A 117,904-nucleotide genomic window follows, 5' to 3' on the forward strand; every position below is an offset into this window, starting at 1 on the left:
CGAGCACCGAGGGGTGCCGGGACGGGCCCTTGGCCGCCCCGCTGGCCTGGGAGGCGGCGGACGGGGCTAATCTCTGCCCCGTGTGCCCCGACCGAGCTCTCACAGCCACGAGACCAACCGGGGAAAGAAAAATAAATAAAATCGGATTTACAGACGCTTTCCCTTCCAAGTCCTGAGGGCTAGGGCTGTTTGTTTTCTGCTCCTGCTCATGCCCAGCCACGGGGACAGGAGAGCAGCGGTCCGTGGGACGAGCTGGGTGCTGCTGGGGTGGGGGACAGCTGGCTTCATGGCAAGGTCCCTGTCCCTTGCCCGCCTCCTTCGTGTTCGTTCAGTTTTTGGAATATCACTGAGTCATGTCGCCGGCACCCTGCTCGCGCCATCTCCTCCCCGCTCTCCCTCCCTGAGCCTCTCCCATCCTCCCCGAGCCCCTCGGTACATCCCAGGGCCTTGAGTCTGTGCCCACCACCCCCCGATCGCGGTCTGTGCTGCGTGTTTTTGGGGGGTACTTTGGCCCTGGGCTCGTCCGACCAGCTGTCCGCGTTGCCATGCCTCGGCCAAGCCAGGGGTATCGGCCAACCTGCCGCCTCCTTGTCGGACACGGCACCCGCCGGGACGAGGTTTCCCAGAGCCTGAGGCGTTGGCTGAGCTTGCTGGGTCCCGTTATTTCGGCCAGCCCCGGCTTCCCTCCTGCCCCGCAGGCATGTGGTCAAGGCGAGTGCCACTGACCCTGAGTCAGCAAAAGCCATCCCAGCCCCGTGGTGCTGCGTGACTCAGCAAAACCCCACGCGGCTCTCTTCAGGCAAGAGGCCGAGGCATGGCGGGTCCCCAGCATCTGTAGCCCGACCCCAGAGGCATGGCTGTTCCCGTGGGCTCCAGCTCGAGAGTGTCCTCCTCTTGTCCCCCTGGGTACCAGCAGCCCCGGTGCCGAGTGCCTGCAGGCAGGAGCCGGTCAGACACAAACCGAACCGCAGTCCCACCCAAGCAAACCCACGCTCCCCAAGAGCTCTAAACCCCTTGGCAAACGAGCTTTGCAGACAAAAGGGGTAGTCCTGACGCCAGGCCCGGGGCCCCTCTACACCCTGCCAGGCTCTGCCGGAGCCGGCGAGGTACCAGCCCTCCTCCCTCCTCTTTGAAGTGGTGGGGAAACCATAATCAGCCTGGCAACATGCACCTGGCCCCCCGGCTGGGGCACCTGCGGCAGCTCCTCACGAGTGTTTCCAGTCCAGCCAGTCTCTCCTAGCATCCCGTGGCTATGGAGCGGGCTCTGGCGTGCAGGGGTGCGCTGGTGAGGACAGAACGCTGTGCTAGCCCCGTACCATCACGCACTGCAGAGCAAAGTCTTTTAACAGGGTCAAGCAGTCCGGACCCAGTCTGTGTCTGTTTTGTTAATTCCAAGGGATTAAGGGCAATCTTTGCTGTTAGCAAAGCTGTTATGAACGAGCTTTTGCTTGGGCTTCGTGCTGGCAGGGCTTGTGTCTGCATCCAGAGCTGCTCTCCTACCAGTGCGAGAGGGTTGCTGCTTTTAGGTGTGCTTCTCTAAGCGAGGTATGTGTCCATCACACCGGTAGACCCAGACACTTCCCAATGGTTTATTGGGAAAAAGGGAGGACAGGGCTGTGTCAGGGCACGTTACGATACTGATCCTCTCCTGGGCACTCGCAGGATGGGAAGGGACCGGGGGTGCTTGTCCCCAGGGTGTTTAATTCGTCTTTGGCCCTTGGCACTGGTGGTTTTGGAGCGGACACCGCTGTGCCTGCGTGCCGGGGTGCTGGTGGCCTCAGCAAGGAGCCAGGATTTCTGCATTTGGGCTCCCTCATCACCTCTGTGGGATTTTTGCCCTGATGTCAAGGCCTTGAGAAGCGCAGTGGGGAAGTTTAACCAGGAGCTGGAAGCTCATCTGGGTATTTATAGGCTGGGACCATGAGAGTTGCATCACATTATCTTGAAAAGATAGACTGGCAGGAGCTCGGGCTTGGGGGTGTTTACACATTTTTCTCTTTTTCCCGAGCAAGTCCCAGAGTGCCACGGCTGAGGCATATGGTGCAGGCAGAGACGTGCGAGAGATGGCGGAGGGACCCTGTCTCTCCTCGCTCCTATTTCTGTCATGGTGGAGGAGCCCCTTTCCTTGCTGTGTGTCTCCTGGGCCCCTTGCATCCCCCCGGCCCCAAGGGGTGAGCCGGAGGGCTGTCCCTGGCATCCCCGTTGGCCATGGCGTCCCTGTCGGCCATGGCCATGGGTGTGGGGTGACACGCCCCTGGGAGTGGGCCACGCTGTCGCAACCTCGGTCCCTGCCCGAGAGGATTCCCAAGGGGGGGTCGAATGACTCAGCCCTGGTGGCTCCCACGGGAGATGCACCCCAGCCCTGGCCTGGGAGACTGGAGTCCCCTCCGCGGGTGATGCCGGGGTGTGCCACCTGCCCTTTGCCACACACACGGGGACCCGATGCCGCTTAGTTTCAAGCACTTTATTTTCTCGGGGGGTTCTTACAGCTCCCCTGCCTGCATTCTGGCAGCGCTCTGGCAGGGATGCGACAGCAGCCTCTTTCTCCTTACATTTGGCTGTGCATTTGCCTTTGCCCTTTCCTCCAGTGTCCCTTTCCAGTGTCCCAAGCTGCAACAGGCTGAGGGGCAAGGAAAGCTTCAAGTCAGAAACATCGATTATTTTTTGGCCAAGAGGTGTTAAATGCAAAGCTGCGGGTGGGATTTCTAGAGGATGAATGTCTTCAAACTCAGAGAAATGCGTTTGGGATTTTGCAGCTTGTTGCTAAAGGTAAAAAGGAAACTGTTCCTGGGTCTGCGTCGAGCAGGGCCTACAGGTGCACAGGCCCGGGCAGGTCTGGCTGCCAGCACCCTGACTCCGACTCCAGGTCCCGCTGCCGGCATGAAGCTGCTGGATGCAGCTAATTAGCAGAGCCTGATTCACCAGCCCTGAGCCCCCGAGCAAAGCCGTGGTAACTTTTTCCCAGCGCAGGGCCAGGACCTCGCCCACTCCCAACGCCGCTTCCTAAACCGACGTACAGTTTGCGAGGTGAGGGTGCATTTTCCAGCAGCACTGGCACATCCCAAATTACACCCCTTTTTCTGGGTGACACCCGCAAAAGCAAACCTGAAGGTGCTTTAGTAGCAGATCCAGCTGATGGGAAACCCTGGGAGCAGGGGAGGGGTTGCACTGAGTGCAGCAAAGGGACACATCCAGGCCCTGGCCACCACGTCCCAGTGCTGCGGGCGCTGGGCGAGATGTCCTGGGCATCGCGGGCAGTGGCGATCCATGGTCTGTCGGTGTCGGCTGGCTGGGGCTGGTTTGGAGGCAGAGCTGGCCGGCAGCCTGCTTAAACATTTTTTGGCTGCCAGCATCGGATGCAGTGACCTTGGGGAGAACACTTAAGTGGAGTTGCAAAAGGCTTAGGCTGGGTGGTGATGTTCCCTTGCTGACTCCCACGCTGCAAGCCCTGATGCTGGTGGCAGGTGAGGGCAGCTCTCTGGAGGCCAGGTTTCATGGCTGGGTGTCACGACCGGCAGGAGCCCTGAGCGTGGCTCCATCCCCAGCGGGGCTGTTCGCAGCAGCCTCTGAGCACGGGGTGCTTTCAGCCCAGCTGACCTTCTCCATCGTGTCCTGCTGCTCCAGCCTTTTCACAAGAAATAAAGGCTTTATGCAGCAAAATGCTTATGGTCTTTAAACCTGTGAGTTGCCCTGGGGTCTTCACTAGGGCTTACTCATACACCACCGTGCCTAACCAGGCTGCTGCCAAACTGCATTGCCCGTCCCCACGTCCCACACGCTCCATGGCCCTGCCCAAATCCCCACCACCCCCGCGCTGCCTGCCCGCACCTGACCCCGCTTGGCATCGGACGTCCTTCCGCATCCCCCAGCCCGTCCTCCCCCGCGGCTGGGGACACGCCTGGCACCCACCTCGGGGAGGAGGGGACCTGCCTCACCCCAGCTGCCAGCCCTGTCCGCTCCTCGGGGCAGGGATCTCGTGGTGTTTGCCTCACCTGAGTTATTTTGCAGCAGGCTACAATTGCCGGGGATGGGCAACAACCACCCCGGCAGGCAGCGGCAGCAGGCAGCGTGATCGGCAGCTGACGGGATGGGGTGGTAAGTGGCAATGATGGCATCGATTCATCGACTCCCACGCCAGGATGTGATGGGGAGCACCGGGACCCAACTCACCTCGTCGCCCGCCTTGAGCAATCCCTGCTGTGGTCCCCGGGGCTGCGTGAGCCCGGCTTGGGGCGCAGGGTATCAGCTCACGGGTGGAACCACCGTGCACAATGTAGAGATGTGTCTCCAGCCTTATCCAAGCATGCCATCCATATCATTTTCCTTGCCATTACTAGACGCTATTTAATTATTTCCTTTAATCTCCAGCCAAAGTTCTCAAGAAGACCATCATTTATGCGATTACATCTCCTCCATGTGACAAAGCACCAAACCAACTGAGCCTTCTGGTCCTGGGAGAAGGGTGGGCTCACAAAGACGAGGGTCAAAACTCCGTGGTGACCAAAGGATCGGCTTAAAATTGCAATGTGTTCCTTGGAGTGGGAGCAACCACCCAGCTCCTCTTCGGTGAATCAATCCTGACCTCCTGGGGCGGGTGCTGCTGTGTGAATATGCCCATAAAGGCTCTTAATTCCCACCTGTTTATTATCACCTTTCTCCTAAGCACCGGCTTCACTCGCTGCCGCAGCCAGCATTTTCCAACATGCCTGCCTAGGGTTAAGATCTTGAACCCATGTTCAAGCACCTTGACAAACACGGTCTGTGGGTTTGCACACCCTCTCTTTGAGCTTCTGCACGCAAAACACCCTGTTAACAGTTATTTGTAGCATGGGACTTGGCATCTCAGCCTCTCTGGCTGCAAAGCCCTGAGTGTTTCCCAAGGAGCCCCACCGCTGGGGTGGTTTTGGGTTAGATCAAAAATATGAAGATGCTTGCCCCGTGCTCGTGGCCGCAGGTGCTTGTAGGTTATGGGCAGAGGGAGGTGTGGGAGCATCCCTGGCGGACACCGCAGCTACACCCAGGTCTGGCAGCCTCCAGCATCCCCTCCCGCTGCAGCCAGGACACAAAAAAGCTGAACTGCTCAGACATTCACAATGCAGACGTCTGTTCGCAGCTAAATACCTGCCAATCTTCTCTCCCTGCAGCACCACCTTTTCATAAAAAATTCCTTTCTCTCATAGCGCTAAGTAGGGTGTTTGTCAGCGTTGGAACCCTAAATTGACTGGTGCCATGAGCGGGAGACTACGAGCATGCTCCTGGGTGGAAGTCTCCTGCAAACTCCACTGGGCCAGCCGGCTGCAGCCTCTGATCCCCGGGGTCACGCTGCTTCTTTGGCACCGCTGGCAGGGCTGGGCTCAGCGGAGGTGGCAGCCAGCCTGCCTGCAGCCGAGTGGAGCGGGGGCATCGCCCGCCTCCCTCCCCATACCGGGAGGGTGTCGTGGGGGTGTCCCAAGCAGCGGTGGGTCAGTGCCGGGGGGGGGACCCTGACGCTGGGCAGCTTTCGCTGGGACGGCGCGGGGTTGCTGGAAAGCAATGGCCAGAATCAAGTGCAGGTCCTTGGAGCCCTCTTTGCAGTTCTTTGCACCCCTTCATTTCTTTTCCTGGAGTGGAAAGGTGTGAAACCCAGCAGGGCTCAGAGGTAGCCTGTCCCAGCGGGTGGCATGGTGATGTGACCGGCTCCTGCCTTGCCCTGGCCCCCAAAACCTGAGATGGATATTTCTGAAGCATCCCGCAACGAGCCCCAGCAGCTAAACCCCCTTTGGGCTGTAGCAGCAGCAGCAGGAGACCCCCTGGGCACCAGGAACACCTTGAAGAAGAGAGACTAAAATGCTTCAGAAAGCCAAGACCTGAGGAACATCCCAAGCATTAATGAACTCATTGCAGGTGCCTCTCAGACAGAAACACGAAGCTTGCCCTTGCAGCAGGGGGTGAACCTGCAACAGCCCTTGCCAGAGGGTGTTTGTGATGCTCCATCTTTGGAGCAGGGCAATAAATTGCAGTTTTGAAGCTGCGCCTTTGAGCCATGGCCTGAAGCAACTGCACTTGGCCCCACATAACGCAACCCCGCAAACCCTGAGCTTCCTTCCTTTTTTCCCATTTTGGGAGCATTTTGCCCTGTCATCCCCCACTGTGCTGACTGCCGGAGGAAGGCACGTGGTGCTTTCCTCCTGCCTCAGCAGCTCGTGCCCTGCGAAGGCTCACGTGGGCCTGTCCCCACCACCCTTGACTCGGCTAATTCCCCCTCGGCCAAGGCATTGACCAAGCTCCTGCTGGCAAAGGCAATGGGTTGGAGCAGCGGAGGTCCATATCCCTACTGCCAGCTGCCACTGAAGCAGCCAGGGCTAGAGACAGGTGCTTGGATCCCTGCACCGAGCCCAGTGGTATCTGACCTGCATGAAAGTGGGATGAACATCTGTACCTGCTCACCAGGCATGTTTTGAGCATCCCATAATTAATGTTTGCTCAGTGGCTGAGGCTGACGGGTGTTTAGCATTATTAGCAAATGATGAGTAGCTGATGATGCTGATGTTGCTACCTCGAGACATCTAATTCCAGCATCTGGACTGAGCAAAAGGGCCAGAGACCAGACTGCCAGTGCCACAACCCTGACGGGCTTTGCGTCTTTGGAGGTGGCTTCCTACCAAAGTCCCGCACAAGGGCATGCCTGCCCTGCTCTGGCAGTGATGAGCTTGAACCCACATGGCAGCCATGGTGGCAGGGACAGGACCTGTGCTGGTGGCACAGCGGGGCCATGTGATGGTGCAGCCCTCCTCCCCCACCTGGCCATCCCAGCACCAGCCAACGTGGCATTCTTGCTTGCACTGCAGGAGTAGTTAGCTGGTATGCACTGAATCAGGACAACTTGACACTTTCCTCGTCTTTGTACAAGAGCAGTGAGTTGGGCCGATCAGGCACCCCCTGACTGCACCTGGAACTCACAGAATCACAGAATCACAGAATAGTAGGGGTTGGAAGGGACCTCTGTGGGTCATCTAGTCCAACCCCCCCGCCGAAGCAGGGTCACCTACAGCAGGCTGCACAGGACCTTGTCCAGGCGGGTCTTGAATATCTCCAGAGAAGGAGACTCCACAACCTCCCTGGGCAGCCTGTTCCAGTGCTCCGTCACCCTCAGAGAGAAGAAGTTCCTCCTCATGTTCAGACGGAACTTCCTGTGCCTCAGTTTGTGCCCATTACCCCTTGTCCTGTCACTGGGCACCACTGAAAAGAGCTTGGCCCCATCCTCCTGACACCCACCCTTCAGATATTTGTAGGCATTTATAAGGTCCCCTCGCAGCCTTCTCTTCTTCAGGCTGAACAAGCCCAGTTCCCTCAACCTCTCCTCGTAGTGGAGATGCTCCAGTCCCCTCACCATCCTTGTAGCCCTCCGCTGGACTCTCTCCAGTAGCTCTTCATCCTTCTTGAACTGGGGAGCCCAGAACTGGACACAGTACTCCAGATGAGGCCTCACCAGGGCAGTGTAGAGGGGAAGGAGAACCTCCCTTGTCCTGCTGGCCACACTCTTCTTGATGCACCCCAGGATCCCATTGGCCTTCTTGGCAGCCAGGGCACACTGCTGGCTCATAGTTAACCTGTCGTCCTCTCCACAGAGCTGCTCTCCAGCAGGTCCACCCCAAGCCTGTACTGGTGCATGAGGTTGTTCCTCCCCAGGTGCAGGACCCTGCACTTGCCCTTGTTGAACCTCATCAGGTTCCTCTCTGCCCAGCTCTCCAGCCTATCCAGGTCACGCTGAATGGCAGCACAGCCTTCTGGTGTATCTACCACACCTCCCAGTTTGGTGTCATCAGCAAACTTGCTGAGGGTACATTCTAACTCTTCATCCAGGTCGTTGATGAAGAAGTTAAACAAGACTGGGCCCAGTACTGACCCCTGAGGGACACCACTTGTCACCAGCCTCCAACTAGACTCAGCGCCGCTGATGACAACCCTCTGAGTTCTGCCATTCAGCCAGTTCTCTATCCACTTCACCGACCACTCATCCAGCCCACACTTCCTCAGCTTCCCCAGGAGGATATCATGGGAGACTGTGTCGAAAGCCTTGCTGAAGTCAAGGTAGATAACATCCACAGCTCTCCCTTCATCTACCCAGCCAGTCATGTCATCGTAGAAAGCTATTAGATTGGTCAGGCATGATTTCCCCTTGGTGAATCCATGCTGACTACTCCTGATAACCTTCTTTTCTTCCACTTGCTTGATGATGGCCTCCAGGATAAGCTGCTCCATCACCTTTCCCGGGATGGAGGTGAGGCTGACCGGCCTGTAGTTCCCTGGGTCCTCCTTCTTGCCCTTTTTGAAGATTGGAGTGACATTGGCCTTTCTCCAGTCCTCAGGCACCTCTCCAGTCCTCCAGGACCTCTCAAAGATGATGGAGAGTGGCTCAGCAATGACATCTGCCAGCTCTCTCAGCACTCGTGGGTGCATTCCATCGGGGCCCATGGATTTGTGGACATCCAGATCGCTTAAGCGATCCCTCACACAGTCCTCCTCGACCAAGGGAAAGTCGTCCTCTCTGTAGGCTTCTTCTCTTACCTCCGGGGCCTGGGATTCCTGAGGGCCAGTCTTAGCACTGAAGACTGAAGCAAAGAAGGCATTCATTAGCTCTGCCTTCTCCGCATCCTCCGTCACCAGGACACCCGCCTCATTCAGCAGCGGCCCCACGTTGTCCCTAGCCTTCCTTTTGCTGCTGATGTAGTTGAAGAAGCCCTTCTTGTTGTTTTTGACATCCCTTGCCAGCTTCAATTCCAGGTGGGCCTTGGCCTTCCTCGTCGCATCCCTGCATGCTCTCACTACGTTTCTGTACTCTTCCCAAGTGGCCTGTCCCTCTTTCCACATGCCATGCACCTTTCTCTTCTGCCTGATCTCCGCTAGAAGCTCCTTGTTTAACCATGCAGGTCTCCTGCCTCCTTTGCTAAATTTCTTTCTCAGGGGGATGCATTGCTCCTGTGCATGGAAGAAGTGTTGTTTAAAGAGCGACCAGCACTCATGGACCCCCCTGCCTTCGAGAGCCCTGGCCCACGGGATTCCTCCCAGTAGCTCCTTGAAGAGGGCAAAGTCAGCCCTCCTGAGGTCCAGGGTTTTGATCCTGCTTATCGCCCTGCTTCCTCCATGCAGGATCCTGAACTTGACCATTTCATGGTCACTGCAGCCGAGTCTACCTCCAACCTTCACGTCCTCCACCAGTCCCTCCTTGTTTGTTAACACGAGGTCCAGCAGCGCGCCTTTCCTTGTTGGTTCCTCCACCACTTGCATCAGAAAGTTATCATCAATGCTCTGCAGGAACCTCCTGGATTGCGCCTGCCTAGCTGTATGGTCTACATACATACATCAACTCCTGATGCCTTGAGCCACAGCTGCCTGGTCAATGTCAGAACTGTACCTTCTGGGTAGTGCTTGAATCGTATGGTTGCTGTCTACATATCAGGATTGCATCCTGTGGATTGTGACCAGGATGGAAAACTACTGGTGCCTAAAGTCAATCATCTTGAGACCCTACGAAACAGCGGTACCAAGGAAGGCCCTTTGAGCTCTTCTGGTCCGCAGCCGGCTGTGTCCAGGAACTCACTCTGCGTGGGACTCAGAGTAATTCGCGGATTACCTGGGCTGATCTCCTCCAGACTGAACCTTTGCCCGTCGGGAAATCATTCAATTTGAAGCGAGTATTTCACTCAAATCGAGACGAATTTTTATGATTGTGTGTGTGTGTGAATCAATTCAAAACATAATATTCTATTACTGTGATTGTAATAGCAAATTCTTTCTAATCACTCTGTAAATGCTAAGTTAACCAGTGATTAATAGCTGCTAAATCCCTGTGATTCTCTCTTTCAACTGTGAACACACCCTGAATTGCTGTTAAACATATTCCTTAGACATAAACAGTTGTGGCCTAAGGCTGGTTCTGGATCCAGCTGCACCTGGCCTATTCTCTGAGAAGGAGTTTAGAAAGCAAGGGGGTCCATTCCAAACCTGCTGACTCAAAGGGAGGGTCTCCTTTACCCCTTACACTTTTCCTTTACTCTATATGAATCGTTTTCCACTCAAAATCTCCTTCGATTTTGTATTCCACTCACTTGATAAGTACTAGAGTGAACCTTGCCAACAAACTTTGTAAGATCACGTTTTCTAAATTTTCAGTAAAATATTTTCTTGCAAAACCTCTGAGTGATCATTTAAGCGACCCAACCGCTCATCCACGACAGGCCAGCAGCTCCCTTTGCTACGGCAAGTCGTGCAGAGACCCCCAAGTCCAGGGTAGTGGGGCTGGGAGAACGGCCTTGGGGACACCGAAGGTTTCTTGCATCTTTAACCCATCTTGATGCACATGTAGAAGACCAGATAAAAGAACTGAATGTCCATAAAGGAGAACTGAGTTATCCCAGCCCTCCTTCAACACTGCTGAACACGGGCGTGAGGGACAAGCACTCACACGGGGATGCTTGTTCATGTATTTATTGGGGGGAAGAAAGCACTGATGAAAGTGACGGTTGTGAAGTCTTAAAAAAAAAATTACTTTCCGATTATGCTGAGATTAAAAAAACTAAGCCACGGTCATCTTTATCTCCTCTGTCCCTAATCCCACTGCCACCCAGCAGGCAGTGCCCTGGGCAGTCAGCGTGTATTTTCTTACAAGGTGGTTCTGGGGAGCTCCCAGGAATTTGGGGTGTCACATCCCCAGGCAGCACAGTGGCCTCTAGTGGCAACTGCTCACATCCAGCCCTAGGGAAAGAAATCTGCAAGCAAATCCGGAGGGGCTGCTTGCTCCCCAGGAAAACTAGGAGTAGAGTCAAAACTGCTGGAGGAGAGGCAGCCCCGCATGGGGGGTGGCTTGGTGCCGGGCAGGGTCCCGAGCAGACCCACGAACCTCACCCGCGCTGAGCAGCTGCACCTGGGACCCCCCACCCACGGCCCTGGAGACCCAGTTAAGCTCAGGCCTGGGCACCCAGTCCTGCCCTGGTCCATGGGGTGCTGCTGGTCTGCAGCCCTGGCCCCCTGCATGGCTTGTGCTGTTGGCGGCCCATCTCCAGTGCCCTCTCCTGGAGGGACATCGGAGCTACATGGCAGCTCTGCCTCCTGGGTAGACCTCAGACCTGGGGTGCAGTCTTGTCTCTGGCCCACCTCCTGCAGCTTCAGTGTCCTGCTGCAGGTCTGGATCTCCTAATGGCACTCTGTGAGCAGCCTCTGTGCCTAAGGAAAGGGGACTTGTGCTATACTCCCTTCTACAGAGGTACAGCTTGGGCTTGCTTTCTTCAACCTGGTCACCCATTTCTATAAAGCTTGTAGGTTCTTTATGGCTTTGAAGTCTTTCTTCCTCTGCTGAGTCTGGCTGGAGCTGCCTGAACGACTTGCTAACACTTGAGCCTCCCCAGAAAACCAAGCTGAGTGTGTCTGGTGAGGCAGGGTCTTGAGGGCTTCCTTTGGGCAGAGGTCCTGGTAGTAAATCTTGGAGACTGTCTGAGCACAGCCAAAGTCAGCATTTTTAGTGCTTGGTTTCATGCATCCTTTAGCTCATGTGTGGGGTAATAGCTTCATTTATTTCTTTGCAAAAGAGAAAAGCCTCCAGCTCCTACAGGGCAGGTAGCTGATAGTCTTCAGTGTCACAGCAAGGGTGTCCTGCCTTTCTGGAGCAGTTGCATCTTTTGGCTTTACCCTAAGACCTAAAAGACCTCATATTAGGAGCAGAAATGAGCATCAAGTCTTGCCTGGTAGTCCATGCTCTCATGCGATGCTCCTGCCCCCTTTCCCTGAGGTTTGCTGGCTGCAGGTTAGAAAAGACATCCCTCTCCACCAGAAGGTTTGCCTTCAACTGGCCCAGTCCCCTGTGCTGTGGGAGGAAGGACTGCTGGCCTGCAGCCCATCAGCAGTAGGAAGGGACCCAGGCAGAGGGTACGCCCACATCTTGAGCCCCCTGGATGTTATGAAGGCCATCATCAAAGAAAATGTGGGGCTGGATCTGGGCAAGGATGGGGCCCTTGGGAGCCCCATCCATGAAGAAAGCCTCATCAATGGCCAGACCCCACTCCCGGAGTGTTTTGATGGCTCGGATGCCCATGTCCCGGCCACCACGGGCAGTCACCAGGTAGGTGCGGATGGGGGATTTTTCCTGGCTGAACATCTTGCGGATCTTCCCAAGGTGCATGGCAAAAGCCTTCATGGGACCCTGGAAGGACAGCAACACTTGGGAGTGGGTGGAAAATAAGGCGGCACCTACTCTGCCTGTACAAGCCATCTGTTCCTCTTCCAGGGTCTCTCAGGGCTCTGCAGAGCACAGGGACGCCAGTGGGGTGCAGGACTGGGCAGTGCTGGGACTTGTGCTGTTCACTGGGGTGCTCAGGAGGAAGGTGAGCATTGTGCTGCTCATCCCAATCCCAAACTGACCAGGAATGTACACCTCAGTGAGCAGTGCCTCTGGGTCTGAGTCCTGCAGGGAGCTGCACAGCAAGTTAGGTCCCAGCCTACGAAAGGTGGAGGCAACTACAATCCGGGATATTTGGGAGCTGATGCTCAATTATAGGAGACGTTGGGCCATATCCACCTCCAGTGGGACTCCAGATCAGGCCCACACCAGGGACTGAGTGGTGTACGCAAAGAGAACCTGTAAGGATTTGTGCTTTTTTGGCTACTCATGGCAAAGCCCTAGCAGGAGAGATGCTCACGGTGGGTGCAGAGCCTGTGGATGCCCGTCAAAGTGGGGTGTCTTGCTCACCTCTCCCATTGGCACGGCCTCCATTGCCCGCTCATACTGCACTGCCCCCTCCAGCCCCTGCTCCCGGAAGACCTGGTCTGTCTCGTCGGAGAAGAGCACGGCATCCCCGTCAAATGCCACGCGGAGCGGGATGCTGGGGGCCTGCACCTCCTGATGGAAGACAAGCGCTGCCGAGACCCCTGCAAGACAGAGCAAGGTGGGGCTCAGGTGGGACACCCCTCCTGGGAGCAGGTCCTCCCTGCACATCTGCTGCAGCCCCATCCCACACTGCAGCCGTCAGGGTCTCCAAGCCAGATGTCTTTCTGTGGGGGTCATCCCAGCCTTTCTAGGGCTGTGTTATCCCCCCACCGCGATGGGGATGGACAAGCATGTGCTGCTGATTGGAGCCCGATCTCTGGAGGGTCTTAGCACTTGGTCTGCTAAGAGATGATGGGTGGTTGTGTAGGCATGAGCAGCCCTCCTCCTGACGCTCGCTCACCCTGCCAAGCCTGGCTTTAATGCCCAGATTTAGCACTCCGTGCTGTGAGTAATAGGGGCTGGCACCTCCATTTGATTGGGGTAATTGGCTTAATTATATGACTCTTTCTGCAGGCTGCTCCCTGGCCGCCCTCATCTGTGGACCAAGGCCCCCAGATGGGAGACACTTGTCAGAGCAATGATGCTCTTCAAGGAGGCTCCAGGAATGTGCTGTGTAGCGAAGGAAAGCCCAGGCTGCAGATAGCTTGCTCCTGACCTCGAAGGACCTTGGCCAGCTGATGTGCTCATACGCAAGCAAATTAATAAGGAGGCGATTAACCCCATTAGAGCTGTTGGGGAGACTGCTCTCCCTCCGATCTAGGTCAAGCATGTGCTTACATCTATCACTGAGCACATGGTAACTCTGCATGTACCAAGAAAGCAAATTTCTACAGCATCCTCACAAAGCCCTGGGAACAGCCAATGTGCTCTCACTGATCCAGGGAGCACCAACGCGCAGCATTTGGTTAGAAAGGCTTAAATGTCAGGCAGGGAATAACTAGCCCGTGGCACAGCTACAGCCAGAATTATGCATAAAGCACTCGGTGACGTGTGAAGGCATCTGAGAAAGCCTGGTGTGTTTGCAGGCTACTGGTGGGGACAGAAGAGGAGACTGAACTGTTCAGGACTACTGGTAATCAATGTGCCATTCATCCCTTGCCCTTGTGAAAGCACAGGCTCTGGCATTGCCTCTTGGTACTGGGCTGCTTGGGAAAAGTGTGGTGGGTTTGGGGATGTGGGATGGAGGGGAGAACACACCTCTGCGCAGGGCGTTGCAGACATCTGTCCTGTCAGCCGAGAGGAAGAGCTTGACGCCGTGCGACTTCAGGTACTGTGTGGAGTCCTCGTCGCTGACGAAGCAGAACTTGGAGATCTCCAGGCCTTCAGGTCAGGGGATGTGAGCAAAGTCTGTTATGGGGCAACATCCTCCTTGAAGCCCCCCTCTCCCCTCCCGCGGTCTTGGTGTGCTTTGCTGAAGTGCTCAGGGCAATTAATTTCCCAGTGCTGCACGAGGAACCTGCCCCTGTTCTTGCTGCATCTACTCACCTGATCGCTCCTACAAAACTGAAGAGTGCAGTTAAATATTTCCTTCATCCCTCCCTAAACGAGCCTTCCTGACAGCACTCTGGAATTTAGGTTTTTTTTGGCAGGGTTTTTTTGTTTGTTTGTTAAGAACTCTGTTTCTTTAGTAGCTGCCTGGGGATGTCCAGGCTGTGCAAAATGCTGCCAGGCCCCCAGCCACAAAGGATGTGGCCGAAGGGAGCTGGGCTCTGCCAGGGAGCCTGTACCCTGGGTGTGCTCTGGCACCCTAGGCAAGCTGCGTGGGGTTGACAGGAATTGGGCGTGTTTCCAAAATAACCCCTTCCCCTTCTGTCCCCTGGGTCTATGTTTGCCACTGATGCTCCACTGTGGTGCCTTATCTGCTTCGCAGCCTCCCAGGGGAAGCAGACACCCCTGGGCTGGGGTCCCCTTTACCGTAGTGCTTGGCGCTATTGATGATGCGCACACCGCTCTCCGGGCTGTTGTTGGAAAGGACCAGGATGTCAAAGAGGTCCTTCTCTGCCGGGTTGCTCTCCAGGATCTTCTCGTTCACATACTGCGCCACCTGCGAGGAGAAGATGAGACTCTTTTGGAAGGGCATGACTGCGATGGCTTTGCCAGGGTTCTTTTGCAGTTAAGGTTAGTGGTTTGTGCTGCATCTGTCAGCTATGGCAAGGCTAGCATATTACTGAGAGGCAGACGGAGCAATCATCCTGCAAAGGCCATTGCCAGGAGAGCAGGGCACAGGATACCCCACCAGGGGGGAGGTGGATGTGTAGGATTGATGAGGAGCACAGGTCTCGATGCCCTGCAACGAGGCCAAGAGGCCAGGACAGGGATATCTGCAAGCCGTGATGAGAGTTGAGACCTAAAACTAGGAAAGCTGAACTTTCACCCCATCCTGCAAGTGTCCGCGTGTGCCCCTGGCCAGGCGTCGGGCTCACCTGGACGAAGGCAAAGGCTGTGCCTGGTGGCAACGGCTTGTCGTGGTTGGCCTGCTGGTGCCTGGCATACGCCTCCTTGCCCTTCTCCAGGTAGAGCTTGTGCTCCTCCTCCAGGTTGAAGATAGCTCTGGTGGTCACTGCAATGACTAGTGCCTCACTGGGGTCTTTCTGCAGGACAGGGAGGAAAGGGGATGGCAGACAGCAAAGGAGTTTGGAGGTGGGGTAAGCAGAGGGATACAGGGCTCTACCGACCAGGGTAGTGGGGTTGGGCGTTGGAAGAGTCACCCATGCGTCCCAGTTCCTGATACCAGAGGGCCTTTGGAGAAGAGGTACCAAGCCCAACCTTCATCTTCAGGCCACCAAGGATGGGGCAGGCAGTTGCGAAACCCTAACCTGTTTGGTAAGTGCCACATGCTCCGAGGATGTCTCACACCAAAGGGGATTGCTTCATAATTCTGGTGTTTGTAGACACAGCACAGCCATGGTCACCTGTTTGTGCCGAGCTGGGCGCTGCTGGGTTTCCCTGCGTGTACTGGTGGTTTTACCCTCTGTTTGTGTCTGTTCTGGAGAGTCTAATAAAGTCTCTCTAAATGTATAGAAGCTGCTGCTTTCTCCCTGGCTGCTCCAAAATTTTAGTGTGAGCAAATGCACCCATCCTGCCCATGTAACTGGAGGTTCAGTCCCACAACTTCTTCCCATGTGGAAATCACATGGACCTCACTGGGACCAGGTGCCCAGCAGCCCTGGGACAGGCCACTTCTGCTGGAACCTTGGCACAGGCAATTCAGGCCACCACAGCTCCGGATTGTGGTGTGTTCTTTCCCGCAGTGGCCTTTCAAAATTTGCTTTAGAAATACAGGGCCTGTCTTTTGTAATGAATAACCTTTTACCTGTTTCACATCGGTGTTTATGACTGTGCTTTCAGGCTCTGCCATCTTCAACTTTCAGCCTCAAAGAAAAAATATACAATTAAACTGATGCATTATAATGCAGCCAACCTAGAGAGGGGGAAGAGATGGAAAAGAAAGAAGATATCCCACCCAGTAAGTGGAGCAGCCCAAATGAACCAGCTGTGCTGACAACAGCTCTGCTCTGAGTAAGCTTGGTCTAGTAGTTCCAATTAAATACGATGAAGCGGCTTTTCCATCACATCACTGCTTTGCCTCCCCCCCCCCCCCCCCCCAAGTATGTTTCTCCAGGGGAGACTGCTGAAAGCAGTTGTAAGGCTCTTTCCAGCAAAGTAAGCCTGTCTTTACACACCTTGGAGATTGATTGGAGCTAAAAAGCCAAATCGGGTCAGATCTTATGGGTAGGCTTCTAGTTCCCAACCCTATTGCCTTTTGCCTACTTTTTTTTTGTTTGTTTGGACGGCAAATTGGTATCCACAAATAAGCAAGTTCACTGTGCGAGCAGCTCATCTGCAGCTGCAAAAGGCTTGAGTAAGTGGAGATGTGTGGTGAGGGCCTGGGCTCAGGACGGGATACCCCTCCACAGCCCGCCGAGCCAGACGGCTCCGACGCTGAAGGTCTCTGCAGGCTGTGCTAACCCGGGTGAAAGTCCCACGGGGTTACTGGCCCGCCTGTGCCTAGCAGCTGAAGAAGGAACTGCATGTATTTCTGTACACCCCGGTCCTGTGGTTTCTGTAACTGCCGTGCCGGACGCTTCATTTCTATGCACCAGCCAGCTTTGGCAGTGGACTTTCAGGATCCAGCCTGTGGGGTGGGAACTGTTCCCATTCCCACTGAGGGGCATCCCACCGGGGCTGTTTCCACCAGTACGCTGCGGGGTTTCTCTGGATGCCTGGAAAGCCGGGGGACGCTGAGCCATCCCTCTGCTTCTCCCACCCGTAACCCGGGCTGGGAAGGAGGGGGTCTCCTCCCACAGAGCGGGGCAGAGGGCGGCAAGCCCCAGCCCTGGCCTGCTGAGCGGGGAGCAGCTCTCCTCCGGCCGGATTTCACCCAAGCGCTTTTCTGAAAGCGAAAACGAAACGAGAGGAGGCAGCGGGGCCCCGCAGCTCTTCACGGGGGGAGAACGGCCCTCCCAGCCTCCGCTCTGCCCTCCCGAGCATCGCTTCTCCCGCCCGCCCGCCCGCGCGCGGCAGCCGCCGCAGCGCCGACAGGCCGACCCGCACCCCCCGCGCAGGAACGCGTCTGCCCGCCGGTCCCCGCAGCTCACGCCGCAGCTCTGCCACCCCCCGCACGCAGCCGGGGCTCCGCTGCAGCGAACGGCCCGCACTCACCACGGCCGCCGGCTCGGCTCGGCTCGGCTCGGCTCGGCTCCCCGGCGCGGCCCGACCGCCGGCACCGCCCCGGCCGGGCCCGCGGTGCTCCCGCTTTATTTCCCCCTCCCGGCGCCGCAGGAAGCGGGCGGGAGCCGGGCTGGGGCGAGCCGCGCTCCCCGGCCTGCCGGGATCTGTAGGCGGCCCGGCGGCTGCCGTCCCGTCCCGTCCCGTCCCGTCCCGTCCCGTCCCGTCCCGCGGCTCCCGGCCGGCCCCGGGGAGCGGGCTGGGCCCCGGCCCTGCTTTCCGGGCTGCCCCGCAGCGGGTGCTCGCTGCCCGCAAGCGCCGCGGGGATGCCCGTGTCGGTACCCGGGGCACTTAGGGCGTCTCTGCCCACCTCTCGCTGCCCAGCTGGTGCAGGTGCTGGCAGGGTGCAGCCACCCGCGGCTCGCCACATCTGCCGTGTTACAGTAATGTTTTTAGGTCCCTTTTCCCTTCTTTTCCGAAAGCTGCCTCTTACAGGCTGCCCCGAGCAGGGGGGATTTCTGGGCTGGGATCTTGCCGTTCCAGGTGGGATGTGCGACACCCAGCTCCGCAAGGCTCATCACGCCAGGGTATTTCAACACCCCCTTTCTGCCCAAGAGTGAGATTTTTTTTGGAGGGGGGGCTGCTGACACAGAGGAGCAGCTGCTATCCTGCAGCTTTTCCATTGCCCAGCTGGGACACGTCCCTGCCCCACTGCGGGAAGATGGCCCAGAGCACCAGCCTCCCCAGCCTGGCTCCTGCCAAAGGAGACCAAACTCCCCTGCATCGAGGCCAGGCAGCTGTGTCCCCCTGTGTGGCACCAGGTCATCACCAGCATCACCACATCTCGCCCTAAAGCGGGGTCTGCGAACAGGGTCCTAGGCAGCTTGGCTTCACCGAGATGCTTGTCTCTAGCAAACAGCCTGTTGAAAAGGCTACTGATGTGTTCAGCTGCTAGCGTGCCTATGCAAACCCCCTTTCCCTGACTGATTTTAATGGGCATGTTCCCTTTCCCCCCGTCCCCCTTACAGATTTCTCCCATGCATCCTCCAGGACTGCCAGTTTAGAGCAAAAAGTGTTTTGGCATCTATGTTTCCCCTCTGAGGTCTGCTGCAGCATTGTTCTTGCAGCATCTCCTGCTCCTGGGGATGATGCTTCTCTGAGCAGCAGGAGTGCAGGGCACTTGTGAGTGGGGCCGTGTTTTGGGTGGCCAAGAGGCAACCCCGGCACCTCTCCTGTGGCCAGGCACCCAGCGTGGCAACGCCTTGGTGACTACATGAAAATTTGGCAGGATCAGTGAGCCAGGGTGGCTGGGCAGAGCTGGGATGGGCCTGGTTTCCGCGGCCTCTCCCTCCACGTCTGTGTCAGCCATCGGGCACCGGCGGTATCGCTCCCTGCTTGTGGCACAGCCCTAAATTTCTACAGTGACAAGGCAATTTTTGGGCTGGCTGTGCTGAACTGGCAGCGAGGGAAGAAGTGTGCAAGCATAAATTTAATGTGACAGGGATGCCAGGGAAGTCGCTCCTGTCCGTGTGCTTGGTGCTGCTCCCGTTGGCGCTGGGGGATGGAGCCACCCAGGCAGTGTCCCCTCGCCCCATCCATCCTCCCTGCCGCGTTGGAGTGGAGCATCCCCATTCATCCTCACTGCTGCACGCATTTCCCAGGCCCTCGCGTGGTGCATCAAACCGCGGGGCCAACAATCTGCTCTCCCTGGGCGCAGAGCTCGCCAGGGATGGGTGCAGCCATGCGCCTGTCACCTTGCAAGCATCCATCCCCTGGCACTGGGTGCCTGCAGCCACACCATCCAGCCCAGCACCGCTGCAGGGATAACCTGAAGCTGTGAATTTGCCAGGGCACAGAGCTGGGCAGCGATGCCTGCCGGCTTCTCGCAGGCGGGAAGGCAGGCTTTGCTTCCTGGTCTGGTGGGGAGTTCCCCGTTGGCTTTTCACCTGCGTGAGCACTGCTTGGGTCAGCGGTGAGGTGGGGCTGACCGAGCTGCTGGGGCCGCCCGGTTCCAGGGCTGGCAAAGCAGACTTTCCGGTTTCGGCCGTGCTGTGCACCCACCATCCCTGCTGCACCCTCGGCTGGGCGCCGGCGGGGTCCCGTCTCACCCCGCAGCATGCCTCTGCCACACGCGGCGGCTGGGCCTGAAGCCCGCACGGAAAGGAAGGGAGACTGAGGCTGGGGAGGAGGCACGCTGGTAAGTCTGGTTTCGGGAACCCAGTCAGCACAGGGTGGGAGCGAGAAGCAAGGGTCCCTCAGCCCCTTTCCCAGGAGCGGGGATGTTCTCTGCAGAGCCCACTGAGGCTGTCCCTATCGTTCCTCAAACAGCGGCTCAGGTCACGCTGCAGGGCTGGGATGAGCTTTTTTTTTAAACCAGGGACAATGCCAGACTAATATGACATAGCCCATGGGGGTCTGGCAGGGAGAAAGTGCTGAGACATCTAATTTTGTGCCGTGTGGGTGCCTGCTCGCCTGTGTTGTCATGTCCAACCACTGCCACAACCTGAAGCTGCAGCCTGGAGCCTCCTAAATATTGCAGGCATGTCACCAGCCACCGATCTCTATGTGCAGGGACAGGAGAAACCGATTGCTGAAGGTGGCGGTGGTGAGGCTGTGAGTGGAGCTGGGGTGTCCAATGGCACAGATGACCCAGGTGACCCTGGGCAAGTCACTTAACCAGCACCTCGTTTCCCCAGTGATGATGCCGCAGGCATGACAGCAGTTCCCAGGTCCCTCCAGCCCTATGCCCACACGTGGCAAAGCCGACTGTCGGAAAAATTAAAGGCTCTTGCTGGCTTCATGGTCTCAGTGGAGGGAAGTGCAGAGCTGGTTCCTTCCTGTGCAAGGAGCCACGTCCCTGGAGGGTGGGCAGAACGCAGGCACAGCGAGGTGGCATGGGCTGCTTCGGCAGGGACCCCCTCGGACACGGGGCGTGCGGCCGGGGCAGCTGAGGCGAACGGGCACAGACCTGCCAGCTCCGTCACGGCGCCGGGCCGGGAGCTGCCAGTGCCGTGATGGCTGCAGGCCTGCTTGCCGCGCAGCCTGGCTCCTGGGGCACCTCTCCGGCTGCCGCTCCTCGCCCGAAAGGAGGCAAGAAGGAGGTTTTGGCTGTGAGGAAGTGTTCGTGCTAGAGTGAGAGCCTTGCTACAGAGAGAGCAGTAGTGAAAAAACATTCTGCTTTAAATGTGAAGCCTTCCCTTAAGCTGCGTCAGCGTTGGTTGGGCTTACACAAAGTTTCTGAGCCAGTGTGACCCCAGCCTGGTGGCACCACTGCCACCTGCAACGCGAGCACGAGCCCCGCTGCAAGCCCAGGAGCAAACCCTCCCGCTCCTCAGACCTCCGAGAGGGGAGGAAATAGCTGAAAAAGGGTGTTAGCTAATGGTGGGGCTTGCCTGGGGCTCAGCAAACCCTGCAGCTCTTGCTGGCTGGTCAGGGAGCAGCCAGCACAAAACGGCTCTTGTTTCTTTTTACCCTACAGCCAGGTGATTCCTCATCTCAAAACCAAAGGAAAACTCCCTAATCCATCCGACCCCTCCGTCCCCTTTCCGAAGGCAGGCTTGCACGGATATAAATGAGAAGGCTGTAGGCGACGGGCCGGCTGGCACAGAGCCCTCCCTGCCCATGGCTCCATCCTGCTCCGTCGCATACCTCATTGCCAAAGTGGCCAAGCCCTAAATGCTTACGCCAGGCTCTGTTTTAATTGTGTTTGCTCTCATTAGAGCCCTGGGCCACCAGCAGCATGTGCGCTAATGGAAAGGAAATCCCCACCCTGTTGGTTTTGCTTGCGTCCCCAGGTCACTCCAGCTTAGCCATGGCTGCAGCAGCCAGGAAAGGCAGGGCGACGGCCTCCCCGCTCGCCAGCAGCCCCATGGCCATCACCACCACGGCTTGGCCGGATGTCCTGGATGGCTGGCTTAGTCGGATCCCATGTGAGTATCGTGCCCTGCTCTCTCAGGCGGCATTATCCGGGGGGGCTTCTGGACTCTGAGGCCATGTAACCACTTCTCCCTCCCTCCAAACCCCTTTTTCCAGTGGGGTCTGTCGGGGTGGGGATGCTTCAGAGTGGTATCGCGCTGCTCTGGGAGCTCAGGGCATCCTTGCTGCCCACTTGGGGAACGGTCTCCAGCTGCAGCCTCCCTGCATGTAGCCCATCCAGGATTATAGGGGCAATTCTGAACGTACAACTCCTTGATGCTGAAGCACTAGGAAGGGGTTTAACTGCGCTCTATGTGTTTTTGCTCGGTTTTAACTCTTCTGTCCATCTCTGCTCCCTGAACGTCTCACCAGTACCCAAATGGGCACTCATTGCTGTGGCTGTGGCAGTGGCCATTCTCCTCCTCCTCTTCGTCATCTGCGTCGTCAGGTGCTGCTGTGGCAAGAAGAAGCCCAAGAAGAAGGAGAGAATCAGCTTGCACGCCGTCAGCAGCTCCACCACGGCCAGCCTTGTGCGTCCTGCTTTCCCCTCTCCCCCACCTCCCTCCTCCCTGGGAGGTTTGCTGCCACGCTGCCTAGTCCCGGGAGTGGCGAGAGCACGGCAAGGCCAGGGATGTGGCTGAGCGTGTCCTGAGGGTAGTGCTGCTCTCTACCACAGGTCCATCCTGAGATGGAGGACCTGGAGCAAGGCGCGGCGCAGACGGGGCGAGGAAAGCTGCAGTACTCCCTGGAGTACAACTTCCGTGCGCAGGAGGTGGGGATGCTTGCGGCCGTGGCACAGCAGGGAAAAGTCTTTGCTCTTGCGTGGTCTTCTCTTTGCTGCCCTCTGAGGTGGACCATACCCTCTTGCACCTTTCTCCCTGCCAGCAGCCTGCCAGCTCCTATGCCTGCATAGTGTGGAGATGTTCTCCCTGCTGCACTCGCTTGCTTACTACTGAGCCCCTGACCGTCTGGCCCCATCCTCCTCCACCTGGTGACCTCGTGCATCACTCCCTTTAAGCTGAAAGTTGGCGTGAAGCAGGCAGCAGAGCTGAAGGCCATGGACAGTGGAGGCACATCTGATCCATATGTGATCATCTACCTAACGTCTGATATGAAGAAGAAGTATGAGACCAAGGTTTACCGCAAGACCCTGAACCCCATCTTCAATGAGAGCTTCACTTTCCAGGTAGGAAACTATAGCTGATGATGGTTTTTTTTAGTGTCATCAAGAGCATTTCATGGACAAAAACCTCTCCAGGCAGGGAGATGTCTTTGCAGCCGGGATGGGGAAGTGTCAGAGAGAAAGACCCGTTATTGCATCCATTGCCTGGTCCCGTGGGGCAGGGCTGCCACTAAGGAGTGAGTCCGGGCTTTTTGGGTCTCCCCCTGTAGGTACCCCAGGTGGAGGTGCCTGAATCCACACTGGTGATGCAGATCTATGACTTCAACCGCTTTGCCAAGCACGACATCATTGGCGAGGTCCGGCTGCCCCTGGCCAGCGTCAGCCTGCAGCACGTCATCGAGCAGTGGAGCGACCTGGCGGTGGCCAGTAAAGTGAAGGTTGGTCCTGGTGGGTGGGAAACTCTGCCGGGAGGGATGCGCTGTTGCCTCACTTGCCACCACCCCAAGAAGCAGGCTCTTAAGGGCAAGCATGAGGGTGGGGAAGAACCAGGAAACCTGGGGCCAGGCTGGTGCTCCAGCCCCAGGTGAGTCGGCTCCTCTGCCCAGTGCTCATCGCTGGTATCTCTCCATCAGGAAGAGCGGCTGGGCGAGATCTGCTTCTCACTGCGCTATGTCCCCAGCACTGGGATGCTGACAGTGCTCATCCTGGAAGCCAAGAAGCTGAAGCGGATGGACTCCCGCAGGCTCTCAGGTCAGCAGGGGCTGCTCATGCTCAGATGTCCCTATTTCTGCCCAGGCCTTAATGATGGCACCAAGAGCTGCAAAGCCTTGAAAGCTCTTTGGTGCCGAGACCTGCTTCCTGCCACCACCACCATATCCAGCCCTTGGCCAGCTCCCATCTTTCCTTAGCACAGATACTCCAGCTCTGGGCAGAGCTGGAGGTGTCTCCTAGGAGGAGATGTCATGGCTGAATGGTACGGGGAGCTCGTGGCAGGAGAAGGCAGGGGAAAATTAGCTCTGGGGTGGCTGGCAAGGGGAAGAGGGGTGGATGCTCAGCATGAGGAGTGGCAAGTGGGATGCCGTGCTCTGCTTGGGAATGTCCCAGGGAAGCTGTTTTGTGGCTGAGCTCCTCAGTTCAAAATTGTCACTTATGCCAGCCATGTCCTCTCTCTCCTCAGATCCTTTTGTCAAGGTGCATCTCATCCTGAACAGGAAGAAATGGAAGAAGAAGATGACAAGTGTGAAAAAAAACACCTTAAGCCCTTACTTCAATGAGGTGTTTGTTTTTGATGTGCCTTTCAATCAGATCCAGGTGGGTTTCCCTGCAGCGCCCAGGGCTGAGCGGGTCCCCGCTGCAGCGAGCCCCTTCCCACTGACCCTCTTTCTTGTGTCCCACCCCCAGAATGTGGACGTGGTCATCTCCGTCTGGGATCACGACAAAGTGACCAAGAACGAGCCCATCGGCAAACTCTTTCTGGGCTGCCGGGCCACGGGCAACCAGCTGCGGCACTGGTCTGACATGCTGTCCAACCCACGCCGGCCCCTCGCCCAGTGGCACAGCCTGCAGCCCCCGGACGTGGTCGACAAAGCCCTGGGGCTGAAGTCCCACCTCAAGCTGCCCCTGCCCCCCAGATAGTGGGGGTCTCCTCCTGCACCCGGGGGACTGGATGGCAGGCTTGCAGAGGGGTGAGGAGCTTATGCTCAGCAGCATCTACACATGTTGGTCCCAGCTCAGTGTCAGCAAAGTGGGGACTGGGGGCTCATTTTGGTCAAGAGATGATCTAGCTGCTGGTGCAGCTCATGTCCTGTGTAATGCCCAGAGCGGAGCAGCTCAGCGCCCCAGGGCAAGGCTGGACACGGAGCAGAGGATGCTAGAGGGGATGGCGTGGGTGCAGGAGCCAGCTCATCCCAGCCGCTCGTGGGCTGGGGGGACAAATACACAGAGTTTCAAGCTCATGCAAAAACACTGAGTCCACTGACATTTTTAAAGCAGAGGATTAGCTTGCTGGCAGCCTGGGATGGGCAGTTTCTTTGGTTGTGAATAGCTCATCACAAGGCGAGTTCTTGGGAAGGCCTTATGTGTCCTGTGAAGGCTTTTAAACAAGACCAAGATCCTGAAGCACCCTAAGAGGCTTGAGAGGAGAGAAGAAGGACAGGCTGGCGTGGGAAGTGTTGGAGATACAAGACGAGCTCTTTAGTGCCTCTGCCATAAGCATGCTCGGTGTCCTGGCTAGAGGCTAAATGAGGCAGCAAAATCAGCCACCGGTTGTCCACACAGCTTTGCTCTGCGCCCGTTCCCAGCCTGTGCTGACTTGTGCACCCCAAGGTGTGACTCAGAGGATGGGCCTCGCCAGCGACCGTCCCCAGAGACCACGCAGATGAGGCAGCACGGTGTTGGCTCTATCCACCCTGTGTGGTTCTACTGTCCTGTCTCAGCAAGGTTTGCATCCCGGCACCTGGCGGTGCTGCCAGGGTGGGGGGGCTGAGGCTCCTGCTTTCATGCCGTGATCAGATCACAATACCCTGATGAAGGCTGGGTTGCAGCCCTCACATCACTTCTGGGCAGGTTTCATGTAATCTGGGAGGTTTTTGAGGCCACATGTCCTGCCCTGCCCTGCTTTGTGGGGCCTTGGGGTGGGGGCTACATAAGTAAAGACGCCTTCTAGAAGGATGAGGACATTGGAGAGGTGCCACTGTCCCTACCCGTCCCTGAGTACGCTGCAGTTTGGGGTGGCTCCGGAGCAGCTCCTCTGATCCATCTGCGGGAGAAAGCTCGCTATATTTGGCTGGAGGAGGGAATCGCCTTTGCTCCGAAATACTTCTGCTACAAAGCAGCCATAGTGCACAGAAGATTCGGGCTCATATAATTTCAGCCCAGAAGACAAAAGGAAAGTATAATAATAATAGCTATTGCCCGGGCTCTGGAGGGGAGAGAGCCTGGTGCATTAATAAAGAGCCATTAATATTGAAAAGCAGTTAATCTGCAATTACCCAGAGCTCCACAGAGCGACCCTCCAGCAGTTAAAGAAACACGGTGAAGCTGAGGAAGATTACGAAAACTTGTGATAGAGATCAATGACCTGGGCTTGACTATAAAAAGCTGCTGCATCTGCTTCTTGATAAATACTCTCTGGGCTTCGCTGTGGCTGTGACAAGGGAAGAAATGACAGGGTAGTTTGAAGATGGCTGTAACGAGCGGAGTGTGGCTTCTGCTGGGGAAACAGCATCTGCTGGCAGCCACTAATGAGAAGGAGGAGGAAATCAGTCACCTGAGAAAAGACTTGTAAAGGGGTGCTTTAAAGTCTCAACCTTCAGTCTCAGCCTTAAATCAGGTTGGAATGGGCCGTGCAGAAGGGAACATCTCTGAACAGGGTTTGGGGTCCTGAATCCGTCGTCAGGTTGTATTTTTGGTGATGCTGCATGGTGATCTAGGGCCGTGCAGGACCCAGAAGGACTTCTGGAGGTGTTTGGAACAGGCATTTCTTATTTGTGTGTGTGTGTGCTTTTTCCAGCCTCCTTTTTTGAAGTCATGGCCTTGAGGTTCACTGCATGATTTATGGGGCTGGGCATAAATGCACATACCTATTAGTCCCAAAACAGATGTGGCTGAAGAAGGTGCAAGGACATCCCCTCCTTGAGAAACGTTACCCCCAATACCAGTGCCCAGCACTCTCCTCTCCAGCTTTGGCCCCGCTCAGAGCCTGAACCACCAGCACAACCCTGGGTGAGCAGAGCTGGTGGTGTTTTTGGGGGGGAAGCTGGGGATGCCGGGAGCTCCAGGCAGCCTGGGCTGAGCCGTGTTGCTGTAAAACTCAGCAAACTGATTTGTTTGCTCAAGAGGGAGAGGCGAGCGGGTGGGGATGACCTCAACCCAGCTCCAGTTTTTAATATACCACCAAGGCTGCTTTCTTCCTCCATCCTTGCTTTTCCTTCTCAGCCTGCCTCATGCTCTTTCAACAAAGCTGTGAGCGCTCTCCTGCTCCAACAGCATCCTTCTTCAGTCTGCTGGCAGCTGTTTGAAGCAGAGCTGGTGGAGGTAGGCTCTGTTTTGTGGCTTATTTCATCCAAAGTGAACACAGCCACTCGGTGAGCCTGTTCCTGGGAAGGAGGACGGCCCCATCTCAATGCAAACATCTCCTTTCACCACCCCGTGGCCTTCGCAAGGCCAGTTGTCCCCCATCCACCAAGGCCAGATGTCTGAGCATCTCCTGCCCAACCGATGCTCCTCGTGTACTTGGACGGCCCAGAGCAGGAGGATTCCCCGGTGGAAGCTGCCAGCAAGAAGAGAAGTTAAAGGAGGCGGAAACCAACTCCGCCTCAGCTTGTGTCTGTGCTGGATTCCCCCGTCTGCATCTAGAGGGCAGGGCAGACAAGTGCTCCGAGCTGGATCTCTGCGTCGTTTGATCGGTGGCCCTGTTAGAACCTCACCAGCCAAGATTTCTTCTTCTGGAGATGGAACGTGTGTGCAAGCAGGAGAGAAAGCTGTGATGCTGCGGTGCAAGCCCATTCCCATTGCCGCAGAGCCAGCTGGCACGCGTGCAGCGATGCTGGGGGTGTCCAGGCAGCAGGAGCCAGCCCCTGCCTGTTCCTGCACCACAGGGGCAAAGGGGCTTTTGCTGGTGGGTAAAGGGGAGTAAAGGAGGTGTCCAAAGCCAGTTTGCACAGTCTGTGGTGCCTGGGCAGCGGATGGGTAGTTTGTTCTTCTGCTTCACGCAAAGGACAGTCTCTCTGCATTTAATTGCCAGTTTTGCAGGTTAGTGGCAAGGCAAAAAGCAGGGCTTGGGCCAGGCAGAGGGCTGTTAAATGAGACAAGAAGTACTAAAAATTGAGATGTTTGCTATTAGGATTTATAATCTCAATTATTTACATCCAGATCCAAGATTTCTGACCTCCAGAAGTCCCTCCCAAAGCAAATTATTCCCTCATTCAGTGATTTTTATATTTGTCCCTGCACTTCAGGAAATCAAACACGAGAGCCGCACCGGGAGAAGACTGAGCCTTATACGTGCTTCTTGCCAGTCATCTGCCATGAGACAAAAATTATTACAGGCTGTCATCGTTCAGCCTGGGTATGCGCTGGCCATCCTCCAGCCGCAGATTTTTTGGCTAGTCTCACCGTTTTTGAGAGCTGGAGAGTATCTAAGCTTTTCTCACAAGGAGCAAGCATGCCCGTTTTATAAATATTTGATAAGTAGCAAGTACCCTGCGGGCACTTATTGCAATGGAATTTGAGCAGAAACAATTTTATGGTGAAACATGCATTTTGCCACGCGACAGTTTCTTTTCATAAGTCCCGGCTCCTGGATTTGCAGAGTCTTAGGCAGGTTTGAAGCTTTTTTCTTTTAAAGCACATTTTTATCCTTTGTGGTGGCAGAGAGGGAGGAAAAAAAGAAAAATACATGAGAGCAGGATGCCTGCAGGCTTGAAACCCAGCAGCAAAGTGAGGGGCTGGGTGGCTTTTGTTCCCGGTGCTTGTGAGGGAGCGGGGGTCCCGGCAAAGGAGCGGGGGTCTTGGACGGGGGGTGGGGGGGGGGGGGTGGGAAGCTCTGCTGAGGGGTCTGGTGCGATGCGGGGCAGCAGGGGTGGCTGCCGCTGGGAAACTTGGGGGGTGTGCTGCGAAGGGGTGCCGGGAGACCCCCCCTCACTGGGCGCCAGTGGGAAAGGGGTGGAGGAAAGAGGTCGTGCTTGGGTGCTGGGGTCTCTTGGGAGGGAGGGGAGGGGGGCTCTGTGCTGGAGCAGGGTGAGAGGAGGGCGGGAGGGGCTGTGGGGGGGTGCGCTGCTGCCTTGTGGGGGGATCGCTCCGTCCTCTGCCCTGGCCGAGTCTGCTGTGGAGGTGACTTTCAGTTTTTCGGAGAGAGAGGCAAGGAGCCCTGCGCTATCGCCACCCATATCCCTACTCTTTTCCCTACCCCTCTTTTTCCTACCCTTTTCCCTGCCCCTTTCCCCTGCCCCTACCTCTTTTCTCTGCCCTCTTTACTCTGCTCCCTTGCCCCCGCCCCGACTGCTGCTGGGGTTCTCACATCTGGGACTGCTCCTGCTGCAGACTGGGCTTGTTTTGCTTCTGGCTCAGTCTGGTGACACGGAGGTGTTTTTTGGGCTGCCTTACATCCTTGTGCATCTTTCAGTGCCATGGGCAGGAAGGCAGGAGAGTTTCACTTGTGGCATAGCAGCCTCCTGCCCCAAACAGCCCAGTCCGAGGAACAGGACTGATAATGGATGTGCAGAGGTGCTCCCCGATGGCTCTTTCCGTTTGAATCCTATGGGCAGACCTAAAAAACCGAAACCTCCTATTTCTCCACATTTAAGGTCTCGGCAGGACGGAGGCAGGGAAGAAGCAGCACAAGAACTTCATCACTTTCATGCTGCTGGGCAAAAAATGCCCCCCAAATAAGGTCGGCGTTGCTGGTGAGTGGGTGCCTGTCTATGATGACTTGTTACATGTCAACAAATGGGATTTCTCAACTGGCCTTTCTAACTTCACACAGAGGTGACGAAACCTCTGCGGGCACTTACTGCAATTCAATTTGAGCAGAAACAAGCACAAAGTCAATTAGGAACAGGAGTGCAAGTGATCTGAAATGAGGCCTTGACCTGCAAACACCCTGACCCGTATCCTAAGTCCTGTGAACAGAGTCTGGGATGGTGGTAGGTTTGCAAATGACTGTTTCATCACCCTCCTCATAAACATGGACATTGCAGATGTTCCTGTCTAGAGCCAGTTATCTGCAGGCAACAAGCTCTCTGTGGGAAACGGGCACTTCACGTTGTGAATCATTCATCGTTCGTTTAGGACGAGAAAAATTGCACCCTTGGAAAAGCCATTTCTCCCCATCGCCTGTGAAGAAGGCGGCTGGCTCAGGTGAAGGCTTCTGCCCAATTGGCATCTGGGTTTGCCCTGGATGGAGACCATTTTCCTCTTAACTTACATAAAAGTCAGAGCAGTTTTGGTACAGGAGCCTCAATTTTGGCATGAAGGGCATCACTTAAGACAACCCAGTTAAAACACTTCGCCTTGGTACTATGAAAAGCTGGTGGGAAATTTTACTCTGAATGTGACAAAGGGCATATTCACATCTGCAAAGGCTAGAAGCTGACTCCTCTGAAGGTCTCTCTGCTTTGGTTGCACTCATCCCACACCACTCCTGACTTTTGGGTATGTGCTAAACTCAGATCTGTCTCCATAGGGAAAAATTCTTGTCTCAGATACGCCCTGAAGTAAGAAGCAGCATGGGGGATGTGGCTGAAAGATGCTTGGTGGGGCTGGGCATTGAGTTTTCCTGGTTCAGCCCTCTCCTAGTCTGAGCTCATCCCCTCCTTTCCCAGGCCTGATTATGAAGGACCTACAGAAGACATTCCAGAGGCCCATCTCCTTGCAGCTGTCTTCTCCCTTGTCACCGTCTCTGTGTTGTGCAGATAGGTGAGGCTGCTGAGAGTCTGCCAGCTTTTTTATAAAATGTGGCTTCTGGGGTCTTGCAAAAAGCCAGTGAGCTTGAAATGGATAATTTCTGGAGAATCATTCCCTACATGGCCACTGGTTAGTAGGGCAGTTGCGGACCTTGGGGAAAGGAGAATTTCGTGCTTTATTGCTCTTTTCTTTCTTTTTTTGTTTTGTTTTCTTTTTCCCTAACACTATGTTCTCACTGCTGCATCGTTTTGGCACAGATTGCATAAGAGACCTTTTGAGAGGGGAGACACATTGCAACTGTACTCATGTGAGCACACAGAGGTCTCAACCTGTTCTCCAGGCACGTTCTGGATCATGTCCTGGTCTTTAGCAGGGTTTGAGGACACACAGACAGGCGGAGGATTGTGCTCAGGTGTCAGGTCACTGCAGTAATACTGTCCAGGAGTAACCGAGCAATCCTAACCCTGGCTATGAACACAGCCTCTCCATCGCTGGAGACTGAAGCCCCCGGGTGCCACTGGGGTCAGAAGGGGCTTCATCCAGAGGGGTTTTCTGATATTTGCCCTCCCCCTGCAGCTACCCTTCACCCCTGTGTTTTCAGTTTGAAATGCTGTCCTTCCTCCAGGCTCCAGCTTGCCATGAGTTGAAAACACCTCTAGCAGCCCACACTGAAGAGTGTCCCTCTGCAGTGGAAGAGATCATTAAAATGTCCTGTTTCTCTTCAAGGCCAGTGTTTATATCAAAAGCACCTGTGTGTGAGACTTGTACATGTCTGTATAGAGTTGTTCTGTTCCTACAGGCTCTTGTCCAAACTTGGTGATGAGTAAAAGTGAAGTGCACGAAGAGGAGAGTGGGGATGTGGTGTCGTAGCCCTGCAGCCCAGCAGGACACACTGGTCGCTCTGCTTAGTGCCGTTATAAGGAGGGGGTGGCCACTCCAGCAACCCAGCAGCCCAGAACGGGTGGAATGGTCTGTAGGTCCAGGTGAGTCTTTACGGTGTGTTTGTGCCTGTCTCTGGGGAACAGGATGGCTGGGTATTTGGGCTGGTGATGTGCAAGGTCTTCAGGGACTCTAACGTCTCCAAGTGCTGCCATGGGCAAAGCCAGCTGCCAGCTTGTGTCTCCTTGCTAACGCAGCTGGAGTGCCGAGTTTCCATGGTCTCACCGGTCCTTTCCTTTTTTTGCAGATGGAAGAGGCTGAGAGTGGAGACGCAGCCTGCAGCACGGGCAGGCATCCCTTTCTTGCGCCCACGGATCCAGTCCCACCCCTGGTCCTTGTCAAGTGAACTCCTCTTCCAAAGCCAAGCTCTCCAGCTGCTTCTCCCTCTTCTCACCACCATCATGGGGCTCCAAGCCCAATTCCAGCCCCCTGCCCCATGGCAGCTCCAGGAAATCCCTCAGGGTGAGCTGGGAGAAAAACCCACACCCTGAGGAGCCCACCGGTCCAAAACCAGAGGAGCCTGCATGTTCCCCCTTCACAGGACCCATCATCACTTGGATAACCGACTGCATCTACCTGGGGAACCTCAACGCTGCCTACAGTGGGCGGGCACTGTGCACAAACAGCTTTGACAGCATCATCAACATGAGCAGCCTGCCCAGTGACAGCAGCCTGAGTGTCATCCCCTGCACCTCCCAATGCGGAGGGTTCAGGCACAGCTGGTCATGCCTCAGGGTCGACTTCCAGGCTCTGCTCCTTGGGGATCATCACAACATGGGGCAGCCCTGCTTCCGGGTTATCAACGAGTGCATCGAAGCCTCACAGGAGAAAGGGAAGCATGTCCTTGTCCACTGCAGGGATGGTCACTCTCTAGGTCCTACTTGCATCATTCAGTACCTGATGGTCAAGCACAGCATGAGGCTGCTGGCAGCCTATGAGTTCATGAGGGTGCGGTACCCACTGAACATCCAGCAGTGTCATCAGGACCTGCTGGTGGGTTTGGAGATGTCCCTGCAGCCTGGGGGCATCAACATCATGTGGCTGAAGCACTCCCTGTCAAGGAAGATGGCATGGAGCTAAATGAGCAGCGCAGCTGTGTTGTTTGGCAGCAGCCCTGAAGAGGAAACGCCAAAAGCCTTAAGTCCATCTCATGGGTGAATGTGGTGACTGTAGCTGTGGCATATGTAGGACAGCACTGGCACAAGACGCAAAGGCAATGGCCTTGCTTTGTAGCAGTTCCTAGAGGCTGATGTCAGCAGAAGTAGAGCATGGGGAAGTCTTTTAGGGATACACTGGAAGGAGAGGGCACGTCCCGGGCAGGGTGGGAGCTGTGTGCTTTTCTTTGGTATGATGTGATTTTGGGAAGGCAAAGAGCAGTCAGACACTGGTTGGCTCAGTTGACCTGCCTGAGCTTTTACCATGAGTACAACTGCATCTGAGCAGAAGGCTCATTTTTTTGCTAACAGTGTCATCCTTGGAAATAAGGCATAGTGTCCTCTGGTGTCATGTCACTCTGTAGTGCCTGTCCACTTGATGCTTGTAGGATGTTGAAGAGGAGGCAAGGTGTAAGGGTGTAGGAGATGGCCATGAGGGACAGCGTGCACGGATCCGTCACCCTAGTCCTTCCAACACGTGGTTCCCTGGAGGAGCCTGGCCCAGAAATGCCACACCTGAGTCTGTCTAAAGCACAGGGCAGAACGTCCAGTATGTGCCAGGTCTTCCCTTTGTCTGGCCTCATAGGATGGTGAAAGTTCTCTGGGAGTAGCGGGCCATACCCATGGCGCATTCCTCTGGCACAAGTGGAGGGGAACGAGGGAAGGGAACAAGGTGATCTGTTCCACAGGAAAGGTGCCCAAGTGTGAACAGCGCACCCGTTCCCAGCTCCTGTACAATACCCTCACTCGTACTTCGTATTCACAGAGCACCTCTCTGAAGGGCTTGTGTGGAGCTTCCTTATGTCTTCCTTGAGTTTTTCTGCAAGGAACTTGTTCATTCATCACTCAGACTCTTACACTACTTCCTTTGGAAACCTCTGTCTTCATGTTAACAGTAGCTCCTTATTTTGGGATGGTTTTGTTTTCTGTTCTTCCTGGTTCTCGCTGGGTTTCTTCCTCATGACATTCTAGGTCTGAGGCCTCTTTCTTTTTCTGGCAGAGTTGCCCTACAGCTTAACCTCTATGCAAGACAGCTCCAGGCAAAGCCTTATGCAGGCTTGGAGGCTTGAACTATCGCCACACCTCACCATCCACTCCTTCTGTATCCTACAAACACATCTGTTAGCCAAAATTTTGCTCATGGGATTTCTTTCTTTGAACTTCTTTATTCAGCCATTTCAGGCCAATGCTTCCCTGTCACAAGGTCATAACTAAAACCTTGAACTCAGAGCACTTTTGCTGTGCTGCATGCCTGGACTCCAGGAGACTCAGAAAGCCTTCATTTCACAGGGCTGAAGGAAACTCCTTGGGCCTGGGGGATTTTTGAATGCGTGATTCCCCCAGTTTTGGTCCCTCCACCAAGAGCTGAGGCTGCTCTCTGGAGGACCTGTGGGCCAGCAGTGGCCGGAATGTGCGTAGCTGCATAGGGAACTAGAGAAAATGGCTGTAGAGACTTTGAAAGGAAAAATAAAGAGTCGGTTTAACTCTAGAGTCAAACAGGGCTTATGGAGTTGGCACTGAGGAGAAGTGAAGCAGCTAAGCTGTTCCTGAACAGGTGAGTTCAGCTGTTGGCTGTTGAGGGTGGCCACTGTCTACAAATGTGCTTGCTTTGGTCTCTTTTTTTTTTGTTTTCTGAGAAACTGGCTTTAGCTGGGACAAGCAGCCATTCCTCCTGCCAAACTGGCTGCTTTTTGCTGAAGTCCAAATGGAAGATGGGTGCTGGGTGCAGTGATGCCTCTACCAATGAGGTACAGCCAGGGATGCTCTTGAGAGACAAAAGCTGCTGGAGTTTAACCTCTCTGTTTTCTAGTTCTGACTGGAGCTGAAGACCCCTGTGTCCATTACAGCTCACCGTCCAGGGGACATGGATATGCAGGAGGTGGGTGGGGAGGAGGGCTGGATCGCGCTGATCCTCATTACAGCTCTTCCCAAGCCCGGCTCCTTCACTAGGTGCTGACTACAGCTGTTGCATGGGAGCTCAGATGAGGGCAAAACCAGCCAAAACCTCTGCTGAACTGCACCTTTGCTGTTCATTTCCAGGAGTCTCATGGTGGATTTGCAAGGGGGTAGCTCAGATCTACAGGCCAGTACATTGACACCAAGATGTTCACTACCCAAACCACCTCTTGACGTTTCAGGAGGACAAATCCTGAGCGGACCGCGCCTTGCCCAAATGAGGTGTTTCTCCCTCCTCCCTGATACAGGGGCAAACCCCTGCAAGACAGCAGCCCCGTCTCAAGCACTTGCTCTTCCTTCACTGGCAGCTGCAGCATTTCTTGCACGATGCTGAAGGTGGTGAAACAGGAAGCCTGCAGCAGTGGATTTGCCGCTCTCTATATAACCTCCGAGAGGCGCCTGGAAAATATTGTCAGAGCCATGTCTGAATCAGCCTACCAAACCCTGGCCGAAAGGGGAGGGAGCGCGTGGGCTGGGGGAGGAGGGCAGGAGCTGTTTGGGCTCCTATCTCCATGGGATCCCCTACACACACGCACTACATGTGGTGTGACCGGGGCTGGTGAATATTTCCAGCTACATTTCCACCTGCCTCTTCTTTGCACCCACGGACATACGGGTCTGGGGCATCCCACGGGGGGGTGGGGGTGGGGAATTGCCTTTCTTTCTGGTATCATGGGGCTGCTCCCCCATGTTCTGCTGCCTCTTCCCAGCCCCGACGCTGCAGTGAGCCTTGGGGCTGCCCGCAGCGGCTCCACAGGTTTGTTTTTTAAAAAACCTTAGTTGTGTTGAAATATTTCACATGGGGAGGAGCTACAAATGTTTCTCATGTGGTAAGCGAGGTTAAAAGAGTGTGCTAGTGGTGGATGGCTCGCTCAGGGATTGGTCTTGCACATGCTGTCAGTGGTGGATTCCGGGGTGCAGTCTCTTTGCCCTCTTCATTCCTGAAGGGCAGAGCTGCTCCCAAGCCCTTGGAGGTGAACGGAGCCATGCCCTTGTCTGTGGATAAGCCTCTCTGTGTCTCCAAGGGGAAATTTTATTAGAGGCCTTGCAGATGGATGGCTGCGCGCAGGGAGCCCAGGCTCCCCCCAACCTTGAAGCCCTATCTAGTGTGGCTGTTTGGCGGGAGGAAGAGGGGTGGAAGGCTCCCTCCTCAGCACTCCCGAGGAAAAGCACCTCCCCGGCTCCCCCGGGGTGGCTCCGCTTGCCCACCCGACGGGTGGAAGTTGTCCTCCCCCTCCCCACTCCTCTGTCCTGGTGCTGCCCTCTCCTCTGGGGCTGCCTGCCTGGCCTGCCCCAGCCAAGGGAGGTGCACAAGGGACTCTTGCACATCATTGGTCTGAGAAGGTCTCCATGCCCTTAAAGAGAAGGTGGATTTTCTGCTGAGCCACCCGAGAAGCCCTTTTATACCTCCTTACTCAGCCAGCTGCCTGCGGCTCGCCAGTCCGTCCTGTCCGGCCAGCGGGACTCTCTGATTTTCTCCTCCAGACTTGGGTGAGCCATTTTGCATGTCCCTTAATGACCCAGCTTGCTCTTAGGGGGTGAGGGGGGAGCAGATGCACTCACCTGAGTTCTAGGGTGACAAATGCCAGGTGGGGGTGACTTGCTGGGAGAAACAGGGGTGCTAATAAAACCTTCTCCATCCTTTGCCTGTTGGAGAGGGTCTGTGTGTCGGAAAGTCTCCCTCTGTCTCTTGCAGTGACCTTCTTGCTCTTTGGTTTCGTGCCTTCCCCTCCCTTGGCTGGTTCTGCTCTCTGCTTCAGTCGCGAGGGCAAGCAGAGCTGCAGGGTCCCTAACGCTGACCTCCCCAGGGCCATGGGATGTGGGACCCTTGCTTGCAGTAACTTGGCAATGCTCCCTACTTAGACCCCTTCCTCCAGCCCTCAGCCTGGTCCTTGCAGGGGCTTTCTCTCCAAAAACACATTTGGACAGGGACCGACATCCAAATTTACTGTGTCCCCCCCAGAACAGGTGATTTAAAGCCCACGTTACAGGCAGCGAGCCCCAGCCTGGCGTTGTCCCCTCACTTCCCCAGCGCTCACAGCATCGCTGCCGCTGAAGTGGGTGCATGCGCACGCGGGGCAGGGATGTAAGTAAAAATAGCTGGCATTCCTCGGCCGCCCCATCCCTCAGCTGTAGCCCAGCCACCTGCGGTGGCTTTTGCTTTGCATCGCCCCGACCTCCCTGAGTCACGGGGGCTGGCACCGGGGAAAGGCTGCCGTCCGTCCGAGGAGACAGCTGCAGCTCCTTCTGCAGCTCCCTGACCATTTTTAGAAGCACTTTTCCCCCCTCCTCCCTGAAGTAATGTGATGGGCCTGCACATTTTCCAGGATAAAGTTTCCTTGGCCCTGCAAGCTGTGCCTCCTCCCTCGGGCATGAGCCCCCGTTAACACTTCACCTCCCAACAGAACCTCCCAGGTCTGCAGATGGCTGTGCTTCGGGGACTTGCCTGCTCTGCAAAGGAGTAGCTTGGTTTGGGCTCAGCTGAGACTCCCGAGTCCTTCCATTAGGAGATACAAGCAGGAGATACTGCTCTGCTAGAAAAGTAAAATTCTATTTACAGGGAAATAATTTGAAGCAAAGCAAAGGTGCTCATCCACTTCTTCCCTAATATGCTGCGTTGTACCTGTAAAATGTGCACGTACGGGAAATGCAAGGAATTGTCTGGGGAAACTCTTTGTGCCCTTACCAATTCAACAACAACTTTCAATCCCATTCTTTGCCATCTGTGCTGAGGTTGCCACAACGGGCTCCCCTGCCCCATGCAATGGATACAAATACTGGCAGCATCATCCTCTGAAGTCCTTTCTTGTCACCCGGGGTCGCTGCCGACCCTCTGCAGGCTTTGGGGTATTACTTGCTCATGAAGTAGGTCAAGACTGCACGGCAAAGCAAAGCAGTAAACTGAAAATAGCTTTTTCCTCTTCTTCCTTCATTGCATAGAATGGTTTTCTGGGGGTCAAGCAAGACACATACCGGCAGTAACTACTGTCACAAATCTCTCTTTTTCTGGCCCAGCACCATTTGGTCTGGTCCAGAAGTCCCCGGATGCTGAGGTCTGTGAGGCTGTGAGTAGGCACGTGGTTGGCTCTCATCCACAAACTGCAGCCTAGTTCCCTATACGAAGAAAATTTTGAGAAGTTGGGAAATAAGAGCAAACCTGTTCCTCTTTCTTTGTTTTCTAGAGGAATCTTGTTCTGTTTTTAAACCTAAAAATGTCACCACCAACAGGAATAATTGTGAACCTTCTTTCTTGGTTTTCATTGCAGGCTCACAACCACCTAAAGCACGATGTCTGAGTAAGTTCCCATTTTTCTGCCTCTAATATATTTTTGGCATTTAAAAACTTTGGTTCAGTAGCCAGCTTTTTATGCTTGTTAAGATTCCTCTGCTTGTGTCCAATTAGGATGCTAACTGCCTTTTTCTCCCCTTTCCCCTTTCTCTTCCTTCCCTTCCTTGTCCATCTGGTCTTCCTGAACAGTGATGAGGTAAGTGTGTCTTGCTGGGTTTTTTTCTTTAGCGATGCTTATGGCATCCATCCTGGCTTTACTATTCCTCCTTTGGAAAAACAGCTGCTGGGTGTGGGGAGGAAAGAATGGTTCACGGCAAAGCTTTCTTGCTGACTACTTCTGGTAAAGATGGAAAGGAGAAGAAAAATCCCTTCTGAAGGTCTTTGGTGCCTCTTGTCTTGGAGTTAGATGCTTTTTTCCCCCCTTTCCTGCTTCCCCAGCCGGCCACGAGTTGGTGCTGGGAAGGCGGTGGTCCAGATCCACCTCTCCTCCATCACCCATCCACCACCCAGCCCTTGGCCTAACCGCCTCTTGTCCTTCCCCAAACCTAGCCCACTGAGCACTGCCAAACTGCTTCTCCAAGGCGACCCAGGGAGACCTGGATCCAGGGGAGCATGAGCAGGGTGCAGGCTGCATCCTTAGCAAGTTCTCCCTGGCTTTTGGCAGAGCCGGAGCAGGGCTGGGCTCAAAGCCTGGGGGTGGCTGGGGAAATGCAGGGGAAGGTGTGGGAGGGTTGTGCACGGCTTTGTCACTCCGTATCTCCTCTTAGCAAGTTGCTCCACCCTTCACCTCTGCTTGGCACCTCCCCGTACACCCGAAACACCACAAGCTCAAGCTTGTCCTCACCGAGAGAAGAGAGGATTTCTGCGACACATAGAAACTCCACAATATGGTCCTGATATCCAACAGGTGCTTTTGTTCCCCATCAAACCCAGTGCCCCCAGAAAAGGCTGGGAGGGCACTCTTTGCAAAGGTACCAGTTTTCAGACAGAGAATAAGCTCTGGGCTAGCAGTGCGCAAGGGATCTGCTCTGTCGTGGCCCATTACAGTATTCATTTGAGCAAAATCCTGCCAGTTAATGGTGCACTGCATCTCTAAGCTGAATGCTTTTTCTCTGCAGAGCCCTCTAGCCCTGTCAGGAGGGCCTTAGCACCATTTGCATATGCAAAGTATGTCAGATTTTGTTACATTTCGCTCTGAGGATACTTACCCACTTCCTCCTCTGTGCAGCACAAACTCACACCCAAATGCTGCTTTCGACTCCCCCACCACGGCATATCAGATGTCAGGGTGCTTTTCCCCTGTCCCAGCCACACTCAGCCTTGCTCGGTCTTCTGGGCAAAATGCTGAGGAAACAGCTGCAATGCAGCAGACATCAGAGTTGTGGCTTCTTTTATAAATAGGAGACCTGTTGCTGCTGTTCCAGCACATCACGGGTACCGAAGGGCAGGCTTGGCCTTCCTGGCTTCCCAAATTATTTCTTACCTGGCATCCCAAGGAAGAGAGAGCTGGCTTGCATCTTGCAGCCGCAGCCTTGTGGCCCTCCACTTCTCCTGGCCAGAGCAGCCTCCAGGCCTGCAGAACCTGTAGTCATGTCTGTCCTCCAGACATGATGAACGCCCTTCAGCATCACCTGCACTGTGTCTTTCTGGCTCCCAGAAATGACACCGCCTTCACATTTTCACCTGCCTGGCTGTCCTCACCGAGTGTGCCATGGACCGCTCTGAAAGACATCCCAGAGCTCTTGAGTGCCGAGGGGCATCAGGGCCGTTAGCTTGAGTGCAAAGCAAAACACACGTCTGAGTGAAGAGGAAATTAGAGAACAGGCTAAAAGTCCCAAGAAGCCAAGTTTGAAGTTATATTTTAGATACACATTTTCAAGTTCGTCACCCTCATTATCTTCTCCTGAGGCACTTTGTAGGTTTTAGCTACCTGAGGTTTGCAAAGGTGGATTCAGCAGGGAGCGTCTTCTTTGAATGCCACTGGTTTGGGGACCAACTGTGTGTCAAGCCGTCCACCCCAGCTGCAGCCAGCTCCCTGGCAGGGCTGCAGGTCCTCAGCAGACTGTAGAGTTGCATGGGGAGGGGAACGGAAAGGGCAATGGGCACCCAATAACCTGCTTTTCTCTCATTCCTCCTGCTTGCAGAAAAAAAGGAGGGCAGCCACTGCCCGTCGGCAGCACCTGAAGGTATGTGGCACTACTGGGACTGGGCAAGGTGTGTCCCAACCATTCCGTCTCCCGTCCCGAGCCAGCCAGCTCTTGTCACTCTCCCTTCTGGAAGAGGCCACAATGCATAATGTGGGGTCCCCAACACCCTTCTCCACTCCTTACTGGGTCCCCACCAGTATCCCTTGCTTTGAGATGCTGGTGGCAAGCTCCCCAAGCTGCCTCTCCATCAGGGCCCTCCCTCGCTGATCTTACCCATCCTCCTTATTTGCCTCCACCCCATGCTGACCATCCTCCTGCTGCCTTCCAGAGTGCTATGCTCCAGCTTGCTGCCACTGAAATAGAAAGAGAAGCAGCTGCTAAAGAAGCGGAAAAGCAAAACTACCTGTCAGAGCATTGCCCTCCTCTGTCGCTCCCAGGATCCATGCAGGAACTTCAGGTAAAGACTTCTTTAACCCTTTCACTGTGCCAGAGCAGAAAGCATTTGGCTGCATCAGTCAGCCTGGTGGATCTAGACTGGCCTTCCCATCTTGACCCCCTTCTCACCTGTGGGTGCCCTGGAGCTCGCTGGATGGAGAAATGGCTTGAGAGGCAGCTGGGGTCTCTCTGCAAAAAAAAATAAAAAAAGGTGTCTGGCTGGCAGGAAAGCTGCGTTTCTAATGACATGTTGAGGCAGCATTAGCGTGAAGCTGGTAGCGTGGAGACCAGGAGCTGGCCTGCAAGCCACGCTTTGCCATCTGGTCTTGACCCCATCTGGTCTTCTGGACTGAGGTCTTTCAGAGCCAGAGTAGCCAGGAGAGAGCAATCACGTGCATGCGTCCTAGCAGTCAACATCTCTCTCTGCTTTTCCTCCCAGGAGCTGTGCAAAAAGCTGCATGCTAAGATAGAGTCAGTGGATGAGGAGAGGTATGACACAGAGGTGAAGCTACAGAAGACTAACAAGGAGGTGAGTTCTCCCCAGAGCCATCCTTCAGGGGAGTCTCTAGCCCATCCTTTGTGCCTCCCTGCAGCACTTGGGTTCGTCTCATGAAACCCACGCTCCACTCTCTCTCTGCTCCCCCTCATTTTGTCCCCGCGCAGCTGGAAGACTTGAACCAGAAGCTCTTTGACCTGCGGGGCAAGTTCAAGAGGCCACCCCTGCGCAGGGTGCGCATGTCTGCCGATGCAATGCTGCGGGCCCTGCTGGGCTCCAAGCACAAGGTCTGCATGGACCTCCGAGCCAACTTGAAGCAAGTCAAGAAGGAGGACACTGAGAAGGTACCCCTTCCCTCTCCCCTGTGCCCATACAGGAGTTGTGTCATAGACAGGGTTGAGGGTGAGCCTTTGTCCGTAATGGTGTTCTTGCTGCTCAGTATTTCCTCCTCTGGCACCCATGATGTTGAAAAAGGAGGGTGGAGACCAAAAAGATGTACGGCACTGGTGGAACTGTGTTCCTTTAGCCGATACAGGGTTTTCCATGGGTGGACGGGTGAAGGGCCCTGCTCAGGCGGGTTCTCACCCCAGGGGGGCACCGCTCACACCCACATGCCCATCCCTCCCCCAGGAGAAGGACCTCCGTGATGTCGGCGACTGGAGGAAGAACATAGAGGAGAAGTCTGGCATGGAGGGCAGAAAGAAGATGTTCGAGGCTGGCGAGTCCTAAGTGCCCATCTCTCCAAGCCCGTCTTCTGTCCCCTCCTGTCCCCGCCATCCCCCCGGGCTCAGTGGCACTGACTGGGTGCCGTTTCTGTGTGGTTTTGCGAAGAGCTGTGTCCTGGCAGCAGCGGTGTAAATAAAGCTTTGGCGGGAAAGGCGGGTGTCACCTGCCTGGGGGGCCGGACCCTAACCCATGCCATGGTCCCAGCAGGGTCCCGGTGGGGATGGGGAGGTTTTGGCAGGGGCCATGCTATAGGGATTGGGATGGGGACCTGTCTGCTTTTGGTCCCTCTCTAAAGCTGGGGATGCTCATCTCCCTTGTTGTGGGGAGGAAAAGGGCGAGGCCATGCCACCATGCTGTGCTGGCGTCCTCCTGCCAGGCTGCACCGCCAGCTCCTGGCCATGTTCTTCACCAGTGCTGAAGAGACGAAGAGAGAAGAGTCCAAGCCCCAGGAGGTGTTGCAGAACCTCCAGCCATGGTGGCAACTGCAGGAAGCCATGGGGAAGGAGAAGGGCTGGGAAGGGAGGTGGCGGGTGACAGCCGCAGGGCAGAAGCAGACCCTTCGTCTCCAGTGGGCTTTGAGAGGTGCGAAGGCAGGTCAACGCTGGCAGCTCCTGCGGCAGCACCCTGGTACTCGGTGCGCTGTAGGGTGCTGTGGTTTGGAGATGCTGGCTGTCCCCAAAGCAGCATGGGCAGCTCGGGGAGTGGTGGGTCACCCCTCTACCCCGCCATGGTGCGGATGTCCGTGCCCGCTGCTTTGGGTTAGCCCAGCACTTCCTGATTTTGAGCTGCTGGCAGAGGCAAAACCTCAAAATGGTCCCAACAGTTAAAAAAAACAAACAAAAAAAAACCCCCAAATTTGCCTTCCCTTTGCTGGTCTCCCATCCCCCCAAACCCGCAGCCCGAGAAGTTTCCGGCACAGCTCACTTCTGCCGAGCACAGGAAAAGCGAAGCGGCGGCAGCACCCTTGTGTCAGAGTTGTCTGCAGGGCTGCCGCGCCGGCTAGGGGAGAAGATGTCAGACTCAGAGGGGTGCCAGGAGGGTGCGGAAGGTGTGGATCAAGTGGGAGATGCATGCCCCAGGGAGAGCGAGAGGTGAGGCCTGGGGACCTGGTACCCAACACCACGGCTGCCTTCCAGTCCCGGGAAAATGGGAGGCTGGGAAAGTGGGAGGGTGATGGTGGGAAAGGAGGATGCACGGCCAAAATGATGACGACCCATGTGGCTGTAACGGGTCAGGTGCTCCGGCAGACTTTTGACAAGCTCCTCCAGGTGGCGAGAGCCTTAGACTTCCTAAAGGTCTCATCATCTTTGAACTTCAAAGCCCTTGGGAGGAGGCGTTGATCGAGTGGGGAGCCGCAGCTCCAGCAGCAGGCAAGCTCAGCGAGGGGTCTGGCAACATGGACCTGCTCTGCAGCTGAACTCAGCCCCAGCTTTAAGACCAGTGGGTGTAGATCAGCTGCCTCCTCTCCTCGCAGCAATCGCTGGGCACATCTGATTGCTTTTTGTGTCCTGTCTCTAACTGAATTAACCTGGCAGTGTTTCAGGCTAGTTGCTGTCTTTGGTAAGGGTATACATCTCCCCGTGCCTCTGCTCTGCTTTGTTGCTGTATCAGCAGAGACTGTAAAATGTGGGGTCTGTTTGCTCCAACGCGGACAGCTTTCCGTGGGGGTTAAAAGCAGACAGACCAGCAGCAGAGACCGCATGTGGTGAAGGCAGACCTCTGCTCGGCCGAGGTGTCTCACCCAGAAGTACTCAGATTTGGACTGGATACAGGCTGAGCATCCAGGGAGCTCGGGGGATTGCCTGATTTTTGCCTCCATCTTCAAAGCTTGCATTAGCATTTCTCCCCAAGGCTTCTGAAAGCCAGCACCGCTAATGTCGATAGGAAACCACAGCCTTGAGTGACAATGAGAGGAGAAAGGTGTGTCATCTCCTGTCAGTAATGGTTGCAGTAAGCGTTTTGGCTGACACCTGACAGCAATTAGCCTTGGCTGAAGACTTGACTGGAAGCTTCAAAAGGTGCTGGAAGGCTCTGTGTGTGTGACTCCCTGCTGAAACCAAAGGGAAGTCTTGGCTGCTGGGGGAATGGAGGGGTTTCTCAGCATGGTCAATTTAATTCCCAGCATTGCTCCAGCCTGGCTGCAGGCTTGGCTCGCCTTGCAGGACCAAGGAGCAGATGTTGGGGCAGCCCGAGGCAACTGAGCCTTCCTGCTCCCCTCTTGCTGCAGTGGGTGCAGGCAGAGCCAGGCAGTGGGGGGCTGCTGCTGGGGCAGGGTCAGCTTGTTCCCTTCCCTGTTTCCAACTGGAGTTTCAGCTAAGTAAGAGGCTGTTGGGGGCGGTGGTGGTGTGTGTTCTGTTCTGTCGCACTAAGCTCTTACAGCCTTTAGAAACATTTTTAAAAAGCATGTATGTGAATACTGATGGCAGGTGGCACATCCCTTCCTCCCTAGCTGTGTTTCTGAATTTTAATGAAATATGATCACAAAATTATCAAGCAAAAATAACTTCCTTTTTGTTTCTAAAATATGGAGAACTACTTTCCCGCTCCGCTTGTGTAATAGTTTCATACGCAACTCTAAACTTCTCCTGCTTTTACTTGTGCTATTTAAACACTTGCTAGACTCTGGTGATTTCCACTCCTAAAATGGAGGAAGGAAGTGTATGCTTGCTGTTTGGGGCTACCTTTTCTCACCCTGTGGCTAGCTCAGCTCTGGTCTCCTCTCCTTGAGGACAAAACTGTTTGCAAGCTGACCTGTGTATGGCTGGAGTCAGGACAGTGCTCCTAAGACAGCTTAAGGCATGCTGGAGGTGAGAACAGCAAGCCTTGTGATGGAACTGCCAGGAAAGTAGATCCCCAGGCTCCCTGGTGGAAATGCACAGCGAGGAGATATGGGGAGAAAAAAGGTTCTGAGTTTGCTTAAACAAGGAACCTTAGCTATTTAACTGTGCCTAGCGTATACAGAAGAGGAGGTTGCATTAGAAAATGTCCTAGGAATCCTAATTTGGACATAGCTTACTCTGTTTCCCTATACAAACGGGGATGTGCTGGCAAAGTCATGCTGATGCCAGTGTAGCACCACCTAAATCAAACTGGTGTTATGGTCTCTTCCATGAACTGGATTTGCTATATAGAAAACCACTGCAGTGTAAGCCTTCCCAAAAGAGGTGAGAAGCTGGGGTGGGCTTTGGGGAGGTGGCTGCTTGGGTTGTCCTGCCCTGATGGGACAACATGGTGCAGGATGAAGGAGCCAACCTTCCTGCCTTGACGGTGGGAGGCTGGAAGCCCAAGGCGTGGGGGAAGCCTGCCTTACACAAGGGCTAGATAACCCAATATGTGTTGCGTCTGTTGGTCAGAGCACTCTCCATACAGCTCTAGAGGCTTCAGACAGCCGCTGACCTTAGTTGCTACACCCTCGGCTGCACACGCCCCTATGGTTTGGGCTGTGGTCTGCAGGATATTTGCACCTCGGCTCATGAGGAAGATTCCTCTTGCCTATGGGGTCTGAGATGAGAGGCTGGCTTCTCCCAGATTCCCCTTTCTCCTTCCTTCTGGGGCTTCCCACCCTCTGAGCTGCAGGGAGCCCTCGGCAGCCCATGTATGGTCACCGCCTGGGGAGAGGCTCTCCTGCACTAGCAAGCCCCAGGATTTTCTTTGCCATGGCTATCCCCAGCTGTCCTGAATTCTCCAGATCTTTAGAGGAGTCTCGAGGGTCCTTACCAGGATGACTGCTGTTGCTAAGTATACCCGTTGTTGGAAGGAGGTTGTTGGGGAAAACCGATATGTGGGGAGTCTTTGAATCCCTCAGTGCACCGGATTCCTTGGGGGAGGGATGGCTGATCCCTGCTCAGGAGTAACTGGTCACTGTTTGACTCAGTTGGGCTCATTAAAGCAGGAAAAATAGTAGGGAAATGAACAGGGGAGGGCCAGATGGATAATTTAATGAAGCTGGGAAATACTTTAGTGTTTCCAAAATGGTTATAGGTGCTCTGGCAGTAGCATTAGTGATAAAGAACTGTCTCTAATTATAGGGAGGTAACAGGTGCCTTCACTGCCCCTGTCTCCTTGGGTGTAAAAAAAAAAAAAAAAAAAAAAGCCTGGCTTGCCTTGTTTCTGAGCTTATTTTACAATGTAAAGCTATGGGTTTGGAGGGGGGTGTGTGTTACAGTAGGGGATTCCCCAGCAGCCTTTATTGAATTTTACTTTTTTAAACCACAGAAGACTCTGCTGGCTGTTTTAAAACTCTTGGGGTGAAGTCTGGCTCTGAAGCTTGTGAGAATCCCTTGCTCCTGGATTTTGGAGGGACCTGGCTGTGGGGAAGGGAAGTCTGGGCTAGCTGGCTCAGGGACCGTGCTGGCGGCTGCTAGGAGGAGGTTTTGCCGGACCAGCATTGCTGGTGTGGGGTGAAAAATCACTTCTGCTGGCTGAAGTGGTGCTGGGGCTCCTGCTCCAGAGGAAGCGGGGCAGAGACACAGCCCAGTCTGCACCCCTGGGCACGCAACCCCTCTGGCTGTGAGGGGCCCGGGCATCCCCTGGCTGCACCCCACAACAGGGCGAGCTCTGCTTGGCCTGATTTGTCTGACAGCACCGATAAATCTGCAGCAATGAGGGAAGGGGTGATGTCCTGGCAGAGTTTTGGGGCATGGCAGGGCTTTACCACTTGCATTGAGCAGGCAGGCGTCCCGCAGGGTGGAAATGTTCCCAAGGGAGAGCTGCTGTCAGGGGATACAATGGCACTTTGGGACAGGGTGGGGTCCTGGCCTTGGGACAGCACAGGGTCTGTTTGCAGCCATGTTGCCCACGGGGGTGAAGCTGCATGGGCTTTCCCAGGTTTGCTGCAGCTGGAACAGGAGTGCTACTCCGTGGGCATGGCTGAGCTCAGCCTGGAGACGTGAAAGCTGTGTGGAGGGCTGTTTTGGGAAGGTGGTAGGGAAGCAGGATTTTCTTCCACCCCCTGGACGGGGCATTGTCCCCAGCCACGTCGGTTTTGTGTGGTGTGCTGCTTCAGAGGGTTTCAGCCCTTCCCCAAAATCTGAAAGCCCCTTTCCTAGCAGTAACTGGAAGGGAAGAAGGTATCACGGCTGGCTCCGCAGCAGCGAAGTGGTTAACCTCAGTATGCCCTGAGGATCCTGGGCCCCTCTGCTCTGGCCCCCATGGATCCAGCCCTGGCCCATGCTCTGCATGTATCCCCCCCTTCACATCCATCGCCCTGTGACCCGGCCATGGGGTCTGTGCGGCGGCTGAGCGGGCTCCTTGCTGCCTCAGTTCTCTCTCCAGAGCTGGGCTTGCTCCCAGCTGGGCACTGCTCCAGCCTGGCCACTGCCTCTGTTGGGACACTGACTCGCATCTGGGCAGGCCACCTGGCCAGGAGGTGCTCTGAGGCCTTGTCGGTGCTGCGTTTTTGTTGGGAACAGTGTTTTCTTTGCAGGGGTGGGAGTCCTGGCCCAAAGAGTTGTTGCTCAGGCTCCAGGAGGGCTGGTGGCTGTCAGGCTCCTGGGACTGTAATCTGGCTCCAGCTGACAGTGCAAACCTCAGGGGAAATGCCACAGGGCTTTGCTGACCTCAATTCACCCTCCATGTGCAGCCCTCCCAGTACAGTCCGGCTACGTGAATCTGTCTGGGAAGGATGGTGCCTGCTCACCTGGCGCAGGGAAGGGAGGGCTCTGCTCTGACCAAGGCAATGGCCGGCCTGCGTAGCAATGTGACCTCCTGTAGCAGTAGTTGCTGTTCACTTAATGCTTCATCAAGCTGTCTTTGGGCTCACTGAGGAGGTCCTTTGGTGTCCTTTGAAGCCAAACACATGGGGAATGGGTTCTCATGGCGAGGTTCTGTTCTGCTCAAAGCCCTCCATAAGGAGAAGGATGTACATCAATTGAAGGAAGACACAGGGGGGTATTTGTATGATAGGGACTTGGGGGCCTCTCTACCCAGGTTGTGCTCTGGATCATGGCCATCTGGTATATGGGTCAAAAATATGTCCTAGGAGGTGCTGCGCATGCTGAGAGGGCAGCTGTCCTGCATGGCATGACTGCAGTATGATCAGTACTAGGGCACTGTGAAGGTCACGGTGTCACAGTTCTGGGTGCTCTGCGGCTATGCCAGTGGCCTACTGCCTCAGGGCAAAAAGGACAGGTTATCTCTACTGCAAGGTCAGCCAGCTGAGGTTTAGATGTTTAGGAAGTGGAAAAGATGTCCTAACTGTAGGACTTATCCACTGTGGATTGGGTACCTGGAAGAGGTGGTCTCCTATTGGACCCATGTGGCATCTGCCAGGCTTTGGCAGGTGTCTTGGGTAACCCAAGGCATCCTCAGTGGCACTTGGCACCTATGTTTAGGCTCCTGAATTGCGCCCTGATTTCCCAGTATCATCTAGGAAGCACAGGCCACTGCTGAGATGTGAGGTGAGCTCTCCTGAGGCTTGTCCAGGTATCTTGCAGTCCTCAGCCTGTCCGGGGGCTCTACAGAGGCTCAGTCATGAATGGGTTAACCAGCCCCACTTGGAGCCTGTGTGTGTTTTCCTTGCCAGTGTATCCATCCTAACACACACCAGATGTGTGAGGCAGCTGCTGGAGTGTCTTAATCCCAGGTTTCGGCACTCGGAGTTGTCTTTCTCACAGGCAGGTCTGCAGCCGCTTGCTGGGGGCTCCACCGCTGCTCGTGCAATGCCTGAGCAGGGAGGTTGGCAGCCCCCATCCTCTGCAGGAGAATTTGCAGCAAGGCAGGATGAAATGTCTGCTGTTATTTACTGCTTTAAACAAGTCACTGCTGGGATGGGCTGCTGGGGCTGGCAGCAGAGCTGATGCTGATAGCTTCATCTTGAGTGATATAGGGTGAGTGTTAAACTCAGGAGCTACTTGGGCTCACCCTGTCTCAAAGCAGCAATGATGGTTCATACCAGCCTGGTGTGTCTGATCACTATCCAGGGAATATATGGGTGAAGAGAAAAACACATGAGCAAACCCAGCTGGATTTATTGATAAATGGAAATGGCAGTCAGTGGGCTTCTATTTGGTGACTTGCACGCAGTGGTCTGAGAACTTGGAGCCACCTGGGAGCAACTGGTCTGAGACGTGCAAGACAGTTTGTTTGGATTTCTCTTGCGAGTGCACAGACATGTAGGCCCAAATGCTTTTGCTAGTGTATATCAGCACCATGCCACTGTCTGCCATAAAGCTGTGCCAGTTTGCATCAGCTGGAGGTCTTTGGTTCTTTCGCTTACGTGCTCATTTTGAAAATAGATCCTTTGCTAAGGATACATTCTGCGTTACCAAGAACCCTCTCTCCGAGCTCTAGGTATCTGTTGCTTGCTGCAGCTAAGCAGGCAGTATTTGCAATGCCTTTTATCAAGCCTTTGCCAGACAGTTTGGAAAATATGATCTCTTCTGTGCTTGTGCATGCGTATGCTTTTCTGCTGCAAAAGCAGTTTCCTTTCCAATGAAAGCTTGCTCCGGAGCCATTAGCATTGACAAGCCCTGAACTATTGACAGACCCCAAACAATCAGGCTGCCAGCCGTTTGGGAGGGGCAAAGTTCTCCCCAGTAAAATTGATGGCAATAATTATTTCCTCTTAAAATAAGTGCCTCCTTGCAGTTGTCACTTGTCATGTAACAGGAGCTGACAGCAGTGTGTCTGAGCTGAGGTGTCCCCAAGGACAGGCTAATGTGATATACAGGCTGTGTGCCCCTGCTCTAGTGGGCCTTCTCCTTCCTTGGGGTGGCATTTGTCTCTTCTGCTGCCTCTCCACTCCAGTTGCCATCTTCCTGGCTAGAGCCTTAGCTGCCCCTTGTGCAGAAAGGCTCATCTTAACTTTTGCTGGGGCCTCACTTTGGAGCATTATATGACTGTCCTCCCCCTTGACGGAGGCACATGTTGGCCTTCAGGCTTTTCGGATACATGACAATACATTTGCCTGCCCTTTCACAACAGCTCCCATCTTTTTCCCAGCTCACTGAGGGAGGCATGGGTAGATATTGTCAAGCTGAGATTAGATGTCTTTTCCCCAGGACAAGGTGCAGCTTCAAGTGAGTTCGTAGCTTGGAAGTGGGAAGTGTTAGATGATGCTTGGGAGTTCCTTCCTATCCATTAGTCTACCCTGACCTCAGCTGGAGTAACCAGCCTGGCAGTGTGAGGCAGGAATTAATGGTTGCTAAAACTGCTTGCGTTGCACAATGCAGTGCTACATCAGAGCCTCGAGCCAGCTGCGGATGAGCTAATAAGTTTATATCGGGCAGAAGCCGTATTTCACTTCTTGAAAGCTGTGCTGGTCAGCTGAGCAGCATGGCTTGTGCACAGGGCTGTACCCACACAGCAGTACTATCCTACAAGCCTGTCAGCAAAGCGTGTTGCTTGGCTTTGGGTGATGCTTAAACACATCGCACAGATGCCATTTGGCGAAAGAAGGTGGTGCCTCTATTACCAGTTGTGCCCCTCTTATGCTAAACATGGGAGATGTCTGAAGGTGTCTTCAGCTGCCCAGTGTCCATCTAATCCACCTAGCCAAAGCAAAGGCCACTCCATTTATTTTTAAATGGACGTTCAAAGCTCAAATTCATTCTAGTGACTAGTAACAAGGCAATGTGGTGCTGTAAGAAGGCCTTTTAAAGACATTTCCTATCATGTCTGCTGGTGGGGGGACAACCTCTTGGCAGCAGTTGCCTATGGCTTATTCATCCTGGCTGGAGTTATTTGTCCTGCTTCTTGGCCCTGTGGTGGAGAGGTATCCCATAAGAGATGGAGGTGGTCTCCTCAGGGCCAGTAGTTCTCCTCTTGTCCTCTAGTTACCCTCCTGTGTGGGCTGGGAGTGCCTTATCTGCAGCCATTGTTTTGTCTTCCTGTCTCTTTCCCAATGGCTTTGTTGATTTAGCCTAATATATACATACTGCACGCTGCAGTCACTGTGCTGGCTCGACGTGCTGGACCAGCCGTACTCCTCCAGGGCCTGGCTGAGTCACTTGGCCTTGGCCCTGGTCTGTAAAACCCGGATGGTAGCTCACCACAGTGGCTCAGGTGGTATCTCTGCCTGTTTACACAGCACGTAGCACAACAGGGGCCCTGGGCCTTTAACCGTGCTAGGCTGCCCAGTTAATGCTTACACCACCTCTCTTTGCTTCCCTCCTCCTCCTTTTTTAAATTTAGCTTTGACATGTTCCTTTTGGTTCCTTCTCCCTCGGTCACCTCATCCTTTGTTCTCATTTGTATTGCCCCTGGAGCAAAAGCAACTTCTCTTACAAGGCTTGTAAGCTTGCATCTCCCCTCTCGCTGGGAGATTAAGCAAGTTCTTGGGATTTTAGGTTTAGGGATGTACCCATGAAGTGCCGCACGGGGAGGGTCCCTCCTCCATCCTGCCTGAGGGTGAGGGGCAGCAGTGGGGTAGAAAGAGGGATGCTCCTTCTGGACTTGGCTTCCTCTCCCTCTCATTTCTGCCTCTGAATGCCATAGGAAGAAAGTCATCGTTGATCTCAAGCCAGGTTCTTTAGACTCAGTATGACATGGTGTTTGTTGACTCTTTGGACCCAGCACAGAGTTACACATGTTCTTCATGGTGCTCCTCTGAGTGCGTGGGGCAGCCAAAAGGTCTGAGCCAAGACAGCTCTTGCCTGCATCACCCCGCCCTGCTCCTAACACCCAAGGGGTCCTGCATTGGCTTCGGAACATCCCCTCCTGACTCATGGCCAGGGCAGAGGAAGGCTTGCCAGGGACCATTGTTGGGACTGGATTTCTTCCCCTGGACCCCAAGCTAATTGCACAGATGAGATGCCTTGCCCCCCTGACAGCACACTTTGGAGCTCGTGACAAGCTGTTCTGGTGCGAAGGAGACAATGTGCTGCTTTTGGCTGTTAGACACCCTGTTTCCTTGGGATTATCTCTGGCTGCCTGTTTCAGCCTCTGTATTTGGCTGTCCAAAAGTGAGTACTGGCAGAGTAAACTGGCCTGAGCTAACTGGGAATTGAGGATGAAGGTGAGATGAGCAAACCCTATCCATCAGGCTAATGTGTAAAGCACACGATCTACACAGCTGACGTACCAACTGGTGTGTCCCTCTCAATGAACCAGGGCTCGCAGGGGGCTGGGCAAGTGCTGATGTCTGCGAGGCTGGTTTCAAAGTGGGGGTTATGCATGCATGCAAAAGAGAGGTTGGGGAGGTGTCAGGATAGGGAGAGAGGTTTGGGATGGCAGAGGGAAGAATGCATTACTTAAAAGCCAAAACAGAGAGACCCTAATCTACTCCATCATCCTAGGAGGGTGAAAGTGCAGGGTCTCTGGCTGAGACAGGGCTGCTTAGTCCTTGCTGAAGAGGCAAGGCCGTTCCTGTGAGGACATCTTCCCTGGGTGGTTTCCCACCACTGACATGCAGGTGTGGACCTCTGGAAACCACACTGGCAGCAGATGGCATGTATAAAGGACTGGCCCTCAAAGCGACTGTACGTTGGGGCTTATGCTGACAGTGCTTTGCATCCCAGCAATATTGGAGAATATTGCTTGGGCTGCATTTCTTTGCTAGCAGGACTAGAGTCTTTTTGTTTCTTTTTTTTTCCTAGACCATGTGTTAGCCTCCAACTGATTTTGCAACTAGTCCTACATAGCAGAGTGATTGTGTAATTAACGGGAACTGGTGCGGCCCTATCTCTCTGGGACTCCCGCCCTCCTTCCAGCAGCGATGGAGCCAGGCTCGTTCCCTCCCAGCATCCCACCTTCCCTGCTTTCCGTGCTGCTGGGGAGAGATCTGGGCAGCTCTCTGGTGCCCTGCAGTGTGTTTCTGGGTGCTCCAGGCATCCTTGCTCCTGTAGTGAGGTGTGGTTTTGCTGCAGAGATTTATGGTGGTTCTCCTAGGTTAAACTGTGCCAAAAAATAACACATGAATTAATTCTTTGTTTTTCTTCCTGTGTCTGCTGTACTCCTACCCGCTTCCTGGTGGGACCAGGAGGTTTGTTTCTGTGAAAGGATATGAGCAGCTGTGGGACTGATGCTGACCTTACTGTTCTTGGATCCGTGATATGACTCAGACTGATGCACCTGGGCTCGGCAGCAAGCGAGGGAGGAGAGGGGACACAAGGTGCCTCTGTTCTGAGGAGCGATGGTGTGGGATTTCTCCTGCGCCACTCTTTCTCCATCGTTCCTTAGGCCCAGCCTTTGTGCTTTCGAACAGTGAGTTTAAATGCTCCCTGCCCCACGGAGATGGGGATAGTGACTCTGTCCATGTGTCAGTGCACAGTTCCCTCCCTTCTTGCAAGCTGTGAGTTTAGAAAGAGGGTCCTGCTCTGCTCTCCACTCCCTGAGGTCCTACAGGACACTGCTGATGCTGGAGAAAGGATGAGTTTTCTTGTCATGTCGATGTCTTTCTCGAAGATGAAAGCCAGGGAGAAGGGCAGGAAACTTTCCCCAGAGGTCGAGTAGCGCAGCCACCTTGTGAAGGCAGGAGGATTTTCCATGCGGGGTTCAGTAGCGGGAATTTCTCTCCCCGGGAGCAATGCAGAGCTCAGCCTGCTGCCTGTTGCGATGCAGGGACCCCTTTCCTCACTGCTTCACTTCTGGTGTTTCCAAATGGTCTTAGCACCTTAGACCAGCAAGAGCTAATGTCATGACCTCTCTCTGGTTCTGGATTTCATCATCCAGGCATGGTTTTTGTCAGCCCTGTTCACTGAAGGCCCCCATCTGAGAGGCAGTCAGTCCTGGGCTTGGGGTGGAAGTCTACCAAGTGCTTGCAAGATGAGGAGCTCACGCTGGCATCTTCCAGGAGTCAAACCTGGGTGTGGAGGCAAGGCTGTCTTGCTGGGGGAATCAAAAGCTTTTCCCTCTGCCCATTTGCACAGAGGATCTGACCTCTGGTAGGTAGTGGTGTGCCGTTGCCTGTTCCCCTCCCCACACCCAGCAAGCTCCTGCCTTCTCCTGGTGACAGCGGCTGCATTCCTCCTTGCCCCTCCTCAGCTCCCTGGGGATCGACCGGCATCTCTGCCTGAAAGAAGAGTGCTGCTATGATTTCATTCAGCCCCCAGCTGTTGCTGGCCCATGGCTGCTAGCTAGGTCTCTGCCTGCCAGCGCTTCCCCATCTTACACCGCTGGCTGACTCGGACCATGGGAGTCGCTGACGCGTTTGGGCTGATTCTCTCCAAAAAGAAAACCCTGTAGGTGCATACTTCAACTCTGTGGGCAGTTGTGGTGAAGTCAGCAGCAGTGTTCACATGCTTAAATATAATTACTCCTGTAACTACTTGCAGGGCTGGGACAGGCTCTTTTTCAGCAACAGAGATCTTTTGTGGTGGATCTCTAGCATCTTCTCACCAAATTTAGAAATTAAAAAATGCAGCGTGACAGCATCTGAGCAGCCCACAGAGTGAGGCTTTTTCAAAGTGAAGCTTTTTCAAAATGACGAGACAGTGGGGAGGAGGGCAGGCACTTCCTTCTGATCTGGCTTTAATGCACTTCCTTTTAATTGAGATTTCTGGGTGTATTTCACGGGCAGCTTCCCCATTTCAGCTCACCAGGCGGCAAGAAACGCTTCTACAGAAGTGATTGAAAGGAGACGTGTACATGAGATGAGAGGGACTGAAAGGAGAAGGAAGGTTGAGGGTCTAAGTAGGGTGGCCCCAGCATGACTGCTCCCACCTCGGAGACAGCCAGAGGAGTATTCCCACTTAGTGCAGGGGAAGGTGGGCAGGCCATGCCATGAGCACCATGACATGCAAGTGTAAGGTAGGGCTGAGACTGTCCAGCAGCTGCCGGTTTGGCATAGCAGAAGATCTCTTCCCCCCAAAAAAAGCACATGTGGGCCAGGAGATGCAGCATAGGGAAAGAAAGACTGTTTTTTCCACAACTGCTCCCATGATAAGGTAGCATGGAGAGCAATCACCTGAATGCGTGGCAGATGGGCATTTCGTTTTAGCAGGTGGCAATGTTGTTGGTCCTTCATCAAACACTCACGCACTACTTGAATCTCCTGAAATCTCAGTGTTTCACGGAGGCAAGCCAGATGTTTTTGCCCTTGGCCAATTTGCTGGCTGGGGAAACTGAGGCATGGGAGAGTCAGTCACTCGAGCAGGCGCAGGGGAGGTCTGAGAGCAGGAGCAGGGTGCGTGCCGCTTGCGTGCCCGGTGGCTTCCCCCAAAATCTAGCTGCTGTCTCTGTCCCAGGACAGCGTTTTTCCCTGGCGCGGCGTTTCTCGGCACAAAACCCCTCTCTCGTTAATCTGGCTCTTGGCTCACCTCCGGGCGTGCGGGGACCGTTTGGAGGTGAACCCTTCGCAGAAGACTTCTGCTGTGAAGGGACCAGGAGTGATTTACAGCCCGCCGAGCGCAAGCTGTCAACCCGGGTTTCCGCGCCCGAGTTGCTTTGTGTAATCAGGAAAGCAGCGGTAAAGGGGGGGGTGGGGGGGGGTGGGGAAGATGGGGGGGTGGATAAGGGAAGGAGGAGGGGGCTGCGGGAGGTGGAGGAGGGAGAGCAGAGGGTTAAAGCGCAGGGCGAGGGGAAGCCCCCCTCAGCGGGAGCGCCGGGCTTTGTGCCGGGGACCGGCTGCGCCCCGAGGGGTTCTCCCGTGACACTTCCACGCGGGGGAGGAGGAGACGGAGACACGGCGGGGCGTGGGGCGGGGGGGCTCGCAGAAACAAAAGGAAACCCGCTGCAGAACTTCCTGCGGGCGGGGAGGGGGCGGCGGCGGGGAGCTGCCGGCGGCGCGGGGAAGGGGCGGCAGCTGGGACCCTGCCCGCCGCTCGGCCGCGGCCACCATGACCAGCGCGGTCCTCAGGAGGAATTCCAGCAAGCAGGGCCTGCAGAACCTCATCAGGTGAGAGCCCACCTGCCCGGGGGGGGGGGGCCCGGCGCTGGGGGGCTGCTGCCCGCCTCTCACGGGCAGGGGGGCACCGGCGGGGAGAAGGGAGAGTGGTACCGGATCGAGCGTCTTCGTGTCCCTTTAAATCAGCTCAATTTCTTCCTCACCCCGGTTCTCCGGCGGGCGCGATGAGCTGGGAGGAAGGAACATTGATACCCCCCCCCCCAGCAATATGAGGAAAGCAGATTGGAACTCGCTGATGGCTTTTCCAGGAGCACACAACTGGAATAACTGAGCACAACTGCGCTGTGACACTCACCTGAGCTGGCTGGCTCACTGCGTGTCGTCTTGTGTATCCTGAGCGCCAGAGGCTCCTGCCTAGGAAGAAGGATTGATTTTTATTTTCTTTTTTGGTAGGAAATGTGCGCTGGGCATGCCGTGATGTGCATTTTCAATTCGGAGATCTGTAAAGGGCCAGACCCTCCCAGAGCCGCGAGCCAACCTTGCTCTTTTGATTCAATCCATTGCAGTAGTGCCTTGAACCTTTCTCTCAGAGCGTAACTGCCGGGGCAGGGAGGTGGATGGTTCAGCTGGGTTTATTCCCATCTGTCAGTCGGGGCTGAGCTAGGGAAGACGGCTACATTGTCTGCTGGCGCTGGGATTCCCTTCCATGCGGTCACTCTTCATTTCCCTGGGAGCTGGAAATACCGCTTTCCTCTGTGGGTCTCTGGGACGCTCCTCTGGCTGCCGGTTCTAGGGGAGCTTGTTCTGTGCCATGCTAATGGCACTGACTGGGCAGCAGAGACGTGCTCCTCGCCTCTTTATATTTAATTGAGCAGCTGGATGGGTGAGAGATAGAATTAGGGAGTGCTGGAGTCGCATCCCGCGTCTTGGGCACCTCTTGGCTCCCTTGTGCTTGCTGGCGCCTGCTGGTCTCCAGCTGGGATGTAGAAGATGTCAAGGTGGGGGCATGGGAGTTATTTGGACGGGGGTTTTCCAGTCATTTTGGGATTTCCCTGGCTGGTAAGGCAGCCTCTAAACCTCACCCCTTGAATGAATTTCATGCCTTTGAACGGAAACTGACTCCTATAGCCATCCAGGCCCTCCCGTCTTCTCCCAGGGCCCGTTCTGGACCCAGGGAAGGGTCATCAGAAAAGCTCCCACTGGTTGCATGGACCCTTGGGATGGCAAGCGGGCAGGAGGAGCTGACTCCTCTCTGTTCATCTCCTGTTTGGCCCATTGCGCTCTTTCCCTGCTTTCAGTCCAGAGGGACTGGGATCTTGGTTACAGATCCCTGTTTCAGGATGGGGCTTGGTCAGGGGCACACGAGAAAATTCTGCGTGGATATGCAGCAGGGAGGGATGCGTTCAAATTTTGGACCAGCTGGTACTAAGGAGGGCCAGGCAAATGAACCAGGGTAGGAATTGCCTGTGCACAGCTGCGTGGCAACTTATTTTGCAGGATGGTGGATGCAGGGCGAGGCGCATGTGCCTCATACACTGAAAAGGGGTATCTAAGGAGCTGTCCTTGGCACAGCCTAAGCCAGAGGTGTTTTCCTGTCCTTAACTGGGTGTCCAAGTTCCTCCTCCTGTGCATAAGGGACTTTTGGTGCCCTAGAGACTCATGGGGACTTTTGCCAGAGGAACTCTGGGTTGGTATTTGTCCTGCGCAGGGTTATTATGCTTAATCTGGCTGAGGTTTGGCTTTGTGGCTGTGCTTTCCAGTCCTGCTTACAGATGAGGAGGGGGGTGGGATGTGAAGATGTGAGGGATTTGTCCATGGTTTACATCCAAATAACCCCACTAATGCTCACAGGAGCCAACAGAAGAATAGACAGGAGCTGCTCCATTCACAGCACAGACTGATGTGCAGTTGTATTTTCTCCCAGAGCAGTTTTCCTGCTAAGCCTGAGTGTGGGGCTGGCTCTGCAAGCCCTGTCAGCCCGGGAGCAGGCAGAAGCTCCTTCAGTCAGTGAATGGCTTGAGGCTGCTGGCTTGAAGATATATTGCTGTCAAGGTTGCTGTGCTCTGCCTTCATCTGTCCCAAGGTGACAGCAGCCAGAGCGGTTACACTGCGTAGGTCCTAGGCTCTTCTGATGTGCACGAGTGCATCGGTGACCTGGAACACAGGAGTGAAAACGGCTGCTCAGAGCCGTGTTAGCGAGCACTGGGGATTTCGGTGTGATACCAAGATTTACCTGGCTGCTTCTGCTGCAGAGCATCAGCAGGGATAACCAGGGAAGTACCTTCTCTGAGCGTCGCTCAGCCAAGGGAGCTGCTTGCCAGGCTGTCCTACAGCTGGATTAAGGGACGCTGAGCTGAAATAAGTGTAAAAATCTTGTGGATTTTGGGTTGAAGATCTGAGTCCCAATGCTTAAGCATCTGACCTTGTGCTTGAGACAAAACCCCAGCATTTCAGACAGTGGCACATGCCCATGTGTGGAGCAGGAGTGCCCGGCTGCCGCCACCCAAACATCGGTCCCAGGAGCCAAATTTGCATGAAATGGCTTTTCCACGGACCGTGCTGACAGGTTAAATGCATTCCAGGTTTCGGGGTGGGTTGGTGTGCTCGAGAGCAGTGGGCCATGTCAGAGGCACCACAGGCTGAAGGGCTGAGTCAGCACTTTGGGAAATACGCTTCACCTTTTCCTAGCTCGATGGTGGGCTGGAAAGATTAGCCCTCCTTGTTCCTCCTGTCTCCCAGCAGTGGAACACAGGGCAGCTCTCCGGGAGCGTGCCATTTACATCTGAAAGGTTGGAGGCTGATAAGAGCCCAGGGTTATGCCTTGGACAGCAGAGCACGAGTGGCTGAGTAATTACCTGGGAAAGGCACAGGGAAGAATGCGCAATTGCAGGGCTATCTGCTTCCCCTCCTTTGCCCCTCCTGCCTGGCACTCCCCTTGTCCAGCATAGTCTGTCTCTATCGGTATGTCCCTGGGGAAAGATTTCTCCCTTTGTAGCACATTAACAGCGGTGATCCCTCACATGCTGCAAGCCTTTGTATTTTTTAAAGTCCTCTCCAAACATGAGCTGCTCTGTCTTGTTATCGCGGTCTATTTTTTCCTTATCCTTCTAATGAATTCCTATAAATAAGATAGGGATCCAGCGCCTGTCATGTCGATTCATTCAGTTCGTTATCTGCTCCTGCTGGAATTTTACTCTATCGAGCCTTGAGTGTTTCACAAAAGAATATGGCTGTTTAATTAACCTACAAATCAGCCGCTCTGTAAATCAGCCATGCCGCTCCTCGAAACCGGATTATCGGGCCTCTCGGTTGACACTGCTCCCACTAAGTGCAGCGGCGGCTTGCTGCAGTCGCCTCCCCACAGCAGCTGTGGGGTGAAGGGTGGGTATGGATGGACGTATGTTAGAAGAGCTGCTGCTCTCGTCTCAGCGCATTTGGGTTTTATCCAGCGTGTGGGTGAATCCTGGGTGTCATTAGGAAGTGAGCTGTGATCTGTTCTTGGGGAGAAAGGACAGTTTTCTTGCTCACTGCTTGCACGCTTCCTAGCACAACAGGGGAACAGAACAGGGGCTCCAAAGCGTGGCTGCTGCACAGGCAACAAGTAAATGAGTGCCTATAATTACACGTCTTTGCAATGCTGTAGAGTCTGAAGTGCAAATAATGCTGTGGGGAAGGGGGACTGAATCTTGAGGATGAAAAAGCTCAGGGGAAGAAAATGAGTCAGAAAATTAGATCTGGTGATAAGCCTAATTATTTCCTCTGTAGGACAGGACTTTTGCTTCTTTATCTTCTGTGGAGTCATTAACATGGGAAGCCAAACTGTGAGATCTGGAATCGTGCTTGCATGCCCCTGTGTTCTGGCCCGCCATACATGATGAGATGCTTTCTGCCTCCAGCCGATGCCAGCACCCGTGGTCCTGGTGCCTGCAAGCGGCTGCATGGCCCCTTTTTTCTCCCCACAACATGCTGCTGCATCATTGAGCAACGCCCTGGGAGTCCCCCAGCATTAGGGGTAGCTTTAAAATTCCCCAGACTCCTTGAATTTTGGTGTATGTCATGAGTGTAGTATTTAGTTGGATGGGGATCTAGGGGCTTTGCCCACCTCTGTGGGATGCCTTCCTTTCTGCCTGCGTGTAATGTCTCCTGGAGCTTGCCGGGATTTATCTCAGCAGGGAAGATGCTACTCCAGTATTTCTGTCTTGACCTGCTGACCGCTGAGCTGGGAACAAGAAGCTTGAAGCGCCTGGGAGGGCTGGATGGTGCTTTGAAGGGGCAGGATGTTTTTTTGGGGGGTGGTTGATGCCAGGACATGGTCTGGGCATGGTTTGTTGCCTGGGAGGTAGCAGATACTGCCTCTGAGGGCTATTGCAGCATCTCTTTACTCCACCTCTCCGGGTTGTGGGTAGGTACAGGGAGCTAGGAAAGCTTGCCGTGAAGTGGGGCAGCTCTTTAGGGGCAGACGGGGAAAATGAGCGTGCAGGAATGAGCCAGTAGCAGTGCTGCTGCATGGGGAGAGGAGGGAGGGATGCTGGCATGGGGACGGCAGGGGACACGGGGCCGTCATCGGTGCAATTTGGACTTTGCAATGCTGCCTCAACCTTTCATGAGGAGCCTATGGTACCTGCAGGGCTTACCCACCATGGTGCTCCCCTTCCCGAATCCTCGCTGTTTTGATGTTTTTATTGGTGGCCTATTTCTTCATCCCTCTGCGTCCCATCACTCGGGCCGGAGCAGAGCTGATGGGCACCTTTGCAAGCCCTACAAGTGGAGGATGGATGGGAAGGGCGAGGTGAGGTGGGGAGCTGTGGCCTGGGAGAGCAGTTTTGGGCCAGACTGATCGCCCAGCGCTGGCAGGGCATGCCCAGGGGCTTTCCACATTCCAGCGTGGCTCGAGTGATGGGAGCTGCATGCAGAGCGATGTCACCGCGTTTTGCAACCCAGTAGGGACCGGAGGCTTTGCAGCCCAGCTGAGCCATGGGGCAGGGTGAGGGTAAGGGGCCAAGCTGGTGCGTGGTGGGCACCCCATGCCTGGGTGCCTTGCGGGATGCCTGCCCTCTGCTTTCACCCCAAGGACGGCAGCTCATCCTTCTCTCTCCAGTGGCAGCGGCTCATTCATACCCTCTGAGTACCCTGTGGATCCATTCCCAGATTTTCCCAGCCCTGGGGCTTGTTTCATCAGGACCACTCCCCCTACCATTGACTTTTTCCATAAGCCAGCTGATGATTTTTGTTTGCTTTTAGCCATGATTGTCTCTGACTTCTACCAGCTCTCAAACAACTGGATATTTACGGCCTGAACTTGAGCCCGCGGAAATTTTGGGGAGCTGTAGTGAGCACCTGAGCCACTCAGGCTGCAGCCACAGGTTATCCATATCCTCTGGCAAGGTGGAGAAAGGCCACCACGTATGTCTGAGCATGGTTCAGCTGGAAAGGGCACTGGGTGGGGATGCTGGGGTCTGAGGTTTTGCTGCTGGGATGGTGTGTAAGAATAAATTTTCAGTTTCTGGACTCTTTTATTTTTTCCTTCTCCCACCATTGGTATGACTTCACTCATTTGATTGCATGGGAGTTGAAATCAGCATTTTGGGGCAAAGACTGTTTTTTCTCATGAAGACGTGCTGCCTTAGCGCAGCAGGGACCGAGAGCTTGCTGCTGACTCCAGTTCCTGTAGCAGCACAACTCGTCAGCAATGGCCATAAATGAAGAGAGCCTCAGCTCTCCCAGGGAGCAGAGCAGTGCTTTCCCATGGCCTCCCTGCTGCCTTCTGCTCGGGTAGCAAGCTCCCTACTGCTGCTGGAGGCTGTGGGACTGTTGTCACCCTGAGGGCTGCAAAATGAAGGACTCGCAGCCAAGCCAGCGGTGCTACAGAAAGCAGCATGCCTGGTATGGATCTCACTCTTAATCCCGGGCTTGAAGCAGGGGTAGGGCTACTGCTCACCTCCCTAGGCTCGGACTTGTTTTCCAGCCTGACTGTATCAAGGAGGATGCTGGCTGACTGTAGTCAAGGCAGGGAGGCTACAGAGGCTGTCCTCCCTCTAAGAGAGGGGAAAAATTAAATACAAAAGTTGGGTGAGCCAGTCTAAACCTCTCTGACAAGTCTTATTTTCTGCTCTGGTGTGCTTCTCCCCTGCAAAAGCAGAGACCAGACTTCTTGCTCTTTAGAAAAAAACCTCCAGTTTCTTGAACCTCAGGGCTGAGATGGAGAGACCGTAAGAAAGGGCCGTGGTTCGAGGTTGTGCGTGGCACCCATTTCTCACACCTACTGAATACCATGGAGTGCTGGGAGGGCTTGAACTCCAGCTCTTTCCTTCCCCCCCCCCCCTCCAAATTCCTGACCGGTGATGTTAATACATTACCGCACCAGCCTATCTGTATGCTAAGGACCCACGGTCCTGAGGGTGCAATCCATCATCTTATAAGGGATTTGTTGGGATTCTGTCTGCCATGATTAAAACCAATAATAATAAAAAGAAGCAGTCGTTCCCATGGGCTGCCTCATGCCTCTACGAGTGGCCTGTGCATCACCCACGGCATCTGGAAGCGCAGACCGTCCCATGTGCACTTCTGGAGCCACCAGCTTGCGAGAGGCTGGAGGGGAAAGGTGAGGCTCGTGCTGAAAGACCAGCCCTGCCCGTGTCCCTGCTCCGAGGTCTGCTTCTGCCGTTTGCCATCAGCTTTCTCAAATGTCTCTAGTTTTGCGTGTGGAAGCTGTAAATTACCAGCTCAGGGCTTTCCCTGCCTGTCATGCCACCATGACAGGTCAGTCTTTGCAGGGAATTTAATGAAGGCTAAACCAGGCAGAGTTTTATACCTGGCACGTGTGGATGTATGGCTACACATCTGCACATCCTTATTTGGGCAGAAACGGGATGTGCTTTTGTGGAGAAAACCCAAGATTCATTTAGAAAAGAAGAGTTGCCTTTATTTTTACAGGGAGGATGAGTCTCCGCCATGCTGCATGTGGTTTTTCTTCCATTTCTGCTCAATGAAAGTTTGGGCCATATCATATTCTGTTCAGATGCCTTGGCATGTCCTTATCGCCCTGTGCATGATGCCTTTTCGCAGCTCCAGTCGGTCGGTGGGGACAGGCTCTGTGGCCGCTCCTGGGTGTGAAGCTGCTCTACCCTGATATTTGCATCTTGAAGGCGAGCCATGATTTATAGGATGAACAGGGAGACGTGGCTGAGACAGCGCAGCTACGGGTGGGGAAGCTTGGTATGAGAAAAAGTCTGAGGGTGAAGCATATGTACACATTTTTTTCCTCTCCCCCCTGCCCCCCTTCTTGTTTAAACTCTGGAGCCTGGACTCTGAACGGAGCAATGCAGCTGAGGAATTACATGAATGTATGGGAGGGAGAGGCTTGTGCAGCATCTCTGGCTGCCTTTGACTGACAAGCCGATCTTTCAGAGCCAGGATAACCATCTCCCCCGAGACTAGGCTGCAATAAACTCTAGGCTGTGACATAATAATTTTTGATTTTACTTCTTTTCCCGGTCTCCCTGCATCATACCACTATTGACACTGCTTTCCTTACCCAATGGAAGGATTAGCCAGCTGTAGTCTTTGTTGTCAAGCCATGTTACTCTTAAGTCACAGAAACCCATCCATCAAGAAGCGTAACTGTTGCCTGCCATCTGCCGCGGTGATGGCCTTACTGTAGCCACTTTGCCAGCCCCCGTCTCTGGTGTCAACAGCCATGGTTGCTGGTGTTCAGCAGCAGCCTCTTGTCAGAGTGGTAATCAGGGGGTTGGGATGCCAGCTGGACTTCCACTCTGTTCCGTACATCTTCCTGGCTTTGTGGTGACCTTGGACAAGCCCTTGGGCTTAGGGACAGGTTTCTGAAGGTGTCTTGATGCATGGAGATGAACCTGGGTCTTAGACAGATCTTTGGGAAGCATTGAGATGCTGAACTCTGATGCCTAACGCTGGTGCCCACAGTGTGAGGCATCTCCTGCTCTGAGCCAGGGCATATGTGGTTTGCAGAGATGGAGAGAAACTAAGCCATGGCAGCATGACCGTGCATTGAACGCAAATGTCCTCAGCCATGACTGCTGCAGTGGCCTGATGCCAGTTGTCCTGAATGACATGAGCGGAGGCGTTATCTGGCTATTTCAGCATACTTGACTCACTCACACAGATCCATTATATGCCGTTTACAAGAGACTAATAAGTGATTAATTTGTTGGTGGAAGGTCAAGTGGGTGAGGGAGTTGCTCTGTTGTAGCCTTTTTGAGGGTGTCCTCTTCTATTTCATGTGACGGGGTGAGCTGCGCATCTCAGTACCCCCGCCAATCATATCTGGGCCCTTTATAAATGGGTGATACATGCAATGTGAAGTAAAGCCCGGCAGCTCTGCTCAGCAGTAGGATGAACTTGTTGATGGTCTTAGGCTGTATTCAGGTTTATGTTGCTTAGCCACCTCTGGTAGCTGGTTGGTGGATGGCAGTGAGAGAGCGTTACCCTGAGTGTGCCGAGGGATGTCTCTCCCAGATGGGCAGCTGGGCACCGACGTTGTATCTAGCACCGTAACAAGGCTGCGATGGATTACGTGGGCAGGAGAAGGTCCCTTGCACAGGTTTCTGGCATCTCCCTTTCCCCTGACCTCAATAGAGAGGCCAATGGGATGGCTGCTGGGGGGTGCAGGGTACCCTTCCCAGTTCTTATCCAGTTCATGCAGCCCCAATTCTTGCGGGTGGTATTTTCAGCGGTGTTAGAGACTGTTGCTTTCGCAGGTGATGGGAGCTTTACCCTTGATGGCAATAGGATTTGCATGGGGTCGACGGGCTACGTGCTCTCTGGGAAACAGCAGCCTTCATGCCAGGGGTTGTGCATGGCTCCTCCTAAACTGTGTTCCCAAAACCTCTTCCCCCATGAACCCTGGCTCTGAGGGGGCAGACTGCCCGACACAGGCAGCAACCAAAGTCAACACCGTCCTGGCCTGATACCCTGGTGAGCTCAGGAGACAGGAATGTCCAGTGTGCTGGTAGAGGGTTCCTGGGTTTTTCTGGCACAGGTCTGCAAAGTCCAAGGCCTCTGGGAGGCATTTAATTTTCCTTTCTGGAATTAGCTTTAGTGCTGAAGGTTGGGTTTGGGCCAGCAAAGCTTCCTTTGAGCCATCGGCTGTGCAAAAGGCTCCTCAAGCCTGCAGCGTTTCCCTTAAATGCAGCTCATCTGGTGCCAGAAATTTCCCTCGTCTGAATATTATATTCTCCTCAAGTGCCGGTGAGCAATTGCCCAAAGGAAACGTGAACTTTCCACCAACGCTGGCTTGTCTGGAGCGGGCGTTCGTGGCCATGTGGAGCGGTGCAGCCTGGATCATTGTTCTGCAGGAGGAGGAGAAGGTGTTTTCTAGGGCAAATGGAAATAAAACCCCTCCCTTGGCTGGGGGTCTGGAGGGAGGTGAAGTTGAGAGCTGAATCTGAAGTGGGCAGCCAGCCCCAGTCAGAGCAGAAGTCTGAGCATCCCAGACACTTTGCAAACTGTGACTCTGTGGCCAAAGCTGAACCGAAGTGCTTTCAGCCCTTCCTAGACCTGCAAGATCTCCTCGGGAAGAGAAAAACCCCTTCCACAAGGAGCGTTTTGCCCCAAACTAAGACCTCCAAAAGCTATTGGCAGATATGTAGGGACCGCATAAGAGAAATGACCCAGCCACTTGATGAGGTCTTGCTGGAGCAAGCCTTGCCCATGGCTCCTGGCTGCCAGGGCGGCCCAGCGGTCTCTCCATCCTCCCTTCCTTTGCATGAGGGGCTGAATTTCCTTTCACCTTGCAGGAAAACCCCTGTATCCAGGCAGGGGAGTGGGTGCAGGAGTGTAACACAGCACACTGTAGCTCATCTTGCAAATCTTCAAACTTCATATCTTCTTGCTTTCCATTTTGTTGTCCTGGCAAAATGAAGTGGGGAGGTCTTAGTCCCAGTGGTAGCTATGAGCCTGCCTCTTCCCAAAACTTCCCCAGCCTGGGACCAACCTGGGAAAGTGCTGGCCAGAGGTGAAGGCAGAGGTACGCGGTATCAGCCCGATCCTGAGGCTCCAGGTAATTATTTCTAGAAATGGGAATGACGGTTGTGCAGTACTACTATGGGCTGAGCACGTTGTGTTACTGAATGTAATTGTGAGCAATTAGAGCAAATGGGAGACTGTGGCCCCTTAGAAAAAGGAACCATTTAAAAATTAAATCTTTCCACCTTCTTGCTTTGAAAGGCAATTTACCAGCTGACCCCCTCCTCACACTGATGAAGGCTTGGGTTTTTCCAAATTGAAATGGCACATTTGGTTTGCGGTCCAGCAAACCCTTGTAGCTGACCCAAACACAAGGACTTTGGCAAGGTTTATTTTCTAATTTGTTCGGAGTTTTTGTTTGTTTTCACTGGAGACAAATATTGGTGCTGCTAGGTCAGTTGAAAAGGAGTTGTCCTTTTCCCTCTGCTTGGTGGTGTGACTGCTGAACCCCAAAGCATCGCTTATTAAACCTTGCTCTGCCACCAGCCTGTCTGAACATGAGAGCGAGCTCTGAATGTGCTAATAAACTGGTTTTAGGTGTTTGCTGGAGGGCGGTAATATTTCTGAACCCAGGGTGAGTGCGGGCTCGGTGGGGGCTTTAGCTGCAGCCCTTATTCCTGGGAGGAGCAAGTATGGAGCTCCCAGCATCACAGCCCCGCCGCAATGGTCAGGGTGTCTGAGCTGCATCCCAGCGTGGCGGTGGGCAACGCAGACATCAGTTTGCTCTGTGGCAAAGGGAGCTGGGAAAGCTATTTCCCTGCTTTTGCAGAAGAATCCTGCTCCCCAAAACAGTCGCCCCCGGCACTGTCCTCAGCCATTCGGAGGATGCAGGGACAAGAATAGTGAGCTGGTGAGGTCATGGGGAGAGAGTTAGTCACATCCAACTGGGAAGGGGAGGCGGCTGCCAACCAACGTATTTCTCGCGCCATGGAAACCTTGCGTGGCTTGGAGGGGACCCCCCTCTGAGCTCCGCCAGGTACCCCAGCCAAGCCAGGAGCTTGGTGCAGCGCTGCCTCTGCAGTGGCTTCCTGAGGAGCTGGAGGAGGTGGGGAAGGAATTAAATCGAAATCTAATTTGTTCTGGCATAGACGTGGACCTTGCTTCTCGTAACTGGGGCGATCTGGGAGAGTGGGGGTTAAGAGCCTTTCTGAATCAGAGACTATCTGGAGCTGTCGCGTAAGGGAGGGAGATCGTGGCAGAGTTTAATGAATGACTTCATTTATATATTAAAAAAAAAACCCCACAACAACATGGTGGCTTTCTGCCAGGCCCACAGACAAGGGTTTCTATGGGAACTTGGGGGAAAACAATAAATAGGAGTGTGGGATGAGTAGGGAAGGGAGGAGGGGAGCCCAGGCTCTGGCCTGGGTCTGCTTTGTTCCCCACGGAGAGCAAGGTGGCAGGAGACAATGAGGGGGGAGAAGGGGAAAGGGTGGCTCAATTTGCTGCTGGCAAAAAGACCCCACCCAAAATACAGCAGGCGGTGATTATTACATGGTGGTGGAGCGGTCTTTTGGCCAAGTCCCGGATCTGCTTCGTTTGCTGCTTGCCCATGGGCTGGGCAGAGATGGGTGACCTGTCTCCATCTGGCTCCACATCCTGGCTCTGCCTCCTCGGTGGAGATGGGAGTTCAGGAGGTCACTCCCAGCTTCCTGACAGGGTGGTGGTGGGACCACTCTGCAAAGGGATGCTACTGGGGCTAAGCTCAGCGGTCCTGCCGGTGCCACAGAGTAAAATAAGCTCTGAGTGAGTCTCTCCTGGAAAGGCTGACAAGATTCATAGATACCCTCACACAAGAGCGTTTCTGTAAATAGACTTGCAAATGCCAGGTGAGACAGCCTTCACGTTCTCTTTTGGACCTGGCTGAGCCAGGAGTGAGGGAGCAGCTGCCCCAGCATCTGCTCTAGCATCTGCCTCAGCATCAGCCCCAGGTAGCACGAGTCGGACCTGCCCTGCTCCGGCTGCCATCGCAGGCCCTTTGGGTTAGTGGTGACCCTGCCACCATGGCATGTCCTTTTCTGCCTGCATCCCGGCTGGTGCCGCCAGCGGTGGAGCAGCAGCCAGTCCCGCACAGACACCGGCGTTGTTGCTGGAGGAGGAATGTGGCAGCTGCCTTATCGCTTCCTCGGGGATGCGAGAGACCATTCTGCTGACCGAGGTGTTAATATCCAGCGGCTGAGATGTCTGGGAGATGCCAGGGCAGGTTTCTCTTCTCTGCAGGGGAGGAAGGGAGCTTGGCAGTGCAGAGCGGGACATAGCTGCTGCCTTCTGCTGCTGTTCCCTCTGCTCCTGGTCAGGCAGGAGCAGCTCAGCTGCTTGAGAAAACTCACCCCCAGGGTGCAGATCTCACCCTCTCTGGGCCAAAGCTTGAGATGGAGGTGTGGAATTTCTTGCAGCACTGCAAGACCCTTTACAAACTGCTCCTGAGGTGCAAAGCTGCTTTGCAGGGAATGGGCCTTCCCAGGGGCTTCCAGCCACTGGGAGGTGGCTGGTCTGGGAGGAGGGGGATAGGCACCGCATCTTCCTCGGCGGGGAAAAGGCTCTCCTTCACCTCTCTCCCAGTCCATGTGTCCCACCTTATCCTTGCACATTGGTTGGTCCCGCTGCAGAGCTGTGCCGGTGGAGGTGGGGATGCCGCTTTGAGGACCACCACTCGTGGTAGGAGTGCTCCTCTGCAGGAGCCCCCCACTTGCCGGAGGGGAGCCCAGGCACCTTGGGGGTGGGCATTGCCAGGTTTTGCGGGTGCTGCCTAATGGTGTTAAGGATGAATTTTCCCTCTGTCTTGACAGGCTGACAGCGCAGTGGAGTGTGGAAGATGAGGAGGAGGCGGCGAGGGAGCGGCGGCGGCGGGAGCGGGAGAAGCAGCTGAAGTCCCAGGCAGAAGAAGGCTTGAACGGCACCGGCTTCTGCTCGGAGAGCGCGGGTCCGGCACAGGAAAACCAGTGAGAAATGCCTACGGATAAATCCTTCAGTGACAGGCTCTCTCCTTGCAGCAAAACCCTCCTGCATGGACGGAGCGGGTGTCTCTGTTCAGGGTGGTTTGGGGAGATGGGAAAGTTCCCCAGTAGATTTAGGCTGAGGGATTTAGCCCAGAATAACAAATAATGTATTTCTAGTTTGGGCAGAAAAAGCCAGAATACCTGCTTTGCTCTTAGTTTTTGGCTAGAGGCTGGGTGTTTTACTGCCCTGAGAGTTTAAACTAGGACAGCTTGGGTAAGGCTGAGCTCAGGCAGGGAGTCCCCATTGCCAGAGATTTCGGTGTCTGGTTAAATTTCAGCTTGTGAATCATCCTACGCTGAAACCAGTGGAAGTTCCCGATACGTGCGAAGACAGACACGTGCCTGAGGATGTGATGCACAACCCTGGTCAGATCGCAGCACTGGCGGCCGAGCGAGCCGTCACCTCTCCTGGCCAGGGTCCCCGCTCCTCCCTCAGAGGATGCTGCCCCGGCAGTGGGGAGCATGGAGCAGCTCCTGAGCTGGTGCAGTTCACAGTTCCAAGGGTTAAAGTTAACTTGGTGCTTTAATGGGGCAGGTCCTAAATGGAAATAGCTCAGGAGGCATTTATGGAGATGTTGAAATATCTGCTGTCAGTGAGGAAACCCCTGGAAAAGGGATTCGATGACCAGTCACATCCCCAGCATCCCACCTCAGCGTCCCACTGCAGCCTCCCTGTGTCCACTGTCCAGCAGCTCAGGTGCTGTGCAGCATTGGGGCTGGCACAAAAACCAGTCTGCACTCTGACTTGCGAAATGCTGTCTTAAAGACCCCAGTCTTCCCACTATTCATGTGTTCAACTTATTTCCAAATATATTAAACACAATGGAAAAGTGGCAGCAGGATTTGGGATTATAGTCAGAGAGAAGCAGCAGCCTAATTTTACTGGAAAAATAGCAAAAGCTATATAAAAAATATTTTTTTCTATTAAAAGATCAGTGTTTTTCTTAGATACTTTCAAAATTATTCAGGATTTTTTTTTTTTTAATCTAAAAGCATTGCAAAGTAGCTTCAAGATCTTTTGTGGAAATACACCTTGTGATATTCTGCAGACAAACCCACTGCAGTCTGCCCTAAAAGCAAACAGAAGATCTGGAAAGTAATAATAATTGTTAGTTTTTCCAAACCCCCCTTCACACGGGGGATGGAAAATAATTCTCAAAAGTCTTTAAAATGGCTGACAAGATCGCTGCTTTGCTGGAAGGTGCTGTGAGTGGCCTCGGGCACAGAGCAGCCTGCAGTAGCGCCAGTAACCCAGCTTGCCGTCTCCGGTCCCACGGGCATAGGCACAGACGCGCTGCTGACCCCATGGGACTTGTTGGCAGTGCCCAGATTTAATGGAGTGCCTAAACATCTGTGAAGGGGGCAATGACAAGAACTCCTAAAATGAGGGGTTTTGCTCCCCGCTCTGCGATGCTTGAGCTTGCTGGGACAGGCTTCACTGGGAAGGATGTTTCTTCTCTGGCCATCCCTGGTTTCTTCTGCAGCTGCTGACAGCCACCTGGGCTTGGTCATGCAGCCAGGGTCAGCCCTGACTATTAATCTTCTGAAAAGCTTCACTCTCTCTTGTGTAAACACTGCCGCCTCCTTCCCTCTGCTCTTCCCGTGCTGGGATTCATTCCATCCCTGTCACTCCTGTTTGTGCAAACCCGCCCTCGGCATTTCCTTGCACCAGAGGGACAGAGCATAGCTCCTCTCCTCCCTTCTCCCACTGAAAAAACTGAGAAATAACCACCAAAATGGCGGGTTTGCAGAAAAGACACGTATAGTCTTGGGAACCAGAGGGATGGACATCAGCTTAGACGGTGCTGATGGGGCTGTGCTGGCTCGGTGCTTCCCCTGGAGCTGGGTTTGCAGAGGGGCACACGGAGGTGACCAGTTTTCAGACAGCATTCGGCCAGTCTCCCTTGCTCCCTGGGAGCTTTTCTGATAGCCCTGTGTCCAGGGCCACAAATGCTGAAGTGATTCTGCATTGGGCATCATCAACGCTGCAGCTCGCCTGAAGCCCTGACCTGAGACACAGCAGATCCGTGGTCCTGTCCTGGCTCTGTGTCAAATTTCCTGAGTGTTGTCCTGGGGCATCCACAAGCCACTGCTACACATGCAGCAGAAAATAACCCAGCCTGGGCTGCAGTGTCCTAGACTAACACGATATTGCACTCAGCAGTCTAAGGGGATGCTGAAGTGTGGCAGCAGCTGGGCTGTGCTCAAACTTGTGGCTGAGCAGCCATTTTTGGTGTGTACCCCCTGCTACCCTGCCTGGTGAGTCTGACAAGGGCACGTGTTTTTCATAAACCCTCAGCTCCTGCGGTCAGTTCAATATGAGACTCCCAATCTCAGAGAAATGCCCCATGTTTCAAGCCGCCGGGGTCAGGGCGGAGGCTAAGCATCTCCTGACACCTCCTAAGATCCCAGAAAGGCAAAGAAAGGACTCACCTGCATTTATTATGTGCTTTGAATTTCTGAGTTTTAAACTAATCTGTGGGTCCCACATCCTAATTCCCATTCCCAGATGATGTGACTGTCCTGCATCCCAAAAACATCTCTGAAGTCACCTCCTCAGGTCAATACTTGCAACGTGGCTGCCTACCTAGGACCCCTGGCCAGGAGGCGAATCTCCTTGCGAATGCAAGGAAAGAAATAAGAAAAACCGCAACAATCCCTGTGCACAGCCAGCCCACATCTGGTGCCGGCAGCTGTGTTCCCCGGGGGGCTGCGGCTCGGTACAGCAGCAGGGTGGTCACATGCGGGGAGCCAGAGTCATGCAAGTGCGTGTGACTGGCTGAGAGCTGCAGGGGAATGTGAGGATCCAACCCAGAGCTTCAGCCAGTGTCCTGATCTTTGGGTCTTCATCCCTTCCTCCCTCAGCGATCTGCTCAGGCTGACTCCTGCTGATTTCTTTTCTATGGGGCTGCCTACAAGCATAGGACAAGCAGCAGCCGAGTTTGAAACACCTCTGGTCCAAACAAGCTGGGGCCAGGTCTGGTGCAGAAGAATGCCATGAACTTTTTGGTTTTGATGTGCTGCTTGCCTTTTGCTCGCCTGTGTGCAACCCCAGAGACCAGGCAAGCAGCGGGGTGCTCCTGCCAGAGACATGGAGCTGCTCCTTCTTCCTCTCCATCTTGCAGCGATGGCCTGAGAGACCCCCTTTGTACAAAGGTGCTTCTAAGCACGTGGCAAAGGCATCTTTCCTGTAATGGAGGGTAAGGCTTCAAATGGGATTTGGGAGCAGTCAGAGGAAAGATGTGGTAACTGAAGGGAGAGGAGGATATCAGACTGGGGCTCTTTCAGGCCAGGTTTGGGTTTTTTTGCATCTCTTTCATCCTCATTTTCCTTCTTGCTGTGTTTCAGCTATGACTTCAAGCCATCCAGGACTTCGGAGCTGGAGGAGGATGAGGGGTTCAGTGACTGGTCCCAGAAGCTTGAGCAGCGCAGGCAGAGGTGGGCAGAACACAGCCGGACTGAGGGGAGGGGAACCAACTTGCGCAGCAAAAGGACCGTCCCCGAGGAGGGGCAGGACGGCCCCGCACTGCTGGGATGGATGCTCTGCGCCTGCCATTGGGGCTAGCGGGGAGGAACAGGCTCAGGGACGGCCCTGGGCTTTGGGGATGTTTGGATTGAGTGTTGCACTCCGAGCAATGGCAGCCTGCCAGGACGCCTGGGTTTGGAGGAGTGACAACAGCAGATTTAAGCCACCTGAGCTGCTGCAGGGGCTGAAACGGCCTCTGACATAATCCAGGCCAGCCTAAAAAGCTGTTCTAAGTTATTGCAGCTTCCTGGCTCATGGCAGCGTAGTGGGTGTCATGGCCCCAGCCCACCTTGTGCTTGACTCCTCTTTCAGTGGGGAAAAACAGGCAGCGAAGAGGCCTGAGAGGTGTTTGTGTGCCAGCTGTTTAGTCCCCATCTCCCATCACTCTCCCCTTGCTGAGTTGAACCAAACTCCTGCCTTAACCACTTCCCTTGGACACCATCTACCTGCATGTGAACTCTGTGACTCAGCTCTCTTGGCAGCTTGATTTTATAGGAATTTTACCCTGTGATGACACAGCCTCTTCTTTACCCCCGAGACTGAAAAAATGGCTAAGATTAATATTTGCTGCTGAACAAATAAACAGAGCTCTCCTCTTTCTTACTTTTTTCTAAACACTGTAGGTAAACCACCCTGCAAGCTGAACCTTCGCAGCCCCGACCCAACAAGCATTGCTCAAGCACCTTGCCACATCTGTGGGAGCAATTAGAAATCATCCCTATCTCCTTTTCGGCATGCTGCTTCTTTTTCTGCCCCCCTTGCAAAGAGCTTGTCTGGAGAGAAAGGCCACTGCTATTCCCATCTTGGCCTTCAAAAGAGAATTAGCTAGAAGAGTTGCATTATCCTCTCCAGAAATTGCTCCCTGGGTTTTTATGTGATGCTTGTGTTTATTCTGTAGCAGGCCAGGAGGATGCTGAGCAGGGGAGGTGGCACCCATGGCAGGTGAAGCCCATCAGAGAGGGGTGGTGCTTTAAAGGCAGTGACTGTAGGTGAGGGGGCTTTTGGCTAGAGACTGGCTGGGAGAGGCAGCTGGAGGGGTCTGGACCCTCTAAGCTTGCTGGCAGTGGGATTTTTGCAAAAAGCTGGGCTTGCATCCTAGCAGGTGTCTGTGCCCTGTGAAGTCCCTTCGGCACCTTTTCTCTTCCTCCTTGCTTACCTGCCTCACCCAAAGGACAGGCTTGGAGTGCGGTGCGAGCCCAGGTAGGCTGTGCGTCTGGCTGGGATGCCCTGTGCTGGGATGAACGGTGCTGTGGCCAGGGTTTCCTAGCTCCCCTCTCTCCTGCTTAACTGAATATGGAGCAAACCCTGTTTATTCATGCGAAGGATGTTTAGGCTGTGGCTACAACTGAGGGGATGGAGACAGTTGCTCTCCCTTGGATGGAGCTAAAACAGCTTGCGCATCCCCTGAGGGCCTTGGTGCTAAGGCATGTTTTCGTTCTGGTTCCCCACTTTGTGGGGGGAGATCCACGCCTCCACAGCTATCGGCTGCATGCAGGAGGGTGGGAGCTGGGTCGGAGTAGCTGCCTCCCATACAAAACTGTTGTGGTGCAAAAGGCATCCTGTTGACTGCGTCGTATCTGCTGGCCTGAATTTTTACCACAAGCTTGCACTTTAGCTGGAGGCGTTGCTGGCGTCCTGGTTAACAGAAGCTAGTTACCTGGGCTATAAAACCTTCAGAACCTGTTTGCTGTTGGTGACTGCGCTGTTGTGGGAGGGTGATTGGTGGCAAGCCAAGTGAGCCAGTGTATGCATCAGCTTTTCCCCTGAGTGGTCAGCTGGGAGGGCTGGACGGTGGCTGTCCTGGGAGCTGTCTTCCCAGCAGCAGAGAGGTGGGTGGAAAAAGCATCGCTTGAACTTTTTTCCATGTTTTGGTACTGGCTTGTGAGGCAGAAGCGGTGAATCAGCCGCCTGCTAGCCAGCTCTCTAGCCTTGCTGTCGCAAGTCAGGCGATTTTCTAAGAAATGGGTGGGAGGAGAAAGCTGTGCTCTTGCTAGGGAAAGTAAGATGGCAATAACATCTTGGCACATGGCTGTGAGCCAGTGAGAGCTCTGGGGTTATGTGCTCCCACCGACACTGTGCCCAAAGGTATGGGCTGCTTTGCTTTCACAAAGCTGAGTGCTTAAACACACTTCTGGGTCTCCTCTCGGCAGCCTTGGAGGTCTGGAGGAATCCTCTTGTACAAACCCTGTTGTGGCTTTTTAAACCTAAGCCCTGGGGTGACCCTGGCTGCTTTGGGACTCCTTTGCTTTGCTGGGCTGTGACATGAGTAGAGGTGTCGTTTATTCTGGTGGGCAAAAGTGGGGCGCGGGGTCAGGTTGTAGTGTTGCCCGTGAAGCAGTATGCCTTGCAAGCAAACAAAAAAAAAACACCCATGGGACTGGCTGTGCTGCCTTGCCCAGCAGCTTAGCTTCAGCTAGGGAAAAGGAGGATCTTGGGAAGCATGTTCACGTGTTGTTGGTTGATTCCTTCTCCAACGAAACGCTGTGTTAACACAGAGGATGAGTTAAGGGAGAGGAAGGCTCTGTTTGGTGCTCCGTATTGGATTGATGCTGGGATCTGTGGGGGCACTGTCAGATCTGTGTTTGTGCACCAGGACCACAGAGCACACTGGCTGACCTGGGACTTTGGCTGTAGCAGAGCAGAGAATTGAGCCAGTACCACGTCGTGATGGCAGTGTCCTCTTTGCCTAGGGTCTGAGTGGAGGCTAGGACCTGGTGTTCAGGTCTGTCTGAGCTCCGTTTTCCTGCGGGTCTTGCCCGCAGCGAGGCTGGAAAGGTGCAGATGCCTGCAGCTCTGCCACAACTCTTAGCTGAGCTGTGTCCTGGATATTCAAAGTGAGGGAGTGTTATGCGACTGCTGTTACATCTGGGTGCCTGGAACTGGATGGGACCATGGAAGTGGCTGTGAGCCCTTGTAGAGCAAGCTGTAGGCTTGCGGGCGTGATAAAATTGGATTTCTAGAGTTCTGAGGCACCTGATGGTGTCTGTAGGCTCATAACAATGTGTTTTGCTGCTTTGACCTCTCTCCTCCACCTCTAGATCTCCACGACAGTCGTATGAAGAGGAGGACAGTGGTGTGAGGGAAGCTGAAGTCAAACTGGAGCAGATCCAGCTGGATCGGGAAAGTCTGGAGGAGATCCAGGAGGAAAATGTGGTTACTGGGGAGGAAGAGAGGCTGTGCCAAGAGGAAGAACAGGTCCAAGAACAGGAGGAAGAGGAGAGAGCTGAGCAAGAGGTGGGATCAGGAGGAGCTGACCTTCTCTTCTCCACAAGGCTGGTGGGAGAGCTGGGGCTGGGGGCTGCTCTCCAAAAGCTCTGCTCACCATTCCTGCTTACACTGCTGGGTGTTGAACTCATGTAGACAAGCTGTTGTGGCATAACCTGGGGCTGGTGCCATTCTTGCCGATGTTCCTTCTTGGGGTCACTGCAGGCAGGCTCTGCCCTCTTGTGAGGGTGGTGTGTTTGCTCCCGGAGCTTGTGGTGGTTTAGTCATGTCCTTGCAATACTGAGAAGGAAAGTGCTACTATTTATCCTGTGGCTTTGTAGGCAGCAAGTAGCTCTGCAGGAGAACTCAGATCTAAATTTTACTGCTTGCTTGTCTCTCCCCAGCCTTTATCGCACCTTTGGAGCACTTTGCCTTGATGTATCTCTAAATCTTGCATTGCTCCCAGCTGAGGTTCTTTCTTTGCTCTTCTGATGAGGTGTAATTCCTGGTAAATAAGAGAGACAAAGCTGAAACTTGGGGGGTGTGCAAGCCGGTTAGGGTGACTGAGATGCAAATATCTTCTGCTATAAATGGATTGTGACTTGCTGAGGCTAACGTGCTTTTTGCATTTGAACTGTGTGTGTGAGACTCTTTCTAGCCATTTAGAGTAAAGGCAGCTGCTCTCTCATCTTGTGGCCTCTAAATGAGAAATTCACATTTTCCGATCTTAATAGTGGTAATAAATCTTTATTAATTGATGCAAGGACCTCTCTTCATATAATTTTGGAACCTTGAACCTGCTAAATTTCTCTGATATTTTTTTTTTTCCTTCACCCCGAACTAACACATGAGCTGCTTCTTGGATGTTTCAAAATTAGATGATGTGAACTCAAAGTTTCTGTGTCCACGTGCTTGTTTAGTGTAAAGCAGGAAGCCTGGGAGACAGAGGAAAAATCACTTTTGTTGCATAGTAAGCATTTTGACCAGCTCACTTCCTGGCTTGTTCATTTTCTGCACTCAGGAAAAGAAGAGAAGGAGAAATGAAGACGAAGAAGAAACACCAGAAAAACGCCAGAAAGCCCCAAGCCCTGCCAGCCTGGAAGAGGAGGAGCTGTGCTCTGACCACATTGCAGTGTGCTCCACGAAGGTTTGTGTTTCTATGGGCCCTCTGGAGCTGATGGCATCTATCGCAATAGAGCACCTAACTAATGGTGAGGAAAGGTGACCCAGGGCTTGCGGTAACGTAGGGTGTGAATCCTGCTATCCCGCTCCTGCTACAGGCTGGGACAAATCACTTGATCTGTTTTCTTCATCTTTGCTGGTTGTCAGCCTCCTCTCCTCCTGCTTGAGCTGTTGGAGGCTGTAACTGTCTCTGTGTATATTTTGCCAATCACCGTAAATGTCTAAAGTTCACTGAGGACTCCAGGGAATATTGTAATACTGAGAAAGATGTCTGTGCTTTAAGCTTGTGAGTTTGGTCAAAGATGACACATGAACTTAATCAGAAATGGCATTTCCCTTCCAAAAAAAAAAACAACCACCAACCCAAAAAACTTGAAGCACTGGAATTTCCCTATCTTACTTAGAATAAAATCAGAAAGTAGGACTTAAGTGTGTTAAACAAACTAGGGTTCCTGATCTCTGAAGCATCGTATCCTTCCTAATCACAGCTGTCTGCATTGATGCTCTTGTTAAACTTCCATTTTTAACACCACCTGAATTGCATCTCATGACTTTTGTTGCATTTGCTACAAATTCTCAGTTCGGTGTGTGTGTTTTAAATACAATAGCTACAGATAAGTGGTTTCTGTAGCAAACGGCTTTTTGTCTTTGTAAGCCCTAAGCTTGTTGATTAGAGCAATGAGGGAAACTGAGGAGCCTGGGTAGCCTGTTAATCTGCTGTTGATATTATCTTTGCTTTTTTGCATTTATATTTGTGCTGTTTGCTTCTTAGTCAATATCTCCTGGATGGGGAGGATTGTATGAGCACTTCCTCTTGCACCAGCAAATAGATCATAAGAGGAAGGCTTCACCATCTACAACCATCAGACTCTTGCTTTTTATGGATAAGCCTTTTTAAAGTCAAATAAAAGGAGAGGAGAAAGACTGGGTTTGCATGCAGACTATGTGCTAATGTTGGGTTTGGATGCAGGCCGTGTGCCAATGTTAGGTTTGAAAAGTGGGGAGGGGGTGGCCAAAACATATCCCTGGAGTGGGACTGGTGGGGAAATGTGGGAAATGCTTCCACTGCCTTTTATGTGCTGAAGTTCTCGTCATTACAACCCCAAAACACACATAGCTTCCTGACCTGAGCTTAACTGCTGCTGCAAGGATTAGCCGGGGGAAAGGTTTAGAAATACAGTCTCTGTGTTTTATAATGGTGATGTCAGAGCTCAGCAACACACAAAGCCGAATGTAAAGCTGTTCAGGAAAAATATGAGCCTGGGATCTCTCCAAAGGAAGGAGGCTCTTTACACTCCAGCTAGCAGGGCTTTGAGTGAACACTGAGAATTAAACACACTGACCACCGAGAAGGTGTTTTGGCACGGGATTGCTCAGCAGAAACACTGCTTGTGGTGGAAAGATGAGAGCATCTGCAGTGGGTGGTGAGCTCCCCTGCCAGCTGTGGCTGGTGGAGGCCAGGTACACATCTGGGGCAGGCAGATGTTGGGGTGCAGTGTGTCGGGGTGTTTGGGGTTCAGAGGGCCAAGTGTGGCCTGGGGGTGGAAACAGATGTGTGGTGGCAGGGGGGAAGCCTTGTGCCAGCCCTGTTTTTTTCCCAGGCTGCTCGTGAGCTCCGAGTTTTGAGCTTGGCTGAGTGAGAAACTGTGGTTTCTTCTGGCCTTCAGAAAGTGCTTTGTACCAGAGAAATGCACAACCCTTGCTGCAAGGAATTGCCCTACAGGGAAGGGGAGGTGATCTCCAAATAGATTAGGGAAATTTTATTCCCACCTAGACTGTCATGCTGAAATCTACTGTCACCTACAGCCTTTTCTAGGCCCCTCTGTGTTTAATGTGATGCTTATTTATGACCTTTTGGAAGTACCTCTGGGTGGTTTGCACCTGCACAGCATCTCTCTGGCAGGGGGTTGGCAAGGTTTTTTCCTATTGATATCTTATCTACTTGTGGCTGAGAAGCTGAAACATAGGCAGATTCCCCTTTCAGATGCTGTTATGCCCCATGAGGTGCCAGCCTGCCCATCAGTGTCCCAGAAGGATGAGCAACGCAGTCTCTGAAGTCACAGCTCAGAGGCAAGCATCAATTCCTGCAGCACCAAGCAAAGGAGAGAACTGGCAGCAGGCAGACAGCCTGCCCAGCAGAAAAATCTGTCACACTGCGGAGCAGGGACCCTGCGGAGTGGCTCTCCCTAGCGCATCTCTGTTAGGCAGGGTTGCACCATTTGGTGGTTGTGCTCTTCTCTAATGGGCCCTGGGCTCTTGGGCACAGCTGTTAAATGTGTCCTCTCTGTGGCACTGTCTTGTCTCCTGCTTAGCTAAAATTTAGCACCAGCATCCTGAAAGCATCTTAAAATGAGCTCTTAGCGTTGCTTTTTATCTGCAGACTTGGTAGGTGATGTTTCCTGTGGCACAGGAAGAGAAGGCTCCTTGTTACTTGGTAGCTGCTTCTTGGCTCTGTAGGAGCTGTTGTTAAGAGCCTCCCCTTTGACTTGAAAGTGATTTTCTCTCTCTTCTTGTTTTCTGGAGCTGTAAGGTTTAGCAACATTTCAGCTTTCCTTTATTCAGTGGTTGTGAAGTGTTTGCTTGCCTTCCTGTCTTGGCCGAAGAGTTCTTGTGTAGCACCTTTTGTGCAAAATTCTCTCCTGATGGCTTGACCTGAAGGGCTGCCTTGCAGGTGGCTCCATGTGCTGACTTGCCCTGTCTGTGTGCTTCTCTAGTGTGGGTAAGTTGATATAAGTCATGCCTGTGCTGCTTTCATACTTGGCTCCTCTTCTGCAGCTGTGGCTGGCAGTGCCTCTAATTTTCTCACTTGTCTTGCCACACTGGCCACTTTCTCTGTTGTCTCTGGCTAGGAAACCAGAAAGGTACTGGGTCCTTGAGCTGAGGGAGTAGAGAAAATAGGCTTGGTTGGTGTTTCAGCTGTCAGTCAAGCTGCATGTTGTTGGTTTGCCCCTGAAACTGGTTTGGCTGCTACTGTGCACTGATGCTTTTAGTTGGGATTCTGTTCCCCTGCCTTGGAAAGGAGAAGGAAAGGGGATGCTCATTGTCTCTGACCAGTGTGGAAACATGGGACTGAGCGTGGCATTTCTAACCAAAATCTGGGTGAGGGATCAGGGAAGAGAAATGGTTGAATTAAGGTCAGCTGAGATGACCTACATCCATCTGAGGTCCATGGAGAATAGTATCTTTGTCTTCTTTCTCCCACTTTAGATCACGGACAGAACTGAGTCGCTGAACCGCTCGATAAAGAAAAGGTATTTCCAGGGTTGACCTCAGGGTAAAGCACATCCCTTCCTGCAAATGGAGGATGCTGGAGGGCCCTGCTGTGTGGAAGGGCAGGAGTAACAGGCTGCTTGTGGCCCTCAAAGTCCTCCCTTCTGCTTGAGGACCTGGGGGATCACCTCAATCCTCTTCTCTCCTCTGCTTTCCAGTAACAGCATAAAGAAGACTCAGCCTCCCCTCCCTGTGTCGAAGATTGATGACAGGCTGGAGCAGTACACGCAGGCTATTGAGGTGGGCTGCTCTGTTGTCTCTCTGTCCCTGCCCTCCAAGGAGCCCTCTTTGGGCATTGCTCTCCCAACCATGTCTCTTAAGTCTTACCATCTCAGACATGACAACTGAATCGTCTTCCCTTGGATGGCAGCAACCCTTTCTTCTGTCTCTATCTCCCTCCACAGCGTAAAGTTGGTTTCTTTAGTGAGCTGTCCTATGCTTATTTCCTCAAGTTCCCTGCTTAAAGGGTGGGAGCATCTTGCAGGAACTAGCAAGACCCTACAAGTCTCCTTTTTACAATCCCTCATCCCTGAGGACCTCCAATTATGGGGTGGAGGGGGAAGAACCCCCCATAGTCCCTGACTGTGACCTTTCTCCATTTATTTTGCAGACATCCACAAAGGCTGCAAAACCTGTCCGACAGCCCTCTCTTGACCTTCCCACCACGAGCATGATGGTAGCCAGCACGAAAAGCCTCTGGGAGACTGGAGAGGTCGCAGCTCAGTCTGCCGTGAAGTCCCCAGCCTGTAAGGTATGGCACTCGCAGGACTTGCCTTGCTTGTGCAGGGGAAGAGGGGGCTGGCCTCTGGGCACAATTTGCATTAGCCTCTTGGTATGGCTCATCAGTAGTGCCCACCAGCTATAAAGGCATCTACACTAGAGATCCAATCTTCTTCGTCAGCAGACAAGGAGTTGTACCTCAGAGCTTCACTTCACCTGTGGTAGGGTCCCAAATTGTTCCTCAGTGGTACAGCTAGGAAAGCCTGTGGTGCTGGTTGAGGTTCTGCTTTGAAATGGGAATAAATTCAGGTGGTGTGGAAAATGTGTATGTCTTCTGCATGGGGCTAGGACTGAGCTCCAGTTGTTGAGCACAAAGTTGGATCTATGACCAAGATGATAAATCTTGTAAAATTGAAAAATGCAGACAGTATTATGTATTGCTCTCCATTTCACTTTCTGGTCATTGTGAGTGAAGCTGTTCTGTAACACATGGGTTCCAAATCTGTGTTTATGTGAGCAAAATTCCTTCCACATAAAAAAAAGCCTTGATGTTAACATGTCTTAAATAGTTAACAAACTTAAGACAATAAACATCTTGGATCTCTGATCCAGGCTCTTGAAGAGAGTGAGAGAGAAGAAAACATAGGATATACTGGGAATAGGAAGAAGTTTTCACAATAATGGGTTTTAGCTGCAGCTGTCTTGGGTCAGATGATGTGATACTGTAAATAAAATGGAGGTCAGATGTGTGGGTTTGAAAGAGATGTGAACTAAAGCATGTTCAGCAGCATTAGCAGTGAAGGGTAATGAGAACATCATCTCCTCAGGATATCGTGGCTGGAGACATCGTGAGTAAAAGAAGCCTTTGGGAACAGAAGGGCAATCCCAAACCTGAGACCAACATCAAGGTAAGTTAGTATCTATGCAAGTACGAAAGCACTTACTCTGCTGTGAAAAAGAATAGAGCTCTTAGCTGGGTTGCAAGTATTGAGAAGATGATGATGTTCTGCAGGGACGAGGACTGCCTGTATCTGTCCATGCAATTGCATACCCAAGAGCTCTTCCTAACAGTGAGCGATTATCGCTTTAGCCCTAGTAAAAATGGGGGCAAAAATTACTTCAAAGCCAGTAATACTGAAGGGTCTCTTGAATAGCATGTTGTTCTCAGGCCATGGGTTGGGAGTCCCAGCCTTCTAGGCTAAAATTGAACTGCAAATGTGAGTTACTTTGCTCTGTTATGCTTTTTAATCTTGAGAGTAAAAATTAAGTGGAACTGAACCTAAGGCAGTACCAACACTTGAGGTTATTTTCCTACTGGCACATTTGTGGAATGCCTATTAAAATGCAGCAGGTGGCTGCTGCTCGAACTGTCCAGGCTGTGAGAGGAAGATCAAACTATCTTGTCTGTTCCTGGGTCGGTACTGCTGCCAGCATGTGGTAAATGAAACTGGCCCTTGCCATGGCTCTAACCAGCCCTGGCTTGGGGGTTCCAGACTCTGAGATGAGTCCTCCCTCACGATGCCTGGCATTGCATCTTCTCTTTCCTATTAGATGTCCTGTGCTTGCTGTGTTACCTTATGCTTATAGAAAGTGGTTGTCGGTCGGTGCAAACGAAGAGCGTACGTGGAAGGGTCGAGAAGAGCCTACAGAGCAGGCTGTCTCCAAGCCCTCTGGGATTACAACCATATCATGTGTTTCTCTGGCTTTGGTTATTTGGTCTTGACTGCATATTTGAGGGAGAAAAATGCTGACTTAGGCTCTTTGTTTCTTTCGTGTTCAGTCCACTCCTGGCAAAAAGTATAAATTTGTTGCGACGGGCCATGGCCAGTACAAGAAGGTGTTGATAGATGATGCTGCAGAGCAATAGTGTGCCTGAAGAACTCATTAACCAGGTAGGTGGGGGTATGACCTTGCATTGTGTAAAACTCCTGGCGCTGTTCTGGCAGGGCATTGGGGTTATTTTCTGCCAGCTACACTTCAGGTGAGCTGGAAGGTACTGTATGGTAACAGCTGGAGCCTTGCTTCTGGGCAAACGCCTGACTTTCTGAGCTGGACGGGGAGTGGGTACACAGTGGGGGTTTGTTTTGGTCTTTGAGTTTCTGATGCTGCTAGGAAGCTGGATACCTGTGTTGGTTTAATCTGAAGAAGTCCCTTAGCTACTGCTGTTTGGGTGAAGATGTATTTGTCTTTGCTAGTTCAAAGGAACAGTCTATCTGCTGTTTTTTCTTATGTTCTCTTACATTGCAAGGAGAAGTATATAGCTGGAGGTCGTCTTGACTGAGTATGGGGACTGATATACTCCTGAAATTCAGATGCTTTTGGGGTCTAATTCCATGATTCACTGAATTAATCAGGGGAAAAGCTTTTAATGATTTCACTAACCTCTTAGAACCAGCCAATAATAGGATTGTAGTAGGGAGAACGTGAACATCTGCTGTGCTGGGTAGACCAACAGAGCAGAAAGGACCATCCTCTGATGTGTAGTTTGGGGGAAGGCAGAGCTGAGCTGCTGTCTCTTGTGCCCTCTTGAAACTGTCTTCGGATCTTATGCTCATATTGTGTTTATGTTATTACATATCCTTGTGTTATCTTGAGTGGATTATAGTAGAGGGTTGTGGCAATAAGGGGGAATGACGTAGAGGGAGGTGATAACTGGTTGGATTCAACTGGGCAGCATCTGGCACTGTGAGAGGAGAGGAAGTTGTCGGGGGTGAAAACAAGCTCATTCACTTTTTTTCCTACTATAAAAAAGAAGCTTTATTTCGTAGCCAAGCTTATAAATAGCTGTCTGCTACAAAACACCTTTTGTTTCTGAATTCTTCTGGGAGCTGTGTTCCATCTTTTTTTCTTTTTTATTTTTTTTCCTGAAGGAGCTGGCTTCTGAGTGCAGCATATTGGTTTTTTTCTTCTTCTTTTGTGCTGCCCATTTAGAAGAGAAGCTCTCTGGAATGCCACTTTGAGATGGGCAGCAGTACAAACCCAAGTCTGCCCAAAGCTACACTTTTAGATGTAAAGCTGGAGGAGCCCACTGGACTTGCATCCTCAACTTGCTTCTCTGCCTGTGGCTTTCAGAAACCTATTTTAAGGTCTCCTCTTTGATCAGCCCTCTACTTTTTCCCGAATTCTGTTTTGATGTAACAGGTGGGTTCTCACTGAGCTTCAATTCTTTATAGCAAACAGGTTTTGCTAGGTTGTCAGCAGGTTTTGTTTGCCCTACTTGAGTTTCTGCAAGCAGCTCAAAGGTAAGTGCCTTCAGCTCTGATCTTTGGCCTTTCAGGAAAGGATGCTGGAAAGTGACTGTCACGGGATGTCCTCTAGGATCCACCCAGTACGCCAGACAACCACTGCGCAGCACTGTTGCCCTGTGGGCTCATTTTCAAGGAAGGGTTTTTTGACTGTGAATAGCAAAATGACTGTGATAGCTTGGACGATCTTGGTTTGTTTCTGTTCTTAGGTTTTTAGCTGACTGTTTTGTGTGCTGAGAAGTCGCTGCTCCCCAGCTCCTCTCCACCCCCCCTGAACTATGTTCATCCTTTTTTCCCTACTGCTGGATCCCTTCATGGTTGCCTTTTTGCTCCCAAACCCTTCTGGTTCACCCCCATGTCACTTGCTCAACACCACCTTATCAGCTTTCTGGTTGCTTGAACACAGGTACAATTTTTCTTCCTTCCCCCCCCTCCTTGCTGAGCCGCAGGACCTCTGAGCAGGCTGTGGCGCAAGAGGTTTTGTCTAAGTGGCAATTTGGGCTCTTACCAACTGCCTGAGGCTGTTTGATATTGAAAACCAAACAAACTCTGTGTCCAGCGGCATTCCCCTTCCCTCACTCAGCACAGTGACTCAAGCTGGGACATGCTGCGATGGGTCCCAGTGCAGAACCACTGGTGGAAATCTCCTCTTGTCTCCAGGCATCTGTTCTCTTCTCTGCAATTCTCTTGTGCCAGGCTCTCTCTGCAGGACTTGCCAGGCCTGCTGTATGCCTCTGCCCTTCACTCTTGGGGCAGAAGGGCTAAACCACGCAGCCAGACCTGCCTTCCTCTGCTGCGGGCATCGCTCTCCCCACTGGCGATTCCCCATCCCTGTGCAGTGGGGCTGGGTTGTGGATGCAGCCTGGTGGGAAGCCCAGCAGATGCAAGACATAAGCCTTTCCTCATCACCAAATGTGAGAGTTGCTGCTTTGTTCTGGGTGGTTGTCCTTGCTGCAGGACAAAGTGGATTAAAGCACAGTTGCTTCTGAAACAATCTTCTGTGGCCAGATTCACTTGGTCTCCCAAGTGTAATCGATATTGGTTGTTCTGCTTCACGCTAATGCAGTGGATCTTGTGAATGCAGACTCTTATGCACAGGCATCCAACTATCTGTGCTACAGTAAGGTGCCATTTTATCGCTGTGTGGCAAGGTCATCTTTATCTGCATTAGGCATTCTACATGTTTTAAGCTGCAGCCTTTTTTATTTTGTGTTGCTGCATGGATCTTACTTTATAGCCTTCTATTGCAGCATGTTGATTTATCCTGCCAAGGCTTACCTGGGATCCACTTGTGGTTACTTGTGCATTTCCAACCTACTTCTTTTCAGCTTTTTCCTGGAAAACTTGGGGGGTTGAGAAGTCCACACTTTGGATACTTCGGTTGTTCTTCTTTCTCATTTTTTTTCCCAGGAAATAGGGAAGGGGTTACACAACAGAGGAAAAGACCAGCAAAGTGAAAACTTCAGTGATGGTTTGATTATAACTGAGCTCTTCTGATAGCATCATTGCAAAATTGGAAGACTTCAAAAAGGCAAAAGGGGCTCTTGGTTTTGTTTCTAAGTGTTCACAGTTTGGCTTGGGGAACTTTTGGTCAGCTCCATATCCTCTGCACACGAAGAGAATGTAGAGCTGTGTATCGAGTTTCCTGTTTGGACTAAACATAGCAATCCTACATTAGCTGTGCAGGAATATCCCAGAACATGACAAAGTCTCTTGAGAAATAGAAATAGCTGATCTCCAGCTTTCATGCTTATAAGTTTGGTGGTGATGGAGATGCAAATGGTGATTAATGCTGGAAAGTATAGTTATCTCTGTGGATGGACAGAGTTGGGGATTTTGTTTTAAATACCCTTTTTTTCAGGACATCAGGCACCAGTAGGTATGCCGCTATTCTGATGTTGCCTCTGAAAATGAGACTACACGTGGTTAGCAGGAACCCCCAGAAAACAGCACCTTGTTAAATACACAGAGTTGGATACCCACGTGCTGAAGCAGGCTCTTGCTGGTTGTCATGAAAACAGTAACCCCCAGCTGTACTTAAAAAAACACTGTAAAATACATAAAGGAACTTGATTACTCAACAAAGTTAGTCTTCTGTGCGCTGCAATTTAGCAGTCTGATGTCAAATGATGATGTCCAGTGCTTTAGGCAGGGAAACTGCTATGTGAGAGCAGGATGGATATCTTATGCTGTCCGTTGTCCGTGCCTTGGGTGAAGGCATGAGTTTCCACCTTGTTCTCAGTGAATGGGTGTGAGGTGCCCTCCACAGCACTTTGAGTGGAGAAGCTAAAGAGATAATGTGTACCCTTTTTGAGTTCAGTTTCTAAGAATTCCTAGAGGAGATGTGGAGCAACCCAGATTCCTTCATGTTGTCTCATCTACAACTGCTTTTATTTCTAGGATTTCTCTCGGTCTTAAATAAACACAATAAAATAGATTCCATCATCCTTCTCTAAATTGGGCTTTTCCTACAGGCATTTGTCCTCTTCACTGTGTGCCTCCCCTCTCTTTCCCATATTACTGCATACGGTGCTTGTTGTTGGCTCTTTTTAAAATAAGTGCATGTTCGTTTTCCTGGCTCATGACCTGCAGATGTGGTATGTTATGCATTTAAGCTTATATACATATGGATAGTAACCCTTAAACCCACAGCATGAGGCTGCTGGCTTGGAGGAGGTTTTATTTAATTTTATTTTTTCCTTACATTTGACTCTATTGGCCAGTAAACCTAGACACAGGTGCTCTCTTGCTTGGTGCCCTGTAGGAAGGCCCAGACATGTGGGCCTGGTGGAGCAGCCTGGCTTCAGCTGACTGACCATCCTGATGCCGTTCTGTTAAAGCTCTTGGTGTGCTCCTCAGCCACTTTGGGTCTAAATTGGCCCACCTCAAACACAGCGGTGATCTTTGCCATTGGTTTGGCAGCCAGCTCCTTCAGTTTCCGGGCATCGAAGCGTGGCTTATGTAGAAGGATGGGTAAGCGGCGGGGAAGAAAAAAGCTTTCTCCCTTCTGCAGCTTCTTCTCTTCTGCTTCTGCTTGCTGCTTCCTCTCTTTGACTGTCATCTGATATAAAATAGCATCCCACATTCTCGTGGCCCTTGATTTAAACAGCCCACGGTCTTGACTGATGATTGCTTGAGAGCTGTCCTTCTCTTTGCTCCCTTCCTCCAGTCCCAACTTTTCTGGCTCAGGCTCTGGGAAGTTGGGTGCTTCTGGCTGCACCATCAAGTGCTTCTTGAGACGATGCCAGCCACCAGCATTGGCTCCAGGAGGTCTTGCTTCTACTGGCAGTAGCGCTGGCTCAGCTTTGAGTGGAGGGCTGGTGTTTGGTAAGCTGGTTTTCAAATGAGGTTGAATGACATGTTCTGCCTTGATGCCTGTGGAGGTGGCTGCCATACTGTCAGCTTGTGCTGGGGTTGCTGTCTCTGGGTGTGCTTGTGTCCAAGGAGTGCTGGGTGTTGATTGTTTTAGGATGTCGCCATCTTGCTTGGGTAATTCAGGAGCTCTCTCTGATCCAGATATTTCCATGTCACTTCCATGGGTTGTAGGCTTATTGGCATGGGCATGGGAGGTGCTGTGCTTGGGTGAAGGGGCCTTGATGGACTCTTCAGTAGGAGCAGGCTTGGGCTCCTTAGGAGGCTCTGCTCCTGCAGCAGAAGGGAGGGGAGGCTCCTGTGTGGAAGCCGTGGCCTTGTTGTCATTGAGCGGGGTGCGTATCTGCCCTGGAGAAGGTTCAGAGTGGCTTGTTTCAGCTGCTGGAGAAGACCTTTTGTCCTCACGGCTGATGGTTGCTTGGGTCTGATCTGACATGGGTGTCTTAGCCCTGGGTGGCTTGACACTGTGGAAATAAGTGTGCACCTTGGTGACATAGGTAACCTCTGGTGCCCTTTCTTTACTGGGTGTACTGGAAGGAGGCGGCTGGGGGAGAACAAATATGGAAGGGTCTCCTGGAGAGGGAAGGTGGGTGTCCGTGCCTTCAGGCTGCTGTGGAGTCTCAGGAGCACCTGGCTTGTGTAGCATGGGCATGGCCGAGGAGGTTGTGAGCCTGAGGTGTTCAGCAATGCGCCTCTGCTCGGTGACCTTCAGTGTGAAAGGCTTGCTCTTTCGGAAAGGGGAGGGAACACGGTGGGTGACAGGCTTGACAGAGAGGTGGGTTGGGGGGCTGGTGGAGGGGGGTGCTGTGGTTTCGGGTGTCTCTGCTGGGGGTGCTCTTTCATTGTGCTCTAGGTCAGAGCTGGCCTCGTTCACAGGTGAGAGGCTGGACCGAAAGGACTTGGCTTGCTCCGAACCTAGGACAGCATTTTTCTTGGCTGCCTTCTTCAGCAGCCGCTGGAGCCGCAGGTTGTCCTTCCCAGGCTTTGGTAGGGTGGGAGGGGGAGGAAGGTGATGGCGGATGGGAGCAGGCTGGATGGAGGATGATACTGTTATCAGCATTGTCATCTCCTGGAAGAAAACACAAAGCTTAGAGTTGGCATGGGCTTAGCCCTGTGCTAGACTCTGAAGTATTCCTACATAAGGCCTCCTCTTCCTCTCTCCAAAAGCTATGAGTATGGAGTCAGTATTGTGGGAGAAGAGCATCAGCCTTGGTTTCCTTAGTCTCCCAAGGCAGTCTCAGCCAGTCTTGAGGGTGGTGTGGCATGGCAAGAGATGTACTGGGGAGAAGCTGTACTGCCAAACCTGGAGCCCTCCTGCTCCTAGCGCTAGTGCAAAATCCAGTGAGAGCTCCTTGGGACCCCAGACATTTGTGTCTTCGCAAGTCCTAACAGCATTTGGAAGGAAATGTCAAGAGAAACAGAGCAGGTCTGAAATTTTGAAGCTTTGAAACATTCTCCAGAGGCACAAATCAGGAATGTTTCATGGCTTTCCAAATTCCAGTTATTAATACTCTGATACAATGTTATGTACAACAGAACAGCCATAAACTATGTCACTTGAGTCAGTCGACACTGGCCTTGATTGATTTCAGCTGGCAGAAAGACACCCCTGTGAAATGCAGGACTTGTAAGCTGTGTTCATGTGATGAGAAAGTGCTTTGTCACAACACTAATTCTGACTGGTGTTTCTTTGCTGCATCAAGCACAGCAGTAACTGTCTCTTTCTGCACTCAATTTAAGATAAAACCTAGTTTTCCCTTTCAGTTAGGGACCATTGCCACTGTCCTCCCTGTATCACCCGTTCTTCAGTGAAACAGTTGTGGTCGGAGTTGGATCCTATCCCCAGTGGCCACTGCAGCTGGACCTCCTTTGGCCAACACTGCTGCTTCTGGAGGGATGCACAACTGCTTTTCCCACTCTGTTGCTAACTCACCACCATCTCCTTTCTGGTGAGCACCAGTGAGATTTCCTGCAGCTGAGCTAAGTATCTGTGTTGGGGATAGAAAGATAAAACCAGTCTCGCTTCTCTTTCTCTTCCTGAGCAAGGCTGGGGAACACTGAACACCAAGCACGCAGCCTCTGACCTGCCATTACTCTGTGGCAGCCCCCAAAAAGAAATCTGACTCTGCCCTGGCTCTCAGCACAGAGTTGCCGAGTTTTACTATGAAATGAGGCATAAATCACCGAGCCCCTTAATTCCTGGTGCTGGATGCAACTGAGCATCCTGAAATGAGGAAGAGGTGGGGTGATGTCAGGGTTGCCCAGAGGGACTATTGCATGTGCTCTGCTCAGTTCCTGGTGGCTCCCAACCTGCCCTGGTTAGTGGGGGTGTGTAGTGTGATACCTACTGTGTGGGAAAATTATCCCAAATAAAACTCTCAGAAGTGCAGAACAGCTATTTGCGCTTGAGTGCTTAATGTTGTCTTTGGGCTTGCAGTGCTGCTGTCAGCACCAGGCTGGGAAGCTGATCTGTACCAGGCAAGCAGGTGGTGTATCTGCCAAACCTGGTTGTGGATAGGAAGAAGAAGGAAAAAAAGGCAGCAGCAAATGAAAGCACTGAAGAGGTGGCATGTGGGGCACACAGCCTTTAAGGTCCAGCCCTCACCACAGTGGATGAGGGTCTGGGCAGTGTCTAGCAAGTGGTGCACTGCTACCAACTGATGCATTTATTTTGGCTGCAGGCATGAGAAACCTCCCACTGTTTTGGTGAGGGGCTTGGAAGAGGATTTGTGCCAGCTGGGGGTGACAACTGTTGGGCATTCCCAGTGGCTTATCAGCTTTGTGCCTTAAGCGCAAGGCTGGGATTAAGACCTGCTCTATTCCAAGAGCTACTTTTAGAAACAAGTCTGCACCAGCCCCCAGAAAATGTTAGGAGCCCCTTCCTTCATATACCTGCTTTCTGCCCCAGCCCTGTGGATATTCTAGATTCTTCTGGGTCAGAAAGCCAAAATGCCGCAATTGGAGAGGTGCATACTTGCTCTTGTGCAACACTACTCTGTTTCTGTTCGTATAGGAATTGGTAATTGCTTGGGTGATTTTTTATCTGCTGCAAGGTGTGCTAATACATGCATCTGATGTTAGGATTGATTGTGGAATGATTTCATCTGCTCCTCTTTAATGTGGTCCCATGGACAAGATGAGTTTGTGGTGTAGCAGCACCAGTAAGCCAGAATTAAAGGTTGACCTACTTCAGGTTTGTTGTGGTGGGAATTCTAAAGAGTCAGGGCAGTGAACTTCCCAACTAGTTCTCAGCTCTTTGAGTGTTTTCCTTGTCCTGCGGACTGCTGCATACCAGAAAAATGCAGCTTCCCACATAGGTCAGAGAAGGATCTTGCCTGGGATTTGCTGCAAACTGCCACATGCTACTGAGGAGGGCATGGGGGTTCTTGGAGCGGGAAGTTCACATAATCTGCATGCACCAGGAAAACTTTCCCTCTGTTCCCAAAGTTAGAGGCTCATTTGTGCCCTATAACCTCAAGATTTGTGGTCTCTTACAACAGCCTGTGCTCTGAAAATCACTCTTGCTACTATCTCAGCATCCCATCTGACTTAAAACCTGCTGTGCTGTGGATCTTGGAGACCTTGTAGGTGAGGACTTCCATGGCATGTGACTGTGTCAGAGTCTATGTGCTTGATTAGTGAGGCAGAGAGATGCTAAGAGACAGCAAAAGGAAATCAGCTCTTAATTTATTTGCCTTCACTGTTGTGCTTGGCTTTGTTTGAGTCTCCTTCAGAGCTTTGTGTTCTTGGGAGAAATTCTGCAACAAGCAAGGTTTGTGAGTGTCTTCCCCCTTGCCGTGTAATGAAGCAAAAGGACAGATGGACTTGCTTTATTACCAGTGGAAAGGCCAAAGCTGAAAACCCAGAGACAGCAGGGAAAATACTGCCTGAGAAACTTGGGTGGGTTTGCGATAAGCTGAAAGGAAATTGAGTTAGAAGCTGAGTCAGGAGGCTTTCAAAGGGTTAATTTTCCCTGCTGCTGGTTGAGTGTCTGCGGGTAGAGGGGAGGTCACCCGCTCTTGGACCCCAACTGTTCTCCTGGACTCTGCTCCATCTGCAATCAACCCCAAACTGGGAATGGTGGGGAGAGTGTCGGCATGGAGGAGTCATTTATCATGCAATGGAAAAGTTATTAGCATGCTGGAGTCCCTTGGCTGCACCAGCTGTTGTGTGTGGAGCAGATCGAGAGCTACAGGAAACTGATACTGCTTGCAGATGGTCCCGAGTGGAGAGCTGTGGCTGCCGGGGGCTGTAGGAACACACTCTCCGCTTCAGTGGCTTTCTTGGGCTTGAAGGAAACCTGCTAATCTCCTCCTTGGGAGGAGATAGCTGGGCAGAAGCACATCGTTCCCTCTGCCTGGGCAGTCGTGACGTCTGCCGGGTGTGCAGCCCTTGGCATCTGCTCTGCTGTGGGCACATAGCACGGTTGGCTGTTCTGCAGCGCTGAAGCTTTATCACAGGGCTTTGTGGAAGTGGCTGGGAGAAAACCACCTGTAACTGCTAGACAAGATGCTGCCCCTGTACAGCCCAGGGTATTGCTCGTGGCAGGCCAAATGGTGTGCATAAACTTGTTGTTTTCTTGTCTTGCAGCTGAGCTTGGTCCTGGCTCGATGCAACCCTCAATGCCACTATTTCCTCTGCTCCACAGAAGATAACTGAAGGATGTTTCTCTTCTCCTCCTGCCTGATATCAGTCCGCTTCGGTACAGCCTGACTCCTCTCGGGGTGTGAGCAATACCCCATGCTGCCTCTGGCTGGATGAAAGGAACTAGATCAGCTGGCAAAACCCACCCCTGTTTTAACCTTCTACGTGACTCTCTGGCTTTTTAAATTTTTTTTTATCTGGCTCTGCTATGGAGATGGGAGGCTGTGGCTCTGTTCCCTCTCTCCTTCTTTCTCAAGTGTTGGAAAAGAGGGATCTGCTGCTGTGCCAAGCTGGCAGGGCTTCTGTTACATGATGAAGAATTTCTACTTTTGTGGCTCTTGGTAGCTGGGTGGTGGGAGAGAGGGAGCTCAGCAGAAACCTGGTAAAAGAATCAGTGTTTGAAAGCAGGGCAACGGGCAGAACCCAAGGGTGAAGAGACTGCAAGGACCACTTGTCACCCTGTTGGTGCGAGCTGTGGGTAAAGTCTTCCCCTGTTTACAATGCAGCCTCTGTCCCTCTACAACATCTGCCTTGAGGAACTTCCATCTACTTTGTGTATATCAAATCACGTTCAACTTAGTCATGTTTTTTTTCTTTAGTTCCCAGATCACCCTTTAATCACCATTATGTACCCATGCCAAAATGTTTCTGCTGCTTTTCTATCTCAACAGTAACAACAGCAGCTTTGTTTCAAATCGCTGCTGCCTTCCTCTCCCTGTCTAACATGGGTTGGAGGTCTGTTTTCCCAGGTGAGGAGTGCTGATCCACTGGCATTATCTCCCTTCTTTGGAAAAGGGACGTTTGTTCTCTAACCTGTGGGCTCCAGTGCCAGTGATTGAAATGATTCTCCTGAATGTCAGAGGTGGTGGGTACATTGATAACCTGCCTGCTATGCTCCTGGAGGTGGACAGGATATCTGGGAAATGGCTGCTTCTCTCACCCTGGAAGCTGCCTCAGTGAAAAGGCATCCTAATGAGTTGTTTGGGGAGGTCAGGGCTTGCTGTGAACATGGGGAAACTGAGCCCATAAAGAGTGGCACTCTGGCCTTGGACCTGAGATATGTAAATCAGCTCCCAAGAGTGTATCTGAGCTTTCCCATGTCTACATACTTCATAGTGTTAGCATGTCTCCCGTCCATTCTTTAAAGTCTTATTCCTGCCCTCTTCCCATGTCAACATAATTTTGCAACTTGTTTCTGCTCTCCTGGAGGGAGGGCAGCTTCTCTCTCTTCCTGCATCGGTTTGCTTTCTGCTTAAATTTACTGTGTGTCCTCAATTTTTTTTTTGTAAGCATTTAATAAAATTTGAGAAAGATGTTGTAACAATGGCAGCTCTGAGGATTTTGTTGATGTAGGATTTCCTGCAGCAAAACTGTTTTATGAGACATTGCAGCTCTGTCCTTGAGTGGAAAGTGGAGGAGAAGAAACATCAGGCTGCATAACAAGAAGAAAAGGAGCTTGACGTGTGCAGGAAAGGGGCTTTCCATGTGCCTGCCCCACTTAGGAGATCCTTGTCATCTTGCTGCATTTGTCATTGTTATTGGGGGTAATTGACTGTAAAATGGGAATGAGCGGTGTTTGGGTGAGAGACGGAGTAGCAAGCAGAGGACTTCCTGTGGAGTGATCAGCTAGGAGAAGCAGAGAGCTTAGCTCCCCAACTAATAGACCTGAGCAGTATCACAGGCTTCAACCACAATCACTGACAATGTCAGCCTTAAAAAATAATCCTCCATAGCCTGCTTATATAGCTGTCTGTAGAGGAACCTAGCACTCTAATGAGCTGACTACCCTATCTGGAACTGTCTAATGAAAATCCTTTTTATAGAGGTGATCTTCCAAATAATACAATTTCTGGTATTATTTGGAAGATACAGTATTTGCTGTGTAGGGACAGCGAATACTTTTTCTATCCCTGCCTACGCTTTCCTAAACTGTTAGGAACAGGACAGTTTTCAGACACTGCTTCTTGCTGTCATCTTTCTGCTTATTGATACCTTCATCCTTTCCATCCTCTGCTTTAGCTCATCCTGGAGATAGGTATTCAAGGAGTCTGTGTTCCTCAGAGTGCTTGGGATAACAGACACCATCTACTACTGTCTTCCTCCCTTTAGCCTTTTCACTGCCATGCTGGGATTTTCAAGTGAGGCCAGAGCAGTAGCAATGGGGTGTATAGAGATGTGCTGGCATGAGGTGAAAGCAGTGCTACTGTGCTCTTGCATGTGTGCAAACTGGCTGCACCAATTAGTTTCAACACTGTTTTGCAGTTGTCTGGTGGAAAGGATGGACAGAAACTTCTGTTACTATTCCTGTGCCCTGCCAGCTTGGAAAGCGCAGAAAAGGCCCCAAAAGCTGCCTGTGTGAGGTTCCTTCTCTAAGGAGGGTTAATTTGCAGGACATGTTTTTCCCGCTAAAAGCCCATGTGGACCTAAAGGTGGTTTAAACAGAAACTACTGCCATAATTCAGGTTCTGGCTGCAGCACAGAAGTGAGAAGGGTATGTGGAAACTCTCCGTGGAGACCAGAGCACTCTAGTGGTGGTGAGGAATCAGGGAAAGACCTAGCTTGGAGCAGGTATGTGTATATCTTTATGAGGTACCTATATCTGCCAGGGGAAATTTTTCCACTATTAAATTAACTTTGCAATGTATTGTTTCTCCTCCTAAAGTACCATGGTGCGCATGAGGTAGTAGAGGAAGTGTCACCAGAATGGTGAAAGACCACCCCTCAAAAAGGGATGCTGCAGCCCAGGTGCTCTGGGTGTGTATCTTGGGCAATGCCAAGAGGGAACGAAGGCTCATTTCTCCCCTTGGTAGCAAGCACAAACCGTTGTAGCTGGTTTCATTGCTCGCTTCTGAAGAAAAGGTGGCATCTGTGAAGTGCTTCTGCTCATTTCTTGCTAAAATGAAAACCTCCTGCGGGTGAATTTGCTGTGGAGAAACTACTGTGCATGATGGTGAAGTTATGCTGCAATGTTTGCAAAGCCAGTCTGCATCCAGGTCTCTGGTGTGTCTCTGCATATTGCTGGGACCTCCACTCTCCTCGGGATGTGAAGAGTGTTCCTGGGGACTCATCCTGCTTGTCTGAGTAAAGCAGAGCCAGCTGTGCCTCTCTGTAGCAGTTACTGGTCTGGTCTTACTCGGTAGCTGACTGCTCCCTATGTTTATGTTCATTTTTCACAATATCAAACTCATATTTTTTTGCAGCATTGGCATCTCTGAGACTCATTATAAGATGTTAGCTTTATCTTCTCCTGGATCTGTTGCACTTGAAGTGTAACAAGGACAAACTGAGGCATTGAGAGTGTCTTGCTGCAGGACTTGTGGAGAAAAGCAATGCTTTCCTGGACCCTGCATCTTTTGGCTGCCCGTGTTCCCTGTGCTTCCATGCCATCCCACATTACCATCCCCTCAGCAGGTCAACAGTGCCCAAAGAGAGGGGCTTGAACCCTTATGTGGGCTCTCAGTGTTCTGACCTTGAGGCACACCTCGAGGTGTTGCTTCTCCCCAGTTTCATCTTTCCCTGTCCTGTGTGATTAGGTTATGCAGAAGGGGAGCATCCTTTTGTACCGTATCCACTCTTCAATGAATCTTTGCAGTAATACTGAAACAGGCTGCTTGTCGTTCTATAGCAGGCTTCAGGGCTGCTTTTTTTCCAGCAAGCTTTAACAGATGATTTTACAGGAGTGTATGCGAGATGGGATTGGAAAACTTGGCCCACGACCATTGCAATGCCTGTTTCCTGCAGGCCATAACCCAGCATTCTTTAAACTTGGGGAAAACCTAGCTGATGGAAGACTCAAGTCTGTTTGGAATGTTGTGTCTTTGTATAGCAGTTGTTCTGCCTCGAGACTGGGGCCTAGACTTCCTCTGGTTCTCTTTTCAAGTATGAAATAATTATAGGCTCATGTTTGTGACCATCCTTATGTATGTGAGCTGGCTAATTAACAGATCTGCTCAAGTGTTGCTTGTAGCACTGTGCTGGGCCTCCAGTGAGGTGGTGGACATGAGGGTCTAAAGTTTCCGAATGACTTTCTTCCTTGAAATGTGTCTGCGGTTTCTGCTCTTTGAAGGAAAGGTCAGACTCGGGAACTCTTGGGCCTGAATGTCAGAGCTTCCCCTCCCGCCACCATCACCTTAGGGAAGGAAAATAAACAAGCCTGAAGAGCGGGGTGGCTATAAATAATGAGGTGGCAGCTGATACGCTATTGAAAAAGGCTCTGAGGTTGGTCTGTTGGTCACTCTTGCCTGCTCAACACACTCTCGCTAATGCTGCATGATATATATATATTTTAAAGCAGGTAAAGAATGGATCTGACAGTGATGAGAAGTGCAGTTGGAGCTAGGATTTGATTCAGAAATGATGGACCTGTTACAAGGATCCTGACAATAATAATGAGACAGAACACAAGTGATTTCCCTGTAATTTTGCCTTGGGTCCCCTGAGGGTTTTGGTTGCAGTGGAACAATTTGATTTAAATAATAAATTTCAGAAAGGTGCTTAATCTCCTCACAATAACTCTAAATAATAGTGGTTTAGCAATGCTAAAGAGATGCACTCTTTATCCTTCAAATAAATAGAAAAAAGTGTCATGGACTTGAGGCTTTTCAGGGTGATGGGAAGAACCGGGTGGGAGAGGCTGAAACAAAATAAGGGGAAAATAGCGCTGGAATTTGTATCAGCAAGCTTTTTAAAGCATGAAAGCAGCAAGATGTTTGGTTGGTTAGGCAGTCCTTCCCTGAGGTTGCAGAGAGGCTCTGGGTGGCTGCTGTGAGCACCTTTGCTGGTTTCCTTCCTTGCTCACCTCCTCTGGGTACAGCCCAAAAAAGCAGCTCCAGGCACTGGTCCTGGCTCCTATCCTGCTGCTCTGGCTTCCTTCTCACAGTCTGCCTGTCTCGTCCATTTAGGTGTATATAGCCTGAGGATAAGTCCCGGGCTATGTCTTGAGTTGTCCAGCCTGATCCCTTGTCTTCAGAGACATCTAGCCTAGATCTAGGGTGTCCAAGGATCTCCTGAATCCCACAGGGACTGTGTCTTAGATGTCTAAAGCAGGTGGAGCAAGCACATCTCCCAAAGCAAACAGCTGAGTGATGGAGCAACAGTCTACCACAAAAATCAGGAATTAATATTAACTGAAGAAAGATGAAATTCAGTACTTACTGATGTGTAATTTGTTTCCATCTGCAATCACTTGCATGTTGGGTGCATCTTGTTACTCGGTTTGGTTTACAAAATTAACACGTCATCATCCCTTTGAGATCATTTTGCGTGCTTTTTTCTTGTGATTTTTAGAGCCCTGTAGGTAAGTTCAAAACATCAGATGGAAAAGAGTATTTACAGTAGACAGTAAGTACAACACGTTTCTCAAAAATAAAGTGGCTTCTTTTTGAAACTGTGAAAAATTCCATCAACTAAAATTAGCACGAAAAGGGCTATCGAGTGACACCATTGCATGCTCCCAGCTTTGGCCCTGCAAAGTTCAGCATCTAAAGTACTGGAGAGGTGAAGGGCAGGTAATGGTGATGTTGCCAGGACAGATATTCTAGCAGAGTAGCTCTAGGCAATGAAACCATTTGGAAGCTTTTCAAGTGTGCCAATCCAGTTTTGCAAAAGTCAGGGATGCAAAATGTGAATTTGGAGCTGTGCTTTGACTGTTACCATCCCCAGAGAGCAAGAGTGCAAATTCTGGCTCTGTCTCTGCGTGTTCCTGGAGAGGGATGCACTGTATGGGGAGCATGTAAGCATGGAAAATGCTGTGCTGGGAGCAGAGTTGATTCGTTTGGTGAATTTTGGTTGGAGGTTTGCATGCAGTTTGACTGGAAGATAGGAGCTAAGACTGCTAAAGTGAGCTGGCAAGCATGGCACCAATACCCGCCTTTGCCCTGAACGAATGTGTGAGCTGCCCAAAAGCCATGCAGTTATTTACTGCCTCTTGGCCCCTGGGCGTTTCGTCCCCTCTTCCAGCTGTCATCTCAGTTTAGGCTTTGCTTATTCGCAGCCTTTCAGGAGCCCTTTAGTGTGGGTGCCAAGGCAGCTGGTAGGTTAAACATGCTCACAGGGCGCATGCAATAGTAGTTTCTCTGGAGGTCTCCAAAGCAGTTTTACACCTGTGTTAAGCTTGGTCTGTTCCATCTGGCTTTTGGAATGCTGGTGAGCTACACTAGAAAGCCAGCTCTGAAGGCAGATTCTTGCTTCTCCAGTACCACCCTGCGAAGCCTTGTTGCTCATTGACCCTGTGCAGTAATGTATCTCTAATCTGACTTTGAGCCACTCTGTCATGGATCAAGATAGCAAAGCATTTCCCGCATCCATCAGAGTTGTGGCCTGTCTGATGAGGCCAGTTCTCATGGAAGGGACGCAGATGCATCTTTGGGTTGGTGTTGGAGGTGAGCTCTCTGTTTGCTTCCTCCTTCTCTGTCTCTCTGATGACTGATGAGATCACACTTGGCTCTGCAGGACACGCTGCTCCTTAGTGCAGCACTGACCTGCAGAAGGATTGGGGGGGTAGGTGCTCAATACTTCATGCAAACACCCTAATGCAATTAATTCCTCTTTGACTGATGACTTAACAACTCAAAACTTCCATTGTCTCTTAGGAGTACCAGTGACTTTGCGTGTCTCTAACACTGAAAATATTGCTGAGGAAAAAAACCCAGAAAACAAAAACCAGACCCAACCAAACTGGAAACTTGGATGCCCAAGGACACCTTGTACCCTGCTCTGCCACTGTCACCACCGAAGCCTTGCCAGCCTCATGAGTGTGTCTATAGCATGCACTGTATGAATGAGGCACAAGGCTGGCTTATGTTTGCCTCTGATGCCAAAGTCAGAGGTGTTCAGATCCACCCCTATTTCTTATGCAAACATGTAGAGTTTCTGCTCTTACAGGCTAAGAGGGGAAAAGACAGGGGCAGATTCTCCTACTGACCAAATTTCACAGAAGGGATGACATGCTAGAGTCTTCCACAGAGGTGTTGATTGACTCCCTCCAGAAGCAAGGAGGAGAAGAGCAGTATCAGGAAAGTGGATGGAGGTGTACATAGGTAATTTGATAATTAGGTAATAAAACAAATCTTGTTTGTTGCCATTTATTCTCCCTTTTATGCCCCTGAACCTCTGAGATGTCATGGACCCCCATCAGGAGAACATGTTGGCAGACTGACGTTCCCCAGACACCCTCCAGGATTCAGGTAGGTGAACTCCCAACCTGGCGACTGCTTGCTCTCCCCTGTATCTGAGTGGCTGCTGCAAGAGGTGCATTGCTGTGCATGGCAAGCACTGCACCAGGTCTCTTCTAGCTGGGGGAGCGAGAGATTTTTTGAGGACTGAAATCCCAAGCCCAAACGCCAAGCGGGGGTATTAGAGGAGCCGGGGAGGAAGCCTGGTCTTTGCTTGGCCCATTTGAGTTGTGTCTCAGATTCCTCAGGATCCCATCATTGCCAGTAAAATGGCAGCAGTCTGCTGATACTTAAATAGAGGTGTTGATTTTAAAGTTTAAGGCTATTCTGATCTCTGCTTGACTGGCTGCATAAAACAGGTCATTGGATTTTACCCAGGAACAGATAATAATTTATTATATATATATTCTGTCCTTTCTGTGAGCATACTTAGTCACTATCTGATCTGCCTTTTTATTGGCAACTGCTTCAATTAAATTGGAAAGAGTGTTTTGGTGAACGTAGGGCATCTACTCTCACCTTGAACTGCTGATTAAACCCAACTGCAGAAACCCGTTCTCTGGAGCGGGATAAAGAGAAGAACGAGGGCAGGGAACTGGATAAGAATTTAGTTTTCCTTCCTAAATGGCTTTTGAGATTCCCATTTCCTGCCTGCCCTAAACCATGGTAAAAGGTTTGTAATTGAAAGTGTCACAAAACACAAAGCTTAACCTTTTTTGGATGTAAGGAGGTGTCAGTGGAAGTTCCTCTGTAGCTCTAGCATGAAGGTGTAAGTGCAGAGTCATGGGCAAGCTGGGGTGAGGAAGGACATCAGGAGGTCCTCTGGCCCAACTTGTGTGCCAAAGCAGGATCTGCTTGTTTCGGTGTTAGATCAGTTTGCTGAGTGTTGGTCAGTAGTTGGTAAGTAAGGGGTAGGTAGAGCTTCTTTTCAGGAGTTAGATCTCTCCTGGGTTGTGAAAGAGATCCTGTTTAATGGGAAGGATGTAGCTGATTTTATTTACAAACTCTGTAGTCTTTAATGAACATAAAGCTGCAGGTAGGATTTCAGACTTCCAGGGCTGGAGAGGTGTTTCAATGCACTTTTGCAGTGATTCTTCAGCTCACTGGCTGGGTGCCATCCAGCAGTAAGAGGCAGTGATCCATGGAAATGCTGCTCACGGACTGGGGTGCAATGAGCATGGGGGGTGAGGGCATACAAAAAAAGACAAGCATTTGGCCAAAGTGTCCATCTTTATGCAATTCATAAAATTATTGGGGTTAATGTGTGAACACTGTATTTAAAGGCCAAGTGCGCTGGCTGCTGCAATAGGTCAGCCAACAGCCAGAAAAGATGAGAAGGGCTGATTACAGCTCCTCTGCAAGCAGCCCTGCTATGCCATATGTTCCTGTGGCCCATCTCAAATAACCAGTCTGGGTGCTCCTGCCTACCAAAAAGAAATGCAATATTGGGGCAGGTTACCTAGTATAAACTTCTCTAGATCTCCGCCTTAGCCTCTAGTTCCTGTTCAAGGCGGAACACTGGATTGCTGTATCCTCCCCAAGGTGGAGATGCTGTCACTGGGAAAATGTGCCAGGCTCTGGCTTGAGGTCAGCAGGCGGAGGGCCTTCACACAGTTTGAGAGCCTGGTTCATGTCTTTGACCTGCATGCATGCTCTCTTTGGCCTTGGTGCTGTCTTCTCACCTGGCAGCTGGTGAGAGGGGCTTCTCCAAAGATAGGGGCTTGCTGCACCCTCGCCTAACAAAAACTGATAGCCTTTGGAAGAAATGCAGCCACAGCCAGGATCATGTCTCTCTCATCTGGTCCATGTGATCAGTAGGGAGCAAAAGGTAGTTGTTGGTGGTTTGCGTGCTCTCTAGGCTGGTGTGGCTGGGCTGCAGCAGCTCAAAGGCAAGTCCAAGCACACCTTGCTGCTGATGCAGGGAGGAAAGACGATGTCAAGGCAGCACAAAATATATAGCCTAGAGCAGGACAATCTACAGTAAAGAGAGGCAAAGCTAAAGATGAAAATGTCGCAGGCTGTAAATGAAACTGGTCTGCAATGGCACCAGGAGGTGAAATAAGGACTAGATGTAGTCTATGTATGAAAAGCACAGGCTAAGGCATGAAACAAATATTTGAGAGGATTATAGTTAGGTGCTGAAACAGATAGAGACCCACAAAAGGAAGAAAGGGCAAACATAATATAGGCTGTGGGTGATGAGCCTCGGCTGTGAACCAGATGATAATAGAGCAAACGGAGGATGTGTGCATCAGATAAGCCCTTTTCCAGAGGGATGCAGCAGATCCCCTCGGTGCTGTGGGAAGAGGGAACTGGATCACGCTGGGACTGGAGACAAGATGCATGACATGGACGCGAGTGCTCTGACAGAGGCAGCCCATAGGATGCACAGACTTCCTTTGGGGATGCACTAAGAAGATGGGCTGTGCTTGCAGGGGGTGGTGACGGGGAAGACGGAGCATGGACATGATGCATAAGGTAAGGATGGACATTGTCTGCAGCCATTGCCCAACGTGTCCAGATCAGGAACTAAGCTGAGTGCAGACGTGCGTGCACAGGACCTAAGGGGATGCTGCAGGGAGCAACATTTGCATTTCATCTATTTGAAAATAGAGCTGCAGCAGGTAGAAGCATCTGGTTACCTGTCCCTCCCAGAGCATGCATCAACATCACATTTGTCAAGATGCTTAGAGAGGAGTTTGAGTGGAGTTCTTCCCTGCTGCTGGGCACAAGCACCACCGCTCCGGCAGAGGCTGTGCAACCCCGCAAGATGCTCACGTTGCTCCTGCCAACTGACTGCCAGCAAATGGGCCAGACGGGACCATGGGAGTGTTCAGCCTTGCATCTGCTGAGAACCGCCCTGGTGTAAGCCCAGGCTTCACACGCACTTGCACACACATGTTGCCTTTTTAACCTATTGATTCAGTCCTCAGTGTGGAAGACCCGAGTCGCAATGCCCTGCCAGCAGCCGGGACAGTCTATAATCAGCAGGCAGGCGAAGAAGGTTGGTGAATACCATCGCCAAAACGGGTCCACCACAAACATAAAAGGAGAAACAGCTGAGGGATTCCCCCTCCCATACATCCCTGCTCTGCTGCCGGTTTGGGCAAATACAGTATTTCTTAGAGACCTGCCTGGCTGGTGGAGTGCCCAAGGAAAATAAGCCAGTGGAAGATTGCAAAAATGCTTGATGGTGCCGAAAACGCAGCGTGAAAGCTGGTTTGCTGCGTTAGTGCTTTCGGTGGAGCTGCGGTGGAGCGATACCTGGTCCAGCCGTGCGTCCCCATGCGGGTGCCACTCTCCTTGGCAGCGTGGGGTGCCCACCCCAACTCCCCCACCCGGCAAACTCCTCCTGGCCGAAGCCAGGGTGCTGAGGATGGATGCACTGTCCCCCTCCCACACGACGAGTAACAAAAGCATTGGCTCGAGCTGGGTTGCGGGAGGCAGGCAAGGGGATAAGCTGCCGGGCAGCCACAGAATGCAAGCTGGAGAGGGGATTTTTGCTTGTGCATGTTACCTGGCTAATGGGAGGCTGCAGCACTGCGCTCCTGCTCCACGGCTTGGAAAGCTCGTCGCTACATCCTTGGCTGGGGACCCTTTCCTGCAAGTGACAGGGAAAGAGTGGGCAGGAATCGATCTGTGACCCGGGCCAAAAATATCGCCTGCCCCGCAGCTCCTAAAGATTTTCTCTGCTCCTACAGGCTGGGGGAGAGAGAGGGGGTGCCGGGGCTGCCAGGCAGACCGGAGGGCATGCTCTGCGCGGCCGGGGAGCCCTGCCAAGGGCGGCGGGCGGGAGGGGGGACACGGGGAGCTGAAGCCTGCGAGGTTCAGTGGAATGCAAAGCGTGAGCCTGAGGGTTGTGCAAGGCACTACAATCCTCTGCCGGCATAGCCGTGCAACTGCGGAGGGTGCTTGGGTGGCAAAACCCCTTTGGGCACCTAGAGGGTTGCAAGTGGGGTCCAGCCATATGGGGTTTGCCCTTTCTAAGATGTTCTTGCTTAAATAATGCTTTCGTATCATGCTAAGAAGGGCTCTGAGTGTGGCTTGAGGTCAGACAAGCTCTCTTGCTATATTCCTTCTCTCTTGCTTTTTGTTCCAGGTCTCCTCAAGCCCCGATGCGTGGCAGAGCCCTGGTAGTCTTAGCGAGAGGTGGGTGCATGCCACACACCAGCCACGCACCACCTGCACAAATACCATGCAACTCATGTGCTATGTGCTTCTGACTTCTCACAAGCTGGATGACCACTTGTTTCAAAGAGCATTGGATGGCAGAAGGTCCCCGAGCTCTCCACAGGCTCCAATGCTGCAGCGCAGCCGAAGCTGTTTACAGGTAGAGGGGCAGCAGGGCAGAGCTCCTGCCCATCTGGGAGAGCAGAGGCTGCTGCTGCCACCTGTTCAGATTGCAAGAGCCAGGGTGCCACGACCAGGTTTTAAGCAGTGACCGTGCACCACGGAGCTGCGGGGGCCCCACAATTTGTTTCCAAGGTGCCTTTGCCTCATATACCCCTCTTTGAGCTCTGCCTGCCTGGTGGGGTTGTAAATATAGAAACACAAGCCCTGGAGGTTTTTTTTTTTCCTCTCTAAACATGTCCCTCCCATCTTACCATGATCTGTGCAATTACTCCAGCTGTTCCTATACATGGCATGACCTTTTTTTTTTCCCTTTCCCTTGCTCCCCCCTCTATCTCCTCCCCGCCCCATTCCTGCTCCTTTCCCTTCCCTGCCCAGCACAGGGGGTCTGGGACCAATCGGCTCCTCCAGACGATCAAATGTCACTATAAGTTGAGAGCTGCATCACCTTGGGCCATTTGCAGATCCCAGCCCGCCTGTCCCCTTCGGCAGGGAGCTCGGCGCTTCTCTCCAGTCCTTCCAGGTAAGCAGGAGCCCTGGTGAGGGATGCTGCTGAGGGGTAAAACCACAGAAGGGCTGAGCCTTGGTTTGAATGGGGAAGCATCAGGGGAGGGTTGGGGTCCACAGGATCCAGGACCTGGCACTGGGTCCCGAGGAAAAGGCGCTTTTCCTTTCTGGCTTTTATTGGGCATTGCACAAGGCTCGTGCCAACCCGCAGAGATTCAGGGGCTCTGAACTCTCAAGGATCGGTGGCAGGAGTGAAGTGGCATCTCTCAGAGCACTTGGGAACACTCCCTCCAGCCGCTGGATGGAAGTGCTGACCTTCCCTCCCTTGTCACCCAGAGAAAGCAATGGCCAAGGTGGGAGGCGTGAAGGACAGGACCATTGGGGAGCTGCTGGCAGGCGAGTAGGGCTGTGGGGTATGGGGCTGGAGGGGGAACTGAGAAACACAAATGTGGTCACGGAAAACTGCCCTCTCCCACAGAAAAGCAGAAAATTAGGACAGAAACTCCCTGTGCACATGGAGGGGCAGGAGGAGGGGGTTAAATTCAGGTGGTGATGGGATGCTCCCTGTATGCACGGCTTCAAACACCACCTGGTGCCGGTGACTCCCCCCTGCGTGGGGGGCATCTCCCCAGCCAGCCTGCAGCTGCCCAAGGGGCAGAGCTGCTTGCTGTCAGGGTCGTGGGTGTCCTGCAAAGGCAGGAGGGTCCCCAGCACGGGTCGCGCTGATGCCAGTGGTTTGGGTGGGAGCCGTGCCGCTGGCGTGGGGGAGCTCCAGTGAGGCTGTAGGTGACCGCCAGGACGGGCAGCCATCCCTTGTGGGTGCAAGACCAGGGAAAAGGCAGGGGATATGAGCTAAGCATGGTCGTTATCTTTTAGACCTCTGTCTCAGCCTTGCTGTTCCTAGCAAACCCCATGCAGAGATCAGACAGATCATATCACCCCGAAGAAAAGGCTAAAGGGCACACTTTGGGACAGGGAATCAGGATTTTGCTTTCTGTCAGTGGAGCTGCAGCAGCACTTGGGTCCTGCTACCCTATTTCAGCAGCAGGGCTTCGCTCTCCAGCTGCTGGGGAGAGAAACGCTTTCTGCTGGAAAGTACCGAGCCATTCAGAAACAAAGGGAGGAGGCAGAGGGATGGATGGAATATATATTTAAAAAAGCATATGTATATTCTTTTTATATTTAAAAAAATTTTCTTTTTCTATAGAAAAATGTATGTATATAATAGATATATTATTTATAATACATGTATTTTTAAATATATATGTGTATCTATATAAAAAAATAGATGCAGTGGGTTTGCAGCAGCTCCTGCTGGGAAAGCATGGCCATGTGTGCTTGGTGGATTGTATCCCTAGTCCTTGCCTGATAGCTGTCCCTGCCAGGTCCCATTGCCCATGCACGGCCACTTTTGTCCTCCCCCCTTTCCGTACGGCTCTTACTACCTTGCCTCCCTTGTATGGCCTGGCTTGGGAGGGGATGATTGACGGGCGAGTTATTTCCAAGGATGGCCTGGAGGTGCAAGGCAGCCCATTCCCCCTCCCGGGTGCATTCTCAGCTGCTAAGAGGCTTCTTGGGATGTGCTGGCTCTGCTCTTTGAGCCAAGGGCAGGAGCATTTGGGGCCAAAACGGACACAGTGTTCCTGCCCACCTGAGGCTGATGGGGATCGGGGTATTTGTCCTTCCAACCGTGACCCGCTTAACTTGAATGAAATGCAGAAAATAATCTGTGCTTTCATCATTAAGGGGTGGGAGGAAGCAGGAAGTTTTTGGTCTGGTGAAACTTTCCCATGTGTGTTGATTTCCTTCCAAATGGTGGGCAGTATTAACTAATTGATTTTATTACATCCTTAAACCTCAGTCAAGACCAGACCCCATTATACTGCCACTGTACAAACAAAACCTAGTTATTGCTTTAAGGTGCTAACAGCCTTAACCTTAGGCTGCATTTGCTGTGTGTAAAGTAATTTCCACCCAAGGGTAATCCTGAGCCAGCTGGAGACATTCCATTGCCTTCAGCGAACTTAATCCTAACTGCAAAAAATACTGCTCTTAGCGGATTGCTTTCTTTCTTGCCTTTGGGGTGTAGATATGGCTTGGTTTTGTTGGCTGCTTTGATGACACAGTTAGCTGTGTGGACAGTGCTGGGCATCAAAGAGCCTTTCTCATCTCGGGTGGCTGTTCCTGCATTTTGCCCCCTTCTTTGAGGGACCAGATGGCTTTCGAATGCCACGAAGTGGACAGACATCTTCTTCTTCTTGAGGCAAGACCTTTCTGGCTTTCCAGCCGGGGCAGTGGCAGTCAGCTACAGCCTTAAATGCCAGCTCCTCCCGACAAAGTGACCAAACTTTGCTGAACGTTTGGCCCTTGCAAGGCTGAAATCTGCATCTCCCTCTGGATTATTTCCCCCCGCCCCGCCCCAGCATGTGAGGTTTCTGCATCTGGCTCATCTCTGCAGAGTCTGCCAATGCACTTGTTATTAATTCATTTTATCTGGGGCCCAGAACCCCCCTCAGGGTTGAGGTCTTATGGTGTCAGGGATGCTGGCATTCTTGCTTGGCTTTTATAGCACACGGACAGATGCCATGCAAAATCCTATTCGCATTTGCAGCGCTTGGTTTAACAAATATGGAAGGGTGTAGAGGAACAGCCGATGTGACAATCCTCGGCAAGATGTCCTTAGAGCTAAACTGGAGACTAGATGAGCTCATTCCAATAACTGTTAATGGAAAGCCTGATTGCAAAGACTCCCGTTGACTTCAATCACTTTGCTAAGAACAGCATGCGCTGTGTTACGTGCCTACCCTACATGGAACAGACGTTTGCTCTCTGTATGCATACGCAGGGCTCTCAAGCTGATTTCTTCTCCAACATTGAGCAATATTACTCTTCTTCCCACTAGAGTGAGATGGAAGAAGATTTTAGCCCAAAGCCATTTAAAAGTCCTCTTTTTTTTCCTCCACTTTGGGAAGAAGGAAATCTGCATTTATAAATTAAAGGCAGAATCCGTGAGAGGATTGGCCATTGCCCTGAGTCTTTACAGGTCATGCATTCTGGAAGAAGCCAGCTGCTGGGCATCTGGCAGGTTCCCTATAGAGGCTTTTGCCAGGAGATCTGCTGTCCTGCTGCATAAACCAACATACTGTTAAGCATTATTACTAATAGCTTGGATAATTTTTGGAGGCTGAAATGAGATTACAAACCTATTATACTGCTAGCTACTGTGAAGATAGCAACTGGAAGTCTTTATCCTGAAGATTTGATGATCTAGATAAAAAAATACCAGGGGAGAGAGACCAGAGGTGTTGTTGCAGCCAAGTAAGTAACAGAAGAAGCATCAGGACTTGATGCAGCAGAAAAGCCTGTTGCAGAGCTGAAATTCCTCCCAGATGCCACCTGTCTGGTGGAGTTAGAGTCCCCAAAGTACTCCTTGGGATGGCTGTTGCCCTTGAGGAGTGGGCAATCACAGCTACCAAGTTAAAAGCAGCCTGGGACCAAGACATCAGTGAACCCAAATCTCATGTGTCCTAGCAGTAGATCATCCTCCCATCCAGCTACTCAGATCGGGTCATGACACAGCCATTGCTGGCACTACTTCCAGGGCAATGCTGAATTTCGGAAAGAGGGTAAATGAGGAACTAGAAGAAAAATGCTGGCTGTTTATCGCTGCTTAGAACATGGGGGTTTTAAATCCTGTCGGTGTCGACGCATGGTACTCAGGGTCATGGCTGGGGAATGGAGAGGATCCCTTATAGGGCAGAGTTGGAGCCTATGGGATTACTGCCTTCCTCTGAAATAGAAAGCTGCTGAGCTGCAGTTGTTCCTTTTTGAACTTAAGTCAGCCCACCTGCTCCTTCAAGATGTCTCTCATATATCAGCTGAGTAATGAAGTCATGAAAGTCATGGTTTGGGTTTCCCATAGAGGAGGAGCCTGGCTTTCTAATTTAAGAACCTGCATGGATTTGGGGGAAGTTCTGGGGAGCCCTTCCCCGCTTCCTGCCCCTGGGCTCAGGGCAGCTGATGATTTTAAGAGAGCCGTAGTGTTGCACTGCTGCTGCCATCACCAAACCTGGTGTAGCGTGCAATATTACCATGATGCTCTCCGAATAGCAGCGCCATTCCCTCTGACTCCAGCTGAGCCTCTGATACACGTGTCTGGGGTCCAGCAAGGATCAGCAGATTGGCCATATCCATCCCTCGCACTTGCTCGGCTTCAGCTCTCCGCTGATGGTGGTCTGCATGCAGCCCTGGCTCAGGCTGTACAGCAATGCAAGCCACAAGAGCACCAGGGATGGATTTGTTTCTGCCCCGTGGTGCGAGGATTTGTTCTAATAAGTGCAACTGTTTACGCTGATAGGAATTGCCTAACTGGGCATTTGGCCAGTTCTCCTCCTAAACTAATCAACAGATAATTGTTCACTCGTTCATCAGCTTTATAAGCTAGACACTGCTACTTATGGCACTTTTGGGCGCTAACAAATAGTTATCTCTGGGTATATTTGTAGTCTCAGTTATATTATTTTTTTTAGCTCTGACTAAAGCTTTGGAGCTCGTGCCTTCCCGCTTGCGGTAGTGTAAAAGAAGGAAAAAAGTGTCTCTGATCTTGCTGGAGCAATGTAAATGTCAGATGGGTGTGAGAGGACACCCTGGCCTGCGCCAATCTCCCTGAGCTTTGGAGGTTATGTAACTTAAAGCCAGGTCCAGGTTTCACCCCTTGGGCCTGCCTATGGGAAGCAGCTGAGTTGATAGGACGTGTCTTTCCAGATGATCTTTTGCTCTTCCCCTCTCCTTCTCCTCTGACCTTGCTGGCAAAGGTCTGCGCTGCTCCCAAAATGGAAGTGTTGGTGGGGGATTGGCTGCTGTGTGGGAAAGCAGGTGCCTGGCTTTTTTCGTCCTCACATGTCAATCCATCTGCTCCTGCCTGGGAAATTTTTAGGAGGTGCTCTCACTAATAACACCTTTTTTTTTTTTTTCCTTTTTTTTCTTCTTTTCATCTTTTGTCTAGAAACTCACTGCCAACATGTCTGATACTGAGGAAGTGTAAGTAGAGAGAAAGCCGCCTGCATGTTCGTCTGTTCAGCTTGGCTCCGTGCAGCGGAGCGAGTGTATCCCCATGGGGAAGAGAGGCAGGGTGCCGCTCTGTGCACAGCCTGAAGCCCCCTCAAGGCAGTGGGGAATGGGCTTCTTGGGTTTTGGGTGTCAAAGGGTCCATCGAAGTTCACCTGATGCCTTCCCTGCCCAACACAGGATGTCCTCTAAACACCTCCACGCAGTTCAACCTGTCCTCAGTGGCCATGGCACTACACCTGGAGGAGGGGGAATAAAACACACAATTTAGTGAAGGAGCTGCTTTCTGTCCTGGTTTAATAAATCTAGCGTATTATGACCAAACCCAATGGGGCCATTTGACATCTAAGCATCAGGAGGTACAGAGGGGAGACTGGGGCAGTCATGGAATTAGAGACATCATGGACAGACCTGCAGTGGCCACTGAGCCTCCTTTTCTGCTACAAGGCAGGCTCAGCTCAACATATGTCATTTTGTCCAGCCTACTCTTAAAAAAAATTTTCCATAGATAAAATTTTTGCACAATTTTCAAGCAATCTCTGACTAACACATCTCTTGTTTAGGGTCTGGCCTCAGGACTGCTCTGGGTTTTGGGTTTCATGCAAGGTGATGGTACAGCAGGAGAGTCTGGCAAGTGGGGGCAAGGAACAGGAACTGACCATGAGACTGATGTTGCTACAGCCACAGGATAAATATTGAGCAGCATCTGGTTTATCCCAAATTTTTATTAGAGAGCCCTAGGGTTCAGGGAGCCTGTTGCACAGCTGGGCTGGTGTGGGCCATTGGCTGCAGGCTGGCTTGCCCAGCACACAGGGGCTGAGGTCCAGCTTCATCAGCCCCTGCACAGCGCTTACATGTAGGTATCCTTGTGGCAGTAGGATTATTCCTGGGTATGACTCCATATGCACCATCAGAATCAGGAACACTATTTAAAATAAAACCCAAACTCAGTCACTTCTTTTAAAACTAAATAACTCCTGGAAGAGCAGAGGGAGAATGGGGGAAAAAAGAAACAGCAGACTTTGAACAACAGTGCATTGGGTTGCTTCAGTGTATGGTTTAAACCTTGGCAATAACATGGAGTGGAAGGCATATTTATCTAGTTTCAATAACCTTTTTTCCTCTCTCGCAGGGAGCAAGCAGAGGGTAAGTCTGAAATCTGTCTTTAATCATTTCCATGGAAGCCTGCAGCATTTGCTGGCCATGTCCATCTTCTCCTTTCTGCCTCTTGTTGAGATTTTAACAGAAAGTACCAGTACGGTTAGACAAATCTGAGGTCTCGTTTTTTGCACGTCTGTCTGTCTGTCACCAGCTTCTGGTGATTTTGCACTACCTGTAGCCTCAGATTGATGCCTTGCTTGTGGGGGACGCTGCTGGTTTTTGTAGGGCCACTGCCACCTGCTGGCAATTTATTTTGAGGCTTTTGTATACGTAATATTTTCTGCTTTAAAACACAGAAACCAAAAATATATGCAAGCAATATACAAAGAAACATACTTTTTTTTCATTGCTGTTTTTTCTTATACTCAGAGGCCCTCTCTGCCACCTTTTTCCTTCTAATGCACAAGTACACCTGAGTTCCCATTGCCCAAGAAAAAATTCAATACAATATTGCCCTCCTTCCCTTTTATGCCTCCTCTTTTTTCTACAAAGTCATTTTATTTGCTATTTTACTTGCTGATTTGGAAGCGGCATCTTGCCTGGCACCCCTGTGAGCGCAAAGGGCTCTGCCGTGGGTAATGTCCTACCAATGCGTTAAGGCTGATGGTTGATTTGTCTGCTTTTTTTCCCTCCTCTATTTCAATGCAGAGGAATACGAAGAAGAAGGTAACAAAAAACTTGGAACGTAATTTATCTTTCTTTGATTTTTGATCCTGCTTTTCCCTTGTCTGTATTTCACCCTTCTCTTTGGTGCTTGCCGCTAAAGGAGATCTGAAACTCTTTTGAAACCATAAAACCGGCCAAGCTGGGGCTGTGATGTGCCAAGCCTTCACGTTTCGGTGAAAGGCAGTACGTGCATAAGCCACAGGGCACAGCTGCAAAGCTGGGAGCTAACCGGCCCGTGAACTCAGAGCATTTTAGAGCAGGGACTGGTGCAGAGCCCACACAACGTATCATCGGTGAAATCTTGCCATTCTCATTTTGGCAATCTCCACGGATGGAGTTTAAATTTTGAAATTGAAAAGAAGAGCAGGTTGACCAGCTCCTGAGGAGCACCCGAGAGGGCGCTGCCGAGGGTGGAAAAGGCGAGGTAGAGGACTGACTGGCAAAGATGAAGTTTTTAACATGCCTTTAGCTGGCAAAAGGTGATTTGACAAGCTGCAAGAGACAGAGCGCTGCTCTGGAAAGATGGAGCATGAAAAGCCCTTCTCACCCGCGTTGTTTCAGTTTTTGTAGGCAGCAGGGAGAGGAAGACTTTGGAGATGTATCGCTGTCTTTGCTGGGCACTTTTGACACACAGGCTTCAGTTCAGGCAAGCATAGCTTCCAGTTGTTGGCCTTCATTTTCCCAAGGTGTCTGGGACAGAGACAAGGGCCAAGGTCTGGGTCTTTCTCCCAGGATCTGCCCTTAGTGACCAAAACATCTTCTAAGAGCTCAGGAGCAAAGCCCTTCACTGGGAGCTGGAATATTTGCACATGAAAGGTATGAGACCAGCTCTGAGATAGAGACTTGTCCCTGTGTACAAAAGTCCATCTTGGCAGCTGTGTATAAAATCCCCTCCCCCCCTTTTTTTTCCTACGGATTCCCCCAAACTGCTGCAATCAGATAATTCCTGTCAGTGGTGGTTGGAACAGAGGTGCGACTGTGGCCGTGCTGTGAGTAGTTCCTGCCCTAAGGTACGTTATCCTTATGTCTCTAATTCCCCCAGCGTTGATTCTGAGAGGATCAAGGGCTCAAAAAAAAAGAAAACAGAGACACTGCTTTCAGTCATCATTATGTCTCTAGTCCTGCCCAGAGGGGCAGAGCCAGGGAGGTGAAGGTCTTATTCATGCTCTATCCTTCACACCTTGTCAAATGTCCAAAGAGCAAGCAAAGGGTGTTGCTCCTACAGACAAGCCTTCCTTAAAGGAGAAGCTTTTCTTGCCTTTCTCCTTCCTTCCCTAACTGTCTACTTCTGGGTTTCAAGAATTCAATAATTAATACGAAATTAATAGGCAGGCTATTTCCTATATTTTTAATCTGCATGACTGTCTGCTCTGAGGTGTATCTTCTCCTTGCTCCCCACTTTTGCTTGACGTTTGTGTTCTCTTTCAAAGCCATCCATTTCCTTTCCATATAACTCTTCTCCATCACTTTCTAACCACTTTTTTCTCCAGGCCTTAACTCACCCCAAAACCAGTTTCTAACAGTTCTCTGTTTTCATTTTCCTGCTTGCTGTTGCTTCTTGTTCCATGACACTTGCCACCTGAAGCTCAGGAAGAAGGTATGTGACATGGCTTCTTTCTTTCTCACTCAGTGCAGAGGAAGAATGTGTGTGAAGAAATTCAGAGCAAGTGGTTCATAACCAGTGGCCGGGATGCAGTCCTGAGTCACAGACATCAATGCAGTGATGGACATTGATGTCACTTACTGAGCTGGTAGAAAATTGGGCCTTTTTTTTTTTGTTTAAAAAAATAAACCAAAACATATATATATATAAAAATAAATAAAATACATGCATATATGAAACCTAATGTATATAATATACACACACATAATTTTTATACATATATACATGTATGTGTATATATATATATGCATATATGTATATGAAACAAATATACACATTTGTTTTGGTCTACCTTTTTTACTGAACGGCTTGACTTTTTTTTTTTTTCCTTACAATGGTGTAAAGTTGTCTCCTTTCTCTCCAAAAGTGTAAATTTTTAAAAGTGAAGGGGACACCCTGCAAAATTTATGTCCATCTGTTGAAACTTAGGAATAAATTTCTTTGAAAGTTCAAAAATTGATAAATTTTGGTGAAAACTTTTCACCATTTGAGAAAAAGATTTAAAACAAAAGAAGTGTAGCAATGTTATTTTTGGTTAAAAATTCACCAAAAGTCAGTTTTAGGAAACTTTAGCCAGCTCTAATAAAGAATAAAATATTTGATGCCGTTTTTATTTGTGGTGATATTCCCATATTTCAGTAACATTTATAACCCCATAATATGCCCATAAAAATGTTGTTTTTAATTCTCTCTCACCCTGTAATTCCATCATTGTGTATTCTTACCCATAACGACCCAGCAGCTTGGCAAACCTCAAGAATGTTCCAATAAGCTATTTGTTGTTTTAATTTTCTCCTCCCATTCCCTTTGCTGCGTGATGTTTCCCGCCTGCAGAAGAGGTTCAAGAAGAAGGTACGTGAAACAGCTTCTCAGCCCCTCTCTTTCCTGCAGCAGGGCTCGGTGCTGATGCGTGCCTCAATTTTGCAAGGAGGTAAAAGAAAGCAAGAGGCAAGAGAAAGACGCTGGGAGATACGATCTGCAGGCAGCGGGCTTTTTTGGTCTCTTGCACAAGTTGCACTGAGGGTGCCCCATGTCGTTGAGTATCTGTGTGGATACCTCTGCTTCAGTTTCAGGCAGGGAGCAGTACGGGAAATGCGGATACCATCCCTTCATCCAAGCCACAGCAGGCTCTGAGGCTGATTTTTTTAGCCCCGGGTGTTTGTAATGCCCGCTGTGGAATAACTGGGGTCTGGCTAGAAAGTTTTCTATCAGGTGTCAACTGGTTTCTCCTACATAGCTTGGCAGATACTGATTGGATGGATTTTGAAATCAAAATCCATCTGTGGTAAGGTATGTGTGTAGCCATATGTTACATAGTACATATTCTATAATATGTCATATTATATATAGTATATTGTATATATTATAAGCTTATAGACTATAATATATCATATTATATATAATATAAGTAACAATACTGCAGAATGCAGATCTAATTAATGATATCTATGTAGATGCTGGCAAGTAACCCCGGCTGGCTCGCCCCATTGCACGCAGCATTTGCAAGGTGGGGCAGGCAGGGCAGAAGAGGGGCTGGAACAGAAACCCACCCTTTGCACTTGAGAGGCTTGGGATGTGGTGCTCCGGGTATGAGGGGCCAAAGGGTGTGTTGGTTCCATGTTTGCAAAGCTTTGTGCGATAGGCACATTTCAAACAGGGGTAAACCTGCTTATAATGCTGTGGGAGCCCCACTTTGAGGGGTTTGCGGAGTTTTTAGAGCATCCAGGTCCTGAAGGTTTTACATTTCTTGTACCTGTGCGTGCTTTGGTTGCCTGTCTCCTTTTCGTCTCCTCCTCTGTTTCTCCATTTCATACCCCCTGTGTTTTTTTAGATCTCCCTGTTGCATTCACACACTCTTTAGTCTAACTGTTCTCGTTTTCCATCTCATTGATCTTGCTCCCCGCCACGTCCCACCTGACAAAGCTCACGAAGCAGGTATGTGCCATCGTCTTACAAATTGCTCCCCGCTGTCTCCTTGGCGGTGGGGATGGATTCAAGGGTGGTGCAAGAGGAGCAGGACCCAGTTACTTTGCCTTATTGCATTCTGTTGTCTTTGCTTTCCACCTCTCCTCCGTGATTGGCTTTGCCGCAGGCTGACACACGGGAATGGTCTTGGTGCAAGGTCCAACAGACATTGGATCTCTGGTAACCGAGCCTCTCTGCCCCTCCTGCCGTGTGCAGAGCTTGCCATAAAATCTATCCGGGCAATGGCAGGAGGTTCTTCCTCTAAAAGCTGGAATTAGGGAGAAATTTCAGCATGTATTATTTGAGCTTACCATGAGATTTTCCCTCTCTTGTATGTTTTTGTCTCGTCCCTTCACATGGTGAAGATGTTTCCCAGCCAAACGTGCCTCAGATTCCTTCCCCTCGTGGCCATTAGTGCATCCTTTGCAAAGATAAAACTTTTTCCTCTGGCTTAACAGAGTTTTCAGCCTGTGTAATATCAGCCCATGTAATAACGTGTTTCTCCTAATGTTCCTTTGCATCCTGTCCTGTGGCACTTCCCACCTAAAGAAGCTCACGAGGAAGGTATGTGACGTGACTCCTGAATTCTGGTCTTTCAGAGTAAGCTCTGGTTTAGCCAGTAAGCCATAAGACGGTAAAACGAAAGAGGAGTTAGAAACAGCCATATTAATATAGAACAAAACTTGCCACCATTCTGTTTTTTGTACTCTCTTCCTTCATGTTTTGTCTTGACATTGAATGCACTGGCGATGCTATGTGGTAATTGTTGCATCAAAAAAAAAGCATGAAAACTGCTGGGAAATGTAAACCTCTTAAAAGGATGAAAAGCCTTCACTCTGAGACTGGTTTGGTCTCCCTGGGAGGCTTATTTCGAACCATTCGGGGTGGGTCGGGTCTCTGGACGATGTGCAGTTGTGCCCATGATTGCTCTGCTGCTACAGCAGCTGCCAGCACTGCAGCTGCAGGGAGGATTTGCCCTCCTTCACTGGGCAGACGTTCTTATGACAGCCTTTCCACATACCCTTTTTTCAGCTTAAACCCAGTTGTATGAAGTAGTGTGTTTGATGCTGTAGCTTTGCAAATGATTAGAGATGATTGTCTTCATGCAATGTTGTTTCTAGACCACTGTGTCACAGTAGTACGTGCAGCCACGTGCCACTGAAAACCTACTGGGCTTCTTGGTTTGGGCGAGCATCAGGGTTGTGAAATGGCAGGATGCTCCAGGCTTTATGCAGGACTGCAGAATGTGCATAAAGACAAAAGTCATCTGATAAGGCCACTAAAATCAGCTTTATGTTTAATGTCTCAGACCATTTGTACCCTTACTTCCAGTAGTGCTTTTCATATCCATATTCATTTTATTTCCTTGCAAGATATTCTCGGGCTTTCCCTCCCTCTCCGTTTTGTACAAGTGAAAAGTTGTGCTGATGTTTCTAACGCTCTCATCTTCCTTTGCATTTTGCTCTGTGACTCTTCCCACCTGCTAAAGCTCATGAGGAAGGTATGTGCCATGACCTGCAAATTCCTCTGTTTCTGTCCGAAGCGGTAACGCATGCAGGAATTCTGGAGGTGGTTGAAGAGGAGAGGATGCAAAAATATCCTCCACACGCTTGCTGACGGCTGCTTCGCTCTTGTAGGATAAGTGATAATCTTAAAAATAAGAATATTATAATTTATAATATAAAATATATAAAATATAATGAGTAATATGTACTAACCGCTGTTTTGAAAACAATGCCTGAAGCGCAGGCTGGGCATTGCTTAATATTCCGCAGCACTCCGATGTCTCTAACCAGGCTATTGGTACAGATACCAGTTGGTACGGGGATAGTGTTCCCAAGAGCATTTCCTCTCTGCTGGGCTCTGGGGCTGGAGGTGGGACAGCTGTGCCCTGTGGCAATGCCACGTCCCTCAGGTCCTGTGCACCTCTTCCTCCTGTCCAAGCATCGTTTTGGTTGCAGCGTATTTGCAGAAAATGCCAATTCAGAGAAAAGATGTAGTTGCATGCTTTTTCCAAAACTGTTAGTATTTTTCTGGGTTAATATGCATTATGCAAAAACGAGGGTAGCATGGTTGCATTTTTGCTTGATTTTATAATGTGAATTAAAGTCCAGATCTGGTAAGACGGTCTGTGTGACTAGCAAAATAGTAGGTCATACTTATTAAAGCATCAGCCCGCCAGCCCAAGCCCATGTACCTTGCAGTCGCCCTTCTGCACCCCTTCTCCGCATGTCCAGCTAGGTTTTCATTGGACAACTTATCCTGCAGGTCAGACAGCAGTAACGTGCTCGTGCTTACCTTCCCACATCGGTGTGCGGTCCTACACACCAGTGGTGAAATCCTGGGCACTAAGGAAATCAATGCCAGCTCCTCCGAGCCCATTGATTTCCGCAGAGGCTGGGATTTCTATGCACATGAATAAGCACAGGTTGTCTATACCCTTTTCGCACATTCCAACCTACAGGTAACGGACTTCATTTAGAAACAAGTACATCTTTTTGTCAACCAACTGGCACTTGATTTATAACATTGATTATGTCTGTTAGTCACCTGCATCTTCTGTCTCTCAATACCCCCTGTCCTTCCTCTCCCATGATTGTCTGACTGACATCCATATGTACCCTCTATTTCTCCTTTAATCTTATTAACGGGTTTTATCCCTTTAACCCCTCCACCCTGGCTAAAAAAGTGTAAGGTTTCTTTTTTTAATCATCCTCTGTTTCTTGCTCTAATTCTCTTATATTTCTTTGCATCTCCTTCCCTGCTACTTCCCTCTTAAAGAAGTCCATGAACCAGGTATGTGACTTCTGAATTCCTCTGCGTCAATCTGAAGGGTTATTGTGTGCTGGAAAGTCAGTGCGCTTGGCAATTTCACAACTGGGACAAGTTCTGAACTGGGACAAAATGAAAACTTTTCAAACAAACAAAAAAGGAGGAAAGCCTTGTTTGACTTATAAGTGAAAATAGAAGTGAAAATTATTCTTTTTTATTTATTTGAAAAAAACATTTTGTTCCAACATCTTAATTTTTTTCCTCTTTCCACTATGGAAGATTTCCAAATTTTGAAGGCAAAAATCTATTTTAGATGCTTCTGAAGCATTGACTTTGTGGAGAATATGGAGTATATATAGCATAATGCAAGAAGAAATCTGAAATGAGAGGTTGTCACAAGGAAAATTATGGAAAGGTTTTGTTCTAGAGATGTTAATAACTTTGCAACCTTTTATGGTTGTGACACTGTTTCATTTTTTAACCAAAATCTTAGCTAAATCTACATGAGTTTTGAAATACTGAAATTTAATTGAAATTATGATTTCTGATGCAAAATGATACCAGTAACTCTAATATTATACTCAGGAATTCAAAGATGGTGGAAGAAAACAGATAAAAATCAAATATTAATGATAAACTGTAACTTGCACCTTCCTTACACCTTCCACCAGTAATAATTTCCTCTGCCCTGTGATGCATAATAATGAGGATATGAGCTAACTGTTGCATGAAAAATGTAATAACATTTCTGATAGCTCAAAGGCCATGTGCGTAGCTGAAACATAGCTTACACTGCACACTGGTAAAACTCTCTCCTTGGGTACATTTTCTTTCAAATTTAAGGGTCACCAGTGTTACTACAGTTGCCCACTGTTAATATATTTGCATGATTTAAACTGTTGCAATTCATCAACATTCAAATTCGTTTTATTTTTCATTTCTATGGCATCCCCTCCCTGTCTACTTTACACCTCACTGTAATTACTCTCCTTTTCCACTCTTATTAACACCCTGTCCCTATAACCTGCTCTGCAAATGATACTCCTTCAACCTGATCTTACCGAACTTTGAGGTGATCCCTTCCTGAATAACTTCTTTCTAATTCTTTTATCTTCCTTTCCTATGTTTTTCCCCTGACACTTCCTACTAAATGAAGCCCCCCCTCCAGGTATGTGATTTAACTTCTAAACTCCTCAGTGTCTGTCTGCTGGGACACTGTGCGTTGGGAAGCGAATACAAGGTGACAGGAGATAACAGCCTATCTGTCAATGATAGCTTGTAACTTGCGTGCCTTTGGGGTTGTTGTTTTTTTTAGTTTAATATTGTTTTTTTTCTCAGTAAAGTGTAATCAGCAGTAAGGACGAGGAAACTTAACCTGTTGCATGAAAATTTTACTAAAAACTAGGGCAACACATATACTATCGTGGAAGAGTAGCTCAGCAAATAGTGCCCTTGTGGAATGGGCTTAATTCTGCACTGTGACAGGAGAATGAATGTTTCTTCCTATAGTGAAAGCTTTGTTTCAAATCTCGGAGCAAAATTAGACCCATTGATTGTACGCAGGGTATATAAATACTGTGAGATTTTGCATTATTTTTGTGCCTGCTTTACAAAATATTCAGTGGTGTGTTTACAGCTGAAAAGCA

The 117,904-nt window shown here is 51.7% G+C and overlaps 5 protein-coding genes across 7 annotated transcripts; 3 read left to right on the forward strand and 2 right to left on the reverse strand.

The window, feature by feature from the left end:
• Positions 1–10,451: 10,451 nt before the first annotated feature.
• LOC104330164 (cytosolic 5'-nucleotidase 1A) lies at positions 10,452–17,567 on the reverse strand. 2 transcript variants are annotated; one of them, XM_075426486.1, is made up of 7 exons: positions 17,462–17,567; positions 16,113–16,171; positions 15,223–15,390; positions 14,747–14,843; positions 13,997–14,119; positions 12,722–12,900; positions 10,452–12,175 (listed from the first exon to the last, which is right to left on the reverse strand). In XM_075426486.1, exons 2-7 carry the CDS (start codon positions 16,155–16,157, stop codon positions 11,873–11,875), a joined length of 915 nt encoding a protein of 304 aa, XP_075282601.1. In that variant the 5' UTR covers positions 16,158–16,171; positions 17,462–17,567; the 3' UTR covers positions 10,452–11,872. The 2 variants fall into 2 exon arrangements, with proteins under 2 accessions (XP_075282601.1, XP_075282600.1); XM_075426485.1 differs by having other exon boundaries at positions 14,714–14,843.
• Positions 17,568–21,278: 3,711 nt separating this feature from the next.
• On the forward strand, positions 21,279–24,140 carry SYT8 (synaptotagmin 8). Its single transcript, XM_075426484.1, has 8 exons — positions 21,279–21,396; positions 21,755–21,912; positions 22,059–22,154; positions 22,401–22,568; positions 22,775–22,942; positions 23,138–23,255; positions 23,683–23,816; positions 23,907–24,140. The coding sequence occupies exons 1-8, from the start codon at positions 21,279–21,281 to the stop codon at positions 24,138–24,140; spliced, it is 1,194 nt and encodes a 397-aa protein (XP_075282599.1).
• A 15,249-nt stretch (positions 24,141–39,389) lies between these two features.
• TNNI2 (troponin I2, fast skeletal type) lies at positions 39,390–41,237 on the forward strand. Its single transcript, XM_009935301.2, has 5 exons — positions 39,390–39,433; positions 39,723–39,851; positions 40,269–40,358; positions 40,493–40,669; positions 40,956–41,237. Exons 2-5 carry the CDS (start codon positions 39,729–39,731, stop codon positions 41,052–41,054), a joined length of 489 nt encoding a protein of 162 aa, XP_009933603.2. The 5' UTR covers positions 39,390–39,433; positions 39,723–39,728; the 3' UTR covers positions 41,055–41,237.
• Positions 41,238–41,989: 752 nt separating this feature from the next.
• LSP1 (lymphocyte specific protein 1) lies at positions 41,990–92,264 on the forward strand. 2 transcript variants are annotated; one of them, XM_009935300.2, is made up of 11 exons: positions 41,990–42,142; positions 67,563–67,715; positions 71,121–71,210; positions 74,337–74,532; positions 75,524–75,649; positions 78,892–78,935; positions 79,113–79,194; positions 79,565–79,705; positions 80,502–80,582; positions 81,455–81,566; positions 90,882–92,264. In XM_009935300.2, exons 1-10 carry the CDS (start codon positions 42,063–42,065, stop codon positions 81,539–81,541), a joined length of 1,080 nt encoding a protein of 359 aa, XP_009933602.1. In that variant the 5' UTR covers positions 41,990–42,062; the 3' UTR covers positions 81,542–81,566; positions 90,882–92,264. The 2 variants fall into 2 exon arrangements, with proteins under 2 accessions (XP_009933602.1, XP_075283698.1); XM_075427583.1 differs by lacking the exon at positions 41,990–42,142 and adding an exon at positions 54,689–54,825.
• On the reverse strand, positions 85,587–101,799 carry PRR33 (proline rich 33). The gene is made up of 3 exons (XM_075427581.1): positions 101,625–101,799; positions 96,090–96,225; positions 85,587–87,360 (listed from the first exon to the last, which is right to left on the reverse strand). The coding sequence occupies exons 2-3, from the start codon at positions 96,108–96,110 to the stop codon at positions 85,723–85,725; spliced, it is 1,659 nt and encodes a 552-aa protein (XP_075283696.1). The 5' UTR covers positions 96,111–96,225; positions 101,625–101,799; the 3' UTR covers positions 85,587–85,722.
• Positions 101,800–117,904: the final 16,105 nt, after the last annotated feature.

Source organism: Opisthocomus hoazin, chromosome 7, assembly GCF_030867145.1.
Source record: "Opisthocomus hoazin isolate bOpiHoa1 chromosome 7, bOpiHoa1.hap1, whole genome shotgun sequence".
Taxonomy (NCBI): Eukaryota; Metazoa; Chordata; class Aves; order Opisthocomiformes; family Opisthocomidae; genus Opisthocomus; species Opisthocomus hoazin.

Coding starts and splice junctions, on each gene's coding strand:
- PRR33 (XM_075427581.1), bottom strand. CDS start 96,110: ATGGAAACAAATTACACATCA. Junction 87,361..96,089: donor TGGAAACAAATTACACATCA/GTAAGTACTGAA, acceptor GTTTTCTTCCAG/GAGATGACAATGCTGATAAC.
- LOC104330164 (XM_075426485.1), bottom strand. CDS start 16,157: ATGGCAGAGCCTGAAAGCACAGTCATAAACACCGATGTGAAACAG. Junction 14,120..14,713: donor CAATAGCGCCAAGCACTACG/GTAAAGGGGACC, acceptor CCTGACCTGAAG/GCCTGGAGATCTCCAAGTTC. Junction 12,176..12,721: donor AGGCCGTGCCAATGGGAGAG/GTGAGCAAGACA, acceptor CTGTCCTTCCAG/GGTCCCATGAAGGCTTTTGC.
- TNNI2 (XM_009935301.2), top strand. CDS start 39,729: ATGCTCCAGCTTGCTGCCACTGAAATAGAAAGAGAAGCAGCTGCTAAA. Junction 39,852..40,268: donor GATCCATGCAGGAACTTCAG/GTAAAGACTTCT, acceptor TTTTCCTCCCAG/GAGCTGTGCAAAAAGCTGCA. Junction 40,670..40,955: donor AGAAGGAGGACACTGAGAAG/GTACCCCTTCCC, acceptor TCCCTCCCCCAG/GAGAAGGACCTCCGTGATGT.
- SYT8 (XM_075426484.1), top strand. CDS start 21,279: ATGGCTGCAGCAGCCAGGAAAGGCAGGGCGACGGCCTCCCCGCTCGCC. Junction 22,155..22,400: donor ACAACTTCCGTGCGCAGGAG/GTGGGGATGCTT, acceptor ACTCCCTTTAAG/CTGAAAGTTGGCGTGAAGCA. Junction 23,817..23,906: donor TGCCTTTCAATCAGATCCAG/GTGGGTTTCCCT, acceptor TCCCACCCCCAG/AATGTGGACGTGGTCATCTC.
- LSP1 (XM_009935300.2), top strand. CDS start 42,063: ATGTCAGACTCAGAGGGGTGCCAGGAGGGTGCGGAAGGTGTGGATCAA. Junction 79,195..79,564: donor AGTACACGCAGGCTATTGAG/GTGGGCTGCTCT, acceptor TTTATTTTGCAG/ACATCCACAAAGGCTGCAAA. Junction 80,583..81,454: donor AACCTGAGACCAACATCAAG/GTAAGTTAGTAT, acceptor TTTCGTGTTCAG/TCCACTCCTGGCAAAAAGTA.